This window comes from Eubalaena glacialis, chromosome 9 (assembly GCF_028564815.1).
Source record: "Eubalaena glacialis isolate mEubGla1 chromosome 9, mEubGla1.1.hap2.+ XY, whole genome shotgun sequence".
NCBI classification, from domain to species: Eukaryota; Metazoa; Chordata; class Mammalia; order Artiodactyla; family Balaenidae; genus Eubalaena; species Eubalaena glacialis.
In genome coordinates, this window is record NC_083724.1 from 28,079,545 (window position 1) to 28,223,723 (window position 144,179).

General features: G+C 38.4%; 2 protein-coding genes and 1 pseudogene across 2 annotated transcripts; 1 reads left to right on the forward strand and 2 right to left on the reverse strand.

Moving 5' to 3' along the window:
- The first annotated feature begins 24,113 nt into the window (after positions 1–24,113).
- LOC133098431 (U6 spliceosomal RNA) lies at positions 24,114–24,208 on the forward strand (annotated as a pseudogene).
- A 22,312-nt stretch (positions 24,209–46,520) lies between these two features.
- TMEM38B (transmembrane protein 38B) lies at positions 46,521–113,871 on the reverse strand. Its single transcript, XM_061201074.1, has 6 exons — positions 113,668–113,871; positions 93,565–93,721; positions 74,846–75,030; positions 73,936–74,023; positions 67,896–68,013; positions 46,521–47,087 (listed from the first exon to the last, which is right to left on the reverse strand). Exons 1-6 carry the CDS (start codon positions 113,777–113,779, stop codon positions 46,872–46,874), a joined length of 876 nt encoding a protein of 291 aa, XP_061057057.1. The 5' UTR covers positions 113,780–113,871; the 3' UTR covers positions 46,521–46,871.
- A 2,673-nt stretch (positions 113,872–116,544) lies between these two features.
- Positions 116,545–116,856, reverse strand: LOC133098299 (10 kDa heat shock protein, mitochondrial-like). Its single transcript, XM_061201075.1, has one exon. The coding sequence runs from the start codon at positions 116,854–116,856 to the stop codon at positions 116,548–116,550; it is 309 nt and encodes a 102-aa protein (XP_061057058.1). The 3' UTR covers positions 116,545–116,547.
- Positions 116,857–144,179: the final 27,323 nt, after the last annotated feature.

The window sequence follows — 144,179 nt, forward strand, 5'->3', positions numbered from 1 at the left end:
AGTTCTCTACCCACAAGGGAGAGGGAAGGCTGGACAAGCTCAGCTTCAAGCAGAAGCCCGCCTTGCCCAAAGGCTTCTGCCCATCATCAGACTGCTCTCCTGCAGGCAGGAGCCGAGCAACTACTAAAGTGGAAGGTTCTGGGTCCCTCCTTGTCTTCATGCTTTCAGGGCCCTGGCCTTCCTTCCACAGTGGTAGCTGCTGCAGAACAGGGCTGTTAATCTTCAGGATGAGAGTAACAGGCAGAAGCGCAGCCTCGGTGCAAAGGTTCCTGACTCTGATTCACAGCCAGGACTAATAGCAATAACTATAATGCCCAACACTTACAAAATAAGGCTTCGGTACTCACTTCTAATAAATTATTGACTGCCTCTCTTTTCCTACCCCCAGCTTCCATTCTCACTCTTATCTCCTCTGTGGATTCCCAGCACCTGAGGATTATATAACACCACAGAGCCCAATTTCCGAAACCTGACTGCTGATATGAATCATCTGGAATGCTTGCTGAATATAAGATTACTGGGCCTCTCTCCTGGAAATACTAGTTCTGGGAAGAAGCCCAGCAATCTGTATTTCTAAGCAGAGTTCCAGGTAATTCTTACCTTCGGGAAACGTTGAAAAACTCTGATAGAACACATAAGGCCATGATAAATAATTTCTGATAGTTTCTTAGCTAGAAAACACAATTCTATGTAGCGTTTAACGCCATTGCCTTAGAGTTTTGTTAAACAGCTGATATTTGTGCATTACTTAGCAGCGATTTCATTTGACTCCTTTAATCACCAGGGGGGTTAAGTGGACATTGGAAGCAAAGAAGGTAGGTGACTTACTTAAACTTGTCCAGGAGAAAATGATGAAGTTGATGACAAAGTCAGGCTTTCTGACTCCAAAGTCAGCCATGCTCTTGCCCCTTCATTATCCTGCATTCCTTCATTCAGTGAATCTTCATCAAAGGCCTTCTATCTCCCAGTGGTGCACTGGGTAGAGACTACGGAAAGGATGGGAAGTCAGGCCACGCTGTCTAAAGCAGCGGTGAAGGTTCTTCGCCGACTTCTCATCCTCCTGGGGCGGGGACGGGGCGGGGACAGGGCGGGGACGGGGCGGGGGGTAGGAGAGGGGAGGACAAAGATACAGCTGGGGTGGTGGCCGAGCTGCTGGGTAGAAGCTACCGGAGACTGTAACCCCGGGCGCTAATCGGGAGGGGCCCCTCGACTCCAACCACACAGGGTGGCTTAGAAATTATTAAAGGTCAAAGAAGGAAAGCAACCAAGTTCACAGAGGCCAGCCAAAGCATCGGTGACCCCCGACCCCTCGACCAAACTCTTGGCTTCTGTCCGGTCTGCGCTCTTGCTGGGTGTGGGGTGTCTGTTTCCCACCACCTGCCCCCCGCCGCAGCTGCAGCTCCCTCCCCCTGAAAGCCTCCTTCCCCATCACCACCTTTCCCAGTTCTTCTTCATACCCCAGGCCGAATACCTGCCCCTCCAGGAAGCCCTTGTCTGCACTTCCCTTGGAGTCATTGGCATTGAACCCCTCCTATTAATGTTCTCTGCCACTTAGACTACGAGTCCCATGAGGGTGGGCGGGAGGCCAGATACAAGCCTGTAGCTCAGGACTGAGCAGTCAGTGAAGTGGCAGCACGCGCCCTTGACACCCGGGGCGAGGCCCACTCAGCCCCGCGAGGCGGCCAGAGCGCACGTGGTCTTTACCTACTTTCTGGATTGCTTGCTCTGGTTTGCATTGTCCTTCTCGCTCCCTCACTCTCACGTGCTTTCTCTTCCTCCCACCTTCTCCTCTCTCCCTCCCCTCTCCCCTCCCCTCCTGACCCAAATCTCTTCCAGTGGGGTTTCTCTGAAGCACACTAGGTCTCAGCGCGCACTCTCGCTCTCCATCCCTCCCCTCCACAGGCTCCCGACCATCACAAGCTGAGGTTCCGGCAGGAGGTGAGGCCAATCCCACCACTGTCCCGTCTCCAGGTGGCACACGCCTTGCCAGTCACCACGACCAGCTTTTGTCAAGAGCCGGTTTCCTCTTTATTGTGGGTTTATGGACCACAGCGGACAGCGGGCATCGCTTTAATCCACCTCACAGCCTTTCCATTCGATCCCTGCTCTCCACTGGTTTCCCTCAGATCTTATGGCTCAAAATGTGCTGATGGAGACTCATCGCAGCTGCAGGAAGCAGCCCAGGACATACCAGCTGCAGCTACAGGAGCTTCCCGGAGGAGTGAGGGAGTCTCGGTTCACGAATCCAAACAGTTCAAGTTCACACAGATTGGCCTATTCCTGTCTGGTACATTTTCTCAAATGAAACAGTCCACAGCGTGTCTCTGTTAAATGGGAATTTTCCTAGTGTCTCAGAAGTTTCTTTGAAGCCTGAAGCTCACAGGTGGCCACAAATGGGTCCTGGGTCCCTTTGTTCGTCACCCACCTTCAGCCTAGACGAGCTTAGGAGAGTCAGAGTAAAAGGGTTTTTTGGACGAGAGTTGCCCATCTGGCAGGAAGCTGCCCATCCCCTCTGCATGAAGGAAGAAGCGGGGGGTGTGCTCACCCCACCTCAACCCCCAGGGAGCTTCCTGTGGCTGCAGAGTAGAGGGAGAGCCCCCTCCTCGGAAGGTGAGGCACGGGTGAGTGTAGGTTTCCCATGGGTTATGTGGACTCCACCAAGAGGACGGAAGCAGGGCCCATCTTGGAAGGACCTCCACAGGAAGACTGCCTGCAGGCTGAAGATAGGCCCGCAGGAAGAGTCTGGAGGTGCGCCCTCTGAGCCAGAGGCTACATCATCCATGCCAGAAACCCCTGGGGGTTGGGGGGTCAGGGCTGGGGCTTCAGGGACTCACAGAATCTCTCCTTGAGCATCTGGGCATCTGCCACACTGAGAACATCAAGACCCAATTAGGCCAGCAGCTGTCAAACAAGACTTGATCTTTCCCTCTAATTACTCCTCCGCAGAAGCAGTAGGTGGATGGAGAGGAGAGAGCGAGAGCTGGGAGTCGGGGTGAGAGAACAGACCTCCCCTCTCTTCTCCAAGGCAGGAGGCTGAGCCTGAGTCTGCCCTGAGCTGGGGATTGGAGGACAGAGAGAATTGGGTAAGAGAGTGAAATTTTAATTTAAATCAAAGTGAACTTTTTAATACTCTAAAAATGAGTCTGTTCTGATACCTGAAATTGCCAGAAAAGCTAATATCTCTTTTTGACATATTATCCACAGATAGGAAAGGGGTTCCTAATAGAGCTGGTTTAAAGAGTACTGGCTGGGGGGCTTCCCTGGTGGCACAGTGGTTGAGAATCTGCCTGCCAATGCAGGGGACACGGGTTCGAGCCCTGGTCTGGGAAGATCCCACATGCCGCGGAGCAACTGGGCCCGTGAGCCACAATTACTGAGCCTGCGCGTCTGGAGCCTGTGCTCCGCGGCGGGAGAGGCCGCGATAGTGAGAGGCCCGCGCACCCCGATGAAGAGTGGCCCCCGCTCGCCGCAACTAGAGAAAGCCCTTGCACAGAAATGAAGACCCAACACAGCCAAAAAATAAATTAATTAATTAATTAAATTTAAAAAAAAAAAGAGTACTGGCTGGGAAAAAAATGATGTGGGGATTTTACTCTACCACATCCAGCCCATTCAACATATAGGTAAGTTACACTTGTAGTTCGGTTGTGCTCAGATGTAAGGTATGCTAGAACCCTGCAAGAGATGGGGGTTAAATGTGGGGAGGAGAATCCAGAAGATGCGGCCGAAGAGAAGGGGTCTGGGAAGCTAACCTGGCTCGGGACCAGGCTGGTGTGGATTGGTAGGTGGGCCCCAGCCCAGCTCCCAAAGTCTGGTTCTTCACATACCTGTGTTGGGCAGTCTGACTGCTCGGGAAGATGAGGCAGCAATGGGAGCCCAAGGCTCAGAGGTCAAACACTCAGGAGGCGGCGAGCCTGGCTCTGGAAGGTCCCAGGCAATGGGTGGGGCAGGCACGTTCCATCACCTGGAGGGGCGAGGAGTGCCAATGGGAACTAAGCATGGTACCTGGGCTCCAACCAAATTCACTGAGGTTCAGGGAGGGACTTCCAGCCAGAGGTGGGACTGGAGAACTAGAAAGGGCAATCAGTAAAGTACAAGGCAGAGAACTAAGGCAGAAAAGAGTCCCATGGATGGAGGCAGAAGGGCTCCACTGTGCAGATGGTTCCATGAATTTGCTTGCAGGGAAATGTCTCCGTACAGTCCCCTCTCTGCTCTCTGCTCAGCCCCTGACTGGGTTAAAAATCTCTTCTTTGCTTCATAGCATTCTGTGCTTCCCTCTAATTTAGACTTTATCATACTATTGTGTAAATGTCCCATAACTTTTCTGTCTCCTTCACAGGGCCTGGGAGAGAGTCTATCTAGAGCAGGAATCCAGCAAATGTTTCATAAGTGAATGAGTGAATGAATGAATGAAGAGCTAACTTCATAAGTACCTTGAACTAGCTCCTGGTGGTGCATAGGTCTGAAATTTGGTTACCAAAGAGACTTTAGTAGGCGGGTTAGGGGGTGGGTCAAAGAAGAAACTGAGAGTGGTGGCTAGCTGCTGCAGCCTGGATCTGGGGTAGAGGCTGAATTCCTTTTAAGGACCATGGTGTTAAGGGAAAGGAGTACAGGAGCTTTCTCAACCATGGTGAGCTCAGGACTTGAGGAAGGGGAATCCTGTAGGTGGAAGATGTCAGGGAACCCAGTGGGAAATTGTTGAGGAAGGCAGAGGTCAGGGAAGCAAGATGGCACCTAACATTGTGGTCTTTCTAGAGTGCTTCACAACTGACCCTGAATTGTTTACAGCATAGGGGCCACAACAACGTGAGTACATCTTCTGTATTAAATAACACAAGGACCACCATTCGTCAGTGATGCCCTGCACTGTGGCACTACATCTTGTAGGTAGAGGAATCACGTCCAAGGGGCAATGATCCAGCTCCTACGGAATCTAGTTCCCACTGAATTACAGCTACAGAAGAATAATGTCATTTGGGAACATATGCTAAGAACACCTTCCCAATAAAATTCTTTAAATTAAAAGGCAGTATTTAAATCAGAGTTAGCATATCAATATCAATGAGATGCAATTGGTTCCAACTGCCAGAGGGACACATCAAAGCCCATATCACCATGCATATCCATATGACCACGGAGAGTAAAGCTGGACAGACAAGGAGAGGATGGTCAGACATCACACCCAACATAATTTCAGATCTCTGAGCTCCATGCCAAGATTCTGCCAAACCTTATGGCATCCAAGAGATGGGAGTTAGATAAAAGCATATGGCTAGGGTGGGAGGGGGCTGGGGATAAATTGCACAAGAAACAGACTTGCTTTTCCAGAGGAGGTCTGCTTCAGCATCAAACTGTTGAGACAAAAATATGCTGTTTGAAACCCCCCCAAAATGTCCTTAGTATCGCCTTTTAACACCAGGAATTGTGTCCTGGTGGATGGGGGCTGCATCCAGCCTACATCTTACACACTCAAAAAGTACAGACATGTGGACGGGTACACACGGGGAATGTAATTCCCAGAAATCTAGACCTTCTTGGGTGCTGTCAGAGGCATCTGGCAGGAGTAACTTGATTACTTGATTCAAGACCCACACTACATGTTTTGCAAGTATAATTTTTTTTTATTATTTCTTAGGGGGTAAAAAAAGTACACACATAAAATTAAGGTTTGGCATATTTTTAGTGTCTTTGCCAACTGTTACATGGGGGAGGGGTGTTAGCTTTGGTTCTTTAAATTATGTATAAAAAAACAAGTGGTCATAAGTAATTTGAAAAGAAAAAAGGAAAAGTAAGCTATCACAGAAAGCCAAAAGGCTATTACTACTGAGTGAGGAAAAGCCACTGTAGAAATTTCAGAAGTGGATGAATATGGAGCTCAGAGAGAACTGGGTCAAGCATAGCACATCCAAGCAACAGCCTGTCTTTCTGTATTTAACATGAGACTAGGCCATAAATCTAACAACCGTTAGACATGGTGCCCAAGGGCATTCCTTGGTTCAATAAGATATGTGACATTGAGCAATCACCCTCTCTCAAAATTAATTAAGAGTTTTGGAGGACCTACCATACGTCTGCTACTATGCTGAATTTCATAATCATGCACTGTTTAAAATCCTCATTACAACTGGAATATAAAATTGTTATTCCCAACTTCCAAGAGAGGACACTGGAAGAAAGAAAAGTTTCATAACATTCCCAATGTCACACAGGGCCCTGACACATCAGGACTGGCCAGGGGATGGAGTGTCTGAGTTAGGGGGAGTAATCCCAAGCCAGGAAACCAGCAGAGGGAAGAGAGGAACCAGGGCAGAACAGCAGCAGGGACATGTGATGTTCTGCCCAATCTGACCTCACTTCATCTCATCCACCTAAGCTTCTGACCCTCAGAAAAGCTGACTGAGGATTCAAACACAGGTCATGATGATGATAAAGAAGATTGATGAGGATGGGGATGATGGTAATGATCCATGATGAGGATGATGAGAATGAGGATGTCAGTGACAATAAATAAAACAGTACCATTTATTGAGCCCTTTCTATGTGCTAGGCATTGTTAGGTATTTTAAATCCTTTATCTCATCTTATTCTCACTACAACCTTGTGAGGTAGAGATGATCGTTATACTCCACGTTACAGATGAAGAGACTGAGGCTCAGAGGGAAACGAGTTCCCCAAGGTAACACAGCTAGTAGGTAGTCAAGCTGAAAATCACACTCAGGCCTAGAGACTCCAAAGGCCATGCTCTTAACCAGTACACTTACTTGATGGCCTTCCCATAGCAAGTTAGCCACAAGTCCAGAATGGATCTACTATCCCACACTGCACCTAGGGAGGAAGGTGACCAAAGTAATTCCAAAGGTTCCATGCCAATATGAAATGCTACGATCATGACTTTGTCATTATCCACACAAATACATTCAAAGTATGTTTGCCTTTTAAATTTTGGTTATTTTTGTTGATGGACAGAAGTTTTCATTTTGTGGACCCAAACTTGAAACTCTTTCTTTTATGATTATTTTTCTGTGACCTCAATGCTTGGTAAGGTATTCTGCTGCAGGGAAAAAAATGATAACAACTGTATTTTACTTTAGTCTGTTTTCTTACTATACATTCTTAAAACTCTTGAATCCATCTGGAATTCATTTTGAGTATGTTAGTAATCAAATTTTAGATCTACTCGTCTATCTAACCCTATTTCTGACAAAAGTCTTCTTATTGCTTCTTCCCGCAATTACTATCATAAGATAAGGCATTCTTCTCTCAACACTGAAGTTTTCCAAATGCTCTTCCAATTATTTGAATTCCTACCAATACATCCATGACTTTCAATCTCCCTAAATTGTGTAGAGGTAATTCAATATCAAACTTTTTAGCAGACAAATTTGACCAGAAAGGGAATTGGCTACTATAGCAGATATTTGATATCTTATAGCAGATATTTGATATCCCCACTCCCAAATTTCCATGAAAATGGCAACAAACTTTAGTTAACACTCCATTAGCAATTTGTAGACTGACCCAGTGAAGACCACTACGACTGGCATTACCCCAGGGGATGTACAACATTTAGCGAACAGCTAATTAGTGTTTATTGTGGAAGGACAGACAGCGCTGAGTTTTGGAGATGGGATGCCCCAAGTGGAAACAATAAAATCATATCTATGAAATAAATAATATTGAAGGTCAGAGGAAGAAAACATCTTTTTTAGATGTTTTTTAAAAAAACATTTTTAAAAAAAAAATCTTTTTATGAAAGAGATTTACTCCAAGTAGCAGGAGAAATTTTTAAGCATTTATGTCATACTCTCAGCAAGATTCAAGAATGTATTGCATCTATGAAACTAAAGCAAAGAGTCATGAAGAAGTAATAATTCGACACCAAGAAAGACTGGATAGAGATAAAAACAAAACTGTGGAATTAAAGCTGTAATGGAAGCAAATAGATACTGCAGAAACTCAGATTGCTGAAGTGGAAGAGGAAAGTAGAAAAATAAACTTTTTTTTAAATATAAGAAGACATGGAGGATATATTGAGGAGATTCAGACTATGTATGACCCTAATGTCTGCAATATTCTAACCTTTATAACAGCTTTATTGAGATATAATTCACCTACCATGTAATTCACCAATTAAAGTGCACTACTCACTGGTTTTTAGTATATGTACAGAGATGTGCAGCCATTATCACAATCAATTTTAGACTATTTCATCAACCCAAAAAGAAACACCATACCCCTTAGGAATCCCTAAGCTCCTCATCCCCCACCAGCCACTAGTATAGGCAACTAATAATATACTTTCTGTCTCTATGGATTTGCCTATTTGGATATTTTATATAAATGGAATCATAAAATATGTGGTCATTTGTGGCTGGCTTCTTTCATATAGCATATTTTTGAGATTCATTTCATTCAATACTTTTCATGACCCAATAATGGACATTTGGATTGTTTTCACCTTTTGGCTATTATGAATAATGCTGCTATGAACAGTCATGTACAAGTTTGGTTTTTTTGTCTGTTTTTGGCAGAATTGCTGGGTCACATGATAACTCTATGTTTAAATTTTGAGGGATTGACAGGCTGTTTTCCAAGGCAACTGCACCATTTTACGTTACTACTAACAGTATATGAGTGTTCTAATTTCTTTACATCCCTGCCAACACTTGTTATTATCTGTTTTTTAAATTATAGCCATCCTAGTGGGTATAAAGTGGTGTCGCATTGTGATTTTGATTTGCATTTTCTTTAATCAACTAATGATGTTGAGCATCTTTTCCTATGCTTATTGGCCACTGGTATATATTCTTTGAAGAAATACCTATTCAGTTCCTTTGTCCATTGTTGATTATGTTGTCTTTTTATTATTGAATTGTAAGAATTCTTTAAATATTTTAGATATAAATCCTTTATAAAATATATGATTTGCAAATATTTTCTTTGACTCTGTGAATTATCTTTTCATTTTATTGATGGTATTCTTTGAAAACTTTTGAAGGACAGAAGTTTTTAATTTTGATGAAGTCCAATTTACTATTTTTTCTTTTGATGCTTGTGCTTCTGTTGCCATATATAAGAAACTATTACCACATCTGAAATCATGAAGATTTATGCCTATGTTTTCTTTAAGAATCCTATAGTAGTTCCTCTTACATTTAGGTCATTAATACACTTTGAGTTAATTTTCCTATATTGAGTGCAACAGGGGTCAGCTTCATTATTTCGCATTTGGATATCAAGTTGTCCCAGCACCACTTCTAGTCTTTTGAGTCACTGTGTTCTTTAATAGCCAAGAGAAATAACTCAAAACCTCAACCCGCATAGCTGCAGGAAGTTCAGTACTATCACCACTATTTTTAAGGATTCCTGCATGGAGAAATGTGTCATGCTTCATCATCTCTCTTTCTAAACTCTTGCTCCTGGGTTTTTTCTATCATAGATGCTGTATGGCTCAGAAAGTAAACGCCCATGAACTGCACACATTGCAAAAGAAATCCGAAGAATGCCTTCCAGTTCACTTTCCTCCTGAGGAAAGGGATCCCAAGCAGGTCTCTCCCACAAGCATACCATGGCTGGAACCATATGTGTCATATATACAACCTTGCCACTCCAGCCATAGCTGATGGCACCAGGGAGCAGTTGCATAGGTATGAAGAAGGCCACGAACTTTTAAGATGGCTTGATACAGACACTGCTTTAGAGGTATATTCCATATGCATGAGGGCAAACTGAACCCATCAAATACTCTATTTTGGGAAACGTATATACTCCCACTAGTATTGTGAGATTAATAGGCACTCTTGATCACTACAACTGATCACACCAAGGATGATTTTGGCTTAGACAGATACTCTTAATAATGCTAAATTGTCTAGTAAATGGATGTAACATTTTATCTTTTTTTAGGGATCTCACTGTGACTCTGTGGATATGATGTCTTATTACAATAAAGTCCTAAAAGTAATCCTTTCCTTGATGGAATAAACCCTATTTGGTTCTTTTATGTCATTTTCCACTCACTTTTTAAGATTTCAGATTCTTAAGAATGGTCCACAGATTTCCTTTTAATCCATCTCTGTTGAGACTAGATTATGCTACTTTTTGATTGGCTTTAAACTCATCAGGTTCCGTATTCTAGAACAGTACAAATGATATGGAAGTTTTCCAATTCTTGTCAACTGGGGAAGAATTATCCACAATTACCTCTAACCTAGAGTGTGTTTTCTTTTGAGATTTAAGTCTCAAATTTCTTTTGAGATTTAATTCTTAAGCACTGTGCCACCAGGGAAGTCCTGAGCTATACTTTTATTTACATATTTTCTCTATTTCTTCTATTGTGATTAAAATTTTGAGAAGTTTGTCTTTTTTTAAAGAACCAGTTCTGATAATTATCGACAAATTCCACTGTCTTCTACTTTTAAGTGTATTTCTTTATAATTGCCCTATTTACGCTTTTTTTTAAAGTAGTTTTTGTCCTTTTTCTAGCTTCTATTAATTAAAAAATTAATACTGGGGCTTCCCTGGTGGCACAGTGGTTAAGAATCCACCTGCCAATGCAGGGGACACGGTTTCGAGCCCTGAACCAGGAAGATCCCACATGCTGCAGAGCAACTAAGCCCGTGTGCCACAACTACTGAGCCTGCACTCTAGAGCCCACGAGCCACAACTACTGAGCCCGCATGTCACAGCTACTGAAGCCAGCGCGCCTAGAGCCCATGCTCCGCAACAAGAGAAGCCACCGCAATGAGAAGCCCGCGAGCCACAACTACTGAGCCCGCATGCCACAGCTACTGAAGCCAGCGCGCCTAGAGCCCATGCTCCGCAACAAGAGAAGCCACTGCAATGAGAAGCCCACGCACCACAGCAAAGAGTAGCCCTCACTCACAGCAACTAGAGAAAGCCCAGGCACAGCAACAAAGACCCAACACAAACAAAAATAAATAAATAAAATATTTTTTTAATTAATAATTTTTCCAAAAACTTTAATTATATATTTTTGTACCTCAATCTTTATAAATGGATTATTTATAAAGCTCTATAAAGGTACATTAATTTGTGGTTAAATCTAATATTCCATGGATCCTTGAAAGGACATGTTTTTTATTTGTATAGTATTAATATAATAATGTTAATTAAAATATTTAGATAATCTCATCCCTTTTTAAATTACTTCTGTTTAAAATTAATAATGTGTTGAAATTTGTTATTTTTTCTTATATTTCCAATGTTTTTTGCTCTGTATATTTTGATGCTTCCTTAGCACATACATTCTCATTACTATTGAATCTCCACTCCCAGTCAGTGTTTCTCATCGACTGGCAGCACCAGCCTCACCTGGGAATTTGTCAGAAATGCAAATCCTCATGCCCCAACCCAAACTTAATGAATCAGAAACTCTGTGGGTGCAGCCCAGGAATCTGTTTATTAACAGACCCTCCAGGTGATTCTGATGCACCTTAGGCAGAGAACCACTGATCTATATCAGCTCTTCTAGCAGTACAAGATGATTCTAAATGACTCAGTTAATGATTACTATAACCACTCTGCTTTCTTTTTTGTTTCTGTTTTCCTGACATACTTTTGCCTTTTATTTTACTGTTGAACATAGCAAACCACTGAATTTTATTCTGTGATCAAATTTCAGATATTTTAACTTTTTTTAAACAGGAAAGTTTAAACTATTTACATTTATTCTCATACTATGTTTGGTCTATCTAATGCCATTTTATGCTTTCTGGTTTTTATTTCTTTGATATTTCCTTTCTGTTCTAGTTTTCTATAGGTTAAACCTTATTTTACTCTTCTAAAAATATTTGAAATTCTAGTAGTAAAACTTCTAGCATGTAAAACTTCCAAAAGCACTCTCAAATCTGTTTTTATTTATCAAATACAAAGACTGTAATTTTTACTGTAATCTATTAAAAACATGAAAATTAGCAGTTGCATTTTCCTTTGGCTTCTATTCTTTCTTTTCTGCTTTCTTTTATTTTGAATTCAGATAATATTATTTTCTCTTTTAAATATATGTAATATGTATAATTTAATATACAGTCCTTTGCCTTCTTTGCAACATTTATCACTATTATTTAAATTAATATATTCAATATTCACCACAGTGAAATGCCTGTCTCAATGATCTAGAACACCTTGTTACTAATTTGTTAAGCAATATTATGTGGGTGGTATATTTCTCCAGGTACCAAACATACCTGAAGTTGTCTTCCTATTCCCTTCATATGGGAGGCACAACCTTTCCCAGCAAGTTCTACATATACTACTACATTGTTTTCTGGCATTTAGTGTTGCCAAGAATTCTAACATCAACGTACTTTTTGCTCATTTGTCAGAATTGGTTTTTTTCCTTTCTTATCAGGATGCTTGCAGGATTATTTCTTTTTCTTTGAAATCCAATTTTTTTAATTTTTTAAGTTTTTTAAATCCAGAAATCCTTTTTTTCATATTTTCCTTTATCTCGTCTACTCCATTTATTCTGGATTCTTTTTCTAGAATGCCTATTAATCATGAAGTTAATTTCTGCTTTCTATTGCTTATAGCTGTCACCTTCTTTGATACTGTTTTAATATCTTTGTCCCTTTCCTCTGCATTCTAAGAACATCTAAAGTTTATCTTCCACCTCACTTAATTGCTTTTTCTTTATAGTATATGGTCTCCACTTTCTTGAGTCCTATATGGATTTTATTTTAGCTACTTTATTTGTTCATCTGTAGGCATCCTTTTATCTTCTTACTCCTTTCCTTCCCCATAACAGCCTGGTCAGTTAAATAGAAGCAAGTACCTTGTGTATCTTGTTAGGAATTGATATTTTTTTAATGTATTTTCAGTTTCTTGTACAAAATCTATTTCAGAGGAAAGTGAATTTGCTTAGTCACAGTACATTACCATGCTTCTCTTGTTCTGAGAATTTTTCCATAAACCTTATATTGATTTTTCTCTGTTCTCATCTTTATGAAGGAGGCATATACTTGTCCAGGATTGAAGCATTACCAAGAAAGAATTGCTTCGGGACTAGTCAGAGTTTGGGTGATGAGTAGTAAAAGAGGGTGCCCTTCCAACTCTTTCACTTTCCCAGGTTCAAATCCAAAGGAGAAAAAAGTTGCAACAGGTTATAAATGCAGGCATTAAACAACCTAGAGATTAAACAGGGCCACCTGTGGAATTAACATGTGTAACATCAAAGACAGGAAAAGACCTCATGCTGTGCCCTCATTAGGTACATTCCTGATCCCACAATATTTCAGAACCAGAAGGAAACTAAGATCCAGAGAAGTCAAGCCATCTCCCCAGCTGTGACATAGTCTACACTTGAATCTAGGTGCCTGACCTCCAAACTCAGCTTTTCTTCTTTCCCCTGAATTATCCCTGTTTTCTCTGGGGTCAGTTCAGTTAGTTCATTCTCATTTTTTGCTTCTAGTCTTCATGAGTCTGGCAATCAGTAGTTGTCCATTCATATTGCTGAAGAAAAGACTAGGTTGATTAATGGAGAGATGGGTGTATGTTTGCTCAGCTATGAGCAGCATCGCCCCTGAGTGAGAGGAGTGAATGTGGGCTCTCAGACTGCAGGTGGAGTGTGTTCACTAGGAAGCATCTCTTTAGGGTGTGAGAGTGGGGACAGGCAGGCGGCACCATCCCCAGTGCCCGCTTACCCCGATGTCTATATAAAGAAGACTGTATTCTGGGTTACAATAGTCCTTTTGTGGGGCCTGACCTCTTGCATAGAGATTTCTTGATTTCTTTAGAAAATATTCCTCTCTCTTCAGCTTTAGATGGAAAGGACACCCACTCTTCAGGGGAATTTGAGGAGGAGAATAAAGAGGGAAGCTTGAAAAGTTAAGCAAGGCAGCCATCCCACAGACAGTTTGTTCATTATCTCCATACTGTTGACTTTGGGAGATGGGGAGGCTCCCCTGCCAATGAAACCTGCCTCTCCTCTGCACTGCTGCTTTCTCCAGGGCAAGACTGAGTCCTGGCCCTCTCCACTCTGGCTTGCCCACGAGTTTAAACTCAATCTGCCTTCTATATTCTAGAAATTCTTCAAAATATTTGATGTTCTAATGTGCCACACCACTTTCTCATTGTAACGAATCGATTTATTTTATTACTTCTTTACATTGAACTAACTTATTCATGTTGATACTCTTAAGGGTGAAAGAGGTTGAATGTTTGTGCTCAGTCTGCCATCTTGAACTGAAAGCTAGGTAGAAAATTTCCAACAATTAACATAAGAGGTGGAGAGCTGCAGAGAATATTAAGAATATTGTTTTAATGTAACTTGGTGCAGCCACTATGGAGAACAGTATGGAGGTTCCTCAGAAAACCAAAAATAGAACTACCATACGAACCAGCAATCCCACTACTGGGTATATACCCTGAGAAAACCATAATTCAAAAACATACATCCACCCCTATGTTCATCACAGCACTAATTACGATAGCCAAGACACGGAAACAACCTAAACGTCCATCGACAGAGGAATGGATAAAGAAGATGTGGTACATATTTACAATGGAATACTACTCAGCCATAAAAAAGAATGAAATAATGCCATTTGCAGCAACATGGATGGACCTAGAGATTATCATACTAAGTGAAGTAAGTCAGAAAGAGAAACACAAATACCATATGATATCACTTATATGTGGAATCTAAAATATGACACAAATGAACTTATCCACAAACCAGAAACAGATTCACATAGAGAACAGACTTGTGGTTGCCAAGGGGGAGGTGGGGTGGTGGAGGAATGGGTTGGGAGTTTGGGATTAGCAGATGCAAACCATTATATATAGAATGGATAACCAACAAGGTCCTACTGTATAGTACAGGGAACTATATTCCATACCTGTAATAAACTATAATGGAAAAGAATATGAAAAAGAATGTGTATATATATATATATATATATATATATGTATGTATAATTGAATCACTTTGCTGTACAGCAGAAATTAACACAACACTGTAAATCAACTTCAATAAAATTTTTTTAAAAAAGGAATCTTATTTTAAGATACTTTCCTTAAGTGCCTTAAAATAATATATTTTATCCTAAAATTTAAAAATTTATATTTATGTGTCATAATCCTAAATAGTCTATAAAATTCTATATGCTTGTTCTATAAATTCTATAAGTTTTATAAGTTATACATTTTATATGTTTATAATTTATATTTTATGTAAACTATTTAAAAGTCTATATTTTTTAAAGTACCATGTATTTTTTCATAATGATAAAAGAATGTTTTAAGAGTGTGTTAGGAAAATATACTTGTCAGAATAGTGATTTAAAACTCTGTCCCCAAAATTCTGTAACTATGTATGGTGACAGATGTCAACTGGACTTATAGTAGTGATCATTTCACTCTATATACACATACTGGATCATTATGTTGTACACCTGAAACTAATATAATGTTGTATGTCAATTAAACCTCAATAAAAAATAAATTTTTATGTCAGACAGAGAAACACAAATACTGTATGATATCACTTACATGTAGAATCTAAAATAATACAACGAACTAGTGAATATAACACAAAAGAAGCAGACTCAAAGATATGGAAAACAAACCAGTGGTTACCAGTGGGGAGAGGGGAGGGGGGAGGGGCAATATAGGGGTGGGGTAAAAAAAGGGTTATTATAGAATACATTTAATAGACATAACCTGTAATTTATGCAAATAACCTGAGATATTGACTGAGTAAATTTAAATGAAGCTATTTTCTTATAAAGAACGATTTGGTAAAAAATAAATAAATAAATGTTTTAAATAATAATATAAAAAAATGAAACTCTGTCCCATGAAGCCCTGAGGTTCAGCAGAAGTGGCTCAAGGATGAAAGAGGAGGATGAGGGAACAGACTCCCAGTGTCCCTGCTCTACTTCAGAAAGACTACCACTCTTTCTGTCACTCTCATTTATTTCATGTATTTGAGGTTTTGTATAAGATTTCATCTGAAAAATGATCGTTGTTGCCTAAAAAACTGTTTGAAACACAGTTTTGTAAGCTTTATATTTGGTTTATTCAGGGACACTGTGATTTATAAATAAGCTTTTTTGTTTATTCAATTATCACTAAAGAGTTGGCTGCTCTTAACAATCACAATGTATTTCATTCTATCTCTTGGAATGTTTTTCCTCCTTGATTGCATCACAGGTTTCTCCTGCCACCTGGTGGCCACATATGTCTATTGCAGGGGCAATTTTTTAATTTAGTTGGTATCTGCTGAAGTTGCAAATACAACTCACAAAGCAATGAAGATTCGTAGAGGGCTTTTTTAATACCCAATTACAGGTTACAAGACAATTCTATTGTTCCTTAGGTTTCTTAGGCTCCTAGAACTCTAGAGCTGGATGGGCTTATGATAATTATTTGTCTTCCATTTCAGATGTAATCTCTGTGAGGACTCAATAAATATTTATTAAGCCGTTTATTAAATGATTTCTTAAATTAATTAATAAACAAATGGATGTGCAATGCTAACAAACGCACACACTTCTCACTGTATTCCCTGCCACCATCTCTATCATCTGGATTTTTGTGATAATTCTTAACTGTTCTCCTTATATCTGCCTCCTCTTCCATCTTTCCTCCTTTTAAAACTTAAGACATAGTATTTATCACTCCTCTGCTCAGAGCTCTCTGGAGTAAAGCCAGAGCTTTATAATGGTTTACAAACTCCTGTATGGTCAGGGCCTCTGATCTCATGCACCACGCTTTGCCTCCATCACTCCACTCCAGCCACACTGGCCTCCTTGGTGTCCTGCAAACAAGCCCTAGCTCCAACTCTTCTGGGACTTTGCCCCAGACACCTGTCTGGCTCACCCCCTCACAGTCTTCCACTCTTTGCTCCCATGACATTTTCTCATGGAGGGTTTCCCTGATCACCATATTTAAAATTTTCAACATGGAATTCCCTATCTCCCTCTCCAGCTTTACAACAGATGATGTGATTTACATATTGCATTTACTTTCTATGTCTTCTAATAAGCTCCATGAGGAGGGGTTTTTGGTCCATTTCATCCATTGTTGTATCCCCAGTAGTCAGCACTCAAAATTTATGGAATGAAATCCCTAGTTCCCAAGTAGTTCAATTCCAGCGTGATGTCTCACTCAAGTAAGATAATCCAGCAGCCAAAAATAATTTGAACCTTTTATTGTGGTCTTAAAAAACTCTAAAGAAGATTGCAGTCATAATCCAAGCAAAATGTCTTAAAATTTTCCTTTCCACCCTTAATTCTTACATTCCAGCAGCTGCTTCCTCTAAAACCTTCATTTCCACATCTCTCCCTGAAAATTCCCCAAGTGTCCTGTCCATGTAGGTTCTTTATTTTCCTTCCTCATGGGCCAATTCGCCCACATCCTCACCAGGACTCACTGCCAGGACTTCTGCTTCCACCACCTCTGAGGCACACTAGGCTGGCTCCCTATGGAGGGAAGTGGACCAAGTCCTCTAAGAAGCAAGGTTCCCTCACTCTGAGTGCTCTTCCCAAGGTAATTGTAATAAAGAAGTTTTTTGGTGATGATTTTGTCCATTTGTTACAAATGCAACCTCAGAGAGCAAACAGGCCAGGGACCCCAAAATTTTCCTAAGGAGTCACTATATGTGTTTGTTAGTTGAGGCACTTGTGATGCTGTTAACTTACCTATGACCAGTGTGGCAGAAGTTAGAGACTTCCCTTCCCTCTGAACTCTAGTCTGAGAATCTTGACTGTTCTGGAGAGTTTGGAGGCTGGGGGACTGGAGCACCAGGGGTCACTCTAGAAGAGAAACTGAGTCAAGCCCTGACAGCCCCGCCCCCATACTCAGGTGCTCAGCTCTCTGCTAGGAAAGCCTGGCTACCTAGAGAAGCATATTCCAGGGACATCCAGGCTACAAAGCTCTCAGTTCCAGGGACCTGGTTATCGCAGTTGGTGGCCAAGACTCTAGAGTTAGGAGAAAAGGCACTTATTTGGAGAAAAAACCAAGAGCGACAGGACCCCACAGCTTCTGTCCTTGAATCAGGGGAACTAAAGAACGGGGACCAGAATTACCACCTGAGCCATCACCAGAAGGGAGAGGGAAGAGCTAGGACCAAAGGTGAGCCAAGCACCCAGGAATTCCCTTGGGAGCAAGTCTTATGCAGGAAAGGCGATCAGGGGGGCAATACTGGGATCAGTCAATGAGTCATGGTGGGGTCACTTGGTCCCAATCTGGCCTGAGGGTCCTGACGCTAAGCACATAAGGCCCCTACAGCAAAGCCGTCCTTGGTCGAAATGGGCACAAGATCTGGAGCAGAATGAAGCCTGCAAGTGGGGCCATCAGAGGACACAGAGTAGTCAGAAAATTCATTCATTCATTCATCCCACAAATATTTATTGAGTGCCTACCATCGCCAGGTACTCTTGGGGCTGACATCCTAGTCAAGTGACAAATTTCTATTTGGGACAAGTCACAACCACAGAATGTCCCCAGTAACCACTCAGCTGGCTCCCCCATACACGCTCGGTCCAGGCCTGTGGTTAACTCTTACAACAAACTGCTTACACCAGATATTTATTTTAACCCTAGAAAAAGTTTAACAACCAAACCAAAATCATCGTGCCTTGAAAAATAAAACAACGTCCATAGCTGATTTTATTATTGTTATTTCCTAGAGCTCTAGGCAGCCTACTCAGGATTCCAGGATTCCACAGAGCACAATTTAAAACCCTTTGTCCTCCGTCAGGCTGACCTTCCAAAAAACAGGTGGGCACACTCTCTATCCCCCAAGCAGCAATAGCAGGGAGATATATCAAAGTAGAGTGAGCCAGGCTTCGTTACCAGAGCTCTGAGGCCCGAACTGGGCCTCCCAGAGAGTCCAAGTGGACTTATAAATAGATGCAGTAAAAGACTAAGTAATGAATTTGTGCAATTGGAGGAAAAAGCTCTAAAGCAGTTCTGGCAATGTGGAGACAAACATTTAAAAAAACAGTGCCTGCGCACACATCTCACCCGGCAGATATAATGGCTTCATATACATTCATGAGCTTTGGTCTCCCAGCTCTTCCTCTTTCTCAATCACAATCATAAAAGACAAAGGAAAAGTGAGAGGGGAGAGAAAGATAAACTTTAAGGGTCCAAACTGCAAACACAACCTACAGTTTGTAAATTGCTTGGAGACCTCTGGAGGGAGAATCAAGGAAATGAAAAGTAAAACATACAGGAATATTGCTGTTTAGGGGAAAGTCTCTGCTCTGGGCATAAAAGTCTTGTCTAGAGAATGGTTGAGAGGCGCAATACTGACTGAACGTGAGATTGCTTTGTATAAAGTACGGGCCTCGTTCTTTACTCTGCATTCTTCTGCCTGTCTCCTGTGGCCACCTCCAAGGTCATTTACTTGTGGAAGAACCAAGGCTCTATGGTTTTTACTATATTAAACAAGCAAGGGCCCAGGAGCCCTGGCTAAGCTTGTTGGCCCCTGCTACCCGCACCTTCCCAGGTAGATCTTTTTTTTAAGTGAGGTATAGTTGATTTACAATATTACATTAGTTTCAGGTGTACCAGGTAGATCTTCTGAGAGGCCCAGCTGCCACAAAGTTGCGGGGGTCTCAGAGCTCAGACCATGGAGTCAGATTTCCTGAGTTTAAATCCCAGCTCAGCCACTTTTTGTCTAACCTGCACTTTCTTCCATAAAGGATTTAAGGTCATCTGCAAAAAGGCTTTTCAATTCTGTGTATTTGTGCACGTGTTGCCTGGTGATTTGGGTAGGGGAATTTGTTTTTAGAAATAAACATAAACACACACACACACACACACACACAGTGAGGAGGTCAGCCGCCAGTAACTTGAGGTCAATTTATTGTTATGTGCTGGGGTCTTGTGTCCTCAAAGCCAAGTGCATGTTCTAACTTAAGCTGGAAGGAATGCAGCAGTGCGGCCGAAAGGAATGAACGAGTGATCACAGGCCAGCTTCCGTTTCCACACCAGGCTCTGTGCTTAGACCAAAGGCAGCAGAGAGCCAAGCAGCCAGCTCAGCGGGGTCACGGGGCTCGGCTGCCCCTTCCCTGTGAGTGAATCTGACCCCAGGCTCCGCAAGCTGTTAGGGGGCCCGGGGCTGCCGGAGGAGCAGCTCTTCAGAAGGGATGTGAGATGAAGGTCGTGCCCATTTGTGTTTAGCCCTGGCCTCGCTGCAGCGCTGAGAAGCCTTGGCCCAGGGCCAACTTGGATAATTACATTTCACCTGCCCAAACTCCCCCACGGCTTCCCCCGAGAGGCGTATTCCTCTTCCACGGCTGCAGTGATCCAGAACATAAATACTCTCTCAAAGGCAGTAGTCTATGACTGGGCAGCTGAGGTTTTGTTCCTTAAAAGGAAAATCCTCTTATAACGACACACTTACTCTCATTCCTCCATTCCTTTGGCAAATATTTATTAAGCAGCTACTTAATAAGTGTTAAGCATGGTGCGGAGTGCTGGAGTGCAAAGATGAATAAGACAGTAAATTCTCTGGCCCTGAGGAAGCTCACAGTCTAGCAGGAAAACCATCAGTATGAGTGGTAAATGGCTTTTAAAATGGAGTATAGCTGGAGAACCGAAAAGAAAGATTCCAGATCTCCTTAGAAGAGTCAAGGATGATTTCCGGGGTTGGCAATGTGGGAACTGAGCTGTTAAACAGAACCTCAATAAGCAGATAAGGAAGAAGAACATGCAAAGCAGGGGACAAATACATATGCAGAGCAAGGGGGTAGGAAAGAGCTTGGAATCGACAGAATAGAAGGCAGAGTGGCAAAAGTAGGTGGTACAAGAGGGGTAGGAAGTGGAGGAGGCTGGAAACGTAGCCTCTGGTCAGATTGTGAAGAGCCTGGAATATCATGGTAAGGATGTGTCTGCAGTGTTTGAAGATTTTGAAACCTTGGAACAACCGGTCCATCCGTTTTTTAGTAAAGTCACACTGTGGCAGCGTGGAGAGGAGAGTGGGGAAACTAAAGAGCAAAGGTCAGACACAAAAATATGGCACTATCATCCTAAACCCAAAAAGAGGTAGTGGGAGAGAGGAGCAGACAGATATAAGCATTCAGGAAGGGAAATCAACAGGTTCCTAGTAGCTGGTTGGATGAAAAGTGAGAGTAAAAGAATCAAGAAGAGTGGGCAACTGGGTGGATGATGGGACTATTAACCAGGATGCCACAGGAGGAGGCAGGGCAGGGGGTGAAGGGCTCAGGCAGTGACCACAGAAGGCAGCTGCAGATGCAGGTCTGGGCTCATTAACTCTGGTAAGTTCTCTGCAAGCACTGTCAGCTGCATTTTATCAACAAATTTATCCCTGGCGGCTCTACGCCCGGGGCCACAAACCTGAGCTTACAAATCCCCTAGAGGGCTTGTTAAAACACAGATTTCTAGGCTCCGCCCCAGAGTTTCAGAGTTAGTAGGTCTGGGGTCCCCGGCCCAAGAATTTGTATTTCTAGCAAATTTCCTGTGATGCTGCTGTGACTGACCTGGAGCTCACACCACGAAAACCTCTGCTCTAGACGTTTGTTTGGGCTGTTTTCCCCACTTGATCTGAGATTTTCTCTGAGTGGGTAACTAAAAGGACTGATACAGGTGGAGATGATCAAAAATGTTCCCTTTTACCAGCAGAATTTCAAGGATTCAGTTCTAACCATTAAAAACAAGTGTTTGTATTTGGTGGCTGATTTATCTCCCATTTTTTTCTTACTCAAATGACAGGATTTTAAAAAACCTTAGCCTATAATATATTATTATATATTTTTTGAAGTAACATAATTTTTGAAGGCCAACTATATGCCAGGCATCATGCTAAGCATTTTCCCATACACTGTCTCACTTACTTAGTCCTATCAATAACCCTGTGGAAGTCAGTACCATTAGAATTCTCATTTCTCACGTGAGGATACTTAGACACTGAAGTATTTTAAATTAGCCCAAGGTCAAGTTGCCATTAAATGGCAGATTTACTAGAAACTACGCTCAAATACTATAGTATACAGCATCCTTTACCATCCCATATTTTGTAGGCCAGCTATTTCATAGAACAAGACCAGAATTTTCCACATCCTATTATGTCATTAGTCTACAGTGGTTTTCTGAATCTGTTTTCAAAAATCTGCCAGCACATAAGCTGGCAACCATGATGGAGTGTAATAATCATCTTTCAGCTTCTTAATAACCCTTGTGCATTGAACAATCAAGAGAACAGAAGGGTCAAGTGGAAGGCAACGCCCTGTAGTGCTATGAATGTGTTTGAGGATTTTCTGTGATGATGCCTGGGGGATACGTGGGCATTCTCAGCATATTAGAGTGTAAGAGCCTTTCACAACATCTGTTCCAACAACATCTCTAGACAGTACATGCAGTATCATCCTTAAAAGACAATGTTCTGAAAACCCTGAGCAATTGTTGAGATTTTCTGCCCACCTCCAAAGAGGAAAGCAAACAAAGCAAGCAATTCATGTTCCAGCTCTCTATATACAATCATTTAGTATCTAGTAGTTATTTAGCCCCTAGGTTACATGCCTAAACTGTGAGACAGAATGTGTCCTGTGAGACCACAGGACATCAGAAATTTATGACCTGTGTCCCAGGGTTATTTTAATGTAAAAGCTAAAAGCTGTACTCCTAAAAGTACTCCTAAAAGCTGGGGAGTACGAGTATGGCTGCTTGAGGAAGCCACATGTACCAGGACACCTTTCTTCTGAGGATATGAAGCTCTTTGAAGGGCATATGTGAGTGCCCTTCTGGAAAAGACAGTGCTAAAGAAAATCAGGAGGAGGACTCTCCCCAAACTATCCCAGAACCAAGCCTGACCCAAACAGTCCAAAGCCCAATAGCAGGGGGTACCTGGAATTAAGTTTTGCTGTCATGGGCAAAGAATCTACAAGGTAAGCCCTCACACGTAAGCCTTCTCCCAAATCTCTGTCCATATTACTGGACTTTAATATCACCACTAGAGCCTGGACTTGAATCTCAGTTCTTGCAGTTCAGGTCTGGGAATCTCACCCTACTCGATTCCTGGAGCCCCCTTTTTCCAGGGCCTGGACACTCGCATGCATAACCGTCCCAACACCAAAACCATTTCCACACCTGCAGCTGGCTAACATCTTACTTCAAACTGGGCAGAACAGTGCAAACAGAATGCTAGCTCCTGTCTAAATTCCAGCAAAATCTTGGCTTTAGCTCCTGCTGCCCTGCTCCAGACACCACAACACTGTCCCTTGGATACAGATGCTGTGTCCAACATTGCTAGTCCTCACCAAATTTATTTCCTCTTCTTGGGCTTATAGCCCAGTCTCTCTTGCAGTTAGATGTGACTATATGATTTAGTTTTACCAAAGGGAAGTAAGAAATGGTATTCCAAGTTTAGCCCATAAAAACCTCGTATGTGCCTCTTTCCCCTTCCAGGGCAACCTTGAAAGTAGTTTATTAAAAATGGCAAAGTCGGGCTTCCCTGGTAGCGCAGTGGTTGAGAATCTGCCTGCCAATGCAGGGGACACGGGTTCGAGCCCTGGTCTGGGAAGATCCCACATGCCGCGGAGCAACTGGGCCCGTGCGCCACAACTACTGAGCCTGCGCATCTGGAGCCTGTGCTCTGCAACAAGAGAGGCTGCGATAGTGAGAGGCCCGCGCACCGCGATGAAGAGTGGCCCCCGCTTGCTGCAACTAGAGGAAGCCCTCGCACAGAAACGAAGACCCAACACAGCCTAAATAAATAAATAAATAAATAATAATTAAAGGTGCTAATAATTTAAAAAAAAAAAAAATGGCAAAGTCGGGCTTCCCTGGTGGCGCAGTGGTTAAGAATCCGCCTGCCAACGCAGGGGACACGGGTTCGAGCCCTGGTCCGGCAAGATCCCACATGCCGCAGAGCAACTAAGCCCATGCGCCACAACTACTGAGCCTGCGCTCTAGAGCCTGTGAGCCACAACTACTGAGCCCATGCGCCTAGAGCCCATGCTCCACAACAAGAGAAGCCTCCGCAATGAGAAGCCCGTGCACCACAACGAAGAGTAGCCCCCGCTCTCTGCAACTGGAGGACACCCGTGTGCAGCAATGAAGACCCAATGTGGCCAAAAATAAAAAATAAAACTAATTAATTTAAAAAAAAAGGCAAATTCGTGCTCACTTCAGCAGCACATATACTAAAATTGGACAAATACAGAGAATATTAGCATGGCCCCCTGCACAAATTCGTGAAGCATTCCATTTTTTAATAACCTATAATGGAATATAATCTGAAAAAAATAACTGAATCACTTTGCTGTACACCTGAAACTAACACAATATTGTAAATCAACTATACTTCAATTTTTTTAAATTGTAAAGCCTTTCTGCCTGGCTCCCTGAATGCCTGTGCAGGGCATAGTTCCCCACCAACTTGAAATGTCTTGAACTCTTCTTGTGAGTGAAAATAAACTTGAATGTATTTGAGCCATTATACATATGGATACTTTGGTTACTACAGTTGGCCTATCCAACTAATACAAGTGGAGCAAGCCCCAATCCACAACACCCTTTAGAGAATCATCCACGAGGACCCTCCTCATTGATGAGTTAACCTCCTTGGCCCTGTACTCAGTCTTAGCTTGCTGGTTTCTCCCACCCTGCATGGCTGAGATCCCAGCTTCTTATCTGCCAATTCCATCTAAATAAGCACAGCACTCTATGAACTCAGAGATGGAAAAAGCTGGATTTATGGCAAGGAGATGAGGGAGTGTACACATGCACAGCCCTGAGCCTGTTTCTCTCAGTCTGCTCATCCAAGGGTGGCTTGAATGGCATCCCTCAGTGAGGGAATGTAAGCCTGTAACTTCAGTGTCACTCTGTGAAGAGATGACGGGATCCAAAAGAATGCCAATCAATATATTACTCAATTCCCTTGCTTTTCTAGAGTAGATTTTTTTTCATTCATTCTTGTGATAGTAGATGTGGAAATTGCCTTCTTTGGGGTAATTAAGAACTTCTGAAACCAGGTGGAACTTCCGTTAACCCAGTTTATAAACAATGTTAGGGGTGTTCTGGGTCCCTATCTGATATGTGCTTTTCTTGCAATGCTTAAACAAGGCTTAGAACTTGAGCCCTTGAACCAGCAGAGGGCAGAGATGAGACACAAGAGAGAAGCATGGGGAACATAGTAAGACCAGTGAATTATCATGAGCATGGGCCAACTGTTGCACTTTATTTGCTGTGAAGGGAGTTCCTTTATCAGAAGAAATGCTATGTGGAATACTATGATGGTATATAAGGCATTCTGTAAGCCCAAGGATGATCGTTTTAGCAGAAGCATTGCATTCAGGGAAATCAAATCCATGTCCAAAGTGTCTATTCCAATAAGAACAAAGTGCTGCCCCTTCCATGATGAAAGCAGTCCAGTGTAATCAAACCAGTGCCATACTGGAGGCTCAGTATCGCTCTCTAATGCTGGCAGATTGGGCACTCAGTAGCAGTATAGCCAAGTTGGCCTTGGTGAGAAGTCCATGTTGTTGAGCTCATACATAACCTCCATATGAATTTAGGACCAGCCTTTCCATTTTTTGCATAAAAAGATTATTGGAACTTCTATAGGGATTGCATTGAATTTGTAGATTGCTTTGGGACATACTGCCATCTTAACATTGTCTTCTAATGCATGATATCTTTCCATTTATTTGGGTCTCCTTTAATTTCTTTCAGCAATGTTTTGTATCTTCTTAAACTTGTTGAGACTTGTTTTGTGGCCTAACATGTGATCTATGATGGAGAATGTTCCATATGCCTTTGAGAAGGATGGTCTGCTGCTGTTAGATGGAATATTCTGTATACATCTGTTAGGCCCATTTTGTCTATAATGTTGTCCAAATCCACTGTTTTCTTATTGATTTTCTGTCTGGATGATCTATGCATTGTTGAAAGTACAGGATTGAAGTTCCTACTATTATTGTAGTGTTTCTTACTCCCTTCAGATCTGTTAGTATTTGCTTCATATATCTAGGTGCTCTGATGTTGGGTGCATATATATTTACAACTGCTATATCCTCTTAATGAAATGACCCCTTTATCATTAGTTAATGACCTTCTTTGTCTCTTGTTGCTGTTTTTGACTTAAAGCTTAAAGTCTATTTTGTCTGATATAAGTATAGTTACCCCTGCTCTCTTGGTTTCCACTTACGTGAAATATCTTTGCCCATCTCTTCACTTTCAGCATATGTGTATCCTTAAAGTTTAAGTGAATCTCTTGTAGGCAGCTATAGATGGGTCTTGTTTTCTTATCCACCTAGCCACTCTATGACTTTCCATTGGAAAATTTAATCCATTTACAAGTAGAGTAATTTTTGATGACTTACTAATCAAGTGAGGACTTACAAATGACATCTTATTGTTTTCTGGCTGCTTTGTAGTTCCCTTATTCCCTCCTCTTCTCTTACTACCTTCCTTTGTGAACTGATGATTTTTCATTTTGATATGCTTTCTCTTCTCTTTACCTTTTGTGTATCTACTGTAGGTTTCTGTTTTATGGTTACCATGAGGTTCACATAAAACATTTTATAGATATAGCAGTCTATTTTACACATAATGACTTATCTTCAATCACATAAAAAACTCCACCCTTTTACTTCCCCCCTTTTATGTTTCTGACATCACAATTTATCCCTTTTTATATTGTGTATTCATAAATTATTATAGCTACAATTATTTTTAATACATTTGCCCTTTAACATTTATACTAGAGTTAAGTGGTTAGCACACCACTATATTACAGTATTAGAGTAATCTGATTTCGACTATATACTTACCTTTTCCTGTATATTTTCAAGTTTTCATGCTACTAATTAACATCCTTTCATGTTTTCATGTTATTCATTAGCATCTTTTCATTTCAGCTTGAATAACTTCTTTCAGCATTTCTTACAAGGCAGGTCTAGGGGTGATCAACTCCATCCAGCTTTTGTTTGTCTGGGAAAATGTTTATATCTCCTTGATTTTTGAAAGACAGCTTTGTCAGTTAGACATTATTGGTTGGAAGTTTTTTCTTTCAGTTGTATATATTTCACTTTGAATATATCATTCTACTCTATCCTAGCCTGCAAGGTTTCTGCTGAGAATTCTGCTGGCAGGCTTATGGGAGTTCCCTTGTAAGTTACAACTTTCTTCCCTCTTGCTGCTTTTAAGATTCTCTTTTTGTCTTTAATTTTTGACAGCTTTATTATAATGTGTCTTGGAGAATAATAACTTTAAGTTTGAGATCGTTTGATGACCTATGAGCTTCATGAACTTGAATATCCATATTTCTCTCCAGATTTGGGACATTCTCATCCATTATCTCCTTAAATAAACTTTCTTCCCTCTTCTACCTTTCTTCTTCTACTGGGACTCCAATAATTCACAGATAGTTTCTTTTTATGGTTAATTTTGGTCAGTTTCAGCTCTTAGCACAGTAGCAGCTACCCATTCCCCCACCCCTAGCCCTCTGGCAGGCAGCTGTGCATGTATTGCAGGAACAACCTGCACATAACTTGCAGGAGCCAAGGTTGGCCAAAAAAAAAAAAAAAAAAAAAGAGGGAGAGAGAGAGAGAGAGAGAGAGACCCTGTCCTCCAATTATCAGGGATCTGTGCTTTGATTGCTGATTAATGCTTTTGATCACAAAGGTGCAGACAAAGAGGTAGGGAGCCATTTTTGTTGCACCACCCCCCATTGTTGGAAGTCCCTCCCCCTATGGATTAAATGAATTCTAGGGAATATGAAGGTCCAGTGTCCTTTTTTCTCTCCTCATTTTTCTTTTTTTCCCCTATTGGGAGGCAGACATCAAAGACTAGGACATTCGAAAACAATTGCATCTGTGGAGAAAATGAGAAAATGACTGTGCATGCCCAGGAAAGGGCACAGGCTGAAAATAGACATGAGAAGACATTACATTTATTCCTCAGGCTAATCCTTGACACAAAAATAATCTGCAACAAACAAAAGACAAAACAAGTAATAAACAAAAACATTTTTTTATAAACCAGCAAACCCTAGGGAAGGGGGAGAACCTGATTTGCATTTACAACATTATTAGATTCAAATGTCCAGCTGTCAACAAAATTCACAAAAGAAAATGAAAAGTATGACTCATTCAAAGGAAAAAATAAATAAACAGAAACTGTCCCTGAAAAAGACCTGGTGGCAGATCTACTAGATGAAGACTTTAAAGCAACAGTCTTAAAAGATGCTCAAAAAACTAAAAGAAGATGTGGGGAAAGCCAAGACAACAATGTGTGAAAAAAATGGAAATATCAATAAAGAGATGGAAAACCTAAAAAACAGAAAAGAAATACTGGAGCAGAAAAGTACAATAAATGAAATTTAAAATTTACTAGAGAGGGTCAAAGACAAATTTGAGCAGGCAGAAGACATAATCAGCAAAACTGAAGATAGGACAATGAAATTATTAAATCAGAGGAATAAGAAGAAAAAAGATTGAAGAAAAGTGAACACTTACTTCAGGAAACAAGAAAAATCTCAAATAAAAACCTAACCTTACAACAAAAGCAACTAGAGAAAGAAGAACAAACAAAACCCAAAGTTAGTAGAAGGAAAGAAATCATAAAGATCAGAGCAGAAATAAATGAAATAGAGATGAAGAAAACAACAGAAAAGATCAATGAAATTAAAAGCTAGTTCATTGAAAAGATAAAGAAAATTGATAAACCTTTAGCTAGACTCATCAGGAAAAAAAGGGAGAGGGCTCAAATCAATAAAACTAGAAATGAAAAAGAAGAAGTTAGAACTCACACCACAGATATACAAAGGATCATAAGAGACTACTACAAGCAACTATACGCCAATAAAATGTACAACCTAGAAGAAACGAACAAATACTTAGAAAAGTACAACCTTCCGAGAATGATCCAGGAAGAAATAGAAAATATGAACAGACTTATCGCAAGTACTGAAATTGAAACTGTGATTTTAAAACTTCCAACAAACAAAAGTCCAGAATCAGATGGCCTCACAGGCAAATTCTATCAAACAGTTAGAGAAGAGTTACCACCTATCCTTCTGAAACTCTTCCAGGGACTTCCCTCTGGTGAAGTGGTTAAGAATCTGCCTGCAAATGCAGGGGACACGGGTTCAATCCCTGGTCCAGGAAGATCCCATATGCTGTGGAGCAACTAAGCCCGTGCACCACAACTACTGAGGCTGAGCTCTAGAGCCCATGAACCAGAACTACTGAGCCTGCATGCTCTAGGGCCTGCGTACCGCAACTGCTGAGCCAACTGCTTCTCCTGCATTGAGAAGCCCACGTACCACAACGAACAGTAGCCCCTGCTCACTGCAACTAGAGAAAGCCCACACACAGCAACGAAGACCCAACACAGCCAAAACAAACAAATAAATAAATAAAATTAAAAAAAAAAAAAACTCTTCCAAAAAACTGCAGAGGAAGGAACACTCCCAAGCTCATTCTATGAGGCCACCATCACCCTGGTACCAAAACCAGAGAAAGATATCATAAAAAAGGAAACTTACAGGCCAGTACACTGATGAACATAGACGCAAAAATCCTCAACAAAATACTAGCAAACCGAATCCAACAACACATTAAAAGGATCATACACCATGATCAAGTGGAATTTATCCCAGGGATGCAAGGATTCTTCAATATGTGTAAATCAATCAGTGTGATACACATCAACAAACTGAAGAATAAAAAACATATGATCATCTCAATAGATGCAAAAAAAGCTTTTGAAAAAATTCAACACCCATTTATGACCAAAAGAAAAAAAAAACTCTCCAGAATGTGGGCATAGAGGAAACCTACCTCAACAAAATAAAGGCCATATATGACAAACCCACAGCTAACATCATTCTCAACAGTGAAAAACTGAAAGCATTTCCTCTAAGATCAGGAACAAGACAAGGATGTCCACTCTCACCACTTTTATTCAACATAGTTTTGGAAGTTCTAGCCACGGCAATCAGAGAAGAAAAAGAAATAAAAGGAATGCAAACTGGAAAAGAAGAAGTAAAACTGTCACTGTTTGCAGATGACATGATACTAGACATAGAAAATCCTAAAGATGCTACCAGAAGATTACTAGAGCTCATCAATGAATTTGGTACAGTTGCAGGATACAAAATTAATACACAAAAATCTCTTGCATTCCTATACACTAACAACAAAAGGTTAGAAAGAAAAAGAAACAATCCCATTTACCATCACATCAAAAAGAATAAAATACCTAGGAATAAACGTACCTAAGGAGGCAAAAGATCTGTACTCAGAACACTATAAGGTGCTGAAGAAAGAAATCAAAGATGACACAAACAGATGGAGAGATATACCATATTCTTGGATTGGAAGAATCAATATTGTGAAAATGACTATACTACCCAAAGCAATCTACAAATTCAATGCAATACCTATCAAATTACAATGGCATTTTTCACAGAATTTGAATAAAAAAATTTTACAACTTGTATGGAAACACAAAAGACCCCCAAATAGCCAAAGCAATCTTGAGAAGAAAAACGGAGCTGGAGGAATTGGGCTCCCTGACTTCAGACTATACTACAAAGCTACAGTAATCAAAACAGTTTGGTACTGGCACAAAAACAGAAATATAGATCAATGGAACAAGATAGAAAGTCCAGAGATAAACCCACACACCTATGGTCAGCTAATCTATGATGAAGAAGGCAAGAATATATAATGGAGAAAAGACAGTCTCTGAAATAAGTGGTGCTGGGAAAACTGGATAGCTACATGTAAAAGAATGAAATTAGAACACTTTCTAACACCATACACAAAAATAAACTCAAAATGGATTAAAGACCTAAATGTAAGGCTAATACTATAAAACTCTTAGAGAAAAATATAGGTAGAACACTCTCTGACATAAATCACAGCAATATCATTTCTGATCCACCTTCTAGAGTAATGAAAATAAAAACAAAAATAAACAAATGGGACCTAATTAAACTTAAAACCTTTTGCACAGCAAAGGAAACCATAAACAAAATAAAAAGACAACCTACAGAATGGGAGAAAATATTTGCAAGTGAAGTGACTGACAAGGGATTAATCTCCAAAATATGCAAACAGCTCATGCAGCTCAATATCAAAAAAACAAACAACTCAATCAAAAAATGGGCAGAGTATCTAAATAGACACTTCTCCGAAGAAGATATACAGATGGACAAGAAGCACATGAAAAGATGCTCAACATCACTAATTATTAGAGAAATGCAAATCAAAACTACAATGAGGTGTCACCTTGCACCAGTCAGAATGGCCATCATCAAAAATCTACACACAGTAAATGCTGGAGAAGGTGTGAAGAAAAGGGGACCCTTCTAAACTGTTGGTGGGAATGTAACTTAGTACAGCCACTATGGAAAACAGTATAGAGCTTCCTTAAAAACCTAAAAATAGAGCTGCTATATGATCCAGCAATCCCACTCCTAGGCATATACCTGCAGAAAACCATAATTCAAAAAAATACATGCACCTCAATGTTCATTGCAGCTCTATTTACAACAGCCAGGACATGGAAGCAACCTAAAGGTCCATTGACAGAGGAATGGATAAAGAACATGTGGTACATATACACAATACAATGGAATTTTACTCAGCCATAAAAAAGAATGAAATAATGCCATTTGCAGCAACATGGATGGACTTAGAGATTGTCATACTGAGTGAAGTAAGTCAGACAGAGAAGGACAAATATTGTATGATAACACTTATACGTGGAATCTAAAAAAATGGTACAAATGAACTTATTTACAAAACAGAGAGTCACAGATGTAGAAAACAATCTTATGGTTACTGGGGAGAAAGTGGGGGGGGGGGATAAATTGGGAGATTGGTATTGACATATACACACTACTATATATAAAATAGATAACTAATAAGGACCTACTGTATAGCACAGGGAACTCTACTCAGTACTCTGTAATGACCTACATGGAAAAAGAATCTTAAAAAGAGTGGATATATGTATATGTATAATTGATTCACTTTACTGTGCAGCAAAAACTAACACAGCATTGAAGATCAACTATACTCTAATAAAAAATTTTTTAAATAACATAAAATATATGCTCAAATAATTAATTAAATTTACTAGAGAGATTCAAAAACAAATTTGAGCAGGCAGAAGAAATAATCAGGAAAACTGAAGAGAGGACAATGAAATTATTAAGTCAGAGGAACAGAAAGAAAAAAGATTGAAGAAAAGTTAACAGAGCCTAAGGGATCTGAAGACTATCATGTAGCAGAACACCATCCACACTGTAGGAGTCCCTGAAGGAAAAGAGAGCAAGAAAGAAGAAGAGAGAATATTTGAGGAAAAAATGGCTGAAAACTTCCCAAGTTTGATGAAAGACATAAATATAAACATCCAAGAAGCTTGATGAACTCCAAGTAAGATTAACTCAAAGAGACTCATACCAAGACACATTATAATCAAACTTTCAAAAGACAAAGAGAATCTTGAAAGCAGCAAGAGAGAAGTGACTCATCACATATAAGGGATACTCAATTATATTATCAGCAGATTTCTCATCAGAAATTTTGGAGGCCAGAAGGAAGTAGGTCAACATATTCCAAGTACTAAAAGAAAAAACTGTCAACCAAGAATCTTACACCCAGCAAAAGTGAGGGAGAGGGACTTCCCAGGTGGTCCAGTGGTTGAGACTTCACCTTCCAATGCAGGGGGTGTGGGTTCAATCCCTTGTCAGGGAGCTAGGACCCCACATGCCTTGTGGTCAAAAAAAGACCCCAAAACATAAAACAGAAGCAATATTGTAACAAGTTCAATAAAGACTTTAAAAATGTTCCACATCAAAACAAAAATCTTAAAAAAAAAAAAAAGTCAGGGAGAAATTAAGACATTCTCAAATAAACATAAGTTGAGAGAGTTCAACACCACTAAATCTTCCCTAAAAGAAATCTCAAGGGAGTTGCTGTGTGAAATGAAAGGACACTAGACAGTAACTTGAAGCAATATAAAGAAATAAAGATTTAATAAAGGTAAATACATGTACAATTATAAAACCTGGTATTATTGTAACAATGGTTGATAACTCCACATTTTGTTTTACACGTGATTTAAGAGACTAATACATTTTTTAAAAACAATTATTAGTTTAAAAGCTAGTATTACTGTAACTATGGTTTGTAACTCCACATTTTGTTTTCTTACATAACTTAAGAAGCTAATGTATTTAAAATAATTATTAGTTTATGATTTGGGGGCACACAATGTATAAAGATATAATCTTGTGACATCAACAACCAAAAGGGGTGGGAACAGAACTGTTAAAAGAGCAGAATTTTTATGTCATTGAAGTTTACATGGTATAAATTCAAATTAGAGTGTTATAACTTCAGGATGTTAAATGGAATTCTCATGATATCCAGAAAGAAAACAGCTGTAGAATATATACAAAAGGAAATGAGAAAGGAATTTAAATGCTTCACTATAAAAAATCAACTAAACACAAAAGAAGACAGTAATGCAGGAAATGAGGAACAAAAAAGCTATGTGGCATAGAGGAAACAAATAGAAAGTGACAAGAGTAAGTCCCTTTATATCACTAAATACAAGCATACCTCATTTCATTGCATTTCACAGATATTGTATTTTTTTACAAATTGAAGTTTGGTGGTAACTCTGCATAAACAAGTCTGTCAGCACATTTTTCCAAGAGCATTTGCTCACTTTGTGTCTCTGTGTCACATTTTGGTAATTCTCACAATATTTCAAACTTTTTCATTTTTATGTTATGGCGATCTGTGATCAGTGATCTATGATGTTACTATTGCAAAAATATTACAATTTCCTGAAGGTTCAGATGATGGTTAGCATTTTTTAGCAATAAAGTATTTTTTAATTAAAGTATGTTCATTATTTTCTAGACATAATGCTGTTGTACTTAGACTACAGTATAGTGTAAACACAACTTTTATGTGCACTGGGAAAACAAAAACTTCCTATGACTCACATTATTGTGATATTCACTTTATTGTGGTACTTTGGAACTGAACCCACAATATCTCTGAAGTATGCCTGTACTTTAAATGTAAATGGATTGAACTTCCCAATCAAAAGACAGAGATTGGTAGAATGGATTTAAAAAATGATCCAACCATATGCTCTCTACAATAGAATCACTTTAGATCCAAAGACACAAACAGATTCAAAGTGAAAGGATGGAAAAATATATGTAATGCAAATAATAATCAAAACAGAGCATGACAAAATAACTTTAAATCAAAAAGGTTACAAGAGACAAAGAAGGGCATTATACATTAATAATTACACATTAATGCAAGGTTCAATATAGCATGAAGATAAAACAATCATTATTGTGTTCATTATACTTACACACCTAATAACAGGCCATCAGATACATAAAGTAAAAACTGACAAAATTGAAGGGAAAAATAGACAGTTCTACAATAATTGTTGGAGACTTCAATACCCCACTCATAATAATAGATAGAATAACCAAAAAGAAGGTAAGTAAGGAAACAGAAGACTTAAACAGCACAATAAACCAACTAGATCTAACAGACAATACAGAATACTCTACCCAAAAATAGCATACACATTCTTCTCAAGTGCACATAGAACATTTTCCAGGATAGACCATATCTTAAGTCACAAATTAAGTCTCAATAGAGTGAAAAAGATAGATATGCAATGTATCTTTTCCAACTACAACAGGATGAAGTTAAAAATCTGTAACAGAATTAAATTGGAAAAACCATAAATTTGTGAAAATTAAACAACACATTCTTAAACAGCCAATGGATCAAAGACTAAACCACAAGAGAAATTAGAAAATACTTAGAAATAAATGAAAACAAAATACAACATACCAAAACTTATGAGACATAGTGAAAGTCACGCAAAGGGAAAATTTTATAGCTATAAATGCTTACATTCAAAACAAGAAAGATTTCAAGTCAACAACCTAACTTTACAACTTAAGAAACTATAAAAAGAACAAACTAAATCCAAAGCTAGCAGAAGGAAGGAAATAATAAAGACTGTAGTAGCAATAAATGAAAGAGAACAGAAAAACAATAACAAAAAGCAATGAAAACAAATTGACAAGCCTTTAGCTAGATGAACTAAGAAAAAAAGAGAAGACTCAAATTACCAAAATCAGAAATGAAAGGGAGGACATTACCAACGATTCAGGACTTCCCTGGTGGCGCAGTGTTTAAGACTCCACACTCCCAATGCAGGGGGCCCGGGTTTGATCCCTGGTCAGGGAACTAGATCCCGCATGCATGATGCAACTAAGAGTTCACATGCCAAAACTAAGGAGCCCACGTGCTGCAACTAAGAAGCTGGTGAGCCACAACTAAGGAGCCTGCCTGCCACAACTAAGACCTGGCGCAACCAAATAAATAAATAAATATTAAAAAGAAAAAAGAAAAACTCATCCTAAAATTTATATGGAATCTCAAGCAACCCCAAATAGCCAAAACAATTTTGAAAAAGAACAAAGCTGGAGTACTCACACTTACTGATTTCAAAACTTGCTACAAAGCTACAGTAATCAAAAGAGTGTGATACTAGCAGGAAGACAGACATATACACCAACTGGATAGAATCGAGAGCCCAGAAATTAAAACTTACATATATGGTCAAATGATTTTTGACAAGGGTGCCAAGACCATTCAATGGGGAAGGAACAGTCTTCCCAACAAATGGTGCTGGGAAAACTGAATGGCCACATGCCATAGAAAAAAGCTGGACCCTCTTAACCCTATATACAAATATTAACTCAAAGTGGATCCAAGGCCTAAATGTAACACCTAAAACTATAAAATTCTTAAAAGAAAACATAGGGCAAAAACTTCATGACACTGAATTTGGCAAGTATTTCTTTAATAGGACACCAAAGGCAAAGGCAACAAAAGAAAAAATAAACAAACTGGACTTCATGATATTTTTTAAATGTGTGTATCAAAATATGAACAGAGTAAAAAGGCAACCCACAGAATGTGATAAAAATACTTGTAAGTCATATATCTGATAAAGGATTAATACACCGAATATATAGAGAACTCCTAAAAACTCAATGACAGAAAAAAAAAAAACAACCAAATTAAAACATGAACAAATGCCTTGAATAAATATTTCTCCAAAGACGACATACAAATGGCCAATAAGCTCAGGAAAAGACGTTCAACATCACTAATCATTTGGGAAATGCAAATCAAAACTACAATGAGATGCTACATCACACTGATTAAGATGGCTACTATCAAAAAAATAAAAAAATAATCTGTTGATGAGGGTGTGGAGAAATTGGAACCCTTATGGACCATTGCTGGGAGTGTAAGGTGGTACAGGCAGTGTGGAAAACATTACAGCAGATCCTCAAAAAATTAAAAATAGAATTACCATATGACCCAGAAATTCCACTTCTGGGTATATACCCAAAAGAACTGACAGCAGGATCTCAAAGAGATATTTGTGCATCCATGTTCACAGCAGCACTCTTCACAATAGCTAAGATGTGGAAGAAACCCAAGTACCAACTGAGAGATGAATGGATAAGCAAACTGTGGTATATACACACAATGGAATATTATTCAGCCTTAGAAAGACAGGAAATTCTGACATATGCTTGAACATAGATGAACGTTGAGGACATTACACTAAGTGAAAGAAGCCAGTCACAAAAAGACAAATACTGTATGATTCCATTTATATAAGGTGCTTAGAGTAATCAAAATCATAGAGACAGAAAGTAGAGTCGTGGCTGCCAGGGGCTAGGAAGGAGGGGAATAGGGAGTTATTGTTTAACGGGTATAGAATTTCAGTTTTACAAGTTATGAAGATGGATGGTGGTGATAATTGCACATTATTAATGTATTTAATACCACTGAACTGTACAATTAAAAATGACTAAGATGGTAAATATTACGTTTTGTGTACTTTACCACAATTTTTAAAAATGAGGGAATTCCAATTTCCAGTTCCACACATAAGGAGCTTGAAAGTCACCACTCTGTCCTAACAACAAGTAAAAAGCTGAATAGACTGAAAAATCAAAAACTCTTCTTGGATCCATGAGAGGGGAAGGCACAGGGTAAACCACTGTTCCCAAGAATGCAGAGACGGACAGGCGAATGGAGGGACTTGCAGTACACAGGAGCAGAGACTCACCAGCAGAAAACACCAATTAAACCAGTGCCAGTTGGGAAATCCTGAACTGTAACTGATGAATTGCCGAAGGCTGAGTGTAGACAACTCTGAGAGTTAAAAACTGCAGAGGGACATAGTCATAAGTTGTCCCCCACAATATTGTGAGACTTAACCTGCAGAACCTCGATTAGGTTCCCATAGTAAATATTGGAGAAAAAATCCCCTTGGGCTTACAGCAAGGGGCTGGGGGGGAGGAACCGTTTTGAAATAAGAGCACTCTTTCCTTAGCAAGATCTGCCCTAAGAGGAATATAAGCAGAGCTTAAACTTATGGGGTATCATCAGAGCCTAACTGACCTGGGGAAGGGAAATACCCAATTTCAGCCCCCTCTAGCCATCCTATCAAACTGAGAAACACTTATGAAGTTCACAGTCCTGAGGCACAGGCTCACTAAAAGACTGAGACTTAATCATAAATCTACAAAATGCTTCCCCTCCCCCCCCACCTCACCACCACATTCCTAAAACCCAATTTACAGCAGTTCTTTTTACTCAGTACATGATGTCTGGCTATTAAGAAAAAATTAGAAGGCATACCAAAAGTCAAAAAATACAATTTGAAGAAACAGAGCCAGCATAAAAACGAGAATGGAAGGGATGCAGGAATTATTAGACTGAGAATTTAAAATAACTATGATTAACATGTTAAGGGCTATAATGGATAAAGTTGACAAAATGCCAGAACTGATGGGCAAGCAATGTAAGCAGAGATATAAAAATCCTAAGAAAGAACAACAACAAAAAATGCTACAGATCAAAAACACTATAACAGAAATGAAGACTGCCTTTGAAGAGCCTATTTAGAAGACTGGGCATGGCTGAGGAAGGAATCTCTGAGTTAGTGGATATATCAATAGAATCCTCAAAAACCAAAAGACAAAGAGAGTAAAGACTGAAAAAAAGGATCAGAATATCCAATGACTGTGGGAAAACAACAAAAGGTATAACACACATGTAATGGGAATACCAGAAGGAAAAGAAAGAGAAAAAGGGACAAGAAATATTTGAAGTAATAATTACTGAGAATTTACCCAGGTTAATGTCAGACACCAAACCATAGACTCAGGAAGCTCAGAGAATACCAGTTAAATGCAAAAAAAAAAAAAAAAAAAAAAAAGCCCTCAAAAAAACAAACAAAAAAATCCCCAGAGTTAGGCCTATCATTTTCAAAATAAAGAAAATCAAAGATAAAGAAAGAATCCTCAAAGAGGCCAGTGGGAAAAAACACCTTAACTATAGAGGAATAAAGATAAGAATTACATCTGACTTCTCAGAAACCATGTATGCAAGAGAGATGGAGTGAAATATCTAAATGTCGAGAGAGGAAAAAAAACAAAACACCAACCTGGACTTCTGTACCCTGAAAAAATTTCCTTCAGAAGTAAAGGAAAATAATTTCTCAGATAAACAAAAATTGAGGAAATTTGTTGTCAGTAGATCTGCCTTGCAAGAAATGTTAAGATAACTTCTCTAGGGAGAAGGAAATAATATAGGTCAGAAACTCAATCCATATAAAGAAAGGAAGAGCATTCAAGAAGGAATAGGTGAAAGTAAAATTTAAATCTCAATAAATCCTAATTTTTAAAATTTCAATAAAGACTCCACCAAGTTATTTTTGTAGAAATTGACAAGATAATTCCAAAATTTATATGGAAGCAAATGGGGCCAAGGATAGACAAGAAAACTGTGAAGAAAGATCAAAGTGGAAGGATTTACTCTACTGGATATTAAGATTTATACAGCTACTGTAGTTAAGCCAATGCATGTATAGCACATATGCAGATAGAATAATATAACAAACAGGGTCCAAAGCATTTTAATGCACATATGGATCTCTGATTTATGACAAAGTGGCACTTTTCAATAAATGATGGTGGACCAACTTGATATCCATAGAGAAAAAGAAAAAAGAAAAAAAAAAGAAAAATTGACCCCTTGCTCACATCATACAAAAAAATAAATTTTCAGGTGGAATATAGATCTTAGAATAAGATAAATACAGCTTCTAGAATATAGGAAAATATCTTCATGACCTTGGGTTAGGGAAAGATTTCTTAAATAAGATAAAAAGGCATTAATCAATCATAAAGGGAACATTGTTAAATTGGACTACATTAAAATTCATAGTTTATGTTCATGGTACTAAACTATTAAGAGAGTGAAAATGCAAGCTGACAGAGTGGAAGAACATATTTGCAATCCAAGAAACCGCCAAGGAGTTCATATCCAAGGTACCCATTTACACACACACACAAGCATATACACACGACCCTATACCCAAACACAAGGACAGACAACCCAACAGAAAGAAATGGGCAAGAAACTGGAACAGACACTTTGCAAAAGAGTATATCCAAGTGGCCAATAAGCTTAGTCAAAAAGTGTTCAACTTCATTAGTTATCAGGGAAAAACATTTTAAAACACAAGATACTACTATAACCTCACCAGAATTGTTAAATTTAAAAGATAGAGAATACCTCACATTGGTAAGGAAGTGGGGGAACTGGAACTCTCATACACTGTTGGTGGGAGTGCAAATTAAGCCAACTATCTTGGATAACTTTTTGGATCTACAAAAGGTGAATGTATTCATACCCCATGACCCAGCACTTTAACTCCTAAGAATGTAAGGAACAAAAATATGTGTACCTGGGCACCAAGACATGCAAAAGAATATTTTCATAGCCTCAAACTAAGAACAATCTAAATTTCTATCAACACAATGGATTGGTTATACAAATTGAGTATATATAGTCATACAATGCAATACTGGCAATGAAAATGAGTGAATTATATGTTATACAAAGTACCTTGGATGAATCTCACAAACATAATATGTACAAAATAAGCCAGACACCAGGATAAACACAGTCTAATTCCAATTATATAAAATTCAAAAAGTCAAAACCAGCAACTATATTAGAAGTCAGGATATTGGTTACCTTTGAGGAGAAGGGAAGAATAGTGATGAGAAAAGGAAAAATGCTAATGTTTCATTTCTTGAGCTGGGTTGTGGTTGCATGGTTCTCTTTGTGATCATTTAACAAGACAAACGCATGATTTGTGCACTTTTCTAAATGGTGTATATCAATTAAAAAATTTAAATGCAAACCTGAGGCTATTTTGAAGAAATATTAGTTTCTAACAAAGGTTACTTGCCTTGCTAGTTCACTTTCATCCCTGCCTGAACTTCTGTCTCCTTTAGGTAATGGAGCTCCTTCTGAGAGAAGTATCCAGTCAGAGTTTAAATGTGTTTTCATTTCTTTTCTACAGTGGGCGTCAGCTGCATTTTGATACAGTCAAGGACTAAAAGTCACCTTGAAGCAAATCTTCCTTTTTCTGCAAGGAATCTCTTCAGTGGGCTCCTGTCCTTGGATAGAAGCTTAGCAAAACTACCAGTATTTTGAATGACATTAAATATGATCTCTTGTGGAGGTAGTCAGTTACCAAGAAGGAAGCAGGAATAAGGGGGTCCAGGTTTGTGTGCTACAAGGTAGTATTAAGTGAAACAAAGAGAATCGATTGCTAAGAGGTCTGTTAGAAATTAAAACACCTCAGTGGCATATGAAACAGGATGATTGTCCCTCTTTAAACAACTGTTGTGAAAGAACCTCACATTACCAGTCTTGCTGGCAGCTAAAGATTTAGCCTCTGCCACCTTACTTCAGACCTGATTCTTGGGGGTAACTGTGCCAGCACAAAAAGCACTTGTTCCCCGTGGAGACTTTTTTGAGGAGTCTCATCTTCCAAGGAAATACTCAGCCTTATTCCTGCTGCCCACACTTCCTGCCCCAGCGTTTTGCCCCAACCTACCACCTGTTCACTCAGATCATGGCCACCTCTGAGGTGCGACCATTAACTCAACTTGTGCCATTCCCACTGCCCTGGGCTGGCCTAGAATCCCATGGATTTGGTTCAGACAGGGATTGGAAATGAGATTCTGGACAGTTTTGGCTTCAAGTCTCCTTTACAAAGAGCAAAACATTGCTCAAGATAAGGAGGCAGGACCAAACCTGAAGCCTCTTGAACACATAACCACTTTAGAGGGAGAGAGAAGGGTTTTAAAAGATTGTGTTCAAATGGATTTAATTACCACAAAACTTATCATAATACATACTCTCAATCAGAGGGAAATATAATGTGAGCTTCTGAAAACTTGTATTCAACTGAGAACATGAAAGATCAGACACAGAAGGTGAATCCGATAATCGATAATCGGCATAGTAGTGCGGTGATACCAATGATACAGTTACTTAAGTGCATGAGTCAGAACGCCATACAGAGTGACTCAGCTCCTCCGTAATAATACCATTATATCACCACAGCATAACAATAAAATAAAACACAGTAACAGTGCAATGAGGAGAGTAGACTTCTGAACTTCCTGTCTTACTGGCTTGAGGTATTTAAATATTATACATAAGAAATGACTGGGGCACATTCTTCTTCACTCCAAACTGCAGAACTCTGGTTTTATCTGTAAATTAACTAGACTCTTCTCTGTAAAATAATGTTTTAAACACATTTTCATACACATTATCTTATTTTCAAAACAGTCCTTTAAGGTCATGGCAAAGACAGCAATGTGTCCTCTAACATGAATTGCTCTCTCTTCCTCAGTAATATAACCCCCAAAATATCAGCTGCTCAAAATAAAGACTATAACATGCTAATGTTTCATTAATTTTTGTTATTCATATTTTTACAAAATGCATGCATTTTTCCTTAGGTTTGGGCCTTATATAATTCTCCCCAGCTGTATAATTCAACATTTTTTAACTGAATAAGTTGAATCATTTTCCAAGCATACCATTAGTCCTTTGAATTTTTCCTGTCACTTACACAGGCTTTCATAATACCGAATGTCCTTTGCAAATTTAATCAAGATATTATGTACTTCTTCTCACATCTCATTAAGATGTCAATATAACAACGTTGCTTATCAGCCACTGTACCCTATTCCTTTCACTTCATATTATTCTCAAGAAAGGTTTCAGTCTACAGTGTACTTTTACTGAGATTAGACTGAATTTTTAAGTCAAACTTTACATTACACAAAATATTTATAAAAATACAAATATTCATTATCAACTTTATTCTCTTTACTAATACAACTCTACAGGGGTAAAAATACATCTGAAGTTACTTGGTCTGGCAGGAGTCCCCCACTTCCTCTTCCCCATAGCAAACCATAATCCCACCATACAAATTGCTTATTTTTTTAATCCCAATTAAATCTTAATTCTCTTTATCAAATGTAGGAAGAAAGCAATAATTTTCAACTTCAATTCAGTGTGCCACTTTGTATTGTCACAGAATATCGGACAGTCAGCCATGTAAATTAAGCTGCACTCATTTTCATACCAGATCACTGGTCCACATTTTGTCACCACAAAGATGCACTTGGATTATATATTTCAATATGGACCACTACCTTCCCAACCTATCCCACACCTAGACTGAGCTTAGAAGATTTTGCATTTCGTTCTAAATATATTTTGTTGTCACGTTCTTATTCACCATCTCTTTTAAACATCAGAGTTGTGATAAACCAAGGACAAGCCTACATACAGAAACTCCCTAAATAGACATACATAAAAAAAAGTCTTCAATTCCTATAATGTATTACCTTTAGCACAAGCACAGAAAAAGTGACCACATATATAAGATGTGCAGTGATTTTTTGAGAAGCAGAACAAAAAATTAGGCCTGAGTGACTTGCTGAGTAACGTAATCATTACTTTACATAATAGCATAAAGTGTTTCTCTTTTAAGTGTTTCTCAGAATAAAACTAGGCACTCCTTTATTTGGGGTTCCTTGATGGGCAAATATATTTATGACTTGGAGGTAGGAAAAAGTTTCTTAAGACACAGAAAACAATAACTGTAAAATAAAATCCTGGGAAACTAGACTTCTTTGAAATTAAAAATGTGTGCTCATTAAACGACATCATTATAAAAATGAAGAGGTAGGCCACAGCCCAGAAAGAAAATATGTACAAAACACCTATTTAACAAAGAATGGATATCCAAGATACATGAAGAACTCCTACTACTTAATAATAAAAAGACAAATCCAATATAATATGGGCAAAGGTCTGAAGACACACTTTACTGAGGGAGATACACAAATGGCCAATAAGAACACACACAAAAAAGTGCTCTACACCACTAATCATTAGGGAAATGCAAATTAAAACCTTAAAAACTACAAACCACCCATTGAAAATGGACAAAATTAAAATGCTTGACAACAATAATCCTTGATAAGAATGTAGAGCAACTGGAACTCTCATACATTGTTGTGAAGTATAAAATGGTACAACCACTTTGGAAAAGAGGTCTAGTGGTTTTTTTACAACTAAACATAATTCTACTCCTAGGTATTTGCTCAAGAGAAATAAAAAAACATACGTTCCCCAAAAGAACTGTACAAAAATGTTCATAGTAGCTTATTCAGAATATCCCAAACTAGAAACAGCCCTGATGTGCATCAATACGATAAACACACTGCAACATATTCACATAGTACAATGCTACCAAGCAATTAAAAAGGAATGTACTGATAAATACAACAAGATAAATTTCAAAAACATTATGTCGTTTGAAAGAAGTCTTACGCCGAAGAGAATATATTGCATGATTTTATTTCTATTCAGTTGGGGGGGAGGGTATGAATTAACTAGAAAGGAACTTCCTGAGGCACTGGCAATGTTCTATCTCTTGATAGGAGTTTAGGCTGTATAGTTGTATGTATTTGCCAACTCTTTAAATATACACTTACAACTTATGCATTTCATTGTATGTGAATTTTACCTTAAAAAAAGAACAAACTGTAGAAACAAAAATAAATTCTATCAAAGAAATACGTCTGTTAAAAACTACACGTGTGAAACTGTACTAAATAAGAAAAATAAATTGAGTAATTTTTGGAAAAAAGTACATAATCTAAGTCAAAGTATATGAAGAAACAGAATGACCCTTGCACTTAACACAGATGTCTGCCCGGCCTGCCCCACCCACTTCCCTCAGGTCTCTGGTAAAATACAATTTTAACAGAAAGGCCTTTTCTAACTCCTAATTAACAAGTACCCCCAATTCTCACTTTCTATCCTTGTGTCCTGCTTAATATATATTCATAACCTTTAGTATTACAAGAACACATCTGTTTGCTTATTGTATGTCTCACCACCAGTAAAATGTAAACACCAAGAAAGCAGTGGGGGAGAGAGGGTATTCTTGTACACGTTACTCCATTTCTAACATACCACTCAATTGCAATCAACTTGTGATCTGAGGTAGATTTTAATGGAATGATGTAGGCCTTACAGGAATAAGACCAAAAAAATACACTACAGAGGGAACGTCTCCCCTATTCTCTCCACTTTTTGGTCTCTGCCTACAGGAAACCTGGAATTTCCACTGAAATCCACTCACTCTACATTATCTGGTCCCTCTCCAGCCCTTGCACACTCAGCAAGGAAGACTGACTAATCTGATAAATCAGAGTTTGATATTAATTTGGCCATATTTTACTAGAGGGTGAGATCACTGAGTTAGCCAGCCCATGTTCTTGCCACCTTCTTGTCTCCTTTTATTTAACGAGACCTACCAGATCTTGACTTTCTCAGTGCCACCTATGACTGTGTGAAGCAGGCCCACAGGCTTCATTCATGCTACAGGTTGGGTAAGGAGTCTAATAATCTGCTTCGCAAATCCAGTCAAGTCTCTGCAGGCAGCATGAATAGATGAAGGGTAGGAGGTTTCAAACCTAAGCCATGTCCTCCAGTACAGCTTCTTCCTAAAAACCTTGAATTAAAGGTTATAGGCTACTTGCACAGATTAATAAAGTTTGTTCCATAAAGGTTGTACATCTCATTCGGACAGTAATCATTGAATATATACCATATATCAGTCGAAAGGCCAAAGGAGTTATAAACTCCTAAATCAAGAAAAATAGAAAAAACATAAAAATGATAAAATATTCCATTGGTGCTAAATAACTTATTTTAATAAATTTGTCTTTAATACAAGTGTAAAATAAGATTCCAAACATTTCAACTACAGTTAAACCCAAACTTCAAAACTAAGTCAGTAATTAGCAACATGTTAACTGTGAAAAGTTTTTAACTACAAGAGTGTCAAATGCAATACAGAACTCTTAAATACTTAATGCCTTCTGTCAGAATATTAAAAATAAACTTCTTAGCATCCCAAGGCTATCAAAGGTCCTCCCCCCCAAAAAAATTTTTTTAACAAAAGTATAATCCCTGCTGGTGTTTATATTTGTTAAAATTTTTAAAAATCAAGACTTCTAACTTGAATATGATTTGAGTAGTTCTATACCATCCAAAGATGCCTGATACATACTAACTTTTTGCAGGCTCATGGTCTTGGTAGAAGAAATCATGTCAGTCACAAAGTTTTAAAATTATAACTGGGCTTTTAAACTACAAAATAAAATAAGAAAATCTAACATTATTTAGTACCTTTTCTTCTTCTTCTTCTTTTAATTATTTTGGCCAATAAGGTACCAAATTGCACTTCATCATTCTTCATTCAAATAGACTACTACCATACAAGATTTTAGTTTGTTTCTTCTTAATTAGGTGGTTGTTATCAAATGCCCGAGGACAATTCTCATTAGAGCTGAGCATTTTTACATAAGGGTAACTAGTTTTAATTTAAAATAAAACTAAAAATATATGTACATGTACATTAAAATATAACCTGTGTAAACTAGTAAGAGACATTCAACTAGAAAACTGAAAAGTACCCATTAAAAAGAAGACAAAGGTGAAATTTTTAAATTGAAATAATACTTAAGAATATATGAAATGCTGAGAAGAATAATTTCTCCTACAGTTAAAACAAATGTGTTTTAAGGCGAGAGAAAAAAATAAGCTCCTCAAAACTTGCAAAGCAAAACATGGACTTAGTAACTTATTAAAAACTATACCCCTGATTTTCTTTTTAGAAAAAAGAAACAGTTTAAACAAGGGCATGAAACACACTTAAGATTAAGACTAATAATACTCTGCTCTCACTGAAAAATACTACTAGAAAAAAATTAAATAAAATTTCAGATATTTCTATTTAATGTGGGCAAAATATACAATGTTTATTTCTGAAATATAAGCTAATAATTTATTTTCATTTATAATATAAAGTGATTTAGGTAAAGTTTACTTTTCCTAGTACTCAAAATTAAACAGGAATTGTTTTCCATATCTAAGAATTATAATGGTAATGTGTAATAAAAGTTTAATTTTGCTAAACTAAAGCTCAAATAGATTCAAATAAAAAACATGAAAATATCTAGATTAAACAATAAAACTTTAATTTTTGTTATTTTGCAATGACAGTAGGTTTACTTTTTCTAACATTCAAAAACACTAGCCTTTTATCAATATAAAACTATTTTAAAAATCACAATAGAATCTTTTATATATAACTTAGAAAAACCATTTCACATGATACACTCATAACACTCAGGAAATTTCAATCCAGAAAGGGACAGTCTCCCTGAAACAGAAAAAGTTCTTTCTTTTTGTCACCTCCAATCCTTATATATAATCTTTATTTTACATCATTTACATAGAAATATTTATCACAATCTGACAGGTAGATAAGAAAAAGAAAATTTTTTGCCTTCTAAAGCTCATCAAGTAAATTTACTGAGTCTTCTTAGTATGTTTCTTTTGAACTTTATCTGAAGCATCAGCTATAGGTTTTGAGGTCGATGAACCAGTACCATTGAGAGACGATTTTGTTTCACTTCTCTTTTCACATGATGAAAACTGCTGCTGCCAGCCAAACAGCATCCGACTCAATGTATCCTCAAAACAAGCAAAAGGCATAACAGCAGTCTCTGTAATCATCATGGTTATCTGAAAAAAAAAAGTTCAATTTTGAATTTAAATACAAATGTTTTCTGTTTCCTAAAACTGAGAGGGGAAAGTGAAAAAGAAGAAAAGATTCAAAACGCTTTTTTTTTATTGAGGTATAATTGACATATAACATTATACTAGTTTCAGGTGTACAAAATGATTTGATATCTGCATATATTATGAAATAACCACCACAATAAGTCTAGTTAACATCCGTCACCATACACAGCACACAAAAAATTTTTTATGTGATGAGAATTTTTAAGATCTACTCTCTTAGCAACTTTCAAATATGCAATACAGTATTACAATAGTTACCATGCTATACGTTACACACTGTTGACTTATTTGTTTATAACTGGAAGTTTGAACTTTTTGACTCCTTTTAACCCATTTCACCAAGCCTCGTCACTGCGCCCCCCCACTCCACTTCTGGCAACCACTAATCTGTTCTCTGTATCTATGAGCTTGCGTTTTTTTAAATTTTAGATTCCACACATAAATGAGATCATACTGCATTTGTCTTTGTCTCATTTTTTTCACCAGGCATAATGCCCTGGCTATGATGTTAGCTGTGGGCTTGTCATATATAGCCTCTATTATGTTGAGGTACATGTCCTCTACACCCACTTTGTTAAGAGTTTTTATTGTAAATGGATGAATTCTGTCAAATGCTTTTTCTGCATCTATTGAGATTATATGATTTTTATCCTTCATTTTGTTAATGTGATATATCACACTGATCGATTTGCAGATGATGAACCATCCTTGCATCCCTGGAATCAATCCCACTTGATCACAATGTATAATCTTTTTAACGTATTGTTGAATTTATTTGCTAATATTTTGTTGGGGGTTTTTGCATCTATGCCCATCAGGGATATTGTCCCATAATTTTCTTTTCTTCTGGCATCCTTGTCTGGTTTTGGTTTCATGGTAATGTTGGCCTTGTAAAATGAGTTTGGAAGCATTCCCTCATCTTTTATTTTTGTAAGAGTTTGAGAAGGATTGGTATTAATTCTTGTAATGTTTGGTAGAATTCACCAGCAAAACTGTCTGGTCCTGGATTTTTATTTGTTGGGAGGTTTCTGATCACTGATACAATCTCCTTACTGGTAACTGGTCTGTTCAGATTTTCTATTTCTTTGTGATCCAGTCTTGAAAGGTTGTATGTTTCTAGAAATATGTCCATTTCTTCTAGGTTGTCCACGTTGTTGGCATATAAGTGTTCATAGCAGTCTCAATCCCTTGTATTTTCGTGGTATCAGTTGTAACGTCTCCTCTTTCATTTCTGATTTTATCCACTTGAGTCATCTCGTTTTCTTTCTTGGTGAGTCTAACTAAAGATTTGTTAATTTTGTTTATCTTTTCAAAGAACCAACTCTTAGTTTGGTCTTTTCTATTGTCCTTTTAGTCTGTATGTCATTTATTTCTGCTCTATGTTATTTCCTTCCTTCCATTAACTTTGGGCTTCATTTGTTCTTTTTCTAGTTCCTTAAGGTATAAAGTTAGGTTATTTGAGATTTTTCTCATTTCTTGAGGTAGGCATTTATTGCTATGAACTTCCCTCTTAAAACTGCTTTTGCTGCATCCCATAAGATTGAAATGTTGTATTTCCATTTTTGTCTCAAGGTATTTTTTTGATTTCTCTGTTATTTCTTCACTGACCCACTGGTTGTTCTATAGCATTATGTTTAATTCCCACATGTTTGTGATTTTTCCAGTTTTCTTCCTAGTAAACAATTTCCAGTTTCATACTATTCTAGCTGGAAAAGATTCTTGATATGATTTTCATCTTCTTAAATTTATTAAGACTTGTTTTATGATCTAACATATGATGAATCCTGGAGAATATTCCATGTGTGTTTGAGAAGAATATGTATTCTGTTGCTTTTGGATGGAATGTCCTGTCTATATCTTTAGTTAAGTCTATCTAGTCTAATATGTCCTTTGGGGCAATGTTTCCTTCTTGATTCTCTGTCTAGTGATCTATCCATTGTTGTAAGTGAGGGGACTTCAATAAGTCCCCTACTATTATTGTTTTGCTATTTCTCTCTTTAGGTCTGTTAACATTTGCTTCATATATTTATGTTGGTACATAAATATTTGCAGATGTTATATATACTCTTATTAGAAATGACCCCTTTATCATTATGTACTGCCCTTCTTTCTAATTAGTCTTTGTTTTAAAGTCTATTTCGTTTGATATAAGTATAGCTATCCCAACTTTCTTTGGGCTTCCATTTGCATGGAATATATTTTTCCATCCCTTCACTTTCAGTCTATTTCTCTCCTCACATCTGCAGTGAGTCTCTTGCAGGCAGCATATAGATGGGTCTTATTTTTTTTAATCTATTCAGCTACTCTATGTCTTCCGAATAGAGAATTCAGTCAATTTACATTTAAAGTAATTAACAAGCATGTACTTACTGTCATTTTGTTAATTGTTTTCTGGCTGTTTTGTAGTTCCTCTCTGGTCCTTTCTTCTTCCCTTGCTCACTTCCATTATGGCTTGATGACTTTCTCTAGTGGTATGCTTAGATTACTTTCTTGTTATCTTTTGTGTACATACTACAGGTTTTCTGCTCTGTAGTTATCATATTTTCATATAACAACTTACGTTAGTGACAGTCTATTTTAAGTTGATAATAAGTATAAATGCTTTGTAGTTATCATATTTTCATATAACAACTTATGTTAGTGACAGTCTATTTTAAGTTGATAATAACTTAAGTATAAATGCATTTTAATGTTCTATATTTTTACTCTCCCCCTCAATGTTTTTTGTTTTTGATGTTACATTTTACATCTTTTTATCTTGTGTGTATCCCTTAATTATTATAGTTAGTTATTTTTACTACTTTTGTCTTTTAACATTCATACTAACTTTGTAAGTGATTAATCCACTATCTTTACTATATATTAACCCTTACCAGTGAGATTTATATTTTCATATGTTTTCTTGTTACTAATTAGCATCCTTTCCTTTCAGCCTAAAGAAGTCCCTTTAACATTTTGTGTAAGGTCAATTTAGTGGTGATAAGCTCTAGCTTTTGCTTGTCTGGAAAAATTCTTTCTCTCTCCTCTAATTCTGGATGTAACTGCCAGGTGGAGTAATTTAGGTTGGGAGTTTTTTTCCTTCAGTGCTTTGAATATATCATGCCACTCCATTCTGGCCTGCAAAGTTTCTACTGGAAATATCTGCTCATAGTCTTATGGGGGTTCCTTTATACATAACACACTGTTTTTCCATTGCTACTTTTAAGAATCTCTCTTTGTCTTAAACTTTTGACATTTTAACTATAATGTGTCTTGGTGGGATCTCTTTGGGGTCCCCTTATGTGGAACTCTCTGGGCTTCCTGGATCTGCATGTTTGTTTCCTTCCCCCAGATTAGGGAAGTTTTCAGCCATTCTTTCTTCAAATAATTTTTCTGCCCCTTTCTCTCTCCTCTTTCCTTCTGAGAGCCCTGTTATGTGAATGTCAGTCCTCCTGATGTTGTCCCGTAAATTCCTTAAGCTATCTTCACTTTCTTTCATTCTTTTTCCTTTTTGCAGCTCTGATTGGGTGAGTTCCACTGCTTGGTCTTCAAGTTCACTGATCCTTTTTGCTTCTTCTAGTCTGCTGTTGAACCCCCCTAGTAAATTTTTTAGTTCAGTTATAATATTCTTCAGCTCTGTGACTTCTATCTAGTACTTTCTTATATTTCCTATTTTCTTTGTTGATGTTCTCACTGTGTTCATATGCATTCTTAATTTAATCTTCAGCAGAAGCAAATCAAGTTAGGTTCCGGAAAAAAAATCTGTTCTCTATAAGTTTACACTTAATTAATGGAAAAGAACATAACTCATTAACAATAATACAAAATACCACATTTTTGAGTGCCAAATGAGCAGCATAAGCAAAAAAATACATTTAGTATTGAAAGGAAATAAGAAGATAAAATATCATTTACAGTCTACACCAAATGACCAAGAATACCTATTATTACTATGCACTTAACATGTGCCAGAACTGTGATAAGTGTTTTGTATTACCTTATTCTCTTTAAATGTAATCCAATAACTACTCTATTATTACTCTCATCATAGAGAGGTGGAACTGAGGTTTTGACAGGTTAAGTAACTTGCTCAAAGTCACAGAGCTAATAAGTGGTTAAGCAGTTTGGAACACTCATATTTTGAGTTTGATCACTAAATACACTGCAGTCTATCATTATCTAAAGTCACAGACTTCCAGTAAATTGTAGAATCCTGCCAGTATGAGGGACTATAGTAAGTCTCTAGCCATCCAATTTTTTCCATATATATTTATATATATAAGCAACTGAGACACTGAGAGAGAGAATGGAGTGCTACCAATCTTTCATCTGGCAAAATGTATAGTGTTCAGAGATGTTTAGATTTGCTCAAGAAATCATACTGGTGCCAAAATGAATCTGGGACGTTATGGACTAGAATGGTTCCCAAAAGCCCATAAATTTCCAAGGGGCAATTCCTCCAGCAGATCTCAGATAATGAATCAAACTAGATATTTTTGGAATTAAATTTTCACAAGAGGTCCCTACATAATCAGCTTTCCTGGGGACAATGGAAACAAGAGTAAATTCTTATTATCTGCAATATAGTCTAGGTAGTGGGGAGTTGGAGACAAAGTGGGTGTCTATCACAAGAGGAATGGATAAGTGAAATGTATACTGTGTAATTGTTAAAAATAATAAATCGTAAAGTTTAACGGAAAAATTCTTAAAATATACTGTTAGGTGAAAATGAGACAAAGAACAAACGTAATGTACTATCATTTATATAAATTTAAAAATGCATGCACACAGCATTGTGAACGTACTAAACACCACTGAATTGTATAAACAGCTGATTTTGTTATGCCAATTTGACCACAATAAAAATAAACAAATAACAAATAAACCTTTTTTTAATGCATGCACATAAACTACAGGCCAGCCGTGACTAAAGAGCTTATATCAGACTCAGTATCTCAACAAAATCAATATAAAAGACACAAATACATAAAACAACTGTAAAAAGACACTGGAGAACAACCAATACAGGTATAACCTGGTGGGGTTATGATCCCTAAAAGAAAGGAAGTTGAACAAAGTGAACTCCACATTTATCCTGGCTTTTTCTTTTAAGGACATGTGTCAATTCACAGCATAGGGAAATGAAATGCAGAAGTCCCAAATGGGTTAAAGAGACAGAGGCTGGAGTCTGAGAAGGCCAAAGGGTCTAGCACTTGAGAGCAGTAACAGCTCAAAGAGGAGTGAACCACATTAAGTAAGCCCCCAAGTCCATGCATAGTCTGTGCTGGAGGAGTTTACCAATGCTAAACTGCAAACATAGAAACAGATTTAAAAAACCTAGCAGAGAACAACAGCTGGGAGGCCAAAGAGCTGAGCAGCCCACTGCTTGGTTCTGGGAAGACAGGTTGGAGTTCAAAGCCAGGCAAGGTGGACCTGCCCAGGGGTACACCTCGGGCTTAAATTGAGACCCCAAAAGGGTCACATTCTAGAAAGGCAAATATGAAACAGAATAGCACTAACAAAGCCTAAAATCCACAGGATTAAAATAATCTGCTTGTGCGTTACACCTGGCTGCCAAAAGAATGTTGAATGTAATCCCTGCCCTCAAAAATCTTACAGACTAGCCAGAGACAGCCAAGTAAATCAGTAATTACAAAACCGTAAAGAGTAAGTGCAGTAATGGAGGTTTGCCCAGAAACGTTAAGTAAGGGATATGGATTTGGAAGTCGTTACCATACAAGTAAAAGGTAAAGGCATGAATTAGAATGTAATCACCTGGAGAGAATATAGAGTGAGAAGAGTCCAAATATAATGTTAACCTCCAAGTTTATACCATTACTGGTTAATATCTAAGAAGAATTTCTTTAGATTAAATTATTCTTTAGAATAAATAGTTACAATGAGATGTATTAGCATTAATTATCCTGGTCATAGCTTGACTTCATGGACAGCCAACAAAAAACAAAAGAATTCAGGTCAAACAATGGTCCACTGTCAGGAAAAGAGCAATGTCTTTTTACAAAATCCAAAAGAGATGAGTGTCAGGATCTAAAGTACTTCCTGAGAACATGAACTATACTAAGTATTTTTCAAAGTCGAGTTTTAATAGAATCTCCACTCCCAGTAGACTCATCACTCAGCTAAGGAGTACTGCTGGCATCATAAATTACTGCTGAGATAGACTTATGAGGTCCATGGATGGATTTCTGTGAATTCAGCCTCTTCTTAGGGCTTAATTCAATAAGGTGACACAAATATAATGGTGACAAATGGAATGAACCCTTATTCTTCTATAAATAAAATATAAAACTGTCTCCCTATTTAGCAAACTATTAAAAGAAAAAGCATATTACCTAAATTAAACAGCATTTGACTTCATAGTCTCTTGCTTAAAAAGGGAAGTAAATCAAAGAATGTAGAAGCCCTAATCTGATATTTAAACATATCCTAAAATACAAATTAATTCCAGTAAAGAAATTGTTTGCGCTCTGCCACATTCTTTTTTTTTTTTAACATCTTTATTGGAGTATAATTGCTTTACATTGTTGTGTTAGTTTCTGCTGTATAACAAAGTGAATCAGCTATACATATACTTAATATCCCCATATCCCCTCCCTCTTGCGTCTCCCTCCCATCCTCCCTAACCCACCCCTCTAGGTGGTCACAAAGCACCAAGCTGATCTCCCTGTGCTATGTGGCTGCTTCCCACTAGCTACCTATTTTACATTTGGTAGTGTATATATGTCCATGCCACTCTCTCACTTCGTCCCAACTTACCCTTCCCCATCCCCGTGTCCTTAAGTCCATTCTCTATGTCTGGGTCTTTATTCCTGTCCTGCCCCTAGGTTCTTCAGAACCATTTTTTTTTAGATTCCATATATATGTGTTAGCATACGGTATTTGTTTTTCTCTTTCTGACTTACTTCACTCTATATGACAGACTCTAGGTCCATCCACCTCACTACAAATACCTCAATTTCTTTTCTTTTTATGGCTGAGTAATATTCCATTGTATATATGTGCCACATCTTCTTTATCCATTCATCTGTCGATGGACACTTAGGTTGCTTCCATGTCCTGGCTATTGTAAATAGTGCTGCAATGAACATTGTGGCACATGTCTCTTTTTGAATTATGGTTTTCTCTGGATATATGCTCAGTAGTCAGATTGCGGGTCGTATGATAGTTCTATCTTTAGTTTTTTAAGGAACCTCCATACTGTTCTCCATAGTGGCTGTTATCAATTTACATTCCCACCAACAGTGCAAGAGGGTTCCCTTTTCTCCACACCCTCTCCAGCATTTACTGTTTGTAGATTTTTTGATGATGGCCATTCTGACCCATGTGAGGTGAAACCTCATTGTAGTCTTGATTAGCATTTCTCTAATGATTCGTGATGTTGAGCATCCTTTCATGTGTTTGCTGGCAATCTGTATATCTTCTTTGGAGAAACGTCTATTTAGGTCTTCTGCCCATTTTTGGGTTGGGTTGTTTTTTTGATATTGAGCTGCATGAGCTGCTTGTATATGGTGGAGATTAATCCTTCGTCAGCTGCTTCATTTGCAAATATTTTCTCTCATTCTGAGGGTTGTCTTTTCGTCTTGTTTATGGTTTCCTTTGCTGTGTAAAAGCTTTTAAGTTTCATTAGGTCCCATTTGTTTATTTTTGTTTTTATTTCCATTTCTCTAGGAGGTGAGTCAAAAAGGATCTTGCTGTGATTTATGTCATAGAGTGTTCTGCCTATGTTTTCCTGTAAGAGTTTTATAGTGTCTGGCCTTACATTTAGATTTAAGCCCAGGTTTATCTCTGGGCTTTCTATCCTGTTCCATTGATCTATATTTCTGTTTTTGTGCCAGTACCATACTGTCTTGATTACTGTAGCTTTGTAGTATAGTCTGAAGTCAGGGAGCCTGATTCCTCCAGCTCCGTTTTTCTTTCTCAAGATTGCTTTGGCACATTCTTTATATAATATCTCATGTTATATGATTTCAAAATATGCCCAGAAAAATGTGACCTAAAATATAAGTTCCTCAAAGGCACAAACAGTACTCATGTAATTTAAATCCTCTATAGTGCATATTAATGAGAGTATAATGAATGAAAATAACTTCTACCTCATATGAATAATTCAAAGACTATTACAATATATCTATATAAGCAAAATTTGCATAATTAATCTTTCTCTCCACCCAGAACATACTTCTTCCTGCCTCCATCTGCCCAAATCCAAACAATCCTTTGCAGGGCAACTGCAAAGTGTCTACTCCATTAAACCTCCCCCAATGCCCTCCAATGAAAATCACTTTGCCCTATAATTAACTTCTGGTACATGGCATATTCAGCCTGGTTTTCTGGTTACTCTATGCTTTCTTCATCGGTGATATCACTCACTCAGACATTAATAATTATTAACCTGAATGACTGTCAAATAAATCTTCAGATCTTCATTTTTATAAATCTCTTCAATAAGTTGGTTAAATAAACTGTTCATCTGGTAGTACAGTCTTAGATAAATAAGTATGAGAGAATTAAATACAGAGACACCTATGAAAGAGCATTTTAGTCATTTATCAGTCAGTCAACAAATATATATTAAAAATCTACTGCATGCACCAGACACAATGCTAGGGATACAGTGATGAATAAAACAAACTTAGTCCGTATCCTCATAAGTTTAAAAGTACAATGCCTCATATTTCTTTTTAGACAATAACATCTTGAAGACAGAGTCTGTGTCTTATTCAAAGTTTACATGTCCAATTGTATCCCCCGAAAGGGCCTAATACCATTGTCCCTCATTCATGTATTCAACAAAATACTCTACTATCTGAATACACCTCTCAACAGCATGCAGCATAACTGACCAGTCCATCCTTCTTAATACCATCTCCTGGTTTTTAGCAGCTTCTTTCCCGTTTCTCATTCTGGATCTTCCTTCTCTAAATATTAGAAAATCTCATGACTCTGTCCTCTCTCCTGTCTCACTCTATGCTTTTGTCCCTATGTAATATAACTGCCACCCTAAGTTAATTTATAAACTGAATACAATCTCAATAAAAATACCAACAAATTTTATTATGGAGTTAGACAAACTGCCATTAAAGTTAGTGCCCAATTCTCTCTCTAAACAGGATATGCAGCCAGACTTTAATTTTTGCCAATCTGGTGAGAAATGGTATCTGAGTGTAATTCTCATTAATATATTCCCAAATGAGTGTCACATGTTTTCATATGTTTAAGGGACATCATATCTTTGTTGTGTGAATTGTCTGTTGATAGATTTCTTTCAATTATTTATTAGGTTTTTAATCCTTTATCCCTTAATTTTTCTTAACAGTTCAAGAATGTTTATGAACTGCTGAATATTCAGGGTTCTACTAGAGATGTTTCTTATTTTTTAAGGCTAAAATCTTGTTATAAAATATTTCTTAGAGATAAAAAGTATTTGGAATAGAGGGGTTTTTTTCAATTTTTTTTACTGAAGTATAGTTGACTATGTCGTGTTAGCTTCAGGTGTACAGCACAGTGATTCAGTTCCTCATATTTATATATATATATATATGTGTGTATATATGTGTGTGTGTGTATATATTCTTTTTCAGATTCTTTTCTCTAACAGGTATTACAAAGTATTGAGTATAGCTCCCTGTTCCATACAGTAGGTCCTTGATGGTTATCTTTTTTATATATAGCGGTGTGTATATGTTAAACTTAAAAGCTTTTGTGCAGCAAAGGAAACCATAAACAAAACAAAAAGACAACCTACAGACTGAGAGAAAATATTTGCAAACAAGGCACTAACAAGGGATTCATCTCCAAAATATACAAACAGCTCAATATCAGAAAAACAAACAACCCAATCAAAAAATGGGCAGATCTACACAGACATTTCTCCAAAGGAAACATACAGATGGCCAACAGGCATATGAAAAAATGCTCCATGTTGCTAATTATCAGAGAAATGCAAATCAAAACTACAATGAGGTATCATCTCACACCAGTCAGAATGGCCATCATCAAAAAGTCTACAAATAATAAATGCTGGAGAGGGTGTGGCAAAAAAGGAACCGTCCTACACTGTTGGTGGGAATGTAAATTGGTACAGCCACTATAGAGAGCAGTATGGAGGTGCCTTAAAAGCTAAAAATAGAGAGGAGCTTCAAGATGGCAGAAGAGTAAGACACGGAGATCACCTTCCTCCCCACAAATACATCAGAAATACATCTACATGTGGAACAACTCCTACAGAACACCTACTGAACGCTGGCAAAAGATCTCAGACCTCCCAAAAGGCAAGAAACTCCCCACATACCTGGGTAGGGTAAAAGAAAAAAGAAAAAACGGAGACAAAAGAATAGGGAAGGGACCTGCACCAGTGGGAGAGAGCGGTGAAGGAGGAAAGGTTTCCACACACTAGGAAGCCCCTTCGCAGGAGGAGACTGCCAGTGGCGGAGAGGGGGAGCTTCAGAGCCACGGAGGAGAGCGCAGCAACAGGGGTGCGAGGGCAAAGCGGAGAGATTCCCACACAGAGGATCGGTGCTGAACAGCACTCACCAGCCCGAGAGGCTTGTCTGCTCACCCGCCGGGACGGGTGGGGGCTGGGAGCTGAGGCTTGGGCTTCAGAGGTCGGATCCCAGGGAGAGGACTGGGGTTGGCCGCGTGAACACAGCCTGAAGCGGGCTAGTGCGCCACAGCTAGCCGGGAGGGAGTCCGGGAAAAAGTCTGGAGCTGCCGAAGAGGCAAGAGACTTTTTCTTGCCTCTTTGTTTCCTGGTGCGCAAGGAGAGGGGATTAAGAGCGCTGCTTAAAGGAGCTCCAGAGACGGGTGAGGGCCATGGCTATCAGCGCGGACCCCAGAGACGGGCATGAGACACTAAGGCTGCTACTGCAGCCACCAAGAAGGCTGTGTGCGAGCACAGGTCACTATCCACACCGCCCCTCCCGGGAGCCTGTGCAGCCCGCCACTGCCAGGGTCCCGTGATCCAGGGACAACTTTCCCGGGGGAGAACGCACGGCGCGCCTCAGGCTGGTGCAATGTCCTGCTGGCCTCTGCCGCCACAGGCTCGCCCCGCATTCTGCACCCTTACCACCACCACCCCCGCCCCCGCCCCCGCTTGAGTGAGCCAGAGCCCACGAATCAGTTGCTCCTTTAATCCCGTCCTGTCTGAGCGAAGAACAGACGCCCTCAGGCAACCTACACGCAGAGGTGGGTCCAAATCCAAAACTGCCGGGAGCTGTGCGATCAAAGAAGAGAAAGGGAAATTTCTCCCAGCAGGCTCAGGAGCAGTGGATTAAAGCTCCACAATCAACTTGATGTACCCTGCATCTGTGGAATACCTGAACAGACAACGAATCATCCCAAATTGAGGAGGTGGACTTTGGGAGCAACGATATATATATATTTTTTCCCTTCTTCTCTTTTTGTGTGTATCTGTATGCTTCTATGTGTGATTTTGTCTGTATAGCTTTGCTTCTACCATTAGTCCTAGGGTTCTGTCTGTCCTTTTTTTTTTTTTTATTACTTAAAAAAATTTTTATTCTTAATAATTATTTTTTATTTTTTATTGTAATAACTTTATTTTATTTTATTTTATCTTCTTCTTTCTTTCTTTTCTCCCTTTTATTCTGAGCCGTATGGAGGACAGGCTCTTGGTGCTCCAGCCAGGCGTCAAGGCTGTGCCACTGAGGTAGGAGAGCCAAGTTCAGGACACTGATCCACAAGAGACCTCCTAGCGCCACGTAATATCAAACAACGAAAACTTCCCAGAGATCTCCATCTCAACGCCAAGACCCAGCTCCACTCAATGACCAGCAAGCTACAGTACAGGACACCCTATGCCAAACAACTAGCAAGACAGGAACACAACCCCATCCATTAGCACAGAGGCTGCCTAAAATCATAATAAGGTCACAGACACCCCAAAACACACCACCAGACGTGGACCTGTGACCAGAAAGACAAGATCCAGCCTCATCCACCAGAACACAGGCACTAGTCCCCTCCACCAGGAAGCCTACACAACCCACTGAACCAAACCTAGCCACTGTGGACAGACACCAAAAACAACGGGACCTACGAACATGCAGCCTGAGAAAAGGAGACCCCAAACACAGTAAGTTAAGCAAACTGAGAAGACAGAGAAACACAGAGCAGATGAAGGAGCAAGGCAAAAACCCAACAGACCAAACAAATGAAGAGGAAATAGGCAGGCTACCTGTACAAGAATTCAGAGTAATGAGAGTAAAGATGATCCAAAATCTTGGAAACAGAATGGAGAAAATACAAGAAACGTTTAACAAGGACCTAGAAGAACTAAAGAGCAAACAAACAGAGATGAACAACACAATAAATGAAATTAAAAATTCTCTAGAAGGGATCAATAGCAGAATAACTGAGGCAGAAGAACGGATAAGTGACCTGGAAGATAAAATAGGGGAAATAACTACTGCAGAGCAGAATAAAGGAAAAAGAATGAAAAGAACTGAGGACAGTCTCAGAGACCTCTGGGACAACATTAAACGCAACAACATTCGAATTATAGGGGTCCCAGAAGAAGAAGAGAAAAAGAAAGGGACTGAGAAAATATTTGAAGAGATTATAGTTGAAAACTTCCCTAATATGGGAAAGGAAATAGTTAATCAAGTCCAGGAAGCACAGAGTCCCACACAGGATAAATCCAAGGAAAGCACGCCAAGACACATATTAATCCAACTATCAAAAAGTAAATACAAAGAAAACATATTAAAAGCAGCAAGGGAAAAACAACAAGTAACACATAAGGGAATCCCCATAAGACTAACAGCTGATCTTTCAGCAGAAACTCTGCAAGCCAGAAGGGAGTGGCAGGACATATTTAAAGTGATGAAGGAGAAAAACCTAAAACCAAGATTACTCTACCCAGCAAGGATCTCATTCAGATTTGACGGAAAAATTGAAAGCTTTACAGACAAGCAAAAGCTAAGAGAATTCAGCACCACCAAACCAGCTTTACAACCAATGCTAACGGAACTGCTCTAGGCAGGAAACACAAGAGAAGGAAAAGACCTACAATAACAAACCCAAAACAATTAAGAAAGTGGTAATAGGAACATACATACCAAGAATTACCTTAAACATAAATGGATTAAATGCTCCAACCAAAAGACATAGACTGGCTGAATGGATACAAAAACAAGACCCGTATATACGCTGTCTACAAGAGACCCACTTCAGACCTAGGGACACATACAGACTGAAAGTGAGGGGATGGAAAAAGATATTCCATGCAAATGGAAATCAAAAGAAAGCTGGGATAGCAACTCTCATAGCAGACAAACTAGACTTTAAAATAAAGACTATTACAAGAGACAAAGAAGGACACTACATAATGATCAAGGGATCGATCCAAGAAGAAGATATAACAATTGTAAATATTTATGCACCCAACATAGGAGCACCTCAATACATCAGGCAAATACTAACAGCCATAAAAGTGGAAATCGACAGTAACACAGTCATAGTAGGGGACTTTAACACCCCACTTTCACCAATGGACAGATCATCCAAAACGAAAATAAATAAGGAAACACAAGCTTTAAATGATACATTAAACAAGATGGACTTAATTGATATTTACAGGACATTCCACCCAAAAACAACAGAATACACATTTTTCTCAAGTGCTCATGGAACATTCTCCAGGATAGATCATATCTTGGGTCACAAATCAAGCCTTGGTAAATTTAAGAAAATTGAAATCATATCAAGTATCTTTTCTGACCACAACGCTATGAGACTAGATATCAATTACAGGAAAAGATCTGTAAAAAATACAAACACATGGAGGCTAAACAATACACTACTTAATAACCAAGTGGTCACTGAAGAAATCAAAGGGGAAATCAAAAAATACCTAGAAACAAATGACAATGGAGACACAACGACCCAAAACCTATGGGATGCAGCAAAAGCAGTTCTAAGAGGGAAGTTTATAGCAATACAATCCTACCTCAAGAAGCAAGAAACATCTCAAATAAACAACCTAACCTTACACCTAAAGCAATTAGAGAAAGAAGAACAAAAAAAAAAAAAAAACAAAGTTAGAAGAAGGAAAGAAATCATAAAGATCAGATCAGAAATAAATGAAAAAGAAATGAAGGAAACAATAGCAAAGATCAATAAAACTAAAAGCTGGTTCTTTGAGAAGATAAACAAAATTGATAAACCATTAGCCAGACTCATCAAGAAAAAAAGGGAGAAGACTCAAATCAATAGAATTAGAAATGAAAAAGGAGAAGTAACTATGGACACTGCAGAAATACAAATGATCATGAGAGATTACTACAAGCAACTGTATGCCAATAAAATGGACAACCTGGAAGAAATGGACAAATTCTTAGAAATGCACAACCTTCCAAGACTGAACCAGGAAGAAATAGAAAATATGAACAGATCAATCACAGTCACTGAAATTGAAACCATGATTAAAAATCTTCCAGCAAACAAAAGCCCAGGACCAGATGGCTTCACAGGCGAATTCTATCAAACATTTAGAGAAGAGCTAACACCTATCCTTCTCAAACTCTTCCAAAATATTGCAGAGGGAGGAACACTCCCCAACTCATTCTACGAGGCCACCATCACCCTGATACCAAAACCAGACAAAGATGTCACAAAGAAAGAAAACTACAGGCCAATATCACTGATGAACATAGATGCAAAAATCCTCAACAAAATACTAGCAAACAGAATCCAACAGCACATTAAAAGGATCATACACCATGAACAAGTGGGGTTTATTCCAGGAATGCAAGGATTCTTCAATATACGCAAATCAATCAACGTGATACACCATATTAACAAACTGAAGCAGAAAAACCATATGATCATCTCAATAGATGCAGAGAAAGCTTTCGACAAAATTCAACACCCATTTATGATAAAAGTCCTGCAGAAAGTAGGCACAGAGGGAACTTTCCTCAACATAATAAAGGCCATATATGACAAACCCACAGCCAACATCGTCCTCAATGGTGAAAAACTGAAACCATTTCCACTAAGATCAGGAACAAGACAAGGTTGCCCACTCTCACCACTATTATTCAACATAGTTTTGGAAGTTTTAGCCACAGCCATCAGAGAAGAAAAAGAAATAAAAGGAATCCAAATCGGAAAAGAAGAAGTAAAGCTGTCACTGTCTGCAGATGACATGATACTATACATAGAGAATCCTAAAGATGCTACCAGAAAACTACTAGAGCTAATCAATGAATTTGGTAAAGTAGCAGGATACAAAATTAATGCACAGAAATCTCTTGCATTCCTGTACACTAATGATGAAAATTTGAAAGTGAAGTTAAGAAAACACTCCCATTTACCACTGCAACAAAAAGAATAAAATATCTAGGAATAAACCTACCTAAGGAGACAAAAGACCTGTATGCAGAAAATTATAAGACACTGATGAAAGAAATTAAAGATGATACAAATAGACAGAGAGATATACCATGTTCTTGGATTGGAAGAATCAACATTGTGAAAATGACTCTACTACCCAAAGCAATCTACAGATTCAATGCAATCCCTATCAAACTACCACTGGCATTTTTCACAGAACTAGAACAAAAAATTTCACAATTTGTATGGAAACACAAAAGACCCCGAATAGCCAAAGCAATCTTGAGAACGAAAAATGGAGCTGGAGAAATCGTTTTTTAAAAAGGTTTTTTTTAATGCTTGAAATTTCAAAACACAATTGTAAACATTTCTGTGTCAAAGAAGAAATTGTGAAGTAGGAGGAATTTAAACTGAATGACAATAAAAACATACACATCAAAACATGTGATGTGAGACAGCAATGTAAAACAATGACTGAGAGGAACAACAAAACCAAAAGTTGGTCCTCTGACAAGATTAACTACACACCGATAAACCCCTGACAAGATTGAGCAAGAAAGAACAGAGGAACTTCCTTCTTGCCTATAACAGAACAGCTGTTTCTAGACTAGCCCTCCAGGCATAAAAACCATAAACTTGACAAAATACAGGAGGCAACTATTTTCAAGTGCTGGACAACAGACAGTATAAGACTGCTCCATGAGAAAAGGGAAACTGATGAAGTGATCCCCACACTTACCCTCACTTGTTTCAGGACAATTTCTCAAGCAGAAAGCAGAGAGCTAGAACTGAAACTGAGACGGCAGAGACTGACGTTAGGTGCAGCTAAACTAACTGGAATCCTCAGGCAGGGTGTCAGGAGGAAGATAGGCAGGCGTGGGGCGGGGAGGAGACTTCATGTCTACATGGGATGGTGCCACAAGTCCATAGCTAGGCTGCACATTTCAAGAGTGAGACTACCTGAGTTTTACCACAGAGCAGCTTCTAGTGGGTGAGATGACAACAGAGATACTAGAGGTCGAGCAATACTGGCGGCACTTACTTTCCGTTACTGTTTTTATACTTGTATTATAGATAGCTGTGCCCTTGTCTTACTTGTGGGAGATATTCTCTTTGAAAAGAGAAATCATATTTATTAGCATCTTTGTATATGTCAAAACACTGGATTATTATCCAAAACAAACACACAATGCAAATTTCCTAACTATATAAATAACACAAGAAAAGCAAGGTAAAGAAAAATAATTAGTGCCAAATTTTTCTCTGTATATTCTGTCAATTCATTATTTTATACCTAAGAAATGAAAAACTATAGTAGCTACTCAAACAAATCACAAGTTATTTAAAAATCAGTATAAATCTAAAGGGAATCTGGGCAAAAGGATGAGCTAAAAATGAATATTCTGTTTAGAAGTTGGTGGATATTCAGTAAAATGTTGGGGAATATTATTCTAAATTATTAGAATATTATTAGAATATTATTCTAAAATGTTAGGGGAATAATATTCTAATTAGGAAGATTTGAGGAATACTATGAGAAAAGTTCAATACTGTATGTTATTCTACTTTAAAATACCTTTTTATTATCACTTTGCGATATGGTATTTAAGTTTAGGTGCTATAATAAACAACTATATGTCTGGCAGTAATTGTAAGAAAAGCTATCATTTTTATTCCACAAATTAGGCCTTCAACAAAAACTGATCCTTGCAATTCAAAAAATTTAACAGATACCAGTACCAGTTAATCTAACTAAACCCACAATACACATTCATTTTCTTTAAAGATTAAAGTTAGAAACTCTCAAAAATTATATAGCTCCCAACACTACTTCATGATAAAAACACTCAACAAACGAGGAGGAGAAGGGAACTAACTTACTCAATCTGATAAAGGGCATCTATAAAACACCCTCAGCTAATATCATACTTGTTAGTGAAAGACTGAATGCTTTCTCCCTAGGATCAAAAAGAAGATAAGGATGTTGTTCATTCTCTGTATTTCTATTCAACACTGTACTGGAAGTTCTAGACAGGGCAACTGGGCAAGAAAATGAGATAAAAGACATGGAGATTGAAAAGGAAGAAGGAAAATTATTTCTATGTGCAAATGACATGATCTTGTAGAAAACCCTAAGGAATCCATTAAAAAAAAAACTATTAGAGCTAATAAATAAGTTCAGCTAGGTTACAATATACAAGATCATATAAAAAATCAATTTTATTTCTACACATTTTCAAGGTACAATCTGAAAATAAAACATTTAAAAAACAATCTCATTTACTATAGCATCAAAAAGAACAAAATACTTAGGAAAAAGTTAACAACAGAAGTGTAAGGCTTATATACTGAAAACAGCATTGAAAAAAATTAAAGAAGACCTAAATAAATTTTTTAAATCTATGTTGATGGATTATAAGACTTAATATTGTTAAGATGACAGTACTCCCCAAACTGATTTGCAGATTCAATGTAATCCCTATGAAAACATAAGCTGGCCTTCTTTGCAGAAATTGCCAAGTTAATTCTAAAATTCATATGGAAATTTAAGTGACCTAGAGTGGTCAAAACAACCCTGAGAAAGAAGAACAAACCTGGAAGACTCACAGTTCCCAATTTCAAAACTTACTGCAAAGCTGAAATAATTAAGGTAGCATGGTACAAGCATAAAAATAGGCATATAGATGAATGGAACAAAAGTGAGAGTCCAGAAATAAACTCTTACATTTACAGTCAACTGATTTTCTACAAGGGTGCCAAGACAATTCAATGAGGGAAAGAACAGTCTTTTCAATAAATGGTGCTTGAACAACTAGATATCCCATACACAAAAATTAACTCAAAACAGATCGCAGAGCTAAATATAAGAGCTAGAACTATAAATCTCTTAGAAGAAAACATAGAGGTAAATCTTTTTGACCTTAGATTTGGCAATGGGTTCTTAGATATGACACCAGAAGCATACACAACAAAAGAGAAAATATGCAAATTGGACTTTATCAAAATTTTAAAATTTTGTGCTCCCAAGGACACTATGAAGAAAGTGAAAAGACACCTCACAGAATAGGAGAAAACATTTACAAACCAGAAATCTAATAAGGGTCCAGTATCCAGAGTACATAAAGAAATCTTACAACTCAACATTAAAAAGACAAATGCCATGATTAAAAAAGGGCAAATGATCTGAATAGATATTTTTCCAAAGAAAATATACAAATGGCCAACAAGCACATAAAAAATGCTCAACATCATTAGTCATCAGGGAAATATAAATCAAAAAAACAATGAATTGCTTCTTCACACCCACTAGGATGGCTATAAAAAAGATATGCATTGGTTAAGGATGTGGTGAAATTAGAACTCTCCCATACACTGCTGGTGGGAATGTAAAACGATGAAGCCACTTTAGAAAACAGTCTGTTAGTTCCTCAAAAGATTAAACGTTGAATTACTATATGATCTAATAATTCCATTCCTATATGATACACCCAAGAGGAATGTAATATATGTCCACACAAAAACGTGTACATGAATGTTCATAGCTCATTATTCATATTAGCCAAAAGGTAAAACAGCCCAAAATCCATCAACTGATAGAGAAATAAAATGTGGTATACCCATACAATGGAATATTATTTGGCAATTAAAAGGAATAACGTACTGATACATACCACAACATGGATGAACATCAAAAACATCATGCAAGTGAAAGAAACCAGTCACAGGCCACATATTGCATGATTCCACTTACATGAAATGTCAGAATAGGCAAATTTATAGACAGAAAGTAGATCAGTGGTCGTCTAGAGTTGAGGGGATTGAGGGGAAAATGTGAAGTGACTGCTAACAGGTATGAGGTTTATTTTGGGGTGATGAAAATGTTCTAATATCAATTGTGGTAACAGCTGCACATCTCTGTGAATATACTAAAGACCACTGAATTGTACACTTTCAATGGATGAATTGTATGGTATGTAAAATATATGTCAGTAAAAATGTTACAAAAAAATGCAGCTCAAAATTTGATGACTGGAAGAAGTCGGCACATGTGAAGAGATTTTGCCTCAGATATCTGAAGTACAACAACCACAGATCACCTCCACTGCAGAGACTACTGGAATAAAAATTAACGATCCCTACAGTGATTTGGTTCTTTCTAAGATATAAATTTATATAATATATACTGTTTTCCTTCTAAGCATCTCATAGGTAAGTTTTTAGCCAAAAATATCTAGGCTGAGATACAGACATCTATAAAATTTCTCTAGGCTTAAATAATAATATTTTAAAATCAATTGTCTACTCGTGAATAGTGAATATATAAAAATTTTAAGAAGAAGAATAATCGGAATTAGTCTCATCATACAGCTGAAATAAAATTCATAAGATGTGTCACAGGGCTTCCCTGGTGGCGCAGTGGTTAAGAATCCGCCTGCCAATGCAGGGGACATGGGTTCAAGCCCTGGTCCAGGAAGATCCCACATGCCGCAGAGCAACTAAGCCTGTGCGCCACAACTACTGAGCCTGTGCGCCACAACTACTGAGGCTGTGCTCTACAGCCCGCGGGCCACAACTACTGAGCCCACGTGCCACAACTACTGAAGCCCACGCTCCACAACAAGAGAAGCCACCCCAATGAGAAGCCCGCACACCACAAGAGCAGGCCCCGCTCGCCACAACTAGAGAAAGTCCACGTGCTGCAACAAAGACCCAACACAGCCAAAAATAAATAAATAAAAATAAATAAATAATTTAAAAAGTTGTGTCGGACACAGTCATAGAATGGTATACGTCATCTCGAACCATATCAACAATCGGTACAATGAAGACGAGAAAATCAGGATTCAGAGACATTAAGTAACTTGCCTATTCAGGGATTAGACAGCGAAACTAGGATTTGAATTTAAGACTGCCTGTCTCTGAAACCTATGATCTTATACCATCTTATACTATTTCCTAACTTCAAGAAGGGATAAAGCATCCAACCAGACAACAGTAATTAAAGAGACTGACCACAAATATGTCCTAATATAAAAATATAAAAATTTTAAAGTTTAAAGGAACCTCAGAGAACATCTACTCCAAGAACCTCATTTTACAAATGACACAACACTTTGCAGTCTCTGATCAACCTTGGATATCTCCACTACTCTCTGGCCTCCAATGTAAATACTACAAGGTTATCTGCAAATCCTTCCTGATAGCCTCAGCATAAATCAAATGAGGAATCATAGAAAAGCTATGTTTCAGGAAGTCATGGAAGTGCTGAATAACTCCCCAAAATTGATATTTTTAGACTATAATAAAAAATAAATTTTTCCATTACTTGCCTTATGCAGAATTTTGGTTACACAGAATTTGTAATACTGCTTTATTGCTACTTTGAACTCTTACCTTTGTGACCACAAGAAACATAGTATAGAGGAACATAAGATTATGCCTTGATATTGCCAGATGCTTGGTTTGCTGGAATGTGAAGATAACTGACCCCAGCAGGGTTACCTTGGCAGGGCTGAAAATAAAACACATTTTAACTCAATAAGTAATAGATATTATTTATCTCTATATTTCTCAAACAGTATTCTCAAAATATTAATTTAATGAGTTATTAATAGATGTAACACAAAAATGAGTTCTGTAAATATAAAGTTTTGGAAATGCTGAGTTACATAAAGTTAAATACCTTTCTTCACAGCATAAAGTATCAAAGTTTAGAATGTTCATACATACTGTGACTTTCTGATAAAGAGAGTACATTTCTATATGTAATATTTCTGAATTGACCACATAACACTTTTTCACAAAGGATTTGAAAGTCCCACGTTCCACAGCATGATTTGGGAAAAGGATGTTAGCCCTCAAAAACCTTATAGTGCTAACCAAGCTCCTTGGGTGGGATGAGGGATGGAAAAGAAAGCCCTGATTTGCAGCATTTCCTCATTTCCACGGTGTAAATACAGTCGCCCCGTGGTATTCGCAGGGAATTTGTTCCAGGACCCCCACATTTACCAAAATCCACTGATGCCCAAGTCCATGATATAAAATGATGTAGTATTTGCATATAACCTATGCACATCCTCCCACATACTTTAAATCATCTCTAGATTATTTACAATACCTAATATAATGTAAATGCTACGTAAATAGTTGTAATTACAGTATAAGTACTATGTAAACAGTTATCAGTACATGGCAAATTCAAGGTTTGCTTTCTGGAACTTTCCGGAATTTTCTTTCCAATAGTTTTGATCCACAGTTGGTTAATCCACAGATGCAGAAACCATGGATACAGAGGACCAACTGTACTCCCACAGCCCACTTCAGGCTGCTGTGTGGAATGGCTCTCATAAAACAGTGTGAGCCAGCTCCAGCACATCACTTAGCTAACTCCAGCACAAAATATTAGCATTAACCAATATATTAAAATTTAAAGTCTGTAATAAGATGTTTATCTATTAACATATAACAAGCACTACTTTCATGTCATATACTTGCCACATAAAGTATATCTCAGTAACAGATCATTTTCTAGCTCTTTATGCTTAAAACTAGAAAAAGATAAATAATAAACTCTTAGAATGCCATAGTATAAAGTATGACAAAGTTAAAAGCCCCTATAAACCACTTTATGAAAAATAAGTAGTTTGTTTAATCAGTACAAGCTAAGGATTGTGTTCAAAACAGTTAGGTTTGGGTAACAGGGGTTTGGATCTTGCCTACCAATAACTGGGCAGCATTCCTGTTTTAGAACAGTGGTCCACAAACTTTTTGACTGTGCATCTCTAGTGATAAAAGTGTTTTAAGACACTCCTTAATGTATATCAATTAATTTATAAATTATGTACATGTACAACTGTATCATAAAATGTACACCAAATTGACTTTTAAAAGGATGAGATAAAAAATAAATAGTTAATTCCATTAAGACATTGTCTTAATGTCCTTTTGCTACTCTGTTTCTAATAGTTTGGTTTCTGAACCACAGTGCCTCATCATGGGCATCTTAGCATACATATATTCTACTTTGGATTGTGTTCTCTTAGAGCATAAATTCAGAAGCAATGACTCTGAGGAGCAAGGATTTTGTAAACAATAAATTGAAGCAGGGGATTGGAGCAGGCCTGGGATTTAGGAAAAAGTCAATGAGATTGGTTACGAAGATCAGAATGCATTCAGAAAATTCTTATACTTATTATATTAGTTTCCTGTGAACCTAGTAAATAAGCTATCTGCTTCCAAAATATAATGGTGGAATAAGCATAGGTGACAGCTATAGGCACTCCCACGCCAAAGGGGAGAAAACGGAAGGAAGAAAGTGATCACAGTCCTATGCAATTTCAAAATCCAGCAGGGCAAATTCCGGTAGGTTTCCAGACCCAGGAATAATCTTCTGTGGCCTGAGGCTCCATCCTCTGAGTTTACAGCTCTAATCTCTGCATTCATGGCTCTGGCTTTTGCACCTGTGACTCCAGCCTATGGGTCTGGCCTCAGGTTTCTAGGCCCGCAGCTCCCACCTTAAAGCCATTCTTCCTTTTCCCTGAACGGTAGTACATATCGACAGCTAAAAATTTTATCAGCCTGTTTCTACCTGTAGAATTTTGGGAGTCTGACTTCTTTTATTTCATCTTGTCTCTGTCCCTTTCAGTCCAACCTGGCAATGTTTCTGCTGATACAACACTTTCAAAAATCTTTTGGGTTTCCTATGCATGACACAGGGGATCCATGCCATCAGTCAAGATGGTCCTTCACAGATCTTTCCTGGATAATCTCATCTCTATTCCAGGTTTCTGCTATGATAGCTGAATGGATCCATGAATCACACGCCTAATCTCTTTTAACACTAGCAAAAGTTGTCCAGCCACACCCTTAACTTTCTCTCCACAGCAGGCTTTTCCTAAGAATGACTCTCCTAATTTTATCATCTTTTGCAATCTGGATACGCTGAGAATTTCCCAAATCATCAAGTCTTGGTTTCTTTGTTTAGCAGTTATTCCCTCCATTCAACTCTTTCCTCTCACACTTCACTGTAAGAAGCAAGAAGAAACCAGCTCAGACTGCCAACACTTTGCTTCTGAAACTCAACTGAATATCCAAGTTCAATGCTTACAGATTATGCTTTCCACACAACTGCAGCACATATAACTAAATCACCTTTCTTCCAGTTTCCAGTATCATGTTCCTCAATTCCTCGAAGACCTCACCAGCACCTCTAACATTCATATTTTTACCAACATTCTGTTTATTACAATATATGTATTCTCTAAGACCATACAGGCTTTTTCCACTATGCAAAAGTATTTGGTAATAAATATATGAAAACATATATATATATGCATACACAAAATATCATAATGGATCCCAATGATCTCACCTGACAAACTGTTAATCATTCATTCATTCACATAATATTTACTGTCTACTATGTGATAGGTGTTTAGGATATAAGAGCAATCAAAAAAGACAAAATCCCTCTACTTCGCCTCTTGTATTCTTTGAGGCATGGAGGAAAGCCAAAGGGAGAGAAAAATAAACATAATGAATAAGTAAATTATAAAATATGATAAATGCTGTGGGAGAAATAGAGGGAAGTGTTGTAATTTTAAGCAGGGTAGCCCTCATTGAGAAGGCAAGCTTTGAAAAAATCCTTTGAGCAAAGTAGATAAGGGAGTTGGCCACCTGAGGAAACAGATTCTAGGCAGACAGAGAACTTAGTTTTAAACCAGACAACACCTGGCTTGCTCAAGGACAGAGTGCAGTGAGCAAGGGAGAGAACAGTAAGAGCTGAAGTCAGAGCAAATTAGGTGCGGGAGAGACACAGATCTTGGAGGGTCTCATAGGCCATCTGGGGAGTCACTGCAAGGTTCTGAACACAGGAGAATCACAATTTGATTTCAGTTTTACAGTCCCAAGAAATGTTTCATGGAAGACGTTTCAAAGCACATACTCGAAATGAGAAAAATTTCCCCTGAATAACATTAATGCTTTATTTATAACTTATTATCAATCAAAGCTCCTTTGTTCTATTTCTAAACTACCTCATTCAAGCTTTAAGGGGTACATTCCAAGGTAAACATCCTGAAATCCACTGGTTCACTCAAACATATACTTCATCATTCATACTGCTTCTCAACCTTCATTTTTAATCCATTCTAATGAGTTTATTTTCACATGAAGACTTCCTCACCTTGCTTATTATGGCCACTAAATCCTAAGGCTTTCTTTATTGAATTGTGGGAACAGTAACTGTATTTCTCTATTTCATTTTCAGGTGCATCAGGGATACATTTGTGACTTATTTAAGACTGGGTCAGTGTCTTTAGAGAACACCTAATGATTAGATTCTCTTAAATGGGTGCAAAAGGTAGTCTGCATCGTACAAGCATGGAATGGGTTATTTCCTCTAATCTTTTTCTTATTTTTATATGTATTGGGTTGGCCAAAAGGTTTGTTCAGTTTCTTCCGCAGATGGCTCTAGTAGCACTTAATTGTCTTTAACTTCATTCGAAACAATTTTGTTAGATTGTATGTGACAGCTGTCACATCAGCATGCAGTTAAAAAAAGACTTATCAAAATTAGTGAATTTTTGTGTAGCCATTTTAACATTGAAGGTGGAAGAAAAAAAGCAACGTTTTCGGCATATTATGCTTTATTATTTCAAGAAAGGTAAAACGCAAGTGAAACACAAAAAAAAGATTTGTGCAGTGTATGGAGAAGGTGCTGTGACTGACTGAACGTGTCAAAAGTGGACCATGAAGTTTCATGCTGGAGATTTCTCGCTGGATGATGCTCCACAGTTGGGCAGACCAGTTGAAGTTGATAGAGACCAAATCGAAATATTAACTGAGAACAATCAACATTACACCATGCCAGAGATAGCTGACATACTCAAAATATCCAAATCAAGTGCTGAAAATCATTTGCACCAGCTTGGTTATGTTAATTGCTTTGGTGTTTGGGTTCCACATAAGTTAAGTGAAAAAAACCTTTTTGACCTTATTTCCGCATGCAATTCTCTACTAAACGTAATGAAAATGTTCCATTTTTAAAACATATTGTGACGGGCGATGAAAAGTGGATACTGTACAATAATGTGGAACAGAAGAGATCGTGGGGCAAGTGAAATAAACCACCACCAACCACACCAAAGGCCAATCTTCATCCAAAGAAGCTGATGTTGTGTATATGGTGGGATTGGAAGGGAGTCCTCTATTATGAGCTCCTTCCGGAAAACCAAAAGATTAATTCCAAGAAGTACTGCTCCCAATTAGACCAACTGAAAGCAGCACTAGATGAAAAGTGTCCAGAATTAATCAACAGAAACTGCATAATCTTCCATAAGGATAACGTAAGACCACATGTTTCTTTGATGACCAGGCAAAAACTGTTACAGCTTGGCTGGGAAGTTCTGATTCATCTGCCGTATTCACCAGACATTGTACCTTCGAATTTCCATTTACTTCGGTCTTTACAAAATTCTTTTAATGGAAAAAAATTTCAATTCCCTGGAAGACTGTAAAAGGCACCTGGAACAGTTCTTTGCTCAAAAACATAAAAAGTTTTGGGAAGATGGAATTACGAAATTGCCTGAAAAATGGCAGAAGGTAGTGGAACAAAAGGGTGAATACATTGTTCAATAAAGTTCTTGGTAAAAATGAAAAAAGTGTCTGTTTATTTTACTTAAAAACCGAAGGCACTTTTTGGCCAACCCAATAGTTAAATTCAGCTCTCACTTTTAAAGCAACTAACAGGGCTTTATGATAACGTATTGACTGTTACCATAAGCTTGACATTTTACTACCAGGAACTATGAATAATTTGAAATCTGGGTGAAAATTAATGAAAATGCCAAGAGCCTGCAACTGATTCCAGAGAATTCTGTTCCTATGTAGTTCTTGCTCCATAAATACACTCTTCCCACAGTTCTACAATAATCCAAGAGTTTTTGTTTGGTTTTATTTTCTAAGAGGAAGAACCCACAGAAAAAGGAATCAATATTTATTTTAAAAGCTACATTTAAGAGAGCAGACTTCTTGGGGCGAGCCCTGGTCTGGGAAGATCCCACATGCTGCGGAGCAACTAGGCCCGTGAGCCACAATTACTGAGCCTGCGCATCTGGAGCCTGTGCTCCGCAACAAGAGAGGCCGCGATAGTGAGAGGCCCGCGCACCGTGATGAAGAGTGGCCCCCACTTGCCACAACTAGAGAAAGCCCTCGCACAGAAATGAAGACCTAACACAGCCATAAATAAATAAATAAATAAAAAGAGAGCAGACTTCTTGAAAAACTTAGGTTTCCTGGTTTTCTTCTCATTATCCTTTTCTTTATTTGTTTGTTTGTTTCACCCACATTTAGAGATCCCAAAATGTTTTTTAAAATAAATTGGTAAGATCTAAGGATAAAAGACCAAGTCTCAGTACAGTCTATACCAACTCACTAGGACATCTTCAGCCATTCATCAGCTTCTGGTTTCCAACAGCCTTTTACCAACTGCTCAAAATTCGTGATAATGCTACCACCTGCACCTAAAAAGAACAAGATAAAACAAGAATACTTAACCAAATTTTCTTGAGAAAATATATGAAATAAAGTCATAATTCTATCTTTTGACTTAAAATTCCAAGAGGATCTCCAAAATATGATTCTTGGGAGGGAGAAAAAAGTTGCCTTGTATATTTATGATACAAAGACAATTACAATTCTTTCATGGTAACTGTCTATTGTACTACAATTAAGGTTAAAATTGGAGCCTCGGACAGAGATGTGGCTAGAGGTTTGTTTCTGACCTGAAAAAGTAAACTCCTCTGCTTTATCATTTCCTTTTCTGATTTTAGTTTTAGGTGCAGTACACTGTAACAATAGATTGAGAAATTTATTCAGTTCCAACATACAATAAAGGTAGGTAATGCAGAGTGAACATGAACCCATAATCAATCACATTTACTATTTCAGGTTATTCAGGATGAAAAAAGCGAGGAAAAAATAAAAAACAGAGCAAAGTTTTTTAATTACACGTGCCACATAATTTCTTATGTAAACTTGTTTTATTTATGATGGTGGCTACACCTTAATTAACTATGAATCCCTCTGGTTATGGCTGCTAATCAAACCAATAATAAATATTCTATTTTTAAGACAATCAGGCTCAAAAGAATGGCTGATGACTAGTACTAGTGAATAGTGCCAGTTTTGAATTAACTTTACCAGCCAACAGAAACAAGGCTTCCATCTTCCAAAAAAAGACTGCTATTAAAGTATGTGGTCCCCATTAATTTAACTAGAGAATTGTTCAGTAGTTGTAGTACACCAATAACAGAATATTTATGAACACATATTGTTAATATTACCTCGGGCCCATCCAATAGCTATCATGACTATCCAGCCATTTTTGTAATAGCTATTAGCATGGGTGACTCCACCTACTATTTTCCAAGTTCTGGTCACTTCCTTCATTCCCGCAGCCAAGAGTTGAACAGGTAGGAATGAATATCCCTGGGAAACAAGGTCACAGGGGCAAAAAAAAATAATATACCTGAAATTAAAATTTAAATATTTTAATACATGAGTGGAATCAGAAGAACAAAAATTAAAATCCAGAATATCAGCAATAACAATTTGATAAAACACAACACATGGAATTATCCATATAAACATGGAATTTGCCTGCAAGAAGACCACAGATTGGGTAAAGTCAATTTTTTTTTTTTTTTGGCTACTCCGTGCAGCATGTGGGATCTTAGTTCTCTGACCAGGGATCAAACCCGTGCCCCCTGAAGTGGAAGCACAGAATGTTAACCACTAGACCACCAGGGAAGTCCCAAAGTCAATTTTTTAAAATCACATGAAGCACATAAAATAATCTGCCAAAAAAAAAGTCATAATCAAAGGGGAATATAAATTTTGTACTTCTGAGTACTCTATAAATGCAAAAAGTATTCACTGAGTTCCTAATTTGTGACTACACTAGTCTAGAAGCTAAGTGCTGAATCCACCAACAAAATTAAGCAAGTGTATAATCACTTCTGGTTTGGGGCTTCTCTAGGTAGAGTATCTTTGTCTTTGGAAAAGGAATTAGAAAAGGGACCTTAGTAGCTGAGCAAGGGACACCATTTCAACCCCACTTACATCTTCACCTGTGCCCCTTTGTGCATAAACTGCAACCTATACAGAGAAAGGTCATTGCTCTCAAGGAGACAGATTCACTCATGTTAAGGAAAAACTTATTTTCGTATGGCTAAAAGAATATGAAGCTTGTTCTTCAATTTAGTTGAGTAAGTTTAAGTTTTGACCAATTATGTTGTGACGTTAGTTTAAGAATAATTCACTCCTCCTCAGGTGAATTATTTTTTGAAGCCTCATTTGTTCTAAACACCTGTTCAACAATTTAACAGTAGTGTTGATTGGAAAACACAGTACTTTTTCCCCCCATTCCTAAAATACTCTCTGGCAGACAATTTTGTGCTTAAAGCAGAACATTTATCTTGATACAGAATACACTGCAAGAAAGAAGTACTCTATCTCTTCTAAAAGAAGTTGTTAACCTTATCGTAATTCATGGCTCATAAAGTCCAAATTCCTAAAAGTATTCATGGAATATGAAATCCTGTTTGCCAAAACACTGCTTCAGAGACCCAATATAAGATGAAATGGTTTGTTCAGCCTGAAGCACCCTCTCTTCTTCAACTCCACTTACTAATTCCTTCCTATTCTTCAAGATGCCACTTAAATACTACCATATACATTGACTTTGGGAGTTTTGTTTTAGTTAATATTCTCAGTTCAGACTAAATTCTGATGGTTCTGTACAACTAAAACAATTGGTTCCTATACTTCAACATAGCTCTTTAGACATTTTTCTTTATAATATATAAAGGCTATAATACTCAAATTATAACAGTCCTTAGATGGCAGGAATCATTCATCTTGTTACCCCCTGAAACTCAGCATAATAAAAAGTAGCCCTGGACTTCCCTGGTGGCACAGTGGTTAAGAATCCGCCTGCCAATGCAGGGGACACGGGTTCGAGCACTGGTCCGGGAAAATCCTACATGCCACGGAGAAACTAAACCCATGTGCCACAACTACTGAGCCTGCACTCTAGAGCCCACGAGCCACAACTACTGAGCCCACATGCCACAACTACTGAAGCCTGCGGGCCTAGAGGCTGTGCTCCGCAACAAGAGAAGCCACCACAATGAGAAGCCCACGCACCACAACGAAGAGTAGCCACTGCTCGCCACAACTAGAGAAAGCCCATGCGCAGCAATGAAGACCCAATGCAGCCAAAAATAAATAAATAAATAAATAAATGTATTTTAAAAAAAACAGTAGGCTTGAGTTAAATCATTTATTAGCAGTTAAAAAATGAGCAGGAAGCAAAACAAAATATATCAAATCAAAGAATCATTTGATAATTAAAGCGTTTGAGACAAAGGAATAAATTATCTAAAAGTAGTAAAAAGCTTTTCAAAAATGACTGGTATTATATAAAGTCTTTAATGTTCATATAACATTTTGAAAGCCTCTATACAAGTCTCTCTTTAAATATGGAACAAATTTCCAGGAAGTTGGCTAGGTGCCAGGGGGAAAAAAAAGAGTTACACCTAAGCAATTTTTAAATGTATTTTTAAATAAAATAAAAATATTTTGGTATCCACTCTAGATTAGATTAAGACAGGGAGATTTGGTTTCACTTTAGCAGCAATGAATGCTCAAAATACTCAAACAAAAAAACAACAAAACAAAAATAATACAAACGACCCCATTTTCATTCTCTACACCAAGACTATCTTCAACATGAGTTAAAGGCTACACTATTACAAGAGCAATCTTGGACTTCTTTTTTTTTTTTTTGGCTGTGTCACGGGGCATGCGGGATCTTAGTTCTCCAACTAGGGATAAACCCCGTGCCCCCTGCAGTGGAAGCACAGAGTCTTAACCACTGGACCACCAGGGAAGTCCCAATCTTGGACTTTTTATATTCAACTATGTGACATTATGGCATATGGTCTAAAATGTGTAATTATTGCTATTGCTAATAAATAAGTCTTTATTGCATCAATCAGATACAGTAAGTCCCCTACATCTGAACCTTCAAGTTGCGAACTTTCAAAGATGTGAACGTGCGTTCCCATGTCCAATCACATAAGGTAGTTCACGTGTCTGGCACACAGTGTCACATGCATACGTCCTCTACAAGTGGTTGCGTTCTGTGCACTTTACTGCACAGTACTGTATAGAGTACAGTAGTACAGTATCTTTATTTCAAGCCCAGGATATCCGGGAGCAAGCGTTAAAAGCAGCAGTGATGTAGCTGGTACTGCTAAGAAGAGCCAAGCAATAAGGATGGAAACAAAAGTAAAATAATTGAGTGGAGTGAGGCGAAAAGATGGTAGATGTCGCTCGTTCTTATAACACGAATCGTTCAACCATCGGCATGATTCTAAAGAACAAGGACAAGATCATGTAACACGAAGTCTGCTATGCCGATGATGTCAACAATATCGAAGAAGCATGGAAAAGTGATGGAGGAGATGGAGAAACTTCTCAGTGTGTGGATGCAGGATCAGCATCAGCGTCAAGTCCCGCTCAGCTTAATGCTGATTCAAGAGAAAGCTAAAAGCCATTATGAAGACTTGAAGAAGAAACATGGCGAAGAATCAGAGGGCACACCTTTTAATGCCAGCCATGGCTGGTTTCATCAGTTTAAGGCAGAGCCAACCTTCACAACGTAAAAGTAAGTGGCGAGGCAGCAAGTGCAGATACGGTAGCTGCCCGAGAATTTCCTGAAACACTTCAAGAAATTATTGATGAAGGTGCATATTTACCCAAGCAGGTTTTTAATGTGGATGAGACAGGACTGTACTGGAAGAGGATGCCAAACTGCAGTTACATCAGTAAGGAGGAAGAGTTGATGTCAGGCTATAAAGCAGCAAAGTATAGGCCAACTCTGTTGTTTGGTGGCAATGCTTCCGGCGATATGAAGCTGAAGCCTCTCTTAGTTTTATCATTCAGAGAACCCAAGAACCCTTAAACACATAGCCAAGGGCTCTCTTCCTGTTGTGTGGAAGAGTAATAACCCCAAGCCTGAGTTACACAGGCCATTTTCCAGGACGGGTTTTTCTAGCACCTTAGCCCAGAGGTAGAGAAATATTGCTTGGCAAAGGACATCCCATTCAACATTCTTTTGCTGCTCCGGGCCACCCCCCATTCATGGATGACTTTCATCCCAACCTCAAAGTAGTGCATCTGTCACCAAATACTATGTTGCTCATCCAACCTATGGACCAGGGAGTTATACCAACTTTCAAGAAATATTATTTACATCACACTTTTCATCAGGCAGTAAAGGCGAGTGATGGATCAGGAACAACCCTGCAACATTCTTGGAAGGACTATAACATCTACAAGGTCATAAAAAATATCAACTTTGCTTGGTGTGAGGTTATGGCCATCACCATCACTGGGGTTTGGAAGAACCTTTGCCCACAGTTTGTTCACGATTTTCGTGGATTTGAGAAGGTGGATGAGGAGTCCAAAGAGGTCTTCAGCAACTTAGTGACCCTCAGCAAGTAGCTGGCGCTAGATCTCCAAGAGGACGACTTCAATGAACTCCTTGCTATGCAACATGAGGTGCTTACTCATGAAGACCTGATGGAACTGGAGGCCCAGAGAAAGGACAAAGAGACACAAGAGGAAGAAGAAGTAACTGAAGAACTGAAGAGATTCATGATGCAGGAAATGGCAAGGGGATTTTCTTTATTTGAGGAGGCACTGTTAGTCTTACCCAGACATCACTGGATTGCTTTTTCAAGAGAGTAGATAGAACTGAATCCAGAAAGGAACCAGGACCTGTGCCATCAACGTCAGGCCTGAGTGAAATTGCAGCTTGCCCTCTGTCTCCTATTGCTGATGATCCTTCAGCTCTGCCATCTCCCACCTCCTCTCCCTCTTCCAGTCGGTAACTCTTCTTGCCCGTTCACTTGATGCCACCCCCTGTATGCCAGCTGTTGTACTGTACAACTGTACTTTTCAAGGTACTGTACTGTAAGATTTTAAATGTTTTCTTTATTTTTGTGTTTGTTTTTTATGTATTATTTGTGGAAAAGTATTATACACCTATTACAGTACAGTACTATATAGCCAATTGTTAGTTACGTACCTAGGCTAACTATGTTGGACTTACAAACAAGTTGCACTTAAGAACCAGCTCTCAGAACTGAACTCATTTGTATGTAGGGGACCTACTATATTTCTAAAGTATACCTATAATATGCTAATATTTTAAACAGAAAACAGTTCTTGTTTCAATTGTTAAATAGCCACAGGGCAAAAGAACAACTGTTTATTGTGCTCAGTAGACTTACAAGTAAGCAGATCAGACCAGTGGTGCCCTAAATAGCCATTCATGCTCTATAACACAAGTCACCTTTTTAAAATTCCTTCAATGACTCACTCAACACTCATTAAGAAATCATCATGTCCCTCCTTCTGTAAAGATTATAATTTCATCTTAAACTAAAATTGTAACATCTATGGAACTTTCAACTTGTAAAGTGCTTAAAGAAAACATATCAGAAATGAAGGACTAGAACATATCAGACATGAAATGGAACGAGAAGGCAATTTATTTCTCATACATTTTTAAGTCTAAGTGACTTAATCTAAGTGATTAACATAGAGAAAAAAATGACAAAGAGGAGTGTTAAATAACAGAAGTTAGTCTAAAACAAGATACAGGAATTCAGCTTGGTGATTTGACAGAGGAATGCGCAGTCCCAGCTCTGCCCCTTCCTCCAGCCGTTTTCTTGTAAACAAGGTATCCTCGGGAAGCTCTGTGGGAGGCTTGCTTTAGGGTCTTGGTGTTCTGGCCATGTGTCAGGCCTAAGCCTCTTAGGTGGGAGAGCCAAGTTTAGGACACTGGACCACCAGAGACCTCCCAGCCCCATGTAATAACAATCGGCAAAAGCTCTCCAAGAGATCTCCATCTCAACGCAAAGACCTGGCTCCACTCAAAGATCAGCAAGCTCCAGTGCTGGACACCCCATGCCAAACAACTAGCAAGACAGGAACACAACCTCACCCATTAGCAGAGAGGCTGCCTAAAATCATAATAAGTTCACAGACACCCCAAAACACAACACCAGACGTGGTCTTGCACACAAGAAAGACAAAATCCAGCCTCAACCACCAGAACACAGGTACCAGTCCCCTCCGCCAGGAAGCCTACACAACCTACTGAACCAACCTTACCCACTGGAGGCAGACACCAAAAACAACGGCAACTACAAACCCACAGACTGCTAAACGGAGACCCCACACACAGTAAGTGAAGCAAAATGAGAAGGCAGAGAAATACTCAGCAGATGAAGGAGCAAAGTAAAAACCCACCAGACCAAACAAATGAAGAGGAAATAGGCAGTCTACCTGAAAAAGAATTCAGAGTAATAATAGTAAAGATGATCCAAAATCTTGGAAATAGAATGGAAAGAATACAAGAAACGTTTAACAAGGACCTAGAAGAACTAAAGAGCAAACAAACACTGATGAACAACACAATAAATGAAATTAAAAATTCTCTAGAAGGGATCACTAGCAGAATAACTGAGGCAGAAGAACGGATAAGTGACCTGGAAGATAAAAAACTGGAAATAACTAACACAGAGCAGAATAAAGAAAAAAGAATGAAAAGAATTGAGGACATTCTCAGAGACCTCTGGGACAACATTAAACGCACCAACATTCGAATTATAGGGCTCCCAGAAGAAGAGAAAAAGAAAGGGTCTGAGAAAATATTTCAAGAGATTATAGTTGAAAACTTCCCTAATGTGGGAAAGGAAATAGTCAATCAAGTCCAGGAAGCGCAGAAAGTTCCATACAGGATAAATCCAAGGAGAAACATGCCAAGACACATATTAATCAAACTATCAAAAACTAAATACAAAGAAAAAATATTAAAAGCAGCAAGGGAAAAGCAACCAATAACGTACAAGGGAAGCCCCAAAAGGTTAACAGCTGATCTTTCAGCAGAAACTCTGCAAGCCAGAAGGGAGTGGCAGGACATATTTAAAGTGATGAAAGGGAAAAACCTACAACCAAGATTACTCTACCAGGCAAGGATCTCATTCAGATTCAATGGAGAAATTAAAACCTTTACAGACAAGCAAAAGCTAAGACAATTCAGTACCGCCAAACCAGCTTTACAACAAATGCTAAAGGAACTTCTCTAGGCAGAAAACACAAGAGACGGAAAAGACCTACAAAAACAAACCCAAAACAATTAAGAAAATGGTAATAGGAACACACATAGATAATTACCTTAAATGTAAATGGCTTAAATGCTCCAAACAAAAGACACAGACTGGCTGAATGGATACAAAAACAAGACCCATATATATGCTGTCTACAAAAGACCCACTTCAGACCTAGGGACACATACAGACTGAAAGTGAGAGGATGGAAAAAGATATTCCATGCAAATGGAAATCAAAAGAAAGCTGGGGTAATGATACTCATATCAGATAAAATAGACTTTAAAATAAAGACTATTACAACAGACAAAGAAGGACACTACATAACGATCAAGGGATCAATCCAAGAAGAAGATATAACAATTGTAAATATTTATGCACCCAACATAGGAGCACCTCAATACATAAGGCAAATGCTAACAGCCATAAAAGGGGAAATCGACAGTAGCACAATAATAGTGGGAGACTTTAACACCCCACTTTCACCAATGGACAGATCATCCAAAATGAAAATAAATAAGGAAATGCAAGCTTTAAATGACACATTAAACAAGATGGACTTAACTGATATTTATAGGACATTCCATCCAAAAACAACAGAGTAAACACTCTTCTCAAGTGCTCATGGAACATTCTCCAGGATAGATCATATCTTGGGCCACAAATCAAGCCTTGGTAAACTTAAGAAAATTGAAATCGTATCAAGTATCTTTTCTGACCACAACGCTATGAGACTAGATATCAATTACAGGAAATATCCTGTAAAAAGATACAAACACATGGAGGCTAAACAATACACTACTAAATAACCAAGAGATCACTAAAGAAATCAAAAAGGAAATCAAAAAATACCTAGAAACAAATGACAATGAAAACACGATGACCCAAAACCTATGGGATGCAGCAAAAGCAGTTCTAAGAGGGAAGCTTATAGCAATACAATCCTACCTCAAGAAGCAAGAAACATCTCAAATAAACAACCTAACCTTACACCTAAAGCAATTAGAGAAAGAAGAACAAAAAAAAAAAACAAAGTTAGAAGAAGGAAAGAAATCATAAAATTGAGATCAGAAATAAATGAAAAAGAAATGAAGGACATAATGAAATGAAGAAATGAAGGACATAAGAGCAAAGATCAGTAAAACTAAAAGCTGGTTCTTTGAGAAGATAAAATAAAATTGATAAACCATTGGCCAGACTCTTCAAGAAAAAAGGGAAAAGGCTCAAATCAACACAATTACAAATGAAAACGGAGAAGTAACAACTGACACTGCAGAAATACAAAGGACCATGAGAGATTATTACAAGCAACTGTATGCCAATAAAATGGACAACCTGGAAGAAATGGGCAAACTCTTGGAAAAGCACAACCTTCCGAGACTGAACCAGGAAGAAATAGAAAATATAAACAGACCAGTCACAAGCACTGAAATTGAAACTGTGATTAAAAATCTTCCAACAAACAAAAGCCTAGGACCAGATGGCTTCACAGGCGAATTCTATCAAACATTTAGAGAAGAGCTAACATCTATCCTGCTCAAACTCTTCCAAAATATTGCAGATGGAGGAACACTCCCAAACGCATTATACAAGGCCACCATCACCTGATACCAAAACCAGACAAAGATGTCACAAAGAAAGAAAACTACAGGCCAATATCACTGATGAACATAGATGTAAAAATCCTCAACAAAAAACTAGCAATCAGAATCCAACAGCACATTAAAAGGATCATACACCATGATCAAGTGGGGTTTATCCCAGGAATGCACGGATTCTTCAATATATGCAAATCAATCAACATGATACACCATATTAACAAACTGAAGGAGAAACAACATATGATCATCTCAACAGATGCAGAAAAAGCTTTCAACAAAATTCAACACCCATTTATGATAAAAACCCTCCAGAAAGTAGGCACAGAGGCAACTTACCTCAACATAATAAAGGCTATATATGACAAACCTACAGCCAACATCGTTCTCAATGGTGAAAAACTAAAACCATTTCTACTAAGATCAGGAACAAGACAAGGTTGCCCACTCTCACCACTATTATTCAACATAGTTTTGGAAGTTTTAGCCACAGCAATCAGAGATGAAAAAGAAATAAAGGGAATCCAAATTGGAAAAGAAGACGTAAAACTGTCACTGTTTGCAGATGACATGATACTATACATACAGAATCATAATGATACCACCAGAAAACTACTAGAGCTAATCAATGAAGTTCGTAAAGTAGCAGGATACAAAATTAATGCACAGAAATCTCTTGCATTCCTATACACTAATGACAAAAATCTGAAAGAAAAATTAAGGAAACACTCCCATTTACCGCTGCAATAAAAAGAATAAAATACTTAGGAATAAACCTACCTAAGCAGACAAAAAACCTGTATGCAGAAAACTATAAGACACTGATGAAAGAAACAGATGGAGAGACATACCATGCTCTTGGAATGGAAGAATCAACACTGTGAAAATGACTATACTACCCAAAGCGATCTACAGATTCAATGCAATCCCTATCAAACTACCAATGGCATTTTTTACAGAACTAGAACAAAAAACTTCACAATTTGTATGGAAACACAAAAGACCCTGAAGAGCCAAAGCAATATTGAGAAAGAAAAATGGAGCTGGAGGAATCGGGCTCCCTGACTTCAGACTATACTACAAAGCTACAGTAATCAAGACAGTATGGTACTGGCACAAAAACAAAAATATAGATCAATGGAACAGGATAGAAAGCCCAGAGATAAACCCATGCACATATGGTCACCTTATCTTTGATAAAGGAGGCAAGAATATACCACGGAAAAAAGACAGCCTCTTCAATAAGTGGTGCTGGGAAAACTGGACAGCTACATGTAAAAGAATGAAATTAGAACACTCCCTAACACCATACACAAAAATAAACTCAAAATGGATTCAAGACCTAAATGTAAGGCCAGACACTATAAAACTCTTACAGGAAAACATAGGCAGAACACTCCATGACATAAATCAGAGCAAGATCCTTTTTTGGCCCACCTCCTAGAGAAATGGAAATAAAAACAAAAATAAACAAAGGGGACCTAATGAAACTTAAAAGCTTTTGCACAGCAAAGGAAAACATAAAGAAGATGAAAAGACAACCCTCAGAATGGGAAAATATATTTGCAAACGAAGCAACTGACAAAGGATTAATCTCCAAAACATACAAGCAAATCATGCAGCTCAATATCAAAAAAACAAGCAACCCAACCCCAAAATGGGCAGAAGACCTAAACAGACATTTCTCCAAAGAAGATATACAGATTGCCAACAAACAAATGAAAGGATGCTCAACATCACTAATCATTAGAGAAATGCAAATCAAAACTACAATGAGGTACCACCTCACACCTGTCAGAATGGGCATCATCAAAAAATCTACAAACAGTAAATGCTGGAGAGGGTGTGGAGAAAAGGGAACCCTCTTGCACTGTTGGTGGGAATGTCAATTGATACAGCCACTATGGAGAACAGTATGCAGGTTCCTTAAGAAACTAAAAATAGAACTACCATACAACCCAGCAATCCTACTACTGGGCATATACCTTGAGAAAACCATAATTCAAAAAGAGACACGTTTCACAATGTTCACTGCAGCCCTTTTTACAGTAGCCAGGACATGGAAGCAATCTAAGTGTCCATCGACAGATAAATGGATAAAGATGTGGCAACATATAAATGGAATATTACTCAGCCATAAAAAGAAACAAAATTGAGGTATTTGTAGTGAGGTGGATGGACCTAGAGTCTGCCATACAGAGTGAAGTAAGTCAGAAAGAGAAAAACAAATACCATATGCTAACACATATATATGGAATCTAAAAAAAAAATGGTTCTGAAGAACCTGGGGGCAGGACAGGAATAAAGACGCAGACATACAGAATGGACTTGAGGACATGGCGAGTGGTAACGGTAAGCTGGGACGAAGTGAGAGAGTAGCACTGACATATATACACTACCAAATGTAAAACAGATAGCTAGTGGGAAGCAGCCGCATAGCACAGGGAGATCAGCTTGGTGCTTTGTGACCACCTAGAGGGGTGCGATAGGGAGGGTGGGAGGCAGACGCAAGAGTGAGGAGATATGGGGATATATGTATACGTACAGCTGATTCACTTTGTTATACAGCAGCAACTAACACAACACTGTAAATCAATTATACTCCAATAAAGATGTTAAAAATAAAGTAAAACAGGATACAAGCAGGATGCGAGTTCACTGACAAATGAAAGCTAACCCAGTTTAAGTAGGAAAGACGAAATTAGAATTTAGGTTAATACCAAGAGTTGAGCTTCCCACGGTTAGTCTCTGAGAACTGTTTTCACCCTCCCTTAATTTCCCTCCTCTGACTACCAAAACAGTATGACTTAACTAGGCTAAAACAGAACAGTAAGCTTAATACAGTTCATATTAGTTCAATACGAGAGCTTTGCTCTTGCTCTTACTACTCTAACAAATTAATAATTTTATGTATATGCTTTGAAAAAGACTATTACAGAATGACAGACCTATAAAACTATACCTTTTGTTGTATTTTTCCTCATAAAAATGCAGTCTCAGTTATGCAAATGTGCAATACATAACTGATACTTGGAAGTTAAAGGAAAACAAAATGGGGCATAAAAATCAATACACAGAAAAATTACAAAATATTTATTTCCCCCCAGAAACAGTTTTCAAAAAGAAAAATCCTATGAAAGGGTACACTGTCTTCCAAACAATATTAAACATACTATGACATGCCAAGTCATTGTTTCCCTTTGCCAGTAGATGGTGCTAATCTCCAAATGTGAGCACTATGAGCTACTGCACTAAAGATGACCTTGCCAATAAGTACATTCACATACTCCCTTAGTTTAGCTTGCTAGAGTTTAAAGTACATTACAAACATCATTTTAATTTCCCAAGTTAAAATCAAATGAAGCAAAGATTACACATTTGTTCTCAACAATAAAACCTTAAAAAAGAAAAGAGTAAACTATACTATGTCTTTAAGCAAGCATCATTTTTTATATTTAAGGGTCTGTGAGCACAAAGACAATGTCAGTATTTCCCAACTCCAAAACAATACACTGCATAAGTGCAGACTAAAGGACTAGGTAGCCTAGGTTTGAATGCTGGCTCCAGCTACTAGATACCTGTGATTCCTTGGGCAAGTTATTTAACTCTTCTTGCCTCAGATTCCTCATTTATTAAATGAAAATAATAGAGAGCCTACCTCACCAGTTTCTTGTGAGGTTAAATGAGATAATAAATGTAAAGCACTTAGAAAAGTGTCTGTACTACATCAGAGGCTGCTCTTGTTGTTTTGTAATGCCCAACAACTAGAATCAATAAAAATGCTCATCAGAAGAATAAATAAAATACAGTTATTAATATAATAGATTATACAACAGTGAGAAGGAATGTACTATAGCTACTAGCAAAACACAGATGAATCTTAGTAACATAATGTTGAATGAAAAAAGTCCTAGAGAACTATATAGAGTATAATACCCCATTTTAAAATAGGGCCAAAAACAAATAAAACTAAAAGAATCTATTGTTTAGACATTCATATATAAAATATACACCTTTTTAAAAAATACAAACACAAAGATAAACACAGGGTAGAGGTTAACTGTGGAAAAAGTGCAGAGAGATGGGATTGGGGAGAGAAATATAAGTATATAAGTTATTGGTAAAGTCCAGTTCTTAGATTAAGTACAATACAGTGGTAATGTAAATTATTATAACCATTTTGGGAAATGATTTCTCATTATCTAGTAGAGCTTAAAAATCACTTTCCCTATAACTCAGTAAATCTACTATTAAGCTATATCAAGAGAAAATCTTACCCACGTACATCATGTTCTTAGCAATACTGTAATAGAAAAAATAGTAGAAACAACTCTATGTCAACAGAGAAAGGGATGAATATACGATGACGATTCATTCTGATAAGCTATACAGAAGTGAAAAGTAATAAATTACAAGTATACACAATAAGACTGAATCTCAGGAACAGAGGCTGAACAAAAAAAGCAAGTCACTGAAAAATACATACATATGATTCCATTTATAAAATTTTCAAAAACTATATTATTTAGAAAAATATATGTCAGAACTGCATAGAAAAGTAAAGGAATGAAAGGTACAAAATTAAGGGTAATTGTTACCTATGAGTAAGGAAGAGAAAAGACGGGATCGGGCTGAGGGTGGAGGGTCATACAGGGACATCAAAACTAATGGCAACTGTTCTGGGAAGACGGTGGCAGCAGTAGTTGCCTAGATTTTGATCTCTTCAAATCCCCTCATAAAAACAGGGCAACTAGATAGCAAAGCCAAAATCCCATCCATAGCACTTACAACAAAACTATGTGACAAGGTATCCCTTTAAATCCCAAAATGCAAATGGGTAAAGGCAAATCACCAGCATCCATAGAACTAAACTGCTTGGCAGGAAGAAGAAAGCAGCAAGGTGGCAACTAATGGACCTAAGAACAAAACAGCTTCAAAATAGCTAATGGGAATTCACTAGAAAGCACAGCAGGCCAATCTGGAAAACAACAACAACAGCTGAAACTGGAAGGATTCTGACATTTCCAATACCAGGTGAGACAAAGGGTCCATGATAACGTCTGAAGGGGCTGGACCAATGTAGTCCCTGTGAATTTTGAAAACGATCCACCCAGGCTCCCTTCTAGAACAAGTCCAATAATAAGAAGAAACTGCTGATGTAGAATCAAAACTGAGCAGGATAGAACAACAAAAGGGGAAGGTCCAGACCAAACTGGGGAAGGGGAAAAGACCCAGGAAATCTCAGAAAGCAGGTCATCATCTTTTGAACACTGCATAAAAACAACAGACACAGGACAAGAGCTCTATGAAGTCAGAAAATCTTTCCTGAATTCCACTTTATCTTGAAGGTTCAAGAAACCTGATTTCACATAAAAATTACCAACAGAAAAGTATCAAGGTCAAACCCCATACACATTTATTATAAGAAAAAAAAAATCCCTACAATGAAAGTACTCGGGAAAATGGGTCCACAAAACAGGTCAAAACTGCAACCTCCTATTTCAAAACAAGGTAAAGACATTAAGAAAAGTGATACAACACATAAAAGAACAATGTACATCAGAATTAGAAAAACTGAGAACTGGAGATACAATACTCAGGAAGAATAAAAAGATAAAGAAAAAAAGTTATTTTAGTAATGAAAACCAAACTAGAAGGAAAACAAAGAGAAATAAAATAACAGTGCCTTCAAAGAAATAGAAGGTAAAAAAGAAAATATTTTAAAAAAATTTTAAAGATATAAAAAGGTTCATTGAAGAAGGGCAAAAAAACAGCCAATAGGACTTCCTGGAGAAAACCAAAGCAGAGGAGTACAAATACTAAAATAACTTTCTCAGTTTAAAAAAACATATGTAGCTACTAAAAAGAACAGACCATGTACCTAAGAAGACAGACCCCAAATGACCAACACCTAGAAATATTTAAATTACTAGATGTTAATAAAAAAAAAAAAAAAGAAAAGAAAAAAAGAAAAGAAACTTTTGGGCATCTAGAAAAGAAGAGCATGTGACTTATAAGGGAAAGAAAATTAAATGATCATCAGAGTTTTTCACAGCAATGCTTTGTAACACAAGAAAACTGAGTAACATATTTAAAATACTCAAAGATAGAAAGTATGATCTTATGATTTTATATCTAATAAAACTGACTTTCAAGTAAAAAGACACAAACAAATTTATCAACACATGAGAATTCAGGGACTACTATTCCAGATGAACCTACTAGAGAAAAACCTTCAGAAAACCAAAATTACTAGAGACACAGACATAAGGACTGGTGATAAACATTAAATATACAGTTAGCTATAAAACTAAGGCTGAATGGGAATAAAAAGGTAAGAGTATAGTACATAATAGCTATTACTATGACAGTGTAGAATAGTACATCTATTTAAAAAATAGGAAGAGAACGACAAGTGTATACCCAAAAAGTTAATATTTTCAGTAATCATATCAGTGGTGGTATTCATACTATTACTTCAAAACTATTGTGTATTGCATGAACAATACAGAATAAATGAGCAGTGTTGGAATATCCTAATTCTATCATGTCTTGTGCCCTTAAGAATCAAAATTCTTAGTGTGGGAGAAAGAAGATACATATGTAATGGAGAAAAGTTAAATAAAAGTTCTATGATCTTGAATTTGAATTAGAAATATCAAATGAACTCATGAGTTATTTTATCCTTATTTTTCCTAGCTCTGTCCACTGAAAAGACCTAGAAACAACCAATTCAGGAATAATGAACATGTCTAGTGCTCAGATAGTGGTCTTGAAATACTATTTCTCACTAAAAGGAACCAGAGCTTCTTAGAGAAATGAGTAATTCCAGAAGAAAGTACAAGATGAATCTTATATTAAATAGCAAGGATGCTAATCAAAGTCTCAAGAGCCAATCTGAAGAAATTCCCACTGGCCAACAAAGGAACAATTTGAGCTTCAATAATGAGAAAATTCCAATTTATTGAAATCCATAAAATATGCTTAAATTCATGAGTTCATATTTACTAAAAAAAAAAAAATTTAAACAAACAAACAAAAAAAACTGGTCACCTCTGGAGAACAGCAGGGGACCAAATCATAATCTTGAAAACTGGTAAATAAAGAGAAAGAATCAAGTATTTATCCTGCCTTTCCTATATGAACTATACAACTGGGTAAACAAATAATAAATGATTAGTAGTAAGTATTTATTTATAATACTATTCCAACTAATACACAGGAAGAAAAGACAGAATTCGACTATTGCCATTTTGTAATTCTCAGTTAACAGACGATAGTCATTAAGCGTAAGAGTGCTAATGTCAACAAAAAGAAAGCTAATCAGACATTTTGGGCCTCTTATGGTCTTGCTAAATAAAAGGATCTAACATGAACCTGATTTGGATTCTGGATCCATCTGCCAATTGTCAGGAAACACAGAGAACAGAGGAATATAATGATCTGCACCATGAGAATGCAATCAACAAACTCATGACTACGGAAAAGTCTACATGTCAAATGACTCTCGTTCTTCAAGAGATAAACTATAAGGGAAAAAAGGAATGGAAGGGGAACCTACAAAATAAGAGAGACGTTAGATTTTTTAATGGGCATAACGAAATTATAGTCTCTTGGGATGAACATCTGGATGATAAAATTATAAAAATATCCAAAGAAGTGATTACCATAAAAGTCAGGATAATAGTATGTTATCGTACTGATTAAGGTGGGAAGGGGGTTGTGATTGGAATATGACACCCAGAAGGAACTTCTGGGATAGATGGCAAAGCTTTATTTCTTGACTTGGGTCATGGTTTCAAGGATATACTTAACAATAATTCACTAGGCTATATATTTGGTTTTTGTGGTTTTCTGAATTTTCACTTTATAATAAAATATTTTTGTAAGTGGCAATTTTTTTCTTAATCTAAATGATGGATATACAAGTTTTTATTATATCATAATTCTTTATACTCTGCATATTTTTATAAATGTTCCTTTGTACCTACCCAATATTAATTAAAACTTTTAAATCAAAAAACACATATTGTTCATAATGAAAACTCTTCTTGGTTAAGATCATGCTAAGTTGAAATCTAGACCCTGTCATTTACCAACTCTTCAAGCCTCAATTTCCTCTTATGTAAAATGGGCATAATAAAAGATCTCAAGTTATCAAATAATTAAATACTATACTATTAATTCACTACATAAAAATGCACTTATTTTCCATTTCTAACATATCTTTTTGTTTCAGCCAAGGAAGTATATATTTACAGACAAGCACTTTTATTTCATTTAGTGTATCACTAACCAAGATCTGTAATTTCTTGCTACTAATTATAGAACTCCCATATAACAGAACACAAGCTGTCCGTTCCTTTAGCAATGTACTTACTGAACTTAGAACAATACTTGGCACACAGTTAACAAAACAAAGTCCCTTCTCTGATAGGCTGTTATTCTAGTGGAGTGAGACAAACCAACATGAGAAGAAATAAACAGACAACACATCAGACAGTAATAAATCTAGGGAAAAAAAAAAGAAGTATGATATGATAGTCATGGGAGAGGAGGTGTTTTTTTCAGAGAAGATCTCTCCAAGAAAAGAAAATATGAGCCTTCTGGGAAAAGAACATCACAGAGAAAAGAGAGCAAGCACAAAGGCGCTGAGGCAGAAGAACATCTTTGTGTTCAAGAAATGGCAAAGCCAACGTGGCTAGCGCAGACTGAGCAGGCGTACAGTATAAAGACATTACAACAAAGAGAGTGGAAGGGAAGATTTTATAGGGTCTTATAGGCTACGTTAAGAGTTTTGAATTTTCCTCTTAGTAAGATAAGAAACTATTGAGCATAGGAGTAATATGTTCTAACATTTTAAAATAATCACTTTATCTACTATGTGAAGAAAAGACTCAGGGGGATAATGAAAGAAGCAGCTAGCCCACTTAGGAAGCTACTGCAACTGTCCAAGCAATAGTGGTAGTTAGTATACAGGAGCAGAAGTGGAAGTGATGAAAAGTGTCAGATTCTGGATATCCTACTTTTCATATAGTTTAAGCATCTACACACATAAAAAAAATTCTCCAAAATGTTAATATCCTTTTAAAATATTGCTATAGAAATAGAAGTCCTTGAGAAAGTGTTTTAAAACACATAGCAACTGGAAGAATATACTTTAAGAGATGGTTAAACAAATCAATGAGAGACAGTGGCTGTTAAGTGGCAAGGCTCTAAAGTGAAACTTCCTGGTTTTGGATCCTAGCTCAATCACTTACTAAATACGAAAATTTCAGCAAAGTTCCTCTATGCCTCAGTTTTCTCATTTTTCAAATGGAAATAATAATAGCTACTTCATTGGACTCTGGTGATTAAACATGACAATGAATATAAAGAATTTAGCCGACATGGTAATAACTCAATAAATATTAGCTATCAAATTTATTGTTCTACTCTTAATAGTTTCTACTGCCACTAGTTCCCACTATTTGTACCATTGCTACTACTATTTATAATATTCCCTTTTATGACTGGTTACATATTCATTTAAAATTATCACAATAAAAATTAACTTCAAGTGCTCCTAATGTTACGTATTTCATTGCTATGGTTTCTAATCAAAAGCACGGTTTTTGCTTTAGGTATAACAAAGCTCTCTGATTTGTATTACACTTTTTTTTTAACTTGATGTATCATTCCTCTTAAAGATAACTGAAGCTGAACTTGCAAGAATCCAAAGCAATTCCTACTAACATTTTTTTCTTCACTTCAAAACTAAATTCAAAATAAAATTAATGTTAAATTTCATAAGGCTCTGAAAAATCAAACAGATAGTATGACAATTACCAAAAACAATTACCATAAATATCATAATCACTTGGACCTTTTGTGTAGTTGGTCACATTCTTGATTATCATGTTGTATAACTGTGTGTATAGGTTAGGTTCACAAGATCAACTGTTGAGGGTCAAATATTTGATGCCCTTTCGTATTTCAAATGCTTCCACTAAAGATACATGAGACAACAATACCTACCTCTGGGAGAGGATAAGGGAGAAGGGTGAGAAAGAGACATACTTTGCACTTAAAACCTTTGGCATTATTTGGGTTCCTTCCCTTGCACATGCATTAACTTTTAAGAACATAAAATATTTTTTTAAGAAAAAAATTCCATTTACTAACAAGTTACAGAACAATTTTTTAAATGTCTCATAGTTCACCACAATGGCAGCTTACCAGATTGAAGATGCCAGTAATATATTAGTGTTGTTTGCAAGAAACCTCAATGGAGGCTCCGCAAGCAGTACACAAGATAAAATTCCTCCACCAAAGCAGTGGAGCATAGCAGTAAACCAGCTTGACAGAGGATTCTTCCATGCCATCGCCGCTGCTCCTGAAATGATAAAGTAAATATGTCATCTGAGATGCTGTATATTAAACAAGTCCTGAGGTACCAGTGGCACTAAAGAAACACACTTCTTAATTTCATAATTTTCTAGAACCTACTCATAAGTGTGACAATCATGATCATCATAAAACATATCTTTTGTTCTTTAAATCAACACTGGAAATATTTTGTTAAGACATGGGTGACTTGGGGCAACTTTAAAATACTCTGTTCAGGATCTTATTGCCAGTTTCCTAGTAGTACATTATTATAGACAATCTCCCCAACTACTGTCTCCTTTCATTCCCAACCCTACTGTAAGTATGCCAGTTAATATGTCAAAGTGATACATTAAGAAAAATTTATAATCTTAAGTACGTAAGAAAATAAAGCCTGAAATAAATAAACTAAAATTTCAATATGACAGGCTTGAAATAGAATAACAAAATAAACCCAGAGGTGAAAGGCTGATGAGGAACAGGTATTTACATCATCTCAAATGTCTCCTAACAAATTATTTATTAATTACAGAGGGAAGTAATAACTTTAGAGTGGACAAACCTTGCAGACATCACTGTAAACAAACAATATCAGGTGATTCCTGATATTATGCACTAAGACCACATCATCACTTCCGTGATTTTGGTATTTCTACCAAAATGTATAACCTGAACTAATTTAATTATACACACTCAAATTGAGGGTTATTCTGAAAAAAACAACAACAAACACCTAGCCTATATTTTAATAATGTCAAGGTCAAGGAACACACACAAAAAAGGCTGATGGAATGTTCCAGATTAAATGACATTAAAGAGACAACTAAATGCAACACATTTCCTAGATCATATCCCCAAGTGAGAAAGAACATCTATAAAAGACCTTTTTTGGACAACTGATGAAATCTCAATATGGATTGTGGCTTTGATTACAGTATTGTATCACTGTTAAACTTCTTGATTTTGATAACTGTAATGTGGTTCTTAAAATTAACACACTTAAGTAATCAGAAATAACTGGGCAAAATGTCTCCAATTCACACTCAAGTGGTTCTGAAAAAATACTATGCATAGACAAAAACATTCAGAGAAATGGTAAAGTACAAACTTCTAGTTATAAGATGAATAAGTTCTTGGGATCTGATGTACAGCACAATGACTAGTTAGTAATACTGTATAATACTATCTTATATACTTAAAATTTGCCGAGAGTAGATTTTTAAGTGTTGTCACCACACAAACACACACGCGCGCACACACAAAAGGTAACTGTGAGGTGATGAACGTGCTAATTAACTTGATTGTAGTAATCACAATGTATTTGTATATCAAATCATCACATTGCACACTTTAAATATATATAATTTTGTCAACTATATGTCAATAAAGCTGGGAAAAAAATAAAATAAATGGGGCAAAATGTCAGTAGTTGGTGATTCTGGGTAAAGTATATAGAAGTTCCTTGACCTAGTCTGGCAACTCTTCTGTAAGTGAAATTATTAAAGGAAAAAGTACAAAAAAAAAATTTTTTTTAACCCAGCCAGAGAAATAGAAGCAAACTGTAAAAATGAAAGTAGAAACTAATTAGATGCTAAAACAGGCAGATAGAGATAGGCAATCAATAAAGCCAACCCAAAGCTTTTCTTGGAAAAGACCAATAAAACAGAACATTCTTCAGCAAGTCTGAAAAATGGAGGGGAGAGGGGAAGGAATGAAAATAATACATAATATTAGAAGCAAAAAAAAAAAAGGAAATAATTTTAGAGTTTTTTTATTATAAGAAAACATGCATTTAATCTAATAAATGTGAAGATATAGTTGAAGTAGACAATTTTCCTAAAAAACGATATATTAGCAAAATTCCCTTACGAACAGGTAGAAACTTGAACAAACAAATAACTATGGAAAAAAGTTAGAGGGTAATCCAAGATCTATCTATCCTAAGAAAGGTGCTAGACCCAGATAAATTTATGCAAAACATTTACCAAATAATTTTTGATTACTCATTTTTATGTTATATAACCATTATAGAGTTTAGAAAAACTTAGATCAGTCTATAAACAACATAACTGCAGCATAAAAAATTATAGAGAAAAGAAAGAAGAGAGAAGAAGAGGGGAAGGAGGAAGGGAAAGAGTCAGGGAGGAAGGGAGGAGGGAAAGGAGGGAGGGAAGAAAAAAGAGAGGAAGAAGATACATTATAATTCTAACTTATGAGTATAGTGCACAAATACATCAATAACAAATTGAAATCTAGTTTTTCAAAAGGATAATATATCATAACCAAGTAGATTTTATCCAAAGAATTTAAGGAAGGTTCAATAGTTAGAAATTCATTAAAATCATTCACTATAGGGCTTCCCTGGTGGCGCAGTGGTTAAGGGTCCGCCTGCCAGTGCAGGGGACATGGGTTCAAGCCCTGGTCCGGGAAGATCCCACATGCCGCAGAGCAACTAAGCCCGTGTGCCACAACTACTGAGCCTGCGCTCTAGAGCCTGAGAGCCACAACTACTGAGCCCACGCTGCTAGAGCCCATGCTCCACAACAAGAGAAGCCACCACAATGAGAAGCCCAAGCACGACAACGAAGAGTGGTCCCCGCTCACGGCAACCGGAGAAAGCCCGTGCAGCAATGAGGACCCAACACAGCCAAAAATAAATAAATTAAATAAATACATTTTTTTAAAAAAGACGCTATTTCCAAATAAAGTCACGTTAAAAAAAAAAAAAAGTACCTACCTCGGTATACAAGTTTGTTACCTTTAAAAAAAAAATTATGCACTATACTAACAAATTATTATGATCACTCCTTTAGACAGAAAGTAAAAGGTCATTTGATAAAAATTCAACATTCCCCTTTAAAAAAATCTAGCAATCTAAGAACAGAAAAAAGCCATAAAGGATAAGATTTACAAGTTTGACATCATCAAAATTTAAAACTTCTACATAACAAAAGACTGGGATAAAATTTTTTTTAACCAATAAGGCAAATTCCAACAAATCAATAGAAAAAGACAACAAACACAACAGAAAAATGGGCAAGTCACAAAGCAGAAACTATAAATGACTAATAAATATACCAAAAAACTAAACAAAGGAAAGTCCTCAACTCATCAGTAATCAAGGAAAAAGAAATTTTAAAAATATGTTATTTCATACACCTTCAATTGGCAAAAAAATTTACAGCTTAATATTTATAAATTATCAAAGGTGTGAAGAAATTCACATACTCTTGTGAGAAAACAAGTAAAGCCATTTTGAAAAACAATTTGGCAGTTATCAATTAAAATTTTAAATTTAAAATCGACTCGAGTGTCATATAAGAATATTAAAGCAGTGTTGTTTACAATGCTGTGAAAAAAATGAAAACAATCTAAACGACCATCATCAGAGGAACAGTTAAACCATGATCACTTGTACTATGGAATACTATACAAGAGCAATTCAAGAGTGTGGTAGATCAACATCAACATGGGAAGATCCCCAAGACATGCTGTTGAGTAAAAACAAGAAACCAAACACAATCATGTTGAAAAAAATTACAGCATGTAATTATTTATGGGCAAAAATGAAAACACTATTCATTTCTACAGGTACATACATTTACATGGAATGCACAGTAAAGGGTCTGCAATACACCAAAATGTTAACTGTTATTATCTCCTGAGAGAAGCTTAGGAGTAGGGAAGATGGTCAAAGGGGCTTTAAATTTATTTAATTATATTGATTATATTATTGAATTATATCTGAATTCTTTAAAATAAAGTATTTGTTAATTGTATAATCAAATTAAAATTTAGCAAATTATGTCATATAACCAATCTGAGGAATACAATGCATCGATTCAAAACAATGTGGCAGCTTTACATGCACTGACATGACAAAAGGAAAACCATATTTATATGAATATGTACAGTAAGAAATCATTTACAGGGGGAAAACAGAAAACTACATATTTCTATAGGTACGTACACATGCAGCTAATGCATAAAAGAAGGTCTGCAAGAATACCCAACCAAACTGTTAACTGTTATTACCTCTTAGGGAGAGGCCCTTTTATGCAAAAACAAACAACAAAACAAACTATACAAATGTATGTGTGAATTCAGTAGGGTAATATCGTCATACTTGTACTAACATGGGAATTCATCTCTATGTGCTCATGGGGAAAAAAAAAAGAGAGAGATAAAAATTTAAATATTGCAACCCACCATTCCACACAATAAAATGTGCCCAGGAGTGAACATGAGTTGGAAGACGTAAATTTTCGATGGTGTGTATATATCGTCAAATGAAGTGATGCCAAGGTTTAATGGTATGCATCTGGTGATAACTCAAGAAATGGTGACCTGTATCAATATGGAAGAAAAACTAGTTTTGAAAAACTTACTAAAAAACAGGATGTCTATCTCCAGTGCAGCAATTTCCCCTAAACTTAAGAATTATTCAAGAGTTATTTTGATGATACATGGCCATGCTGTCTTTATAGAGCCAAACCCCTATGTAAGATATGACACCACTATGTCTCTCTCTACACATATATATTGCTATCCATCAAAATATGTATACGGGCACTGTTCAGTATTGCCCTGTACGATGATGACTGTTTAGAACATTGGCTAGTCAGCATAATATATGAATATGATCTTTTCTTTTAGTCAGTGGACACTAGCTGCCTTACTGAGCCATTCTCACATTGAGAGGCAATACAGAGTGCTTAAGAGTCCAGTCTCTGGAGCTTAATTGCCGAGGTATAAATCATGGCTCCAGCACTTACTCTCTGTGTGAAGTGAACAAGGTAACTGCTTTCCCACATCTTAAAAAAAAAAAAAAAAAAAAAAACAGTAAGCAACAACTATTAGCTATCACTATTATTATAGAAGTAAACAGAAAAAAAAAGAAAATTACCCTTTCCTCTCTACTTCTACCCTCCAATCACACTCATTCTCTGTAGGGTGACAACTTCCAGACTTCTTTTTCTGTGCTTATTTACACATGCACACCCCTTTTCCCCCTCAAGACCTTCTTCTCCCCCAACCTTGTCCTCGTGTGTGTGTGTTTGTCTGTGTGGGTGTGGGTGTGTCCCTCTCTCTCTCTCAGGCCATACCCTGGTTAGCTCTGCACACACATTCTGGAAATGGGAGCTCTAACTGAATGAGAGCTATAATGGGCCCATCATTACACAGTTACTATGAAGACACATTCCAAAGTAATTCATTACTTCTGGTAAATATACAATTAGGGAATATGTCTGTATCCTCTGTATCCCTTAGGGTTGTTCTAATGGAAGATTTAGCATTACTATCATCCATCTGACACAACAATTTGGCTTAGGCAAATTCAAATATACCAAAAAAGTTTTCCTTTGACCATTAAAACAATCCAAATCTAATTTACTAAATTTGATGCTTTCACACAAATTATTCACTCATGTAATATGCATTTCCAATTAAGTCTGTCAACATAACTTTCCTTTTCCCTCAACTTTCACGGTATTTTATCCTTTCCTCTTAAAATATATCATTTTCTAATTTTTGTTCACAAGTGTTAGCTCCACTATAAGACTGATAACCCTTGAGACCCTAAGAAACTTTAGTATAAAGTAGATGCTCTACAAATGTTTATTGTACAACAGAAAAATATATGTGCAATATTTCAAGAGTGTAAGTACGACAATTTTACTACCATTAATTTCCCTTAGTTTTATCACAAGTCACAGAGATAACTGTGATTACGTACCAGTTTTGTGACTCTTTGTAGGACCTCTAACCTCTCTTGGCTTAAACTTCAAGTTTCATAAAATGAGAATACATAACTTATAAGAACTTAAAATAAAAGAATATACATAAAAATACATATTTACTACCTAGTACATGTCAGACACTCTGTTGATTTGTGTGCTGAATGGATTGATCACTGACAAGAGAGAAAAGAGGCAAGGAGAATGCAACCCTTGGGCTGCTTCTGACTCAACTGTCTGAGCCCAAGATATAATTCTTCTGAGTTCTTACTGCAAAACTGGGATGAGAATGACACATTATGGCACTGAAAAGGTACTCATAACCCCAACAGTCTTAAATCAAAGAAACTAAGATTTTATTAGACCAAAAAAAAAAGGAAAAGAACAGAGTTGAAGGGAGGGTCTCTCTCATACCAGTCTTTTTTGCCTGATTTTCAAAATTATGTCAGCCAGAAATATTTCTCTAACTCAAATAGGCCTTTCTTTAAAGCTTTCTTCAGTACACACACTACCATAACACATTTTCCAGCATGAGGCAACCTTATGACAAAGTTCTCTGGGTATGATGTTCCTTTGTATATATCATACTGGCACCAGTTAGTTTAATGTGAAGTTAAATTATGAAAACACAGGGACTTTCCTGGTGGTCCAGTGGTTACGACTCTGTGCGTCTACCACAGGGGGTGCGGGTTTAATCCCTGGTCAGGGAACTAAGATCCGGCATGCCATGAGACAGGGCCAAATAAGTAAATAAATAAAAGTATGATGCTTTCAAAATTTATATTAAAAAAAAATACAGAAAGGTAACCAGAAACAGCTGTATATCTTTAGGGCACATAAATAATTTTCAGTAGGAAAAAAATAGTTAATATGATATCTTTAATTTCTTCTCAGTTTTAAACAAAGGTGTATTCCTTTAGCTAACGAATAAGCTGTGTTAATTTATACACATTATTTTTAACATACTGACATTTAAAAGAGAAAAAAAATTCTCCGTCCTACCTTGAGTTAAGATGTTTGTTACACGCTATCAATAGAATTCTTTCCCCCAAAACCCTTAGCAAAATTTGTCACATCGAGACCTGGATCTAATTCAAAGTATAAGATATTTGAAGTACATATAATCACCTGGGGACTTTAACATCAAAATATTTTCATTATGAAATGAAAGCTGAGAAATAAAGTCACATTCTACTCCCTTAAATTCATTTAAAATCACATCCACAAAATAATCCCATTCTCTGGCCAAATGAATTATTAGACTATGTTTAATTATTAGACTATGTTTAACATTATTGACTTAGTTAAAACAAAGACTAGAAAGATATTCTTTAATGTACTGCACACATGACTTCTTTATTTTGATATACTCAGTCTACTTTAGTTCCGCAGTGTGTCTCCATTTTTAAGAACTAGTTACACTGTAGCTATTTCCAAACAGTTAGCATTCAGCTTGCTGGTGGTTAATATGACTTCCAGAAAGAAGCAGGGGAATGCTCTAGCCTTCTTAAAGCCTCATCTCCAGAGGTTAAGTATTTTTAAATTGCATATTAGTAAACCTTTACCCTAGTCTTTCCCATTTATAGATTTATCTCTTTAAAAAGAAAAATTAACAACATAATCTATCTCATATGCCTCAAGTATGCTTTTTCATCAAAATATTTTAAAATAATCATGTAGGCAACAATGGCTTAGAGATTATCTGTGACACAATTCAAGGAGTTTTATATCAAGTATGAATCATAGTGGGACAAGTAAATCCACGGCTGTGGTTATTTCCCCAGTTCCTTAATGTATAACTAGACTAGACATACCTAGCAACTGGCACACTCTGCATATTGATTCTCTGATCCTTGGAATAAGAATCATTATGATAGGAATGATCAGGTAGAAGCCCCTAGAGTTTCTTCTCCTCACCAAGATATTTTTACAAAGCAGTATTACAGAGATGAGTACCATAACCAAAAACATGAAAGATGAAAGATGATGATAGCTACCACATTCCACTTAACTTGTTTGTTTGGGCTATATGTAAAGCAGATGGACCTTGAAAAATAATCGTGAACTATCTTAAATGTAGACCGGTAATGACTCCAACTGCAGCTGGTATTCAAAATATAGTATTTTTACTAGAACAAATCAGCATTAACCTCTGTAACCTAGTAAAGAAATGCTTTTTTCTCCATATTAATTTGCAAAGAATCCCAGAAACACTTTGCTTTTACCTGGCAGGTTTAACAGTATGCTATCACAGTCTTGCCTCAGATCTATGTCAACTCTCCTGTTCTCCAAAAAAGTCCACAGAGATTTTGATCATATTGAGTCCACAGAACATCACACTGCCCTGCCACACTGAAGGCATTATACTGACTAGATCTATGGACAGGAAATAGCCAGCAGTTTAGATATCTTAATATTACATATGAAAACCAGAAAGCAAGTAGTTAAACCCCACTCCTAGGTTTCTGTACCAGAGTCCAGTCAGGAAACAGAAAATACAAAGTTTTATTAACAGAAAGGATTTAATATGAAGAAGTAAGTAGGTATAAAATTGTTAACTAGATTATTGAAAAAGTAAAAAGTAAGTACTATGGAGTCACAGAAGTATCAACTGTAGAAAGCTGTTACCACTCCTGGAGGAACAAAGGATAGGCTGAAATTATTAAAACTTAGAAGCTTGGAGGAAGAGCTCTTTAGAGTCAAAACTGAAGACTCCTGGAGAGGGGACACTGCTCAGCTGGTGTTCTGGTCCACTCACTGCATAAATATTGAGTTTAAAGTTCTTATCCCAGGCTACCTAGTTAGTGGTAGAGTTTGAACTAAACACTGGTCTTCTGACTTCTGACTTTATGAACGCTTTCTACTACAGCACACTCCCTGATCAATGTTTTGTCAGGTTACTCAAATATTCTAACTTTCCTTTAGCTTAAAAAATATTAAAGAGAGGACCTTCAAGATGGCGGAGGAGTAAGACGCGGAGATCACATTCCTCCCAACAAATACATTAAAAATACATGTACATGTGGAACAACTCCTACAGAACACCAACTGAACGCTGGCAGAAGACCTCAGACTTCCCAAAAGGCAAGAAACTCCCCACCTGCCTGGGTAGGGTAAAAGAAAAAAGAAAAAACAGAGACAAAAGAATAGAAATAGGACCTGCAACTCAGGGAGGGAGCTGTGAAGGAGGAAAAGTTTCCACACACTAGGAAGCCCCTTCACTGGCGGAGACGGGGAGTGGGTGGGAGGGGGAAGACTCAGAGCCACGGAGGAGAGCGCAGCAACAGGGGCACGGAGGGCAAAGCGGAGAGATTCCCGCACAGAGGATCGGTGCCGACCAGCACTCACCAGCCCAAGAGGCTTGTCAGCTCACCCGCCGGGACGGGTTGGGGCTGGGAGCTGAGGCTCAGGCTTCGGAGGTCAGATCCCAGGGAGAGGACTGGGGTTGGCTGAGTGAACACAGCCTGAAGGGGGCTAATGCACAACAGCTAGCCGGGAGGGAGTCCGGGAAAAAGTCTGGAACTGCCTAAGAGGCAAGAGACCATTGTTTCGGGGTGTGCGAGGAGAGGAGATTCAGAACACCACCTAAACAAGCTTCAGAAACAGGCGCAAGCTGCAGCTATCAGCATGGACACCAGAGACAGGCATGAAATGCTAAGCCTGCTTCTGCAGCCACCAAGAAGCCTGTGTGCAAGCACAGGTCACTATCCACACCTCCCCTCTGGGGGCCTGTGCGGCCCACCACTGCCAGGGTTCCAAGATCCAGAGGCAACTTCCCTGGGAGAACACACGGCGCCTCAGGCTGTTGCAACGTCATGCTAGCCTCTGCTGCCGCAGGCTCACCCCACATTCTGTACCCCTCCCGACCCCCGGCCTGAGTGAGCCAGAGCCCCCTAATCAGCTGCTTCTTTAACCCCGTCCTGTCTGGGCGAATAACAGACACCAGAGGGCGACCTACATGCAGAGGTGGGGCCAAATCCAAAGCTGAACCCCAGGAGCTGTGCAAGCAAAGAAGAGAAAGGGAAATCTCTCCCAGCAGCCTCAGGAGCAGCGGATTAAATCTCCACAATCAACTAGATGTACCCTGCATTGTGGAATACCTGAATAGACAATGAATCATCCCAAAATTGAGGCAGTGGACTTTGCGATCAACTGTAGACTTCAGGTTTGCTGAATGCAACACCCTGGTTACTTATTCCTATGTTTATCATAGTATAGTTTTTAGTGCTTCTTATCATTGGTGGATTTGTTTACTGGTTTGCTTGCTCTCTTTTTTTTATTATTTATTCTTATTTTTAATTTTAATAACTACATTTATTTTATTTATTTATTTTTTCTTTCCTTTTTTTCTCCGTTCTCTTCTGAGCTGGGTAGCAGACAGGGTCTTGGTGCTCCAGCCAGGTGTCAGGCCTGAGCCTCTGAGGTGGGAGAGCAGAGTTCAGCTCGTTAGACCACCAAGACCTCCTGGACCCATGTAATATCAATCAGCGAGAGCTCTCCAAGAGATCGCCATCTCAACGCTAAGACCCTGCTCCTCTCAACGACCAGCAAGCTCCAGTGCTGGACACCCCATGCCAAACAACTAACAAGACAAGAATACAACCCCACTCATTAGCAGAGAGGCTGCCTAAAATCTTAAGTTCACAGACACCCCAAAACACAACACCAGACACGGTCCTGCCCACCAGAAAGACAAGATCCAGCCTCATCCACCAGAACACAGGCACCAGTCCCCTCCACCAGGAAGCCTACACAACCCACTGAACCAACCTTAGCCACTGGGGGCAGACACCAAAAACAACAGGAACTACGAACCAGCAGCCTGCAAAAGGGAGACCCCAAACACAGTAAGTTAAGCAAACTGAGAAGACAGAGAAATACTCAGCAGATGAAGGAGCAAAGTAAAAACCAAGCAGACCAAACAAATTAAGACAACATAGGCAGTCTACCTGAAAAAGAATTCAAAGTAATGATAGTAAATATGAACCAAAATCTTGGAAATAGAATGGAGAAAATACAAGATACGTTTGACAAAGAACTAGAAGAACTAAAGAGCAAACAAACAATGATGAACAACACAATAAATGAAATTTAAAATGCTCTAGAAGGAATCAATAACAGAATAACTGAGGCAGAAGAACGGATAAGTGACCTGGAAGATAAAATAGTGGAAATAACTACCAGAGAGCAGAATAAAGAAAAAAGAATGAAAAGAATTGAGGACAGTCTCAGAGACCTCTGGGACAACATTCAACGCACCAACATTTGAATTATAGGGCTCCCAGAAGAAGAGAAAAAGAGTCTGAGAAAATATTTCAAGAGATAATAGTTGAAAACTTCCCTAATATGGGAAAGGAAATAGTCAATCAAGCCCAGGAAGCGTAGAGTCCCCTAGGGGACAAATCCAAGGAGAAACACGCCAATAGACATATTAATCAAACTATCAAAAATTACATTCAAAGAAAAAATATTAAAAGCAGCATGGGAAGAGCAACAAATAACACACAAGGGAATCCCCATAAGGTTAACAGCTGATCTTTCAGCAGAAACTCTGCAAGCCAGAAGGGAGTGGCAGGACATATTTAAAGTGATGAAAGGGGAAAACCTACAACCAAGATTACTCTACCCAGCAAGGATCTCATTCAGATTCGATGGAGAAATTAAAACCTTTACAGACAAGCAAAAGCTAAGAGAATTCAGCACCACCAAACCAGCTTTACAACAAATGCTAAAGGAAGTTCTCTACACAGGAAACACAAGGGAAGGAAAAGACCTACAATAACAAACCCGAAACAATTAAGAAAACAGTAATAGGAACATACATATCAATAATTACCCTAAATGTAAACGGATTAAACACTCCAACCAAAAGACACAGACTGGCTGAATGGATACAAAAACAAGACCCATATATATGCTGTCTACAAGAGACCCACTTCAGACCTAGGGACACATACAGACTGAAAGTGAGAGGATGGAGAAAGATATTCCATGCAAATGGAAATCAAAAGAAAGCTGGAGTAGCAATACTCATACCAGATAAAATAGACTTTAAAATAAAGACTATTACAACAGGCAAAGAAAGAGACTACATAATGACCAAGGGATCAATCCAAGAAGAACATAGAACAATTGTAAATGCTTATGCACCCAACATAGGAGCACCTCAATATATAAGACAAATGTTAACAACCATAAAAGGGGAAATGAACAATAACACAATAATAGTAGGGGACTTTAACACCCCACTTTCACCAATGGACAGATCATCCAAAATGAAAATAAATAAGGAAATGCAAGCTTTAAATGACACATTAAATGAGACGGACTTAACTGATATTTATAGGACATTCCATCCAAAAACAACAGAATACACTTTCTTCTCAAGTGCTCATGGAACATTCTGCAGAATAGATCATATCTTGGGTCACAAATCAAGCCTTGGTAAACTTAAGAAAATTCAAATCATATCAAGTATGTTTTGCGACCGCAACGCTATGAGACTAGATATCAATTACAGGAAAAAACCTGTAAAAAATACAAACACATGGAGGCTAAACAATACACTACTTAATAACCAAGAGACCACTGAAGAAACCAAAGAGGAAATCAAAAAAACCTAGAAACAAATGACAATGAAAATACGACGACCCAAGACCTATGGGATGCAGCAAAAGCAGTTCTAAGAGGAAAGATTATAGCAAAACAATCTTACCTCAAGAAACAAGAAACATCTCAAATAAACAATCAAACCTTACACCTAAAGCAATTAGAGAAAGAAGAACAACAACAAAAATATTAGCAGAAGGAAAGAAATCATAAAAACCGATGAGATATAAATGAAAAAGAAATGAAGGACACAATAGCAAAGACCAAAAAGACTAAAAGCTGGTTTTTTGAGAAGATAAGCAAAATTGATAAACCATTAGCCAGACTCATCAAGAAAAAAAGGGAAAAGGCTCAAATCAACAGAATTACAAATGAAAAAGGAGAAGTAACAACTGACACTGCAGAAATACAAAGGACCATGAGAGATTACTACAAGCAACTATATGCCAATAAAATGGACAACCTGGAAGAAATGGACAAACTCTTAGAAAAGCACAACTTTCCGAGACTGAATCAGGAAGGAATAGAAAATATAAACAGACCAATCACAAGCACTGAAATTGAAACTGTGATTAAAACTCTTCCAACAAACAAAAGCCCAGGACTAGATGGCTTCACAGGCGAATTCTATCAACATTTAGAGAAGAGCTAACACCTATCCTTCTCAAACTCTTCCAAAATACAGCAGATGGAGGAACACTCCCAAATGCATTCTACGAGGCCAGCATCACCTGATACCAAAACCAGACAAAGATGTCACAAAAAAAGAAAACTACAGGCCAATATCACTGATGAACATAGATGCAAAAATCCTCAACAAAATACTAGCAAACAGAATTCAACAGCACATTAAAAGCATCATACACCATGATCAAGCGGGGTTTATCCCAGGAATGCACGGATTCTTCAATATAGGCAAATCAATCAATGTGATACACCATATTAACAAACTGAACGAGAATATCATATGATCATCTCAATAGATGCAGAAAAAGCTTTCAACAAAATTCAACACCCATTTATGATAAAAACCCTCCAGAAAGTAGGCATAGAGGGAACTTACCTCAACATAATAAAGGCTATATATGACAAACCCACAGCCAACATCGTTCTCAATGGTGAAAAACTAAAACCATGTCCACTAAGGTCAGGAACAAGATAAGGTTGCCCACTCTCTGGAAGTTGTAGCCACAGCAACCAGAGAAGAAAAAGAAAGAAAAGGAATCCAAATTGGAAAAGAAGAAGTAAAACTGTCACTGTTTGCAGCTGACATGATACTACACATAGAGAATCCTAAAGATGCTACCAGAAGACTACTAGAGCTAATCAATGAATTTGGTAAAATAGCAGTATACAAAATTAATGCACAGAAATCTCTTGCATTCCTATACACTAATGACGAAAAATCTGAGAGAGAAATTAAGGAAACACTCCCATTTACCACTGCAACAAAAAGAGTAAAATACCTAGGAATAAACCTACCTAAGGAGACAAAAGACCTGTATGCAGAAAACTATATGACACTGATGAAAGGAATTAAAGATGATAAAAACAGATGGAGAGATATACCAAATTCTTGGATTGGAAGAATCAACATTGTGAAAATGACTATACTACCTAAAGCAATCTACAGATTCAACGCAATCCTTATCAAACTACCTGTGGCATTTTTCACCGAACTAGAACAAAAAATTTCACAATTTGTATGGAAACAAAAATACCCTGAATAGCCAAAGCAATCTTGAGAAAGAAAAACAGAGCTGGAGGAACTGGGCTCCCTGACATCAGACTACACTACAAAGCTACAGTAATCAAGACAGTATGGTACTGGCACAAAAACAGAAGTATAGATCAATGGAACAGGATAGAAAGCCCAGAGAGAAACCCACACACATATGGTCACGTTGTCTTTGATAAAGGAGGCAAGAATATACAATGGAGAAAAGACAGCCTCTTCAATAAGTGGTGCTGGGAAAACTGGACAGCTACATGTAAAAGAATGAAATTAGAACACTCCCTAACACCATACACAAAAATAAACTCTAAACGCATTAAAGACCTAAATGTAAGGCCAGACACTATCAAACTCTTACAGGAAAACATAGGTAGAACACTCTACGACATAAATCACAGCAAGATCCTTTTTTGGCCCACCTCCTAGAGAAATGGAAATAAAAAAAAAACAAACAAAGGGGACCTAATGAAACTTAAAACCTTTTGCACAGCAAAGGAAACCATAAACAAGAGGAAAAGACAACCCTCAGAATAGGACAAAATATTTGCAAATGAAGCAACCGACAAAGGATTAATCTCCAAAATATACAAGCAGCTCATGCAGCTCAGTATCAAAAAAACAAACAACCCAATCCAAAAATGGGCAGAAGACCTAAATAGACATTTCTCCAAAGAAGATACACAGATTGCCAACAAACACATGAAAGGATGCTCAACATCACTAATCATTAGAGAAATGCAAATCAAAACTACAATGAGGTATCACCTGACATCAGTCAGAATGGCCATCATCAAAAAATCTACAAACAATAACTGCTAGAGAGGATGTGGAGAAAAGGGAACCCTCCTGCACTGTTGGTGGGAATGTAAATTGATACAGCCACTATGGAGAACAGTATGGAGGTTCCTTAAAAAACTAAAAATAGAACTACCATACGACCCAGCAGTCCCACTCCTGGGCATATACCCTGAGAAAACCATAATTCAAAAAGAGTCATGTACCATAATGTTCACTGCAGCACTATTTACAATAGCCAGGATATGGAAGCAACCTAAGTGTCCATCGACAGATGAATGGATAAAGATTTGGCACATGTATACAATGGAATGTTACTCAGCCATAAAATGAAACGAAATTGAGGTATTTGTAGTGAGGTGGATGGACCTAGAGACTGTCATACAGAATGAAGTATGTCAGAAAGATATAAACAAACATCGTATGCTAACACATATATATGGAATCTAAAAAAAAAAAAAATGTTTCTGAAGAACCTAGCGGCAGGACAGGAATAAAGACGCAGACATAGGGAATGGACTTGAGTACACGGGCAGGGGGAAGGGTAAACTGGGACGAAGTGAGAGAGTGGCATGGACATACATACACTACCAAATGTAAAATAGGTAGCTAGTGGGAAGCAGACATAGCACAGGGAGATCAGCTCGGTGCTTTGTGACCACCTAGAGGGGTGGGATAGGGAGGGTGAGATGGAGACTCAAGAGGGAGGGGATATGGGGATACATGTATAATACATGCATACGTATAGCTAATTCACTTTGTTATACAGCAGAAACTAACACAACATTGTAAAGCAATTATACTCCAATAAAGATGTTAAAATATATATATTAAAGATATTTAAGTAAGATTCTCTGTACTCACATAAGTAAATTATGGACTGTCATTTCTGAGACATCCTTTTCCACCCCACACTGGGCAGAATCTGCTCTTTTAAAAGCATGCTATAACAAAGGGGGGTTTGGGGGTATCATAGTTGTTCTATTTTTACCTGGCTGTTGATTAACATAGTTGCGCTCATTCTGAAAATTCATTGAACTATACATTTACGATTACTTTTGCACTTTTTTGTATGTGTTTACGTCGGAATTCATAAAGATAGCAAAAGTATGCTGCCACCTTCCCAGAATCCCCAGAACTGATAAATTCTTGTTTTATTAATCTTTTCATCTCCCACAGATTAGAGGAAGGAACAATGACAAACTTTATTCCTGGATTTAATTCCTGAAAACAAATGAGAAACTGAGTGGTGATGTGGAAATGACTGAAATCATGGGAGAAAATAATGATGTCAAATGACAACTTATTGAGAAATTGCTAAATATTGAGAAACCTGGAACGTTAAATGTATCTGCAAAGAGAGAGCACAGAATAGTTGAGAACTTTCAAATTACCCCAAGAACTAGCTCCATAATTTACTAAACTATGTGACTTAAGTAAGGTTATTTTATTCCTGTAAGACTACTCATCTGTAAAATGTGTTCAATAACACCTACCTAAAGAGATGTATGAGGATTAGAATTAAGACACTGAAATGTTCTGCATGTATCTGAAATGAATGAATATTATTATTGTATAAGAAAGGTAGTGCAACCTTATGTGACACTGCAAGGAAAGAGAAAGAGGAGGAGGATGAGGAGGGGGAGGCGGAGGAGATGACAGTGACAACAGCACAGCTGAATTCTTTTAGAGCTATAACAGTAACTTTCATCTTGGTATCCTCAACATCTAATATAGTACCTACTACAGTGAATATTTGCTTAATTGAACTACATATGATTTGAGGGAAGTTAGCAAAATAGTGGTCAGAGAATTAAGAGTAAATTAATAGATTTTGTGTGTAAAAATCAAGTGGAGATCATTGTAGATTAAATTTTCAGGATGTCTTACAGAAAATAGCAATCGGATATGAATGTAGGATTAAAGAAATGTGTTTATTTCAATGAACATTTAAATAAGAAAAAAACAGAGAACACAGATTAAAAATGTAAGAGAGATTACAACTGACGACATAAACATTCTGTTAAAATGGTTTCTGACCAACAATTCCCAAAGCAGCATTTTCCAACTTCCTAATAAAATGCCCAGGAAAATAGAAAAAAAAAAAAAAAAAAACCCTACACTACTAGCCAAAACTAAAAACTATAGACAATCAGATGCCAGAGTTCAGGAGGAACTAAGGTTAAGTATGAGGCAAATGGAAGTAAACTAAGAAATAAAAAAGAATCCAACATATTAAATACCCCCTGATGCTGTGGTAATCTAAATGGGAGGGGATATCTGTATGTGTGGCTGATTCACTTTGTTGTGCAGTGGAGGCTAACACAACATTATAAAGCAACCATACTCCAATAAAAATTTAAAAATAAATAAAAAATTTTAAAAATACCCCGACGGTTTCACTTATGAAGCGCAAGTCACATGGAAAAGAGAGGGGGTAGGGGGGACAATCATCTTTCCTTGGATTTGAAGGCCTACAACCTAAACCAAACAAAAAAAAAAGATGCCATCCTTATCAACACCACAGATAGAAAGAGTTAATCCCCTTTACCCACTTGCCCTCAGTAGTCTAGATCTAGGCATAGTCTGTAAGCCATAAGATGTAAACTATAGAAAGTGGGGAGTGAGGTACTGGCAGTGATAGAGTACATTCCAAAAGTCAAGAGTCTCAAGGAGTAACATGCTTGAGGAGATAAGGATAAGAAGAACCCAGGTAGCAGTACATAGATGAATTGTGGTTTTATTGTACTACAGGTCTGTGTTGTAAAGAATCAGTCCCTGGGGAACAGAAAAAAGTTGCCAGTTAAGTAAAGTTTTATATAAGTATTGGCAAATGAAAATCCCTAATCAATTAAACTAATATATCAAACAGTTTATTCCAAAAATGTAAGGATAATTCATTTTTTTAAATGTATTACATTTTAAATAGGAAAAACAATATGATCAACTCAATACATTTATATAAGTGTAAATACAAATGGCCAGTAAACATTAGTAACTACGACAGATGCAAATGAAAACTATGTTTTCTGATCATCAGAATGACAAGATATTTAGGACTGATAACAGCCAATACTGTGGAAGGACAGTCTAACACAATTCTGGTAAAAGCAGGTTCACTCTTTTGTGTGAATTCTATAATTTTTACATGTTTACAAGTACTGGTACTGGAATATAATATTTTTACACCATGTGTAATACTGTACTAGCGTCCAATTAGTCCTCAAGGTTTTTGGTCTCAGGACTCCTCTGCACCCCCAAAATTAGTGAGCAGATGAATGGTTGCCAGGGGCTTGGGGAGGGCTGACTACAAAGGGGCAGGAGGGAGTCTGGGGTGGGTGATGAAACTGTTCTCTATCTTGATTGTGGTGGTAGTTACAAGACTATGTGTTTGTCCAAAATCATAGAACTTTATATTAAAAAGGGTGAATATAATACAGGTAAATTAAACCTCTAAAAAGGCTGACTCCAAAACAAAATTCTTGAAGACCCCCTAAAAAGCTTTTCTTTATGTGGGTTATCAATATTTAGCTTATTAGAAATTATAAACGAGACAATTTTTGAATAGTTCTTTAGGTACTCATTTTTAAAATAATAAATGCACTAAATTAACAAATAATATATTCTTCATGAAAAATAACTATTTTCCAAAGCAAAAAATATTTGGTGAGAAAACTCACACTTTTTTAGTAAATCTCTTTCATGTCTGCTTCAAATAGAAAACAGATGGATTCTCATATCTGCTTCTGCATTCAACCTGTTACAGTACGGCAGGTCATGTGGCCTCTGGAAAACTCCACTGTATACTTGTGAGAAAATGAGTGTGAAAAAGATGACATCTGCATATTATTATGAAAATAATTTTGAGTTGGAAGTGTCAGGAACCCTAGGGGCTCCTGGACCACACTTTGAGAACCTCTGATTTAAGCTATACAAGAAAATACCAAATACTGAATATGGCATAATAATAAAATGTACTTATTTTAAATCAAGGAAGCAGGCTCTTACGCAGATTATCTGTCCCGATTTAATACTCTACTAGTCCCCTTATCCAGGTCAAAACTGCTACCAAACAATGATTTAGGGTGAGCTACAAATTTCAATTTAAATGAAAAATATTTCTGAGGTCCAAGGGTTTTAAAGAAAACAAAAAAAACGAAAAAAACAGACCAAAGAGGTACAGCATCATCCTCAATCCCTCACTCATTGACTGTAGGACAAGGCAGATTAAAGGCAGCATGAACACAGAGAAAGTAAGGCAAAGAAAATGCCTGACCTCAGAAAAGGAAGAAAGCATAAAATGAAAAGGCGGGTAGAGTAACGGCAAAAGTAAGGCAACACAGGAGCAAATATATCCTGAATGTAAAATACAAGAAAAAACAAATATTGCTCCTTGTATGCATACTTGAAAGCACTCAAAACTCTGTATTAAGACCACATCTCCACTGTACAAAGAAGGGAAGCTACGCCAAATGGCTTTTATTGGTCACTCATATGACCCAAAATGGGAATCCACTCCTCTCAGCAATCATTGTCTAACATGCTAAACAAGGTGGGAGACCTCTGCGTTAAGGGGAACTTGGAGGTGCCTACTTGAGGCTCTTTATTTCAGTGTTTACCCAACTTTCAAAACCGGAGAGCCGTCCAAAACCATTCACTACCCCAAGCGACGAAGTCAGACGTGCTGTCTCCGGGAGCTTTGTTCCCAGGTCATTTTAAAATACCTTCCAATTAACTGGTGGCACCGCCGGGAGACGGCGCAACCCCTGGGCGGACGCGGGCAGTCCTGGGCTCCCAAAAGCGGCTGCGGCCGCCCTGTCACCTGTCCCGGGAGTCCCGCCCGCGGCGGTGGGGCGCCCCCGCACTCCCCCCAACCCCGCGCCTCCTTTGGCGAGGACCGCCCGGGCCTCATTTTCCCCACCTGTGCTCGAGGGGGTCGGACGGGCCACCTCTCGGCGCCCCTCCAGCTCGACTATAGGACTCTGGGCGGGGGGCAGCTCGGCCGCTACCCCGCTCAGGCCGTCCTCGCGGTGAGGGGCATCCCGAGGGGGCCGGTCCTCGGCGCCCCGCACTCACCCGGCTGATGCTTCAGTGCCATCACCGACACCAGGTAGTGGGCGATGTCAAAAAAGGGAAACATGGAAGTACGAGAAAAGGCAAGGGTCAGCTCATTCCACGGAGAGTCCATCGCGACGACCGACCGCCGCAGCCGAAGCAGCCGCGGCGACGGGTTCCCTGCGTGCGCGACGAGGGGAGGGGGAAGGGACGGCCGCGGCCGCCCACTCTTGGGCTGGGCCTCGCGGAGCTCTGCGCGTGCGCCTTGGCACCTGGCGCCGGCGCGCGGAGGGGGCGGGCCGCGTGTCCCAGGAGCCTCGGGCGCGCGGGCGGTTGGCCGCTGGGCGGGGTGAGGAGGGCGGGAGCTTGTTCTCCTGATAAGAGTCCAGCGTCTTCTGCGTGCTGGGAGCTGTGCAAGACGCGGAGAATGGTCAGAGGAATACAACATAAATAATGAATATGCATTATTTCTCTTAACATTTAGTGCATTTATTATTTTTAGAACGAATACATAAAGAACTATTTTAAATGTTTCTCAGTTATTTCTAATATGCTAAGTATTGATACATGAAACCCATAAAAGTCTTCAGGACTCTCTGGGATCCTCAAGAAAAATTTTTAAGTCGGCTTTTTTAAAGGTTTAATTTACATACATTTTATTCACCGTTTTTTAGTGTAAAGTTTTATGATTTTGGATAAACGCAGTCCACAAGGGGAGACGCTCAGAGTCGGATTTATTTCTGTGAATTGATTTTATTCACCTAACATTTCTCGAGGAACCACAGTATGCAAATCACACCGTGACTTATTGGAGACATAAAAAATAATATGATAATATCCTGCCCTCAAGAAACGTGTTTTCCCAAGGGAGATTACAAAGCGGGTAATAATAAGTATGGGTGCAGTAATAGGGCAAGTTCCAAGGAGAGGAAGTCTATTTCAGGGAAGTGGTAAGGCAAACTAGCCTCTAAAAGCTAAGGGAAAGATGGAGGGAAGTACTTTGGCTGGACTACGAAGTGAGAAATTAGCTCAGAAAAGAAGTCCTTGAATGGCAGACCATAAACCAAGTGGTTGGCCCCACAGTCTAAGCTCTTGATCACTACATTTTATGCTCAGACAAATCCGAGCCAGAATCCAGTCTCTCAACCGTTATGCTAAACTGCGCTTTTCTTTTTTTTGCGGGGGGGGGGGGGTGTGAGGTGGGAGGGAGGGTTGCAATCAAGCAACAAGATTAGGAAAGTTTGGTAAAAAGAGACTAAAGACAGGCGAAAATGGAGGATATTCACAGTTCCAAACAAAATGTAGTGGAGGCTGAGGACACTAGGAGCAGGGAACTGGATGGGGAAAGATGCAATAGAACCAGAATAGGCTGGGTGTCACCTCAACCTGTCAAAAAAGGATGTGGGGAATGGGTGAGTAGGAGAATTATGGTTACATTCAGAGAAATAGGAAACAAGAATGAGGAGCAGACTTGGGTAGAAAAAACAAGTTTAGTTTGGCACATTTTTTATTTGATGTGTCAACAGATCATGCGGACACCAGGAAACTGGAAATAACATAATGAGCTGCTAGATAGGTAAGAGCCGCATGGGAGCAAGAACTGCAGATTTGCATTGATTTTTTTTATCTGAATATTTGTCTGTTCGTTTTAATTAGTTTAACAAGTGCTTTTTGCTATGTACCAGGCATTTTGCTGGATATCAGAGGCCCTGCCCTAAACCCTAAGTGTTCAAAATGTGGGGAAAATTGTAGTAAATCTCTACATTTCACTGCTTATCAAGAAAGAACAGAGTTGCTAAGATACTTTTCATATGTGGTTTTCTAAGCAAGCACCTCTTATTAGAGAAAGGCTTTTAGACCTCTAGCCAAACTAAAGAAAAAAAAGCAACTGCTGTGAATATTTATACTTTGATGTTTCAGTTTGTTCTTTCATAATTTTTATACATTTCTTTAGCTTTGTGAATTTAGGGGCAGAACTTGGATGTTATTTCCCAAAAGATTTTACAGTTTTAAAGTCTTTAATTAGACTCCACAAAATATGTGTTTTGTCCTTGGACTTAAAAAAAAATACTATAACATCTCTAAATCATATGTCTATGCCAGTATCATTCTGTATAATTAAATTCATTATTAACACCAATATGGCAATAGTGAAAAGCATCAGAATTTTTTTTTAAAAAGATAAATCAAATATTTTGCTTTCCCTAAACATATTAATTCCAACAGAAGAAAATTAATCATCTCAGACTCTACGAGTAATCTGAAATTTGTTTCATTTCCAAACTGTGAAAATAAGCTGGATCCCCATCTGCCTAGAACCTAAAGAATACTTTTTTTTTAATCTAAGGGAAATGATATCACCTCACAAAAAGACAAGTTCTATCTAAACGTTAACTGTGCTCACTATATTTGATTCTGGTCAGTGCTTCAGTTATTTAGTCTAATGAAATGGGCCAAACAGAAGCAAGTGGGCAATAAAATGAGGGAAGGCTTTGAATTGATAACAGGGAGAGGCACGATTTGGGGAAATTATGTGCGAAAATTAAAACCTGCCCTGACTTTTGGAAGCGGTTTACAAAGTTACATAATTATTGCAGATAAAACAAATCAAATTATAAAGTACTGCTTAGCTATTAGAAAGCAAAAGTGGCCTAACTGTATGGATATCTGGAAAAGAGGGTTTTTTTGTTTTTTTGTTTTTATATCAAAATAAAATATATCATTACTTTATTTGGATATAAATTTACTTTGTAAAGTAAATTTTGGATATCATTACTTTATTATAAAATAAACAGGGAAATTATTTACATGATGAAAGATTTCAGAACTTCAGTGGCAGCTTCACGTGATGCCATTTGGGGAACGGGCAGCTTCACGTGATGCCATCTCAATAGACTTATTTTAGTCGACGTAGTTTCCAAGAATGTCACCATCTCTAAGTAAGAAATAATCCTTGTCGTCTAGAACTACTTTGGTGCCTCCATATTCTGGGAGAAGAACTTTATCTCCAACTTTCACACTAACTGGTTGAACCTCTCCACCCTTTCCTTTAGAGCCTGATCTAACAGCTACTACCATTGCTTGCAATACTTTCCCTTGTGATTTTTCTGGAAGCATAATGCCTCCTTTGGTTACAGTTTCGGCTGCACTTCTTTCAACTAATACTGGGTCAAATACGGGAAGAAACTTTCTAAATGCCTGTCCTGCCATGGCTCCGGTTGCCCCAGTTCGTACTCTTGCTGTTTGGCCGCCGCCGCAAAAGAGAGAGCCGGAGTCCGACCCTCCGGCCACGTGAACTCGAGAAAAAACCTCCCAGCGCCCTCGCCCCCGGCCCCTCCCCACGGAAGGAGGCGGCCGCACCAGCGCGCGCCACGATTCGTTTCCTGGGCTCCGCGCAGGCCACTGACTCGCGGACCGGTAGGCGGCAGAAAAGGGGAGGTTTTTCTAGGCTTTTCTAGGCCGCGGGCCGAGGTGAAAATACTTACCCTTAGCCCCCCTTCCGGAAATGGAAAAGAATTTTGACTAAACATATTTGAAGCATTTTGAGTACAAAAACATGTGAAAATAATTGTTATAAACCAGGTTTTTCAACCTCAATGCTATTGACATTTTGGGCTGAACAATTCTTAGTTGTCTTATGGGGTGTGTTATGGGATGTTTAACAGCATCCCTGGCCTCTACCCACTAGATGCCAGTAGCACGCGCGCACACACACCAATTGTGACAACCAAAAATGTCTCCAGACATTTTTGTCTTGTGGGGGCGGGAATCGCCCCTAGTTCAGAACTACTTTATAAATGAATAAATTTTTTGGCAATATGTTCCTCTATTTGTACAAACATTATGGTTATGCATCTAATATTAATCATCAAGTTAATTCTACATAACCCTTCTTGGTCTCAGCTTGATCATCCATCCCCCGGATCAAGCTGGCAACATCCCAAAACCCAGTACCACAAAGGTAATCCTAGCTATTTCTTCTCTGCAATACTGCTTTCTATCCACTGATTGGCATGCCTTTCACTTTGGGAAGTCAATAACGTTTTAAAAACCATGAAGAGTCCATGATGAGGAAGTTTCATATTAGAGGAGCCAATTACACTTCTAAACTTTAGTATTCTGGTTAGGGATTTTCATTCTAAAGTTATTTTCATAGGGATTTGATAACTATGCCCTTTCCAGTTATAGTGTACTAAAATATGACATTTAAGACAACATGTTAAATTTAATTTCTATTTTTTTAATGGTCAGCATTATCAAGGAGGATTAACTAAAGAGCACCAATTGTCCTGAATTCAATCAGTACAGTGAGATCCTGGCACATGAGATTTAAGTGATAAACCAATTCAATTATAAACTCAACTCTTTAGACTCTGTGTATCTAATAATACACACTGATATGGTGACTTGAAAAATATAACTTGGCTCACTTATTTCTTGCACTGGAAACTAAAATCTTTTTCTGTAAACATCACTTATACCTCTAATATGAACTATTAAACTAAAAATATTCTCCATGTGTAACAAGTACAAATTTACCTACTTGAAATATCTGATGTTATGAAAAGGACTATCTCTAGTGTTCATCAGTATAAAGACTTCCAAAACTGCAGTCACCCACTGGTGCCATAGTTGCCAGGTGTCTATGGTTACTAGCACTCAAAGTTATAATTCATCTCTGTTCAAGAGTAACAGGTACCATTAAATCAAAGAATAAGAGAATTGTGGAAGTTGAATGGACCCTTTAAAAAAAGTAACATGGATTGCAAGTCATATAAAACAGTTCAGGGCAGCTTAAGCAAAGTGACGGATTTACTGAAAGGCTACCAGGGAATCAGCCATCAATCCCCAAAAAGAGCAAGAAGTTGGGCATTTCTGAGGACAGCAGCAGTAGGTAGATGTGGGCTACCCTCAGTTACTAATGATAGTCAATGTTAATATTGTTCAGTCTCTGTGTCCCCCTATTCAGTACTGCCAGGAAAGATAGCCTGCCCTGGCCTGGGACAGATGTCCTCTCCTTGTTGATCAGCTCTGGAGGGATGCTGGGTCACATCCCTAGGTATCAGAGGCAATGTCTGAGAATAGAGGGAGCCACACAGCCATCACAAGAGGTATCTATTACAATCATTTTCTTTAGACCATTTATTTCAGAGTAGGAAACTCAGAGCTAGAGAGAGATCACAAAGGCAGGCAGTGACAGACCAGGATTTGTTATTATCATGTTACAATCTCCCTACTGGGCTTTCTCTGGTCCCACACAACCCAAAATGTTCTCCTAAAGTTGCCTTTTACTGACAGATCCAGCATCCCCACAGCAATGAAAAGGCTACTGGATGAGAGCCAGCAAGACCTATTAGGAGTAAGGACTGTGGGTCAACAGCCAGGATTAAAGGAGTCTGTAGTTTCCAGCATAACCAGTTTGTTGAAGAGGCTGAAATCAGTGGGGCACAGTCAGGAAGTGGATCTATCATCCACCAGACAAAGCCCCCAGCTATGATCCTATGTCAGATCTCCCCTTCCCATCCTTCAACTTTATCTCAGCAGATCCCATTACTTCCTCATCATTTAAGATACTAAAATATTAAAAGTCCAATCCAATTAAAATGTCAGTGTTGCATCTAATTCAGAGCTTTTCCCACTCCATCAGCTCAGGTCTGCCTGGCTCAGAGCCTTGCAGTGGGGGAAAGAGGCGTGGGGTGGTCTTTCAACCTTTCCTCCTCTTCTGCCCCTTCCACCATCTGTGTCCTCCAGGGTCAAGGTAGTAGGTAGGGGAATTATAGAAAAGGAACAAAAGGCCTTCTAGTTCACAGGGGTTTGTTATGGTTTTTGTTTTTCTTTTTGCTATCGATATTCTTCTTTATAGCAGGCTCCCAGTGCTGACTCATTCATGGGGTACATTTGCGGGCTCTACAATGATGCCATGGACCTCTGCATAGCAAGGTTTCCTGACACCTGCAGTTGTCAGGAACTGCAGATACCATCAGATGGCTAACCTAAAAGGCATATCCAACTCTGCATGTTGAGTTAAAACATTAAATATGTTTTTCTCCAGCCTCTCAGCAAGCGGTGGCCATGTGTTAGAATATGGGCAAATGAAAATGAAGAAATCTGTTTGACATGCTTCCAAAAACTAAATGAAGAAGAACAAAGTTGAAGGACTGATGCTACTCAGTCTTAAGACTTACTGTACATCTACAGTAATCAAGACAGTGTGGTATTGTTAAAAGAATAGACAAATAGAAGGATGAAAACAATGTGGCTTCTCTTATTAAAGTGACTATGCCCTTGAGATGGGCCCTTCTCCTTTTTTTCTGCCTTGAGCTGGGGCATGCCCTGTGACCATGGGAGAAGGGTCAAGAAAATAGCAGATAACTGAAGGTATCAGCTCTCTCAGACTTTCTGCTATGTGAGAAAAAAATAATCCTTTATCTATTCCAATAGAGTCTGAATTGGCTTGGGGAAGAGAAGCACCGCCTTCCTCATACAGAGAGGAGTAGAAAAAGCACTCTAACCTTTTGAATTCCCTTCTGTGAATTTCCTTTAAAATTTTTGATTTCTTGGGCTGTTGGGAGTGAAGTTTTCTGGACTAGTTGTTATCTTTAATTAAGTCCCACTTAGACGGCCTAGCTCCTCTCTTTACAGTGTGAAGGTAACATCTTTTGTCTTTGGAGCTCTACCTGGAATTCCAAGATAATCCCAATTAACATCTTGTTACACCAAAAGACAGGCAAAGGAAAGAAATTTAAAAAACAAGGTCGATGAGTGAGGTTTAAAAGAAAATTCATGTACTAAGGCTAGGAACTCACAAAATATCAGTGATCTATGTAGATGAGTTGATTAAACCAAAACATTAGCAGCAAGAAGACAATGTGCACCTGATGTTTGGGCAAACAAAAGGAATCTTACCTACCTAGAGGTTCATAAATATGTCCAAATAACAGTGAGCTCCATAAGTACAAATAGAGAGGTCAGATGCAGTTGCAGGTGGGTTCTGACCCATAACAATCACGGAGGGAAATCACTGCAATGTAAAGTCCATATATGACAACTGACAATAAATACATACTCCATTGCTTGAGCCCTAAGTTGTCCAGACTTCATACAGAATGTATCTACATTACCTATCTCCTGCGTCTATTTTTTTAAAGTCAGTGTTCAATTAGTGGAATTGTATGTGTATCTATAGATACAACATATATTCCAGGGACTGCATCAATCACTGTATGTTCCTTCAATGTCTATAAACCTGTGTAAGTCGTGGAAGATGTAAAATCTCTAAAATATAAAAATCTCTTAGTATTTATTATCTATGAAGCCAAGTATTCTTACAGTTTTACATACAAAAATAGTAATATTTCTTTAGTTTAAAAAAGCTAAAGAGAATATTTTTAATATTAGTCCAACTTCTTATAGGCATTATAATTATTTTAGAATGGGATAATTTCTCAAAGTGCTTAACCATGGAAATCTATTTTTTCCCCTCCAAACAGTTCACCAAACTGGAAATCCAGCTTGAGAACCCTGTAGAAAGCTTTTCCTATCTCCACTATAGTCAGCTGCACCATCAGGTTATTTATAATGTTCATTCACTCAATAAATATGTATCTCATCTTTCAACTGGGGCCCATCAGATCATAACAGCAAAGTCTTTCCCTCCACCTCTTCAGCTACCTCTCTGTTAGGCTTAGCCAGCCCGAGCAACATATGAAATTATATTTTTGACTTTATACCAAGGAGTTCATTTGAGAAACTTTCTCATCTTGGGAGGTGGTGTACACTAGTGGTAACACAGAATGCACGGTCTCTAGAGTCAGACATTCTACTTATTGTGTAACCTTAGAGAAAGCAGCTGCTAAATCTCCATAAGCCTGTGTCTTCCTCTTTAACCTAGGAAGAATAGTACTTATTTCACAGTGTCATTTTCGAAGTTAACAGAGTGTATCACAGATATAGAGAACAAACTAGTGGTTACCAGTCAGGGGAGGGGCAATATAAGGGTGAGGAAGTGGGAGGTACAAACTACTGGGTGTAAGATAGGCTGCTAGGATATACTGTACAACACGGGCAATATGACAAATATTTTGTAATAACTATAAGTGGAGTGTAACCTTTGAAAAGTGTAAAAAAAAAATTTTAAGGGAAACAAACAAAAAAACCTGACCTGACAGATAAGCAGGACCTGAGGAAAAAACAATTCAGAGAGCATACATATGAATTGCTTGGCACAGTGCCTGACACATGGTGCCTGCTTGATAAATTTTAGTTATGACTCTTCTCCTGTGATATTCAGATCTCTTAAAAGGAACTTAGAAGTTCCTTTCCTACTGCTTTCTTAACTTCTAAAGTTTAGAGATTACACTAATTTTAGAGATACAGTGGTTAAGAGTGCCGTTGCTAAAGCCAGATGTCCTGCATCAAATCCTGGCTCTGGCCCTTGCTCCATGAATTACCTTCTGCAAGTTTCTCCATGCCTCAGTTTTCTCATCTCTAAAATGGTGAAAATAATACACTGGACCTCATGGAGTTTTGTGAGGATTAAATATGTTAAGATGTGTAAAGAACAGTGCCTAGCGCATAGAAATCCCATCAAAGTCAGTTATTATTACTCAGAATTTACTTACCCAACATAATAAGTACTTTAATTTTCTCTTATGAATAGAATTCAATCTGGACCTAATTTCATGGAAAATACCTACCACATAAAAGTATTCAAATTTGTGTTCTAGTGCATTGACCTAAATAATGAACAGAATGATCAGTGTGCAATAGAAAAAGGACACAGAAGACGGCGGTGTGGGAAGCACCGAGTTAGCGTCTCCCCACCACTAGGGCACCTGCCGGCCGCTGGTGGGGGTCCCTGACACCCAAGGAGACGTGAGGAACCCCCAAATGACCCGGTAGGACGTAGGGGGACACAGGGGGGAGGAGAAGTGGAGGCCAGACAGGATCAGCGCCCCTGAGTCCGGGGAGATCAGGAGAGGAAGGCAGTAGGGGCCCTCTGGGAGGAGTAGGAGAGAAGCAGAGGAAGTTTGCCCCGCCCACTCGGGCCCAGGGAGCCTGCCCTCCAAGGCTCCCCCTCCCCCTGGCCGCATTGGTTCTGGGGGCATAGGAAGGAGGCCAAGGGGAGTTCAGGAGAGGCAGGCGGGAGGGGCTCTCCGGGAAGAGCTGGAGAGGAGCGGCGGGCGATTGCTCCGCCCACTCCAGCACGGGGAGCCTGCTGAGCTCCCAGGCTGGTGCCCTGCCCTCCAAAGCCCCCTCCAGGCCTTGTGGGTCCTTGGAGGGATAGGAGGGAGGCCAGGGAGATCAAGAGAGGCAGGAGGGAGGAGCCATCTGGGAGGAGTGGGAGAGAAGCGGAGGGCGTTTGCCCCACCCACTCGGGCCTGGGGAGCCTGCTGAGCTCCCAGGCCAGTCCCCTGCCCTCCAAGGTTCCCCCCCCCCCAACACACACACACATTGGTCCTGGGGGCATAGGAAGGAGGCCGACGGGAGTTCAGGAGAGGCAGGCGAGAGGGGCCCTCCAGACCAGAGTAGCAGGAGAGGCGAGGAGGGCGTTTGCCCCGCCCACATGAGCCCAGGAAGCCCGCTGGGCTCCCAGGTGAGGTCCCCCACCCTCTGAGACCGGGGGTGTGGGGCACGCCTGGGCCCCTTCTGTTCCTTGAGCCTAAGCCCCACCCCCACGGCCCCTAGGACCTTTTCCAGCCCTGGGGGTCCTAAGCATTGGCCCCACCCACAGCCCAAACCTCACCCTTGCTTAGGCCCTGCCCTCCACAGCCAAGGCCTTTCCCCCCCCTTTTTTTCTCTTTTCCCCCATCTTCTTTTTTACTACTGTGGTACTGTTGTACCTTCAGGTTGTTGATTCATCTATATTTTTATTTTTATATTCTTTCTAACATATCTGTTAGTTTCCTTGTCTAATTTTATTTTTTACTTTGTTATTGTTCTCTCTTTTTTTTTTCTTTTTGTCACCCCACGCGGCTTGTGAGATCTTGGTTCACAAGCGGGTGGTTGAGCCAAAGCTACTGTGGTGGGAGCTCTGTATCGGAACCACTGGACTAACAGAGAACCTCAGACCCCAGGGAATATTTATCGGAGTGAGTTCTCACAGAGGTCCACATCTCAGCACCAAGAGCCAGCGCTACCCAACAGCCTACAAACTCCAGTGTTGGAAGCCTCAGGCCCAACAAGCAGTAAGACAGGAACACAATCCCACTCATTAAAAAAAAAAAAAAATGAGATGGCAAAAAAATATGTCACAGATGAAGGAGCAAGGTAAAAACCTACAAGACCAAATAAATGGAGAGGAAATAGGCAATCTACCTGAAAAAGAATTCAGAATAATGATAGTAAAGATGATCCAGAATCTCGGAAATAGAATGGAGGCACGGGTTGAGAAAATACAAGAAATGTTTAACAAAGATCTAGAAGAACTAAAGAACAAACAAACAGAGATGAACAACAATAACTGAAATGAAAAATTCACTAGAAGGAATCAATAACAGAATAACTGAGGCAGAAAAACGAATAAGTGAGCTGGAAGACAAAATGGTGGAAATAAATGCCGAGGAGCAGGATAAAGAAAAAAGAATGAAAAGAATTGAAGACAATCTCAGAGACCTCTGGGACGACACTAAACACACCAACATTCAAATTATAGGGGTCCCAGAAGAAGAAGAGAAAAAGAAAGGGTGTGAGAAAATATTTGAAGAGATTATAGTTGAAAACTTCCCTAACATGGGAAAGGAAATAGTCACCCAAGTCCAGGAAGCACAGAGAGTCCCATACAAGATAAACCCTGGGAAAAACACACCAAGACATATATTTGTCAAACTAACAAAAATTAAATTCAAAGAAAAAATATTAAAAGCAGCAAGGGAAAAACAAAAAATAACATACAAAGGAATCCCCATGAGGTTATCAGCTGATTTTTCAGCAGAAACTCTGCAGGCCAGAAGGGAGTGGCAGGATATACTTAAAGTGATGAAAGGGAAAAACCTACAACCAAGATTACTGTACCCAGCAAGGATCTCATTCAGATTCGATGGAGAAATTAAAACCTTTACAGACAAGCAAAAGCTAATAGAATTCAGCACCACCAAACCAGCTTTCCAACAAATGCTAAAGAAACTTCTCTAGACGGGAAACACAAGAGAAGAAAAAGACCTAGAAAAACAAACCCAAAACAATTAAGAAAATGGCAATAGGAACATACATATTGATAATAACCTTGAATGTAAGTGGATTAAATGCCCCAACCAAAAGACAGAGACTGGCTGAATGGATACAAAAATAAGACCCATATATATGCTGTCTACAAGAGACCAACTTCAGACCTAGGGACAAATACAGATTGAAGGTGAAGGGATGGAAAAAGATATTCCATGCAAATGGAAATCAAAAGAAAGCTGGGGTAGCAATACCCGTATCTGATAAAATAGACTTTAAAATAAAGACTGTTACAAGAGATAAGGACGGACACTACCTAATGATCAAAGGATCAATCCAAGAAGAAGATATAACAATTATAAATGTTTATGCACCCAACATAGGAGCACCTCAATACATAAGGCAAATGCTAACAACCATGAAAGGACAAATCAACAGTAACACAATAATAGTAGCAGACTTTAACATGCCACTTACACCAATAGACAGATCATCCAAACAGAAAATATGGAAGGAAACACAAGCTTTAAATGGCACAATAAACCAGATAGATTTAATTGATATTTATAGAACATTCCACCCAAAAGTGGCAGAGTACACTTTCTTCTCAAGTGCACATGGAACATTCTCCAGGATAGATCACATCTTGGGTCACAAATCAAGCCTCAGAAAACTTAAGAAAATTGAAATTGTATCAAGCATCTTTTCTGACCACAATGCTAGGAGATTGGAAATCAGTTACAGGAAAAAAACTGTAAAAAACACAAATACATGGTGGCTAAACAGTGCACTACTAAATAACCAAGAGATCACTGAAGAAATCAAAGAAAAAATAAAAAAATACATAGAAACAAATGACAATGAAAACACGACGACCCAAAACCTATGGGATGCAGCAAAAGCAGTTCTAAGAGGGAAGTTTATAGCAATTCAATCTCACCTCAAGAAACAAGAAAAATCTCAAGTTAAGAATCTAACCCTACACTTAAAACAACTAGAGAAAGAAGAACAAAAAAACCCGAAGTCAGTAAAAGGAAAGAAATCATAAAAATCAGAGCAGAAATAAATGAAATAGAAACGAAGAAAACAATAGCAAAGATCAATAAAACTAAAAGCTCGTTCTTTGAGAAGATAAACAAAATTGATAAACCCTTAGCCAGACTCATTAAGAAAAAAAGGGAGAGGATGCAAATCAATAAAATTAGAAATGAAAAAGGAGAAATCACAACTGACACTGCAGAAATACAAAGGATTATAGGAGACTACTACAAATAACTATATGCCAATAAAATGGACAACCACGAAGAAATGGACAAATTCTTGAAAAGGTACAATTTTCCAAGACTGAACCAGGAAGAATTAGAAAATATAAACAGACTTATCGCAAGTACTGAAATTGAAACCGTAATGAAAAATCTTCCAACAAACAAAAGCCCAGGACCAGATGGCTTCACAGGCGAATTCTATCAAACATTTAGAGAAGAGCTAACACTGATCCTTCTCAAACTCTTCCAAACAACTGCAGAGGGAGAAACACTCCCAAATTCATTCTACAAAGCCACCATCACCCTGATACCAAAACCAGAAAAAGGTATCACAAAAAAAGAAAATTATAGACCAATATCACTGATGAACATAGATACAAAAATCCTGAAAAAAATACTAGCAAACAGAATCCAACAACACATTAAAAGGATCATACACCATGATCAAGTGGGATTTATCCCAGGGATGCAAGGATTCTTCAATATATGCACATCAATGTGATACACCATATTAACAAATTAAGGAATAAAACCCATATGATCATCTCAATAGATGCAGAAAAAACTTTTGACAAAATTCAACACCCATTTATGATAAAAACTCTCCAGAAAATGGGCATAGAGGGAACCTACCTCAACATGATAAATGCCATATATGACAAACCCACAACAAGCATCATACTCAATGGTGAAAAACTGAAAGCATTTCCACTAAGATCAGGAACATGTCCACTCTCACCACTCTTATTCAACATAGTTTTGGAAGTCCTAGCTATGGCAGTCAGAGAAGAAAAAGAAATAAAAGGAATACAAATTGGAAAAGAAGAAGTAAAACTGTCAGTGTTTGCAGATGACATGATACTACACATAGAAAATCCTAAAGAGGCCACCAGAAAACTACTAGAACTAATCAATTAATTTAGTAAGGTTGCAGGATACAAAATTAATGCACAGAAATCTCTGGCATCCCTATATACCAACAACGAAAAATCAGAAAGAGAAATTAAGGAAACAATCCCATTTACCATTGCAACAAAAAGAATAAAATACCTAGGAATAAACCTGCCTAAGGAGGCGAAAGACTTGTACTCAGAAAACTATAAAACACTGGTGAAAGAAATCAAAGATGACATAAACAGATGGAGACATATACCATGTTCTTGGATTGGAAGAATCAATATTGTGAAAATGAATATATTACCCAAAGCAATCTACAGATTCAATGCAATCCCTCTCAAACTACCAATGGCATTCTTCACAGAATTAGAAGAAAAAATTTTACAATTCATATGGAAACACAAATGACGCTGAATAGCCAAAACAATCTTGAGAAAGAAAAACGGAGTTGGAGGAATCACGCTCCCTGACTTCAAAGCTACAGTAATCAAGACAATAGGGTACTGGCACAAAAACAGAAATATAGATCAGTGGTACAGGATAGAACGCCCAGAGATAAACCCACGCACATATGGTCACCTAATTTACAACCAGGGAGGCAAGAACATGCAATGGAGAAAGGACAGCCTCTTCAACAAGTGGTGCTGGGAAAACTGGACAGCTCCATGTAAAAGAATGAGATTAGGACACTACCTGACACCATACACAAAAATAAACTCCAAATGGATTAAAAACCTAAATGTAAGACCAGACACTATAAAACTCTTTGACATAAACCACAGCAAGATCTTTTTTGACCCACCTCCTAGAGTAACGGAAATAAAAACAAAAATAAACAAATGGGACTTAAAAGCTTTTGCACAGCAAAGGAAACCGTAAACAAGACAAAAAGACAACCCTCAGAATGGGAGAAATATTTGCAAATGAAACAGCAGACAAAGGATTAATCTCCAAAATATACAAACAGCTCATGGAGCTCAACATCAAAAAAACAAACAATCCAATTAACAAATGGGTGGAAGACCTAAATAGACATTTCACCAAGGAAGACATACAGATGGGCAAGAGGCACATGAAAGCTGCTCAACATCACTAATTATTAGAGAAATGCAAATTAAAACTACAATGAGGTATCACCCTCATGCTGGTCAGAATGGCTATTATCAAAAAATCTAGAAACAATGCTAGAAAGTGTGTGGTGAAAAGGGAACCCTCCTGCACTGTTGGTGGGAATGTAAATTGATACAGCCACTATGGAGAACAGTATGCAGGTTCCTTAAAAAACTAAAAATAGAACTACCATACGACCCAGCAATCCCACTACTGGGCATATATCCTGAGAAAACCATAATTCAAAAAGAGTCATGTACCACAATGTGCATTGCAGCTCTATTTACAATTGCCAGGACATGGAAGCAACCTAAGTGTCCATCATCGGATGAATGGATAAAGAAGATGTGGCACATATATACAATGGAATATTACTCAGCCATAAAAAGAAACGAAATGGAGGTATTTGTAGTGAGGTGGATGGAGTTAGAGTCTGTCATACAGAGTGAAGTAAGTCAGAAAGAGAAAAAAAAATACAGTATGCTAACACGTATATATGGAATCTAAGCGAAAAAAAAAAGTCATGAAGAACCTAGTGGCAAGACGGGAATAAAGACACAGACTTACTAGAGAGAGAATGGACTTGAGGATATGGGGAGGGGGAGGGGTAAGATGTGACAGGGTGAGAGAGTGGCATGGACATATATACGCTACCAAATGTAAAATAGATAGCTAGTGGGAAGCAGCTGCATAGCACAGGGAGATCAGCTCGGTGCTTTGTGACCACCTAGAGGGGTGGGATAGGGAGGGTGGGAGGGAGGGAGACGCAAGAGGGAAGAGATATGGGGATATATGTATATGTATAGCTGATTCACTTTGTTATAAAGCAGAAACTAACACACCATTGTAAAGCAATTATACTCCAATAAAGATGGTAAAAAAAAAAAAAAAAAAAAACTAAAAATAGAACTACCATATGACCCAGCAATCCCACTACTGGGCATATACCCTGAGAAAACCGTAATTCAAAAAGAGTCATGTAACACAATGTTCATTGCAGCACTATTTACAATAGCCAGGACATGGAAGCAACCTAAGTGTCCATTAACAGATGAATGGATAAAGAAGATGTGGCACATATATACAATGGAATATTACTCAGACATAAAAAGAAACAAAACTGAGTTATTTGTAATGAGGTGGATGGACCTAGAGTCTGTCATACAGAGTGAAGTAAGTCAGAAAGAGAAAAAAAATACCATATTCTAACACATATATATGGAATCTAAAAAAAAAAAAAATGTACTGATGAACCTAGTTGCAGGGCAGGGATAAAGATGTAGACATAGAGAATGGACTTGAGGACATGAGGTGGGAGGGGGAAGCTGGGGCGAAGTGAGAATAGCATCGACATATATACACTACTGAAGGTAAAATAGTTAGCTAGTGGGAAGCAGCAGCATGGCACAGGAAGATCAGCTTGGTGCTTTGCGATGACCTAGAGGGTTGGGATAGGGAGGATGGGAGGGAGGCTCTAGAGGGAGGGGATATGGGGACATATGTATGCATATGGCTGATTCACTTTGGTGTACAACAGAAACTAACACAGTATTGTGAAGCAATTATACTCCAATAAAGATCTATTATAAAAAAAAAAGGATGAAGACTTACTAGAGTTCAGTAAAATTGTCTTTAGCATTCCAAGAACAGGTATAGGCATTTCTCCTTTATTTTTCTCCCTTTTGGTTTTGTGTTCTGTTTTTTCTTCTTATTTCCTTCTCTTTAGCTCTATACCTGGTAATAATGTGTGCCCAAATAAAAATAACAATAATGCTTCCCTGAATACATGAAAGTGATGCTATTGCTTTGACCAAAGGCATGTTCTTGAGGTCTTTGAGGAGTCCCCTTATCACATTCTCTCAGCCAGAAATCATCTACATTGAAATATACTAGTTCAGTTCAGAAAAGTCTTTGGCAGGGCCTCCAATCCTCTAAATTCACCTAACTTTGACATACCAAAGTGAAAAAAAAAAAGAAGAAGAAGAAGAAGAAGGGTTAGCCAGGGCATATTCTAAAGAAGAGCTGGGAACATTCCCTACCAGACAGAGGTTAGGACAACTGGGCCAACAGTTGTTGCAAATACATAACCAGGAGAGAGGCTGAGGATAAAATTAGATGTAGGGATATTGAGACTAGCTAATTAGAGTGAGTAATTGGCAAGTTTGGTCAGTCAGATTGTAGCTGAGACTAAGAAATCCAACCTGAGGACCAGATGAGGTTTAGTCAGCAGGTTTAAGCAGGAACAAAGTCAAACATTACCAGAGCAAAAATTTCAGGCAAAAAAGGTCAAGCCAATGAAGCAAGGAACACCTGGGTGACAGGGTATGGCTGACGAGCCACAGTAAAACTACTGATGTTAGCACTCGGCAGGAGCCAAACAAAAATTTCTCCCAGATGGCTGAAGAGTTGCACCGAAAAGGACTTGCTATTCAAAAGACACCTTCTCAGAAAAAGCTCTAACTATAAAAGAAAAAAATAGATAAATAGGATCACACTAAAATTAAGAACTTCCAATTATCAAAGGCACTATTAAGAGAATAAAAAGGCAAGCACAAAGTGGAAGATACTTGCTACTTGTGTTTCTCTCCAACACAGGAATCTTACCCAGAAAATATAAAGAACTCGTATAAATTAATAAGTAAAAGACAACTAGTATTTTTTTAAAAATTTTTTAAATTGGTATCTTTTTTCTTTAATTAATTAATTTATTTATTTATTTATTTTTGGCTGTGTTGGGTCTTCGTTTCTGTGCGAGGGCTTTCTCTAGTTGTGGCAAGCGGGGGCCACTCTTCATTGCGGTGTGCGGGCCTCTCACTATCGCGGCCTCTCTTGTTGCGGAGCACAGGCTCCAGACGCGCAGGCTCAGTAGTTGTGGCTCACGGGCCTAGTTGCTCCGCGGCATGTGGGATCTTCCCAGACCAGGGCTCGAACCCGTGTCCCCTGCATTAGCAGGCAGATTCTCAACCACTGCGCCACCAGGGAAGCCCACAACTAGTATTTTTTAAGTTCAGTACAAAACTGAGCAAAAACTTGAACAGGTAATTTACAAAAGAGGATATCCAAATAACCAATAAACATATGCAGAGTGCTCAACTTCAATAGTCATCACAGAAATGCAAACTACAACTACAGCAAGATACTACCATCTGCTCATTAAAATGGCTAAAATGAAAAAAAAGAAATAATACCAACTGCTGCTGAAGATGTTAAGCAGCTTGAACTCTCTTACACTGCTGGTAAGAGTATAAAGTGACACAACCCCTTTGGACAACTGGTGGTATGTGCTAAAAGTGAACACAGATAGCCTCAGACCCAGCAATTCCATTCCTAAGAGATCATATGTTTACCAAAAGACATGTACACAAATGTTCACAGAGGCATTGTTTGAAATAGCCCAAACTGAAAATAACCCAAATGTTCATCAGAAGTAATATGAATGAATAAAATTAATAAATTGTGTTATATACTTACAATATATATACATATATAATAATATATTTGCAATGAGAAGTATGAAATACTGCTACCTGCGTCAACATCAACGAATCTCAAATATGATGTTGAGAGAAAGAAACCAGAGATTAAAAAAAAGAAGACATTCTGCATGATTCCATTTATATGGAGTTTAAAAACAGGTAAAACTAATCTATCCGCAGAGTTAGAAGTCAGGATTGTGGATGCTCTTCGAGGCATGGGGAGAGGGCTTCTGGAGTTTTGGTTCTGTTTTACGATGTTGGTGTGTTCACTGTGAAAATACATAGAGTTGCACTGGTATGATTTGTGCACTTTTTATACATATTTTATACTTCAAAAAATTTCAGTTAAAGAGGAGTAATGACATCTTCTAACAAATTTACTAGGTAGCTTAGGGCTTGGTAGGCAGTCTGGCCCTGACTAGGTTTTCTGTCTCTCCAGAAGAAGCCCAATCTCTGCGGGAGTAGCATGGTGAGCCAAGGTATGAAAGCCTATCCTGATTCATGTTAAGTTTTTGGAGTCCAGTCAGAGGCATTGTTATGTCATCAGCTCCATCAGAGGTTTCTTCTGGAATCCTGAGACACAAAAGTTAAGCTCTATGCAATTCTCTTAGTTCCATACTCTCCTTTTTCTAAAGAATTCCTTCCAGAGCAGATGAGGTTAATAACAATCATCCTGGAGTTAATCATTAGGTGCCAGTAATTTCAGGCCTTAAGAATGATCAGGGGCTTCCCTGGTGGCGCAGTGGTTAAGAATCCTCCTGTCAATGCAGGCGACACGGGTTCAAGCCCTGGTCCGGGAAGATCCCACATGCCGCGGAGCAACTAAGTCCGTGCGCCACAACTACTGAGCCTGCGCTCTAGAGCCTGTGGGCCACAACTACTGATCCCACGTGCCACAACTACTGAAGCCCGTGCGCCTAGAGCCCATGCTCCGCAATAAGAGAAGCCACCGCAATGAGAAGCCCGCGCACCGCAACCAAGAGTAGCCCCAGCTCGCCGCAACTACAGAAAACCCATGCACAGCAAGGAAGACCCAAGGCAGAAAGAAAGGAAGGAAGGAAGAAGGAAAGAAAGAAAGGAAGGAAGGAAGAAGGAAAGAAAGGAAGGAAGGAAGGAAGGAAGGAAGGAAGGAAGGAAGGAAGGAAGGAAAGAAAGAGAATGACCGGCTCCTTGAATCATTTACTTTTTTTTTTTTTACACTGGGGACAGAGCTGCTTAAAAAGTGGGAGTTGGGGTGAGGGGTGGGGATGGTCACCAGACACCAAGTCTGCTGTGGGGCCCCTCAACTGTGTGCCTCTGCATGTTATAAGGGATCTCTTCTCCTCCCTGAAATGGAAGTAATTTTAGCTAAGTAGGGGTAAGAGTCTTGTCTTGTCTTGTTGCTTGAAAAAATGTAATTTGGGCTCCAGGCATGCACATTTTGTTGGGTACTTCCAATTCAGAGCTGGGTGGCAAGGGAACCTGAAGTCAGGCTCAAAATTCATTAAACGGTTATTCTCCACCAGGCTGCTAAGTCATGAGAGTCAGTGAGAGTGGGGATGAGAACACAGCAACTTGCCCAAAGGTTGCCATTCAGAAGGGGAATGGTGAATGGTTCAATAGTTATATGAAAAATGACCATCATCACCACTCTCTACATTGGGCTCTTTTGATATATTTGTGAGGAAACTCCAACAGGCTGGTTCATGCATCTTTATATGTAGGTGAACTACTTTATGTGTAGATGAAGAACACCTCCAGGCTCTCAGGAGCTTTGCTCTAATGGCACACGGACCAATGAACAAAGATTACATGGCATGGTAAGTACTATAACAGCAGGAAGCACAAGGTACTATGAGAGCTCTTGGAGGAGGAGCCTCTAGTCCAGACTTAGAAGGTTGAGAAAGTCTGGGAAATAGTTGTTTAGCAAATGCACTAGAGTCCTAACCCCATTTTGTACACCACGGTGTTTTGCCTGCCATCCCTGGCTACAAAGCAGAGGATTCCTTTCAGGAGGCTCCTAGCCAATCACATGGCAGCAAATTAGGCCACTGAATAGTAGATATTCTCCCAGATCTTAATTCCCAGATCTTAACCGTAGATATTCTCCCAGATCTAGCTTCCAACTAAAAGAAGAGACTTGGAACTTGATCAGGACTCTGGTCTACAAGCTATTTGTAACAGCTGGCTCCTAGAAGCCCAAGTGCAAGTCCATGAACTGATGCAACAATTTCTGTTTAAAGTAGGTGGAAGAACAGTTGTCTTGCAGGCAAGTCACCATTATTTGATGCCTATTTTGTAGAGCAATCTAATTCTCATGCTCCTGTTTATACATCCATGGGCCAAGCACTCCACACATGCTCCCCCCACCTACCCCCAGCCTCATATTAAGAGCTCTGTAAGGTCCACTGCTATGTCTATTGGTACTGCATATGGCCCTTGTTCCATGACGTAGTCATCTACCAAAGACTAGGCTCAGAAAGCAGATATCTTTTACATCCTACAGAATAGTGAGGAGCTCAAGGACTCCCACTAGTAGCAGAGCAATTGCAGCATTTAGTGGATGGGAATTGGGAGTTGGGAAAATGGCCAAAGAGTGAAACTGAAAATTTGCTGCCAACTTCTACAATACCTCAAATGTATGAGATTCTTCTACTACCACCTTCCCACAAGTCCGAAGCCTAGCCACTACTTAGGCTGAAGAACTGGCATAGAGCTGCAGGAAAGAACACCATGGTCGGAAGCCAGTATCACATACCAGTCCAGAGGGTTGGGTCTTATGCACAGTGAAAGACAGTCACAGGGCTGGGACTTCATATCTTTATAAGAAGCCCGAATACGCCGAACCACTAGATCTGACAACTATTGGATCTTTCCTATTTAAAAAAAATATAAGGTATGATTGACATACAAAAAGCTGTGCATATGTAATGAATACAACTTGATGAGCTTGGAGGTAAGTATACATCCATGAAACCATCACCACAATCTATGCCATAAATACATCCATCACCTCCAAAAGTTTCCTCCCATCCTATTTATTATTATTTGTGTGTGTGTGAGATAAGAACCCTTAACATTTACCCTCTTAGCAAATTTTTAAGTATAGTACAATAAGTATTATTATTATAGGCTCTAAATTGTACAGTAGATCTCTAGGAGTTATTCATCTTGTATAAATGAAACTTTGTACTCTTTGACTAATACTTCCGTTTCCCCCTCCCCCCCAGCCCCCAGAAACCACCATTCTACTCTCTGCTTCTATGAGTGATTATTTTAGCCTCCTTATGTTAGCAATATTATGTAGTATTTGTCCTCTATGTCTGGCTTATTTTACATGGCATAATGTCCTCAATGTTCATCCATGTTGTTGCAGGAGATGGCGGGATTTCTTTCTTTTTTAAAGCTGAATAATATTCCGTTGTACATATATACACCACCTCTTCTTTATCCATTCATCAGTGGATTCTCAGACATTATTCTTTAAGTAAGTTTTCTGCCCCTTTCTTTTTCTTCTCCTTCTGAGACTTCCACCATGCATACATTGGTTCTCTTAAAGATATGCCATAGGCCCTGTAGACTTTCCTCACTCTTTTCCTTTCTTTTTTCTTGCTGTTTCTCTAACTGGATAATTTCAAATGACATGTCTTTGAGTCTTCTGATTCTTATTGAGTCTACTGTTGAAGCTCTCTGTTGAAATTTTCAGTTCAGTCGTATTCTTCAGCTCTAGAACTTCTGTTTGGTTCTTTTTTATGATTTCTCTTAGTTTAACTTTTTGTTTTGTTCATGTATTGATTTCCAGGTTTCATTTAGTTGTCTATCTGTGTTCTCTTGTGCTCACTGAGCTTCTTTAAGATGATTGTTTTGAATTCTTTGTCAGGTCATTCATAGATCTCCTTTTCTTTAGGGTCAGTTACCGGAGCTTTATTTTGTTCCTTTGGCGGTGTTTGTTCATGATCCTTGTAGCCTTCCATTGGTGTCTGCACATATAAAGAAACCGTCACCTTTTCCAAATTTTACAGACTGGCTTTGTCAGGGAAAGCCCTCCACCGGTTAGCCCACCCAGAGATTCTGTGTGGGCTGGCTAGTGGGGTCTGCAGGTGGCCCAGCTGGCGGGGTCCACAGGCAGATGGGCTTGGTCCCAGAGATCAAGTGTGATCTGCTACTGGGGGTTGCAAGCCAGCTGTTGAGATCTGTGCACTGGTTGATGAGACCCTTCCACCCCTTTTCTTTGTTCTTAGCTACTCCCCAGAGATCTAGCCTTGCCAGTTCTCTCAGGGTTCTGGGTGAGGTGCGACAGAAGACGGCCTCCCAAGTAGAAGCCTGAAAGGCAGGGGAAATCGGGCTCTCACTTTGCCCTCTCTTTCCCCCATGGTGGACAAGGGATCTCTTTCAGTATTGTGCTGTGCTGGCCTGGGGGAGGGGTGACATGCATGAAGTAAAACTGCTATTCTTACCCTTTCACTGCATCTTTTCTATTGTCTGTGTTCCACTGGGATGCTGTGACCTCTCACTGGATTCCACAGCTCTAATAAAGGTATTCACGGATGGTTGTAAATTGATGTTTCTGTTGGGGAGGAGGACAAGGTCTGGAACCTGCTGTCTACCCTCTTGCTGATGTTACTCGTCTGATCTTTCCTATTAGTTAACTTTCTCTGGTTTTAATCCCAGATGTGACAATGGACTTTGTTTCTTATGTTGCATTTGCATTTGGTAATTTCCATTGTGACCTTAGAAACTTTGATCCTAGGCAAAACACTCAAAGGTATTTGGATTTTGTTTTGGTATCCTGTGTATTCTAACCTGATATAAAACTCCTTTCCCATATTTGCATTAGCATCTTTTAGAGAGTGCACTCTGCCATGTAACTGGAGTGGAGAGGCTCATTCACATGGTATTCTACACTCAGAGATTTGCTGGGTTCTGGCTTTAGGAAATCCTGAGGGCTACACAAAACATAGGGAAAAAACTGCCAGCATGAACTCAGAAATAACTTTCTACCATAATAATAATAATGTATATTAGTATATCTTATGAAATATCCAACTTTAAGCATTTCCTATTCATTGTTTTCTTAATGTTAGCCAAATTTTTTAATCTTCTAGGTTTAAAAAAAATCTATTATCCCTACAATTTTCATAAAGAAGTCATCTTTTTCACAAAGCTATGTCTGTGACACTTGATTTGAATGAGATCAAGGCAGTTGGCTTGGCAAAGTCCCAAGACTTCAGCCCACATCTACCCTATCCCCTAACCCTTAGTTCATTATAAGAATTTGATGAAAGAATATGGATGGAGCACTAAAAATCCAATAGGGCATTATTACAGTGGCAAAAGAAGGCCATTTGCAGCTAAATTAACACCAAGGTTAAGACGTTTAAATATTCATTATTGTTTAGGTTGCTGACTATTAAACTGCTAGCAAAAGGAAGTCTGAAATTGGCCTATAATATTCAACTGTATAAGAAAATTAATTCAAAATTACCGGTGGACACTTTTCAGACAAAAAAGATCTTAAATCAATTGTAAGTTGAGTAAGAAAAACATTTTGGGGGTAAGAAATGATTTATTTAAACACACCTGAAATTTTCCACCTGTAACCCTCTGCCCTTCCACATTCCATCCTAACCAGGATCTGAGGCTATGAGATTATAAGAAAATTTTTTTAGCTTTTAAAAAACAGCAAAGAGAGACTTCCCTGGTGGCGCAGTGGTGAAGAATCCACCTGCCAATGCAGGAGACACGGGTTCCAGTCCTGGTCCAGGAAGATCCCACATGCCGTGGAGTAACTAAGCCCGTGCACCACGACTGAGCCTGTGCTCTAGAGCCCGCAAGCCACAACTACTGAGCCTGTGTGCCACAACCACTGAAACCCAAGTGCCTAGAGCCCATGCTCCGCAACAAGAGAAGCCACTGCAATGAGAAGACCGCGCACCTCAATGAAGAGTCATCCCCATTCACTGCAACTAGAGAAAACCCACGTGCATCAATGAAGACCCAACGCAACCAAAAATAAATATAAAATAATAAATAAATTTATTTTTAAAAAAACCTAAAAAACAGCAAAGAATGGGGGCGGAGGGAAGGAGAGAGGGGACAGCAGAGATGAAATATGCCTTGCTTTTCTTCTCTTGACAGAAATATTACTGCTGCATATTTAGGCTATCTTAGGGGTGATGGAGATGGAGGTGTGGTGAAGTGAGTACGTGAACTGAGAAGGCCTCAATCATTCATTAATTTCAGGACAGTCCATCTTTTCATCTCTGTAAATGAATGTGAATTACAAGCATTTCTCGGGGACTTCCCTGGTGGTCCAGTGGTAAAAAAATCCGCCTTCCAGTGCAGGGGATCCCTGCATTGTTCGATCCCTGGTCGGGGAACTAAGATCCTACATGCTGCGGAGCAACTAAGCCCCAGTGCCACAACTACTGAGCTCGCGTGCCTCAATGAGAGAGCCCGCATGCCACAAACTACAGAGCCCACGTGCCCTGGAGCCCGTGCGCCACAACTACAGAGCCCACATGCTCTGGAGGCTCCGCACCACAACTATAGAGAGAAAACCCACAGAACTAGAGAGAAGCCCATGTGCCACAACAAAAGATCCCACATGCCTCAAGGAAGATCCCATATGCTGCAACTACGATCTGACGCACATTAAAAAAAAAAACAAAACCCCAAGCATTTCTCAGATCAGATACAGGAACTCAGTGTGAGATCCCAGAGGGAATGAGGGCTTTGGAATAAGAGAAAGTTGTGACAGAGACAGGTATGTGGCAATCTCCAGGGAAGAAATCTGCAACTGTTGGGGCTTCATCACCCAAGGGTGTAACCAGTTTAGAAACTAAATAGCACAAGAACTGAGGGCTAACCACCTAGGGCAGCAAGAACCTGATGAGTGAAAGGGTCAGACTCCAGAATGGGTGGAAGAGACCAATTCAGGGAGCATTTGTCTATGTCTTGACCAAGAAAGGAGGAAAGTGAATGGAATAAATATACAAGAACTGTGGCAGGAACTTTAGGGCTAAAAATGAGCTGAAGTACACCAAAAACACTTGTCTAGATTATTCTAGAACAATTTCACTTACCTGTTTGAAAATTCAAATTGGCTTTTCCAATTTCACAATGCATGAAGCCTTTTTTTTTTTTAAACATCTTTATTGGAGTATAATTGCTTTACAATGGTGTGTTAGTTTCTGCTTTATAACAAAGTGAATCAGCTATACATATACATATATCCCCATATCTCCTCCCTCTTGCGTCTCCCTCCCACCTTCCCTATCCCACCCCTCTAGGTGGTCACAAAGCACCGAGCTGATCTCCCTGTGCTATGTGGCTGCTTCCCACTAGCTCTCTATTTTATATTTGGTAGTATATATATGTCCATGCCACTCTCTCACTTCGTCCCAGCTTACCCTTCCCCCTCCCCACATCCTCAAGTCCATTCTCTACATCTGCGTCTTTATTCCTGTCCCGCTCCTAGGTTCTTCAGAACCTTTTTTTTTTTTTTTTAGATTCCATATATATGTGTTAACATACGGTATTTGTTTTTCTCTTTCTGACTTACTTCACTCTGTATGATAGTCTCTAGGTCCATCCACCTCACTACAAATAACTCAATTTCATTTCTTTTTATGGCCAAGTAATATTCCATTGTATATATGTGCCACATCTTCTTTATCCATTCATCTGTTGATGGACACTTAGGTTTGCTTCCATGTCCTGGCTATTGTAAATAGAGCTGCAATGAACATTGTGGTACATGACTCTTTTTGAATTATGGTCTTCTCAGGGTATATGCCCAGTAGTGGGATTGCTGGGTCGTATGATAGTTCTATTTTTAGTTTTTTAAGGAACCTCCATACTGTTCTCCACAGTGGCTGTATCAATTTACATTCCCACCAACAGTGCAAGAGGGTTCCCTTTTCTCCACACCCTCTCCAGCATTTATTGTTTGTAGATTTTTCGATGAGGGCCATTCTGACCGGTGTCAGGTGATATCTCATTGTAGTTTTGATTTGCATTTCTCTAATGATTAGTGATGTTGAGCATTCTTTCATGTATTTGTTGGCAATCTGTATATCTTCTTTGGAGAAATGTCTATTTAGGTCTTCTGCCCATTTTTGGATTGGGTTGTTTGTTTGTTTGATATTGAGCTGCGTGAGCTGCTTGTAAATTTTGGAGATTAATCTTTTGTCAGTTGCTTCATTCGCAAATATTTTCTCCCATTCTGAGGGTTGTCTTTTCGTCTTGCTTATGGTTTCCTTTGCTGTGCAGAAGCTTTTAAGTTTCATTAGGTCCCATTTGTTTATTTTTGGTTTTATTTCCATTTCTGTAGGAGGTGGGTCAAAAAGGATCTTGCTGTGATTTATGTCATAGAGTGTTCTGCATGAAGGCTTTTTTGAAGCTATCAGCATAAAATGTTAACATTTTGTGTACAGTCTTACTCACAGAATGGAGAAGTTGGCTTCCTAAGGTCCTGTCCGCTCAATGTGAGGCAGCATGCAGTGGGTGGGGGCAGGGAACACTGGATTTGGAATCAGAAGCTCAATCATTAACTGGAGGATTCTTCTTGGATGAGCCCTTTAACATTTCTTAAGTCTCAGTTTTGACACTTGAAAATGGGCTTGAAAATACCAGTTTTGTTGATCTCACTGTCCATTATAAAGATTAAGTTATACACTTACATATTTTGAATAAACATAAAGCTTTATATGAACATAAATTATTTTAAAAATCATGTGTGGAAGATTTTGGAAGATGCCCCGTAGGAGGGTCAGCAAACACGAGGCAGAGAACAAATAGAGGAATTGCAATCGCCTCATTGAGGTGTTTTCTAATTTCTGTACCTAGAATATCTTTCCCCACCAGAGTGCAAATTCTGAAGGGCAAGAATTAAGTTTTAGACACTTTTGCACCATCCGTACCCCCAACTGTCATCCTTAATGGGTAGTAGGTGCCAATAAATGTTTGTTGAACTGTACCACCTGGCTTCAGCTTCCAGCCTTATGTATTGAGTAGCCAAGAGGGTAAATGTGAGCAAGTTGGGAAGGAAGGAAAAGAGAAACCCTACTTTACAATGGGGAAAACAGCCTTGTCATTGTGGTCCTTATTGTGCCTTCACTGTGCTGCCTTTTTTATTCTGAACGCAGCCGGCTTCTGGACACTCTAAGTTGTCAAGAGCTTGGTGGGCTTTCCCGGACTAGCAGCTTTGTGTAGCTGAACACAGGACGTACTTTCTTTTGGTACTTTTGGGGGATAGGTTTACTGACAAAGTTGTTGTCCCTCTCTTCCTGGCCCTAGCTCTCTGCGGATCTAGTCATGCTGTTTAGGTTCATGAAGTACAAATTAGCATAATCCGATTAGATGAGCTGCTGAGGGGTGGTTTTTTTTTGGTCTGAAAAGCAGAGAAAAGAAAAGTGTCTCACAAAGAGGGGAGCCTGGAGCTTGGAAGGGGAGGGGCGACAATTGCTCCTGGGCTGCTGGCCTGAAAGCTTGCACCTGCACAAGCCCTCTTATAAATAAGGACTCTTAGATGGTATTAAACAGGGGACTGAGGAGTCCGGGGGAGCTTGGGGAGGTACGCATGGGGAAGAGAAAGGCAAGACAGCGGCTCTGCATCCATTAATTGATTTATCTGGATCGCAAAGCGGGGCTTGCTGACAGAAGAGAAAGCCCGTTTGATTCCTACTCAGCACTGCGAGTGGGTCAGCCCCATAATCAGGTCTATTGAGATAAGCGTTTTAGAATCTCTGCAAGAGACTGATAAGGGGTTTACTTGTAGGGAACAAAGTTCACTGGATGTTTGATTTCAGTACTTTCTGAATTGGACTTCTGTTTATTTCCAGAAAAGAAAACAAACAAACAAACAAAAATGCTGGGAGGTGGTAGTTGCTTTAGGCCTGTGGGTGATGTGTGCTTAGAAACCACAAGAGAAAAACTCAACTATCAACTTGTTAAAATAGGGGAAGCCAGGGAATTTTTTGACTGAGTGCACCTTTCTCTGCTATAGGACAGTTGATGGGTATAACTGAAATTTTCATTATTTCGAAAACTAAGAAGGACTCTAATCTATATGTGTGGTAAATGCTGAGTTTCAAGCAAGTGATTACTTCTATCCGTCTTACCTGGAAGAAAGATTTTTTTACCCTTAAAGATGAAGGAGTCCTGAGATGATGTCCATGTACTTGCTGGGGACCAACCATCATCTGCACCAGTTTACGCGATGCTCAGAGAACATCTAAATGTGTCTGACTCTATGGAAGTAAAAGGAAACCTTGTTTAAGCCTGACTTACAACATGATGAACATCGAAGGCCAGTTAGTGAAGGCTCTGTTGATACATCTTCTGCAGTGCTGTTCAACATAATTTAAATGCTGAGAGGAATGGAACCCCCATCATTTCCTTTGGATAATTTATGGTCTATCAAAGAATTCTTCTGGATAGAAAAACCTAGATCACCGATCAAATTACTCTGTGCTTTAAAAAGAAAAAATCCATTTCAATCATTGCCTACCTGCAGTGAGCATTTCTTTCATGGGAGGTTTCTATTCTTCAACGTAGAAGAACACAGAGAAATTTGGCCTGTGCTGAAAGGCAGACGTGGATTCAGAGCCTAGCCCTGTTGCTTGCTCATTGCGTGAATCTCAAGTTGGTCTCCTAGACTCTTCTAAGCCACAATTGCCCCCACTGTAAACTAAAGCACATACCTCCATTAAAAGGTTAGAAGTATCAAAGATGGCATTTATAAAATGCCTGGCATGTAATAGGCACTCAGTGAATATTAATAACCCTTCCTTGAGGCGTTTATATTTCCCGTCCCCATCCCCAACTTGCCGTATTCAGTTCTCTTTATATGTCCAAGTAGATGTATCCTGATACCCAAGCACAGTGCAGTTTTCTAGTCCCAAGAGCTGTCTTTTCTCTGCTTTATCTCCTCTGTCTTTTCACCAGTACATCCATCCTTCTCAATTTCTGTGATGGAGCATCTTTCCTCCTGGAGCCTAGAGTCATACAGCCTCTCAGAGAAGGACAAAGGAGACAGTGCAAGGCTGTTTTCAGAAGCTCTGGAGCTTAGGGAAGAAATTTAGTCTAGGGAGGCAGGTAAGAAAAGAATTTCTATCTGCCAGAAGCCAAAGTGAACATGCAAAATACCTTAAGTGTGATCTGGGGATCTGGAGGCCTGATATCCAGAGAAAGGGGTGAGAAGCAGATCAAGGAAGGCCTGAGAAACTGATTAGCTCTGACAGCCCCTGTCTCTCTTGGGCTGTGGGTTGAAACAGTTGCATTTCACACATCCTCTTACATAGAGTGATGCAGTGGCAGAAAAGGCAATGGCACAAGGTGTCCTTAGACAAGGTGCTCTGCATACCCACTTAGGTTTTAGTAAAGGCTCCTTTTGAAAAAGTCTGACTTTTTCAGAGATACCTTATATCACGGTCAAGATATAGATGGGGCACACAATTTGACAGTATATGAAAATACAATTATACCATGACCACGTAAAGATTTATTCCAGCAAGGCAAGGCAATGTATTAATATTATATATCTCATATCAATCTCAGTAGATTTCAGAAAACCTTTCATTAAAATGTATTGCTTGGTCCTTCTTTGGGGGAGGGGGCAGTGGAGGTTTTGCCCTGCTCTGTGTCCCAGGAAGCACACATCTCGGCCTCTACCACTCTGGCCTGTCAGGCATCCCCTCTTCATGGCCACACCTGAGCTGGGTTCCAGTTACACTGGGGAGACCAGGGGTCACAGGAGATGTTGACTCCACCTTAACTCAGCTGTCCATTTCTGGAGCCCCTGTTTTTTTTTTTTTTTAATAGATTTATATATCTATTTATAGGCTGCGTTGGGTCTTCGTTGCTGTGCACAGGTTTTCTCTAGTTGCGGCGAGCGAGAGCTGCTCTTCGTTGCAGTGCGAGGGCTTCTCATTGCAGTGGCTTCTCTTGTTGCAGAGCACAGGCCCTAGGCACGCAGGCTTCAGTAGTTGTGGCACACGGGCTTAGTTGCTCCACGGCATGTGGGATCTTCCTGGACCGGGGCTTGAACCCATGGCCCCTGCATTGGCAGGCGGATTCTTAACCACTGCACCACCAGGGAAGCCCTGGGGCCCCCATTTTTGAGAAAGTTGTCCTTCTGAACTTTTATTATGTGTTTTTTCCTTCCTGCCTTTTGGATGTTTTTCTTCCAGCCCAAGAGTGTGTGTCCTCTTAGCTCTGCCAGGTCAGGATAGTGGGTGCTAATCTGCCTCAGACCTGGTGGGCCCTGAGTTCCTCCCGTCCTCTTGTCAGAGTTCCAGGGAGTGAGTTTTTGAAATTTCTCTTTATTAGAGGAAAATTTAGAATTTGGTGAAGGAGCGATTTTTATCCAATTTGAATTTATTTGAAATGTGTAATGTTAAACTTCTTAATAAGTCCATCTTATTAAAAGGAGGGAATATTCAGCACCCCCCCCCCCCATTTCTTACCCCAGAAACTTCAGAGATGACGTCTCATGGCAAGATTTTAAAGAGAACCTAGAAGGATAAAACCTCAGAGTGAAGGAGGATTTCCTAGCTGTGACTCAAAAACCCAGAACCATAAAATTGATAAACTGCACAACATAAAATTAAAATTCTTATTACACGGCAAATACGCACCA

What these genes read in the sequence shown, in the direction of transcription:
- LOC133098299 (XM_061201075.1), bottom strand. Translation starts at nt 116,856, where the DNA reads ATGGCAGGACAGGCATTTAGAAAGTTTCTTCCCGTATTTGACCCAGTA.
- TMEM38B (XM_061201074.1), bottom strand. Translation starts at nt 113,779, where the DNA reads ATGGACTCTCCGTGGAATGAGCTGACCCTTGCCTTTTCTCGTACTTCC. An exon ending in GGCACTGAAGCATCAGCCGG is followed by an intron (nt 93,722 to 113,667) that starts GTGAGTGCGGGG and finishes TTATCATTTCAG; the next exon opens with GAGCAGCGGCGATGGCATGG. An exon ending in TGTTTCTTGTGGTCACAAAG is followed by an intron (nt 47,088 to 67,895) that starts GTAAGAGTTCAA and finishes TTTTTTTTTCAG; the next exon opens with ATAACCATGATGATTACAGA.